The 117,963-nt window shown below is 45.7% G+C and overlaps 1 protein-coding gene across 2 annotated transcripts; it reads left to right on the forward strand.

The window, feature by feature from the left end:
* The first annotated feature begins 1,733 nt into the window (after positions 1 to 1,733).
* On the forward strand, positions 1,734 to 109,891 carry LOC115099386 (fetuin-B-like). 2 transcript variants are annotated; one of them, XM_029616995.1, is made up of 7 exons: positions 1,734 to 2,032; positions 6,280 to 6,390; positions 45,260 to 45,347; positions 101,619 to 101,785; positions 102,641 to 102,754; positions 103,941 to 104,024; positions 108,706 to 109,891. In XM_029616995.1, exons 1-7 carry the CDS (start codon positions 1,820 to 1,822, stop codon positions 109,216 to 109,218), a joined length of 1,290 nt encoding a protein of 429 aa, XP_029472855.1. In that variant the 5' UTR covers positions 1,734 to 1,819; the 3' UTR covers positions 109,219 to 109,891. The 2 variants fall into 2 exon arrangements, with proteins under 2 accessions (XP_029472855.1, XP_029472857.1); XM_029616997.1 differs by having other exon boundaries at positions 108,709 to 109,891.
* Positions 109,892 to 117,963: the final 8,072 nt, after the last annotated feature.

A 117,963-nucleotide genomic window follows, 5' to 3' on the forward strand; every position in this document is an offset into this window, starting at 1 on the left:
ACTTCTTGGCCAGAGCCTGATCCCATACTATCCCAGCATTTGCCTTGTGCTTCCAGTGATTCCTGTGGTAGCCTTTTTTCTCTCTAGTTCTAGACTCTTTCTTGAACCCTCTTTGTCCCAGGCTCCAGCGGTAGTTGTGGCCCAGCCTTCCTTTCAAAGCGATCTTCCCTGAAGTGTGTTCTTCTTTTGGCTATGTTCGGCTGTCATGGGTAATTCAGACTCTGGCACTGGCCTTGTGCAGCCAAAGTCCTAGTGGCCATCAGTACCTGAGGGCTCAATCTGAGGGAAAGGTGGCTGCTGTATACAGGAGACCATGCCTTCTATATTCCAGTACCTGAGGTGCTTGGTTATGTAGCTCCTCTTGCTCCTTTCAGGGGCTTTGGCCATCTCGGGTCCTCCTCAAATAAGAATCATCATAAGGATTATCCTGAAAATGATGTGCATGAGCTTCTGACATCAAGTAGTCCTCTTCTTCAGAGGCTAGCTCTTTTGCTGTAATAAAATGCTTTGCAACAACCTGAAAAAAAATCCAGGTTTCTTCAGGAAAGATGCACTTGCTGACACAGGACATAAAAGTCATTCCAGGATATTAAACATAGCAGGCCTGAGATATTGCAAGCGTTGTTGAAATCTCAAACCCATTCATGATTCCAGGGGGAACATGTTTTGTGTTGGAGACTTATGTGATGATGCTGATTGCCTATAAATCAGCCAAGATCTAACTGGTGAAAATCTTTACCACATCACATATTCTCCCCTGAAATATAACAGTATTCTCATAATCCAGCAGATTTTTTTTAATTCCCCAGAAATATAGGTGAAAATAATAAGCAATTTTTTTTTAAAATTGTGGTTGGAAATAAAATATCACAAACACAGATGACAGGATGTGGTTTCAGAAAATTTCTCTCCTGCTATACCAGTGATCCTCATTGTAAGGTATGCAAGCCAGTGACAGCTAATACAAACCCAGAGCATGGGTCCCACTCATAGTTTTTTGTTTTTTTTTTTTTTTACCAAAGGCAACATCATTGGCCTATGCTGGCAGAATTGAAGTCTCTTACCAGCTTGTAGAGCCGAAAGAAAGAGGAGATAATGGTGTAGCTAGCTGGCATTGTGAAAAAAGGGAGCTTCAGGAGCCATGTGGAAAGAAGCAAACTATGCACTCACTGCCAGCACCTGCTTATCTTTTGGCAGCCTGCTCAGAACCTCAGTTGGTAGCATGGTTGAGAAATGGATCTAACTGAAGCCAAACAAGTCAGGATGTCTGTGGTCTGCAGAAATAAGCAACAGGGGTTTCATAACCCCAGAGATCATAAGTGGGTCTCTGGGGACAAGCTGGGGAAGAGGAGGAGAGAGAGCCTGCTGGGACAGGGTGAGGGGTTGAGAGTGAGATGGTTGGAGATTGAGAGGGACAGACTGGTAGGACAGTGTGGGGAGAATTTGAGAAAGAAATCGGTGGGGACAGGGTATCATTGGTCTGTACTGGTTGGGTGTATCATTGACCCCCTGCCCCTGCGTGGGAAGATTTTCTGGGTCCATCTCCAGCCTCATTGGATCCATAATGGCCCCCTCTTGAAAAATAGTGAAGACCATTGCAGCATGAACATGGCATTGTCTCTTAATGATTTACTTTGTATTTGCTGATTTGTTTAAAGATCGAAAGGTGATGGGCAATGTGCAAATGTAAAGTGAAATTTCAGAAGTTCAATACCATATATACAGAGGCAGAAGTCAAAATTTTTGCAGATTGGGCTAAGCTCACTAGTGTATCGCAGCCCAAGTCCATTCGACTTTGTCTTCCTTCCTTCCTTCAAGGATGAAGCTCCTTCTTCTACTTCTAGCATGCCTGCGGCTATGCTGCTCATTGCATCTTCCCAACGAACCCAAACCTGTCCAGCTATCTGCCTCTTGCAACGACTCCTTGGTGAAGGAGGCTGCAGTTCTTGCTCTCAATGAGATAAATTCCATCCGAACGGAGGGTTACGTGTCCAGCCTGACCCGTATCACCGATGCGCATGAACAACACGTGGTAAATGTCACTGTTAGCAGCTTTCACAAGTATGGTTTGAAGTTTTGTTACGGGATATGCTAAAGTGAAAAAGTACCCAATTTCAAAAGCTGCTGGCGCAGGCTTCCGGACACAGGGAACACACACTGAATGCTTCCATTCTCAGCCATAGCTGGTTCATCATTAAAGCGCATGCTTGATATTTGACACAGTGTGCATTTAGCAGAGATGCGCATTGATTCCTTTCTGATAAACTTGTCATGAGAATCCTAAAAATATACATTTCTGGCTCTCTTCTATATGAAGTATTAATAACATACTTGCATCTCTGAATCTAGCTTTCTATCTATAATACTATGCTTCCAAGGTTGCATAATGGCAAAACCCCTTTTGTAATAGAAGCCACACTATTACATGCTAGCCAGTCATTATTCTCATGGTGCTCTTTCAATTTTCCTGCTGTTTCAAACTGAATATTAATTGATGCAGCATGAAATCTATTTCTGATAATCCTTCTGGCAGTTAATGCACACAAGATCACTAAGATTGCTTGCTTTTCTTTCTTATGGGTATTTCATTCCAATAGAGGATATCCACAATGAATATGCATGAGATAGATAGGTAATGATGCAAATCTATCTCATGCATATTCATTGTGGCGATCCTGTAAACCCGATAGACTGAGTGTGTCCCAAGGACTGGATTGAGAACCGCTGCTGTTGTTGCTACGCACTTAAAAGATTCAGGGCTTGGGTTTATGATCTTAGTTTTAAAGTTTCTGCAAGCTGTGCCTACATAGCTGTGCATCCATATGAATCTAAGAGAATTGGGGCAGTGCTATGCTGATCGTTACCAGGCTACAGATAAAGTAAAAATACAGCATGGACAGCCGCCAGATGGATCTTCACCCATGCAGTAGTATGTAATGTGACATTGATCCTTGCAAAGCATGAACACAGTACAAACTGAAGCTGCAGACTGGACCCAGGGAAGACAATTTTTAAAAATAGGGGGTTTATCCATAAAAAAAGTGCATACCTCTTATTCTTCAGAGAAACTTGCAAAAAAGAAAATAAAGAGGGAAAATATGAGAGGAAAAAAGGAAGGTAATTTGGTAGTATGACCAGAGAAGGAAGCTAAAAAACAAGCGAGTTACCATTTTACCTAACCTAAGAAGTACTGATGCTGTTGTAGGTTATCTTGAGACGCACTTCTCAGTGCTTAAGAGTGCAAGATTAAGACCCCAATGAACTAAGCCAAGAGGGAATGCGCAGAAATGAGCTGGCACCATTTTTCTCACTGTGCTGGCTCATTTAAATAATGCACATCTGTGGCAATTATTCTTGCAAAAACCTCAGCACAAAATCTCAGCCTTTTTCATTAAAAAAAAAAAAAATAAGAGAGAACTACATCTCTCCAAGGTGCAATTAAATTTTACACAAACTTCTGCTGTTCTGAAATTTTGTGGACAACATTTTGCAATTGCAGAATTGCCAGTGAGCTCATTTACATGATTGCCATGCCCATTAGCAAATTTGGCATAGTTTTTTTTCCTTCCGTGTATTTGTTTATTGAGTTTCCAATAATTATACATCACCATCCCTCAGAACATTGGGGCGTATAAATTAGAAATTTGGCATAGTTTGTAAAAACTTTGCAAACACATAGGTTTGCACATTAACATCAGCAAATAGTGAATGCAAAATTTAGCAGACATGATTACACATGTTATTTGCCTTTTTAAAGCACAAAATTGCATTTGTTCGTGGCTTTCTACATCAGCATCTAAGTTTAGGAAAGAAGTCCAGGGAACCAGAAGAACATTGCAGCCAGCAGCTCCTAGTTCACCAGGGCCACTGCGTTCAGCTCATGCCTTTTCCTTGGTAGCTCAAAGTGAGTTACATTCAGGTACAGTATTTTTCTCTGTCCCCAGAGGGATCACAATCATTTACTAAGCTTTTTCCCCAAAGAAACCGAATGGGAGAAAAAGCCTTAGTAAACCTGACCTTAAGTTTGTCCTTGAGGCAATGGAGGTAGACATGACTTGCCCAAGGTCACCAGGAGTATCAGTGAGATTTGAACCCTGGCTTCCCTATTTCTCAGCCCATTGCTCTAAGCACTATGCTACTCCTCGTAGTTTGTATCTATTCCCTTGTGAGAATGTTGTACAAAGTTCCCAGGGCAGCTCTGTTATAATCCCTTGAATGCTGGCCATGTCACAAAGCTAAGATGGAGGCTGCAGTATTAGCAATGGTGGAAGCTGGGGAAGAAGGAATCTGAGATGTAAAATAAACAACAGGGAACATGAACGAAATACAGCAAGATCCCAGAAGACTTAATCCATCTGCTTTAATTTCATTTTCTTTAATTTTTGAACCCTAAATGGTATATGTTTTACCCTTCACTCACAATTCTTCTTCACTCATGTTTGTGCATGTCAGCAAACATTTATTTAAATGAAGTTCAGAGCAGAGCTCTTACACTGATATAAGCCAGGAAACTGGCTTATATCAGAAGACTTTTGTGCACCTATAGTCCACCCAGTCTGACACTCCTCATGGTTAAATAATGCTTTATTCTTATATAAGATATGTTTCATATATGTGATGCTGCAAGTGATGTCTCTCACAATACAAAGCTGTCATATCAGCGCTGGCAGCGACAGGTCAAAAGTAGATGGTGTGAAAAGCACGCTTCCCTCCCTTTCCCCATCACCTGGTACCCCTCTCTATCCTCCCTCCTCCATTGCCCCCTCCTCCATCATTCTCAGCAGCCAGCATCCTTCTCCATTACCTTTTTTGTGTGTCTTTTGGTCTCTTATTTTTGATGGTGCAGTTGTGCCGCTGCACCTACACGCCCAGTGCTGGTTGGGTGAGAGGCCTACAAACCCACAGCAGGAAAGCCTCACTTGCAGTACCTGTTAACTTTTTATATAACACCTATGCAATGTATTCAATGGGATGTACTGCATGTGTCTGAGCAGACAGAGGAAAGCAGAATTAGTTTCAGAACCACTCACACGGCGGTTCTAGTTAGTGCAGTACCAGAGCTTGCGTGATTTAGAGCCGTCCCTCTGAAATGAGACAAGAAAGCTTGTTTGTTGTAAATAAACTTGAACTGGGAGAAAATTATTTGCCTGTGAAATTATTCCTATTCAAGTAATTAACCAAGCCAATCCTCCCTCAATATCTTGCCAACACCAATAGTTTTGGAAGTAGCACCTCTTAATTTCTCACCTAACTGGCAATGATGGAAATTTTCCACTGAGATAAAATGTTGCACTGAGGACTAATCCATGCCAAGTTGCATCAGGATAGGCTCTGGGCTGGCACACATTGATACCAGCAGATTTATTCATCAGTTTCAAGGTCAGAGAGACCTTTTTTTTCCCTAAGGACACAGGAGTTTTATAACATTTACATTTCATTTTTTTAAATCAGGCTTGGTACATTTTTTTTAGAGATATTGGTCAATAAATTAACCTAGTTGAGGCCATCTTATCACATCTAGCAGTGAAAAATGGCCCTAAAGTTTACAGATAAAATGTAACCATTCTGTATTTTAAATATTTGTTGGTTGATGTCATAGAACATCATTACTGATATAATGACGGTGCGGAAAGGTGCCAAGCTGTGATTGCTGGGATGTTCTAACTATGAATTTCAAGAGTTTTCTGAATTTATATTACAACCATAACATTCCTGTAACAAAGTTTTTTCAACTGAATTTTCGATAAATTTTCTTGAGTAGATTTTGGGTTCATATTCATCTCGGTAGTAATAGTTCAGTGCTGTGAATGCTTGCATAATCTCCATGAGCATCCACAATGATATTCATAGCAATACTATAGCACTAAAACACTAAGAATTAGTGATACTACATTGTTACAAACACTCAAACTGGTGTTATCTATCTCTGTTAGGTTAATAAAAAGTTACAGCTTGCAATGAATCTAATATTGACCTGACATTGCATCTAGGGAAGGAATTTGGTTTCATATGGCTAGGTTTGCATCTATCAGAACCCCCATGGTCTGCTCAAGATCTTGGACACACACATTTTGTGGTCAGTGAGACCTTTCTGATCTTGGACGCACACCCTGTGTTGTCTGAAAGACTTTGTACTTCAGCATGCGATATCAGTATAGCAGGGTCTATCAGGACAGAAACCAGGTGGCCCTGGAAGGGTTCCTGTATAATACTCTATGATTATCATTCTGTTTTGTGCTCTGTGAATCTGTCACCTGATTCTCTACATCTGGTGTTTAGGGGACCAACGGCACAGTCTTTTACCTACAGCTGAAAGTCCAAGAAACCTCATGCCATGTGATAAGCAGGCGACCTTATAAGGACTGTAGCAGCAGAAGTTTTCATGAAACTGTAAGTATGAAACAGCTGCTGTCAACAACAGTTAATGTTCACTTTTTGTGGGAAATTGCACCTAACCTTTAGGAGTTCACCTCCTCCTTATCATCATCATCAACTTTATTTGACATTTTCCCAAATTAACACCAAGGTGACCTACAGTATCATATCAAACAAGATATATATTATCAACCAATAAAATGTCTTCTTGAGGCAGGATTTACAGTCAATGCTGGAGCGCAGGACTGATGCCTGGGTGTTGCTTTCTGGTGATATTAGTTGGCCAATCTCCTGAAGCTTGAGCTCAAAGCTCCTCCAGGGGCCTAGTAGATTCACTGCCAAAGGTACACTTGGGCTTAAGGGCCTTTAAAAGGTCCACAACCTCAGAACCAGAGTGATCAGGGGCTGAAAGCAGAGGAGAAAAGTCCCAGGTGATATGCAGGAGGGATCCCTAGTGCCCTTCTTCTAAAAATCCCTCTCCTCATTCCCCCTCCTGCCCTTCTCATTGTAAGACAAGCTTGCAGCCTTGGCTTGGAATCCAATTCATTCAAATTACATGGGCCTGGAGGGGAAAAATCTGAAAAAATTACAAATAGCATATTTTAACATTTAGAATAGTTTTCTCTTATAACTGACATACTTTTAAGAGTCTTGACGTAAAGTGCAGCTTGCCTACATAGAGGTTTACAGGCTGGCAGTTTTATTACAGCATCATCATCATCATTATCGTCATTTATTTAGATCACGCTTTTTCAATAGAAAAGTTCAAAATGTGTTACAACACAATTTGAGTTTTACAATAAGTAGTTGAGTTGATTGGAAACAGAAATGTGGCGGATATAGAATTACATTAGCAGGTTATATATAGATGTAGATATGAAACCCCACCCCAGTGTGCCTATCCTGCACGGGTGGGGACATATGAGAATTTGTTTCTCTTTGGGACTGGAACTTCTCACCGGCTAGCTCTCTCACATTCCCTCTTACTCCTGGATCCTTTGTAGGTGGGGGGAAGATTTACTTCCAGGGCCCAATGTGACAGGGTGACCTTTTTACACATTCTTGATTGTCATCTCTGTTCCCTTGGGGAAGGATACTCTTTTCTCAACACTGTAAATGCCATGAGCACCAGAAATTAGAGACAGGAGACTCGGGTTGAGTGTCCAAACTCAGTATCTTGACTGATGGGTAACAGATGGCAAAATTCAAAGTAATTCCTTAGTGTCCACAGGTGACTGTTACAGTTCTTTATTGCTCTATCTGTGTAAGGATCTCTTTACTTGAGTCGCAGGGCAAAGGAACACTCACCATCCAGGGCTTGAATTAATGAGGTTCCCCAGGTGATCAGGGATCTCCTTGTTGGGATGGAGAAACCCCCTTCCAAACTGGCCAAAAATATATTACCCAGTCTCTGTACAGGATTCTCAATTATCTCTCTTCCCTGGGCGAATACTCCAAAGAGGTTTCCTCAGATATAATTCAGATTTAGTATTACTCACAGTTTTCCTCAGTCCTTCTTGATCTCAGTCACTTTCACAGAACATGCAGCTTCCAATGTGCCTTACCAGGTTAGGAAGAAGGGGCAGCAAAACTCTTCCTTCCAGGTCTTTTAGCAAAATGTCTCGTTATCCCAAAAACTGATAGTAACACCGGAGTTGTTCCTTGCAGTGGATCACCACCACTTCAGGGCCGGGCCTTCCCTATGCCTGGGCATCTCAGACACAGGGTTCCCCATTCCCTGAGTCCAAGAAGGCCCAGATATCTCACACAGCTCCAAGCATAAAAATTGCAAAAGCCCAAAAAACAACCCAGAAAGAGAATCCCAACCAGCCAGTGAGTGGACTGGAAGAGGAAATCCCTCCCGACACTGGTCAGGACCACCAAGCAGGGCTTGCCTGGCTCCTCTGACTGGGCCTGCAAAAATAACTCAAGCAAAGACTCCTCACTTCCTCCTAACTTCAACTTAACTGTGCACTGCCCCCAAAGCTCAAGCTTACAAGCTGCTTTTGTTAATTCCCAGGAGGCAGACCATCCCGGCACCCTCAGTGGAAGGGGCTGCATTTGAATGGAGCCTCCCCTGTTTCTCACATATACTAGATGGCTTCTAAATGAATATAGGGATACCCAAGTCAATAGTGATGCAACCGAGGGGCTCCATCACAGATATTATAGGTAAATATAGGATATAAGTATTACAGATTGTACATGTATAACAGCGAAGCACAAGCTGTACAAAAAATATAGGCTACATCAGTGATTGAAAATTATACAAGAAAACGTTACACACTGACATGCTATATTTATTATAAAACAAATGTTGAGTGCATTTGAGGGAATGCTGTGGTTGGTAGCTGGGTGGGGATGAACAACCCTAACCTCTTTAGCCTTTTCTCATAGGGGAGCCATTCCATCCCCTTTCTCATTTTGGTCGCCCTTCTCTATATCTTCTCCAGTACAACTATATCTTTTTTGAGATGTGGCAACAAGAATTGAACACAATACTCAAGATGCGATCTCACCATGGAGCGATACAGTGGCATTATGACATTTTCCATTTTATTCACATTCTGTTTGCTTTTTTGACTGCCGCAGCACACTGAGCTGATGATTTCAATGTACTATTCACTATGACGCCTAGATGGTAGCTCCTAATATGGAACCTAACATCATGTAACTACAGCATTGGTTATTTTTTTCCTATATGCATCACCTTGCACTTGTCCACATTACATTTTATCTGCCATTTGGATGCCCAATCTTCTAGTCTCACAAGGTTCACCTGCAATTTATCACAATCTGCTCGTGATTTAACTACTCTGAATAATTTGATTACCTCACTCATTGTATTCCTTTCCAGATCATTTATAAATATTTTGAAAAGCACTGATCTAAATACAGATCTCTGAGGCACTGCACTATTTACCCTTATCCACTGAGAAAATTAACCATTTAAACCTACTCTCTGTTTTCATTCTTTAAACCAGTTTGTAATTGTTGCGGGAGCGCTCCCTCGCGCTCCCGATTCTGGGGAGAAGTGTGTCCATAGACCATGATGCGACTGCGGCGAGGAGCTCCATGGAAGCGCCACGGCAGGCAAGGAGTGTCCAAGCTTGGGAGAAACTGGCTGACTACCGAACCCTAACCTCTGCCGAACCTACATGCACCGGGAGAGACCCAGCAACGCTATGCTGGTCTTTAGGATAGCCCTCCGTCCACTCGATAGCCCTTTCGAACCTGCCACTGGGTAGCGGCAGATGCAGCAGGACAGAGGTCGAGGACAGGAGATGGTATTGGAACGAGGAAGGATCCAGATGAGGGCTTGGAACGAGGAAGGATCCAGACAAGGGCTTGGAACTTGGAACTCAGACTCGCCAAACACATGAGGAGACTTGGAACTCCGAAGTAAGATGCTCAGACATAGAACAGAGGTGGATTCTAGAGAGTCAGGAGAGGATCCGGATTATCCGATGAGGACTTGGAACTTGGGAAGACTCACACAAAAACTTGGAACTCGGATGGGACGAAACTTGGAACTTGGAAGGAACAAGGACCAGGACTGAGGAAACTCAGAGTCTTCGACTGGAACTTCCCCTCAGGGCGCCATACGCAGCCGGCATGGACTGGTCATGGACCACCCTGTCCCATGGCACGCCCTACACTACCTGAAGAGGCTGGTCACGGACCATGTGGAGAGCAGAGTGAGCACAGGACTGAGGCTCAGGGTAAGGAAGGAATCCGAGCAGTGCTCGAAGACAGGTCCTGCTGGAAGAGGCCTCCAGCCACCAAGGAAACGGACACCGGATAGGACGGATTTACTTCCAGGAAATGGTCTGGGGCGAGCGGGCTGAACTCGGAGTTGAGGACTAAGGAGCTTCAGGCTTAGGACTCGGAACATCAGGGCTGGAACATAGGACATTGGATACAAATGGATCACCAGTACCTCGGGACATCAGGACATCTGGATATCTATGGTATCTGGAGACGGAGGGATGTCAGGACATCAGAGGATGGAGGGACATCAGGACATCAGAAGATGGAGGGAAGTCAGGACATCAGAAGACAGAGGGACCTCAGAGGGCTTCAGCCACCAAGGAAACGGGCATCGGATAGGATGGATTACTCCCAGGAAATGGTCAGCTGGAGACATGGATATCCAGAAACGTGGACATCAGGACAACTTGGAGACGTGGACATCAGGACAACTCAGAGATGAGAGGACAGGATCCATTGAGAGACCAGGACAAGGAACAAAGATGACAATGAAGGTTCAGGAACCATAGACAGACAACGAGGAACAGAGTGCCTTGAAGAAGGACATCACTGGAGACTTCTGGACCAAAGAGCTGGAACAGAGGATCCAGGAGCAGTCCAACACAGAACTAACTCCTTGCTAAGGCAACACTGGAATGAAGGAAGGCCCTCTTTATAGGGCTGAAGAGGAAACACCTTGAAACATCAATAGGAGGAGCCCAGAAGGACTGCCCACCGCTGGCCCTTTAAGAGGAGAGAGGAGGAGCGGCCTCACATCTAAGGAAGAAGCAGGACCTTGGAGAGCGGCCATGTGCAGTGAAGGAGAAGTAAGGCCCAATGACGGAGGCTCCCTGCTGCGAAGAAAGCAGATTGATGGCGGCTTCCTGCTGCGTGAAGAGGAGCTAGGGAGCAGCCTCCTGGCCACCGAAGAGGATGGCATTGACTATGGCATCCAGGTCGCGAGAAGAAGGACGACAAAGGCGGCCCCAGAACGCAAAGAACTGGCGGGATTGGCGGCAGTCTCCAGGCCGCAAGAGAAGTGTCTTTGGTGGTGGCCTCCAGGCTGCGAAGAGGTGAAGGGGGAGGGCTTCTCAGAGCAGTGGGGTTGGTGGTGGCTCCCAAGCCGCATGCATGCCTGAATTGCGGCAGCTCCGGGCCACGAGGAGTGGCGAAACTGACAGCGGCCTCCAGGCCGCAAGAAAGTAGGCATCGGCGGCGGCCTCCAGGGCCACATGGAGACACGGCAGCAAGGCCTGCAATGCAGGAGCGGAACATGGGTAGTCTCAGTACCTTGGGAAGCACTGGCAGTGGCCTCCTGGCCGCAAAGGCTGAAGACAGCGGCATCAGGGAACTGGCTGGCAGTAAAAAGAAAGGCGAGAGGCTGCTTGTGGGCTAGGTCTCACAAACAGAGTCGTAACAGTACCCCCTCCCTCAAAAGATCCCCTCCCCAGGTCTGTTTCCATAACAGAGAGGGGTCGATGAACTGAAACTTGAACTGAGACGACAAGAAATTCAAGGCTGAAAACATGGAACGGAGGTGGTCAAAAATTCAGACAGGATGTATACTGAAGGCGCAGGTGGACTTGTACAAGTTGCAGGACAGCGAGACTGCGTGTCAGGTACTTTATGAAGAAAGATGGTATAAGCATGAGATTTCCATAGAATCTTGAAGTGCTGAGCGAAACAAGTGGAACTGCCTTGTTGGTTCAACTCGAGGAGTAAGGAAGAAGTAACTCAGACCCCAGTCAACGATGGTAAATAATTGGGGTGCAGGCGCCTCCTGAAGGTCGTCCGGAAAAGGAAACCTGAACAGGCTGTGGCGCTGGGAACCCAGTAGGGCAATTACTCCTCATCAAGTGATGACACTAATTAATTGCCGGCACATAGTTTCCGTTATGAGATGGTAGCTCATAGGTGCAGATCATCGGAAGCAAGGCACCAAAGGCTGACGACCTGGAAGCCGTGAAAAGCTGATACTTAAAGAAGACAGCAAAGCTGATGGAAAACCACAAGATTTCGAGGTAAACAATCACTCCTGGGTGCAGGCGCCTCCTGCCGGTCGTGAAAAATGTATCCAGGGAAAATACAAATCTTGATGAGATGGACCCAAAAGAAAAACCAGGAACTTGGCAGCTTAGAAGAGGCTAGTGAGCCCGGGTGCAGGCGCCCCCTGCAGGTCGTCAGAAAAAATATACCTAGGGGAAAAAAAAGTACCTTTTGACAAAGTGGAAGCAGAAAAAAAGGAACCGGAAGCTTTAGCAGACCTTGGAAGCCAGTGGTCCTGGGTGCAGGCGCCTCCTGCCGGTTGTAAAAATATGCCCAGGCTATAAGGAAGCTTCCCAGGGAAAGTTCTTAGTAATGAGCAGATGCAGATGCCTCCTGCAGGTAGTAACAAAAACATTTTTTCAGCAAAGCTGGTACCACCAGCAGGTCGAGGGGTACTCGGAAGGTTCAGGATACAAAAATTCAAAAAATTACTTGGAACCTGGAACAAGGCATGGGCCCAACACTAGAACACGCTCACCGGACGCATTGCCTTCGCAATGTGTTGCGGAAGCGCTAAGGAGTGCTCCCGATTCCGGGTAGAAGTGTGTCCATAGACCATGGCGCAACTGTGGAGAGGAGCTCCGTGGAAGTGCCGCAGCAGGCAAGGAGTGTCCAAGCTTGGGAGGAACTAGCTGACCACCCAGCCCCACCCACCACTCTGCCGAACCTGCACGCACCGGGAGAGACCCAGCAATGCTATGCTGGTCTCTGGGGTAGCCCTGCGATAGCCCTTTCAGACCTGCCACTGGATAGCCCTTTCGGACCTGCCACTGGATAGCGGCAGATGCGGCAGGACGGACAGAGGTTGAGGACAGGCGATGGTACTGGAACGAGGAAGTGTTACGAGCGCGCGCGGGCGCGGTCGTCGTAAGCGGGTGGTGGTGAGCCCTTGGGCCACGGCAGGACTCAAGGAGGAGCCCCAAGCCACACCGTGGGAGGTGAGCTGAGCAGGCATGGTGAGCCAGGCAGGCAGGAACAGAAGCAGGGAGTCCAACCCTCAGCCGGACCTGCATGCCCATGGTAGCCAACACGGGGAAGTTGACTAATGAACGGTCCTCCGACTGTTCCCGGCCCTTTCGGACCTGCCGCAGGGAACGGCAATGGGCAGCAGGCCGGACAGAGGCGAGGGCAGACAGAGTCCTTAAACAGAAGACATCAGACGGGGCAGAAGCAGGCTGAAGCAAGACGGAGACATCAGGACAAGGGCTGAAACGAGACACAGGAAGGATCCAGGCGAGCAGGAACTCCGATGCTGGGATACTCACATTCGAAGCCCCCTCGGCTGGCAGAAGCTCAAGAGCCCGTGGGACGAATCCCTCCTGTTGGCCACTCCAGGGCCCAACAGGACAGAAGGCTCAGGAACCAGACGAGGACGTAGGTCAAGGCAGAGACAGGAAGACATCCGGGCAAGGGCTGAAGCAGACACTGTAGACAAGGCTGGACGGAAACATGGCACTGTCCATCAGGGCGCCCTACTCAGCCAGCACAGCTAGACTGGTCACGGACCACCCCGTCCCAGACGCGCCCTACACAGCCCAGGAAGGCTGGTCACGGACCACGCTGAAGAAAGGAGGGTGCAGGGAAACTCCAGGCGAACAGGAACTCCGATGCTGGGATACTCACATCCGAAGTCCTTACGGCTGGTAGGCACAGGAACAAACATCAGGCAGAGACACTGGACAGGGATCCATCAAAGCATAAGTGATCACGGAAGACCTGGATCAGCAAGGATACAGACGACTGTAGGTCCTGATCCGAAAGCCGAGACACGAAGACATCAGGAACATCAGGCAGACAGGACAAGGCGCCATCAAGACATGGAGGACCTGGATCAGCTAGGTTACAGGCGACTGTAATGCTCAGATCCAAGGCCCTTTGCAAGTGAACAGAAAGTCCTTAAGTACTGGAGGTAGAAGGCAACTCCCTGGGAGGAGCTTGCCAGGACCGCCCACCGCTGGTCCTATAAGTCAGGTGGAGAGCTGCGGGCCAGCCCCTAGGAAAGGGCGTCGCCAAACAGGAAGTCCAAACGCTGGCATGCAAGCCACAGGCACAGCTAGGCCTCTCAGGTCCTGGAGCAAGTCCCGGATGGAACACAGGCGAGGCCCAGGCTTCAGAGCGGCCTCCAGAGGAAGGTAAGAGACCTCCTGTAGCACAGCAACAGGGGGGATCGCAACAGGAAGGATCCAGACGAGGGATTGGAATGAGTAAGGATCCAGACGAGGGCTTGGAACTTGGAAACTGAGATGAAGAACAGAGGTGGATCCTAGAGAGTCAGGTGAGGATCCGGATTATCCGATGAGGACTTGGAACTTGGGAAGACTCACACAAAGACTTGGAACTTGGATGGGACAAGACTTGGAACTTGGAAGGAACAAGGACCAGGACTGAGGAAACTCAGAGACTTAGACCTGTCCCATGGCGCGCCCCACACAACCTGAAGAGGCTGGTCACAGTCCACGCGGAGAGCAGAGCGAGCACAGGACTGAGGCTCAGGGTAAAGAAGGAATCAGGGCAGTGCTCGAAGACAGGTCCTGCCAAAAGAGGGCTCTAGCCACCAAGGAAATGGACATCGGATAGGACAGATTTACTCCCAGGAAATGGTCAGCTGGAGACGAGGTCTGGGGCGAGTGGGCTGAACTCGGAGTTTGAGGACTGAAGGTACTCCAGGCTTAGGACTCGGAACATCAGGGCTGGAACGTAGGACATTGGATACAAATGGAACACCGGTACCTCGGGACATCAGGACATCTGGACATCTATGGCATCTGGAGACAGAGGGATGTCAGGACATCAGAGGATGGAGGGATGTCAGAACATAAGAAGATGGAGGGACCTCAGAGGGCTCCAACCACCAAGGAAACAGACACCGGATAGGACAGATTTACTCCCAGGAAATGGCCAGCTGGAGACGTGGACAGAGACATGGACATCAGGACAACTCGGAGACATGCACATCAGGATAACTCAGAGTCGTGGACATCAGGACAACTCATAGATGTGGACATCAGGACAACTCAGAGACGAGAGGACAGGATCCGTCGACAGACCAGGACAAGGAACAAAGATGACAATGAAGGTTCAGGAACCATAGACAAAGACAACAAGGAACAGAGTGCCTTGAAGAAGGACATCATCGGAAACTCCTGGACCAAAGAGCTGGAATGAAGGATCCAGGAGATGTCCAACACAGAATTAACTCCTTGTGAAGGCAACGCTGGAATGAAGGAAGGCCCTCTTTATAGGGCTGAAGAGGAAACACCTTGAAACATCAGCAGGAGGAGCCCAGGAGGACTACCCACTGCTGGCCCTTGTTATGGTTAATGGTGTTTGGGTGGATCATTGGACACTGTGGTAGCTGACCACGCCCATGGGGGGGGGGGGGGGGGAGTCCCGTGAGGGACCACAGTGTCAGGCTAAACTCCGGACAGACAAACACTGATTTGAATCTTTTATTAAACATTATATGGAACCACCAGAGGTGGCAGTAGTGAGTAGTGGGTGTAGATCCTGGCTGGGCAAGCCTCTCACAGAGTGCTGGAACAGCAGATCCTCTGTAGGCAGTGCTGTAGTGGAAAGAGACTGAGAGATATGAGCACACAATAAGATTAGCATTCAGAGTCCCAAGTAGAAATAGGAGAGCTCCGAGACAGGGAGAGCAGACCCTCAAGGAGCGAGTACCTGATCCCTTAGAGCAGAGAGACTCAGTAGCGTTGTACTCACTAGCAGTAGCAAAGATTCCATTAGATGAGAAGTCTGGTACCAGAGCAGAGAGCAGGCCCTCGAGGAGCGAGTATCTGATTCAAGTGAAGCAGTACTGTGGAGAGAGATGGTTTCTGTACTCACTGATGGAAACTGTAAGTTAGTTCTTCCAAGTAGAAGGGTAGAGGTTGCAGGCAGTGACACAGGGAACATGAGCCCTCGAGGAGCGAGTACCGGTTTCCTGATAGCATCTGAAAGAAGCAGAGAGACCCCCGAGGAGCGGGTACCCTGTTAGAAACCTCGAAGGGTAGTAAGAGTTCCAGATAGAGCTGGAGTGGCAGAGTAGCTTAGGAACGGAGAGCAAATCCCATCCGTACGAATCCTGATCGTAAGAATCCTGATCGTAAGAGTCCTGTTGCTAACTTAACGAGCTAGCAAATACTGTAGGCAGATATACCCTGGAGTCATGACGTCAGAACAGGGGGATGCCCCTGAGGTTCGCGCCAATGTAGAGTTAAAGATGAGGGCGGCATGCACGCGTGCCCTAGAGGTACATAAGAACATAAGAACATAAGAAATTGCCATGCTGGGACAGACCGAGGGTCCATCAAGCCCAGCATCCTGTTTCCAACAGAGGCCAAAAACCAGGCCACAAGAACCTGGCAATTACCCAAACACTAAGAAGAACCCATGCTACTGATGCAATTAATAGCAGTGACTATTCCCTAAGTATAATTGATTAATAGCCATTAATGGACTTCTCCTCCAAGAACTTATCCAAACCTTTTTTGAACCCAGCTACACTAACTGTACTAACTACCTTCTCTGGCAACAAATTCCAGAGCTTTATTGTGCGTTGAGTGAAAAAGAATTTTCTCTGATTAGTCTTAAATGTGTTACTTGCTAACTTCATGGAATGCCCCCTAGTCCTTCTAGAATGGCAGGAGGCAGCACCAAAGCCGGTCCGGGGATGCCGGAGAGGACGGCAAGCAGATGCTATGGCGGCCATCAGTCCAAGGTGAGTGGGAGGAGCCGCAAGTAGAGAGAGGTAGGTGGGGCGAAACTGTCGAAGACCGACAGACACAACACCCTTTAAGAGGAGAGAGGAGGCGCAGCCTCGCGCCTAAGGAAGAAGCAGGACCTTGGAGAGCGGCCATGCTGCAGTGAAGGAGAAGCAAGGCCTTAACGACAGCTGCTCCCTGCCACGAAAAAAGCAGATTTATGGTGGCTTCCTGCCGCGTGAAGAGGAGTTGCGGAGCAGCCTCCTGGCTGCCAAAGAGGATGGCATTGACTATGGCCTCCAGGCCGCGAGAAGAAGGACATCAAGGGCGGCCCCAGTCCGCGAAGAACCGGCAGGGTTGGTAGCGATCTCCAGGCTGCAAGAGAAGTGTCTCCAGTAGTGGCGAAGAGGTATAGGGGGTGGCACTCAGGCTGCAGGAGAGCAGCAGGGTCGGGCTCCCAAGTCGCATGAAAGGTCTGAAAGGTGGCGGCTCCGGGCCACCTGGAGTGGCGAACCTGACATGGCCTCCAGGCCGCAAGAAGGCAGGCGTCAGCGGCCTTCAGGGCCACATGGAGGCATGGCGGCAAGGCCCGCCATGCAGAAGCAGAACGTGGGTAGTGTCCGGACCGTTGGGAAGCACTGGCAGCAGCCTCCTGGCCGCAAAGGCTGAAGACAGCAGCATCGGGGAACTGGCTGGCAGCAAAAAGAAAGGTGAGAGGCTGCTTGTGGGCTAGGTCTCACAAGCAGAGTCGAAACAGTAATCCACAAAAGGACATTGTCTCCTATCCCATGACTTTTTAGTTTACTTAGAAGCCTCTCATGAGGGACTTTGTCAAATGCCTTCTGAAAATCCAAGTACACTACACCTTTATCCAATTATTTATTAACCCCTTCAAAAAAATGAAGCAGATTTGTAGGGCAAGACTTCCCTTGGGTAAATCTATGCTGCCTGTGTCCCATTAAACATGTCTTTCTATATGCTCTGTGATTTTGATCTTTAGTATAGTTTCTACTATTTTTCCCAGCATTGAAGTCAGGCTCACTGGTCTATAGTTTTCCAGATCACCCCTGGAGCCCTTTTCAAATATTGAGCTTACATTGACCACCCTCCATTCTTCAGGTACAATGGATGATTTTAATGATAGGTGGAAGGAAGGCAAAATTATTACCGGCATAGGGGAGGTGAAAGAGGCTATTTTAGCCAAAAGATCTTCATTCAAAAATTGGAAAAAGGATCCAACAGAAGAAAATAGGATAAAGCATAAGCGTTGATAAGTTTAATGTAAGACATTGATAAGACAGGCTAAGAGAGAATTTGAAAAGAAGTTGGCCTTAGAGGCAAAAACTCACAGTAAAAACCTTTTAAAATACATCCAAAGCAGAAAACCTGTGAGGGAGTCAGTTAGACCATTAGATGACCGAGGGGTTAAATGGGCACTTACAGAAGAAAAGGCCATCACGGAAAGATTAAATGATTTCTTTGCTTTGGTGTTTACTGAAGAGGATTTTGGGGAGATACCTGTTCCGGAGAAGGTTTTCATGAGTAATAATTCAGATGGACTCAACCAAATCACGGTAAACCTAGAAGATATGGTAAACCTGACTGACAGACTGAAGAGTAGTAAATCACCTGGACTGGATGGTATATACCCCAGGGTTCTGAAGGAACTAAAAAATGAAATTTCAGATCTATTAGTAAAAATTTGTAACCTATCAGTAAAATCATCCATTGTACCTGAAGACTGGAGGGTGGCTAATGTAACCTCAATATTTAGAAAAGGCTCCATGGGAGATCACGTGATGCACTGAGGGAGGAGGATGTGATTCCTTCACTCTCAGCGTCCGGTCTCCAGCATCACACCACATTGCATCACAATACTCAGATAAGTGGAATTAATTTATTCGGGGCAATAGCTTTTCTTATTGTCATTGTTTTTTGCCTGGCATGCAAGCTCGCCCTGCGAAACTGGCCAAGGAAAAGGAGAAAGAAGTTATACCTCCCTCTCCAGACCCTGTCATGGCTGCTGCCGGGCCTGGCGAACCAATTGCCGTACTGGCGCTCGCCGAGATCAAAGCCGCGGTCTTAGAGGCGCAGGGACCCGATTTAAAAACAATCTCTACTGCAGTCATCGAAATTTCAGCAAACTTAAATAAAATTGAGAGCCATTTCGCAGACCTCTAGGACTGCGTGTCAGAGGCACAAGATGGCCTCCAGACAGCGCAGCTCGATATTGCTGCACTGAGGCAGAGATGGAGAAAAACTCAGCTAAACTCGAGGACCTGGAGAACAGATCCAGGAGATCTAACTTACGTTTCGTGGGTCTGCCTGAATCGCTTGATGATCACACCCTCCCTGCCCTGCTTGAATCATGGCTGACTAAAGAGCTCTCTCTCTCCCCAGCACATGGTCGCCTGCACATTGAACGTGCGCACCGGCTGGGCGTCCGGAAATCTGATGCCCCTAGGCCGCGAGTAGTGGTGGCAAAAATCTTTAACTTCGCACACAAGCAGGAAATCATGATAGCCATGCGGAAGGGCTGAGCATTGCATTATGAGAATCACAGGGTGCTTATTTTCCAGGATTTCTCTGCCGCGGTTGTGGCTCAGAGAAGGGCCATGGCTCCGATTTGCTCCCAACTGCTAGCGCAGGGTTTTCGCGCCTCTCTGCTATACCCGGCTTGTTTACGGGTGGCGACTGATGCTGGGGTGTCGTGGTACACTTCGCCCCAGGAAGCCAAATCTCTATTGAAGGAGACGGGGTCTGCCACTACCGGATCTAAACCTGTTTAGTTTTTCAGACAGGTCATTTGTCTCAGCAGTGTGTGTTCCTGGGCTCACATGGATTCAAGGTCTGGCTGTCTCTTATTCTCTTCAAGAGCCTTTTTCTTCACAGCCTAGGCAGCCTGTAGCTTTTTTCCTTGTTTCTGTTTTGTGCTCTCTGGATTGGAGACTGCATAATTTTTTGTTTTCCTTGATTTTTGCTAGCAGTGGCTTAGTAGTGCCAAGTTTTTTCTCCTAATACATGGGCCTGCTCTAGTCTAAGCAATAACATTGCCCTTTTTTGGGGATACTTTTTTGTTTTTTCTTTGATCCAGTGTGTGGTCTCTGAAGGGGCTGGTTATCAGCTTGCCAAAGGACTATATGAACTGTTATCTTTTTTTGTTCCCTTATATTTCTTTCCTGCCCTTTTCTTTATTACTGTTCTCTTATATGCTGTGGTGGCCACTTCTAGGCCTAATGCACCTCCCTTATTTTGTTTACATTTAGCTCTGTTCCGCTAAAGCCTGTCAAATGTTTTTTCAGCCTCTTTGATGAGTTTGTCCTATGTGCACCATGTAGGAGGTTATGTGGGTTTATAATTGTTTATATCCCTCATAGTTCATGGGATTATGATTATTGATATTCCTCCAGTGGGCAATGTTTTTTCTCTTGTCTTCTCATGGCTGCTCATGTGTCATTCTGGGTAACCTTGCTGATATGATGTTTATTTTTTGACATGTTTTCTATAACCATTTTATCGTTGTTAATTATTTAACTCAGATGCAGATGGGGTTGGGGTGGGGGGTGGGATGTGCCAGCATGGCAGTGTTCTCAAGGTTATATCAGGGGTATGCTATCGCAAAAGGGATTGCGAAGCTATGGGGGGGGTGTTTTTGGGAAGGTTGGGGTTTTGGGGTGTAAGTTTCTGGTCCACTCTGTGATTTCTCATCAGGTATGTCCTCTCATTACTTGTACATCACTCAGTCATCTAGTGCTGTGTGGCTGGAGCTCCTGGCTGGGAGGGCCTCCGCTGCCGAAGAATTTGCTTGGTTCTTTTTTGAGAAGCTTACACTTGATATCTCTCTAGTAATGTCACTGGTTTAATTACTTGGAATGTATGTGGGATAAACTAACCTAGTAAAAGGTCTACGATACACTCTCTTCTTAAACACAAGCGAGCGAATATCGCATTTTTACAAGAAACTCATCTTACTGATGTTGAGCATGATGAGTTAAGTAGATGCTGGGGTGGGGAGGTCTATTATGCTTCTGGTACCTCTAAATCTGCGGGAGTAGTCATTTGGATCAATAAACATGTTCCTCTCCGGGTTCATTCTATAATTAAGGACCCCCTAGGGCGCTATATTATCTTGCTGGCTGAAGTACAACAAACTAGGGTGATTCTGTGTAATATATATGTCCCCAATAATTACAGCCCTAAATTCTACCGGGAGATATACAAATTGCTTTTAGGAGGGGACTTTAATACAATACGGGATGATCAACTTGACAGAGCTTCCCCCTCGGGATCAAGGACTGGCTTTGGGAAGGGCCCCTCCTTTTTGGAGCGGTCCCTGCACTTGGTGGATGTTTGGCGTGTCCTGCATCCGGGTGAGAAAGATTTTACTCATATCTCGTGCCCATGGTACTCTATCTCGCCTTGATTACTTTCTCATCAGTGCGCGTAGCCTGTCTCAGGTGGGGGCAGTGACTGAGGAAATTATAATTTCTGTCATGCTCCGCTATGTTTGGATTTGCTAATTGGGAATCATCACCCTGCCACCTTTCGTTGGCGCTTTCCTTTTTATTTAGCTAATGATGTTAAATTCCAAGAGTACTTATGGGCCCGCTGGTTGGATTATACCACTTTAAATGCCCAACATGTGGAGACACCGGCTTTGCTTTGGTATACTGTCAAGACTATTTTAAGGGGTGATATTATCTCCTGTATGGCTCACCGAAAAAGGCTATTGATCATAGAATTCTGACATTAACTGCTAAATTGAATAGGGCCAAGGACTTGTTGAATAGTATCAATTCTCATGGTGCCAGGGTACAGTACTTAACAATTCAGGGGGAGCTTAATACTCTGCTACATCAGTGAGCCAGGAAGAGTTTTTTGTACTACCAGTACAAGCTTTACCAGCATAGCAATAAAGCGGGTAGGATGCTTGCTAACTTGGTTCACACGGCCCGTGGATCTCGATATGTCCCCACTATACACTCCTTGACAGGTCAGATACCTCCTTGTCCCCACTATACCTCCTTGACAGGTCAGATCCTTTGCGCCGCTTTCGAGATTTTTACAGTACTCTTTATACCTCCGAGGGCTGGGATTCTGCAGCATGTACCCATTTCTGTGAACAACTGCATCTCCCCCGCCTGACCCAGGATCAGCAAACCTTCCTAAATGTGCCATTTATGTTAAACGAAGTGACTTTGGTTATTAGGAGGGCTAAAGCCCTTAAGGTGCCTGGGCCGGACAGGTGTGGTGCAGAATTTTATAAGTGTATCTCGGACCTGGTGGGGCCCCCCTTGGTCAAGGTCATTACTGCTCTATCAACAACTGAAGCCTTTGCAGACCACATGAACACAGCTAATATTACTCTTATCCATAAGCAGGGGAAGGATCCATTAGCACCTGAATCCTACCGACCTAGTTCCTTGCTAAATTTTGATCAAAAGATATTGGCCAAAATCATGGCAGATCGTTTGTCTGCTATACTCCCATCCCTTGTTGGCACGGACCAGGTGGGTTTTGTCCGGAAGAGATATGCCTTGACTAACATTTGCAAGGTGCTGGCAGCTATGACAATGTGTCAGCAGATGGATGCCCCCTTCCTCGCTGTCAGTTTTGATGCTGAAAAAGCGTTGATAGGGTGGAATGGGACTATCTCTTTTGGGTCTTGCAGCAGATGGGATTTGAAGGCCTGTTCCTAAATGTGGTCTGCCTTCTCTACCAGGCTCCTGAAGCTACTGTCATAGCGAATGGTTCAAACTCTGAGGCCTTCTCAATCACTAGGGGTACTAGGCAGGGATGCCCTCTCTCTCCTCTTATGTTTGTCTTTCAGCTCGAGCCTTTGTTGCAAAAAATACAAATGGCAAAAACAGTTAAGGGTATGCACTTCCAATCGTCCACTTTTAAGTACGCCGCATTTGCGGATGATATTTTAGTATTCCTCACGGACCCCCGGAAGTCTCTTCAACCCTTCTCCAGATTTTTTGGGCCTTCAGGACTTTTTCAGGCCTTCGATTAAATCTGAATAAATCTGTGGCCTTAGCATTCCCAGATTCTTTGGAAAACACCTGGGGAGATGAGTTCCCCCTCAAATGGGCAGGGCCCTCGTTTACATACCTTGGAATCATTATACCCCGTGTGCTTTTGCACTTATACAAACTCAATGTGCTTCCCCTGATGCAGCACACTCAGGATAAATTGCTCACTTGGGCTTGTCTACCTTTATCCCTGGGAGGCAGAGTTCATCTTTTCAAAATAACCATTCTGCCGAAATGGTTATACCTTTTTCAGAATTTGCCTTTGCAGTTGTGCACTGTAGAATTAAGACAGCTGGATAAAGCTTAGCGTCGCTTCTACTGGCAGGGGGGGGGGGGGGGGGGGGGGAGAATCTCGCGTTCCTCTGGTGTGGATGTGAGAACGCTGGGGTAGGGGGGGATTGGGAGTCCCTGATTTAGTTCTTTATAACTTGGCTAGTAACCTTCGTGTGATGAGAGATTGGCTGTTGAATAGGTCCACTGTTATCAATCTCTCTGTGGATGGGGAGCTGACCACCTCTTTTTCTCTCAAATTTGTATTGCAGGCCCCAGCCACCGCTCTGCCCACGTTCTTAGTGCAAAATGCTCTCACCAGACCCATTCGGACCTCTTGGCTTAGGCTCATGCGACTGTTGCAGATCCCACGTATTTGCGCCTATTTTCTCCCCATCCAGGGGAACTCTGATTTTACCCCTGGCTCCCAAACAGCGGTATATCAGCGATGGTGGGCTAAGGAAATTCACCTGTTAGGACATGTCCTGACTCCTGGAGGTACAATCTTGCCATTCACTGAACTTCGGGAGCATTATGCCCTTCCTTCTGCAAAGGTCTTCCCTTATTTATAGCTGCAACATTATGTGGGCTCTCTCCCCCCCCCCCCCCCCCTCCATTAGACAGGCCTCTCATTTTCAGTCTCTTGATGCCATTTTCTCCTTTGAAAAGGAGCAAGTGCCTTCGCTATCACAGTATTATAAGCTTCTTAAACAGTTGACAGTCGTGGACACGTGTTCCATTCTGGTTGATAGATGGAATGGAGATGGGGTCTTCACGGTCACCGCGTATATAATTAAAGCTTGTTTTAAATGAGTTTCCCAAATCTCAGTGAATTCTTATTTTAGAGAAATGCAATACAAATTCTTGCGCCGGAGTTATATTTCGGCAAAAGGGGCCTTTCATCTTAAAATTTCACTGTCCCCTGCGTGTGTGCATTGTGGGAACACCCTTGGCACATTATCCCATGCCTTTTGGGAATGCCCTACTATCCATAATCTCTGGGCTAAGATGGTTCGATATCTTGAGACCTTACTAGGGGTCCATATTCCTGTTTCACCCCTGTGGTTACTTTTTGGTTGCATTTCTCCCCTACGAATTCGTGGTTTGGGATCTCAATTACTTATTTGCAAAGCTTGTTTAGTCGGGAAGAAGGTTATTTTGATGCACTGGCGGGACCCATCATCTCCATCCTATTGGGCCTGGCGTAACTGCATTCATCGTATGATGCTCCTGGATGCGGCAGCAATGCGGCTCTCTCCACGCCACAAGAAGCATTTCCTGGATGTATGGGACGTCTACTTACAATCTCTTCCACAGCGTGCCCGCAGTTCTATTCTAAATTAGTGATTTTGTGTGGACTTCTCCTGACTGGGGTTATTTATCCGCTTTGGCTGATGGATGACTATGCTCTCATAAGTGGACACTGGACCTTGCAAGTTGGTTGGGAGAATATGGGGGGGGGGGGGGGTTAGAGGGGGGATAGAGTCTTTTGTATTAATTGCAATTTCTCTTGTTGGGGAATGGCTCAGAACCACACCACTCTCCTTCCGTTATGTTATTACTATAAAATAATAAAAACCGTTTTAAATTTAAAAAAGGGCTCCAGGGGCAATCGAGGAAACTACAGACCAGTTAGCCTGACTTCAGTGCCAAGAAAAATACAGTAGTGGAAAGTGTTCTAAAGATCAAAATCACAGAACATATAGAAAGACATGGTTTAATGGAAGAAAGTTACCATGGCTTTACCCAAGGCAAGTCTTGCCTCACAAATCTGCTTCACTTTTTTGAAGGGGGTTAAAAAAACATGTAGATAAAGGTGAACCGATAAATGTAGTGTATTTGGATTTTCAAAAGGCATTTGACAAAGTAAAGGAAAAGTAAAAAGTATTGGGATAGATGGCTATGTCCTTTCGTGGATTACAAACTGGTTAAAAGACAGGAAATAGAAGGATTAAATGGACAATTTTCTCAGTGGAGGAGGGTGGGCAGTGGAGTGCCTCAGGGATCTGTACTGGGACCTGTGCTTTTCAATATATAAGTGATTTGGAAAGGAATATGATGAGTGAAGAAATCAAATTTGCAAATGATACAAAATTATTCAGAGTAGTTAAATCACAAGCGGATTGTGATAAATTGCAGGAGGACCTTGTGAGACTGGAAAATTGGGCATCCAAATGGCAGATGAAATTTAATGTGGATAAGTGCAAGGTGATGCATATAGGGAAAAATAACCCATGCTATAATTACACGATATTAGGTTCCATATTAGGAGCTACCACCCAGGAAAGAGATCTAGGAGTCATAGTGGATAATACATTGAAATTGACGGCACAGTGTGCTGCGTCAGTCAAAAAATTAAACAGAATGTTAGGAATTATTAGGAAGGGAATGGTGAATAAAATGGAAAATGTCATAATGCCTCTGTATCACACCATGGTGAGATCGCACCTTGAAAACTGTGTACAATTCTAGTCGCCGCATCTCAAAAAAGATATAGTTGTGATGGAGAAGGTTCAGAGAAGGCGACTAAAATAATAAAGGGGATGGAACAGCTCCCCTATGAGGAAATACTAAAGAGGTTAGGACTTTTCAGCTTGGAGAAGATACGGCTGAGGGGGGATATGATAGTGGTATTTAAAATCATGAGAGGTCTAGAACAGGTAAATGTGAATCAGTTGTTTACTCTTTCAGATAATAGGACTAGTGGGCACTCCATGAAGTTAGCATGCAGCACATTTAAAATTAATCGGAGAAAGTTCTTTTTCACTCAACACAATTAAACTCTGGAATTTGTTGCCAGGGGATGTGGTTACAGCAGTTAGTGTAGCTGGGTTTAAAAAAGGTTTGGATAAATTCTTGGAGGAGAAGTCCATTAACTGTTATTAATCAAGATGACTTGGAAAATAGCCACTGCTATCACTAGCATCAGTAGCATGGGATAGTTTTTGGGTACTTGCCAGGTACTTATTGTTGTGTTCCGCACCCGCGGCCATCTGCGGGCGTGCTCCCCTACCTGACTGCGACGGCAACCTGCCGCAGCAAACATCGGGTGAGGAGCCCTGGTCCGGTGCCGCTGGTTCCCGCGCATCGGCGCGGGACCCCGGGGAGTCCACACGGCTGGGAGCCGTTCCTGCTCCCCCTGTGCGGCAGCTACAGCTTCTCCCCCGCGGCCGGAATCCAAGATGGCCACCGCCATCTTAGGTGCGAGGCTGCGCCTCCTCACTAGAATTAAAGGGACCTAAGCCCTTTAATTACCATCAGCTGCTTCCAATGATCCAGAGCAGAGGAAGTATAAAAGGAGGCTTCCTCTGCTCATTCCTTGACTTGGCAACTTCCATGGTTAGTCAGGTCTGCTTGCTTCGGTGTGTTCTTGTGCTTTGGATCCTTGTTCCTGTTTCGTCTTGGTGTTCCTGGTTCCTGACTTCGGATTGGCAAGCAGTGATTCTCTGGTGTGTGACTTCGGACTGGCAAGTGGTGATCCCTCGGTGTGTGACCTCGGACTGGTAAGCGACGATCCTCTGGCACTTGACTTTGGACTCCTTCTTGACCATCGTCTCCAAGGGCCCGCCTAAGTCCCAGCGGCCTGGGTCCCTAAGGGCTCCTCCCAGGGGGACCACGGACTTCCAGTGGTGAAGACACACTTCCTTCCTCAACATCACGGCTCTCCGTCTGTCTCCACAGTCGTCTCAGACTCCAGTACCGAGGGTCAGCTGGTCACCTTAGGAGGAAGAACCTATGATCTTCCTCCTAAGGTATTCCACCCTCCCGTCAGCCCAAGGGTTCACAAGCCTGAGCATAACACTTATAGCCTGGATTGGCCACTGTTGGAAACAGGATGCTGGGCTTGATGGACCCTTGGTCTGACCCAGTATGGCATGTTCTTAAATTTCATTTTTTGGTTCCTTCAGAACCCTGGGGTGAATATCATCTGGTCCAGGTGATGATTTGGTTCAGTTCATCTGGCTCATCACCCTTGAAAACCATCTCTTGAACCGATTTCTCCCTAACATCCTCATTAGTAAACACAAAAACAAAGAATTAATTTAGTCTTTCTGCAATGGCCTTATCTTCCCTAAGAGCCTCTAAATACAAACATGTAAAAGAAAATTCTTTTTCATTCAATGCACAATTAAACTCTGGAATTTTTTGCCAGAGGATGTGGTTAGTGCAGTTAGTGTAGCTGGGTTTAAAAAAGGTTTGGATAAGTTCTTGGAGGAGAAGTCCATTAACTGCTATTAATCAAGTTGACTTAGGGAATGGCCTCTGCTATTACTGGCATCAGTAGCATGGGATCTTCTTAATGTTTAGGTACTTGCCAGGTATTTGTAACCTGGATTGGCCACTATTGGAAACTTTAAAATCGTCAGCTCAGTGTGCTGCAGCAGTCAAAAAAGCAAATAGAATGTTAGGAATTATTAGGAAGGGAATGGTTAATAGAATGGAAAATGTCATAATGCCTCTATATCGCTCCATGGTGAGACCACACCTTGAATACTGTGTACAATTCTGGTCACCGCATCTCAAAAAAGATATAGTTGCGATGGAGAAGGTACAGAGAAGGGCAACCAAAATGATAAAGGGGATGGAACAGCTTCCCTATGAGGATAGGCTGAAGAGATTAGGGCTGTTCAGCTTGGAGAAGAGACGGCTGAGGGGGGATATGCTAGAGGTCTTTAAGATCATGAGAGGTCTTGAACGAGTAGATGTGACTCGGTTATTTTCACTTTCGAATAATAGAAGGACTAGGGGGCATTCCATGAAGTTAGCAAGTAGCACATTTAAGACTAATCGGAGAAAATTCTTTTTCACTCAACGCACAATAAAGCTCTGGAATTTGTTGCCAGAGGATGTGGTTAGTGCAGTTAGTGTAGCTGGGTTCAAAAAAGGTTTGGATAAGTTCTTGGAGGAGAAGTCCATTAATGGCTATTAATCAATTTTACTTAGGGAATAGCCACTGCTATAAATTGCATCAGTAGCATGGGATCTTCTTAGTGTTTGGGTAATTGCCAGGTTCTTATGGCCTGGTTTTGGCCTCTGTTGGAAACAGGATGCTGGGCTTGATGGACCCTTGGTCTGTCCCAGCATGGCAATTTCTTATGTTCTTATGTTCTTAGGATATTGGGTTGATGGACCCGTGGTCTGACCCAGCATGGCAATTTCTTATGTTCTTACTTTGAATGTCCTTTTTCATCTAGATTCTATTATTATAAATACATAATTTTTAATTGTGTGTTGGAAGAGGGTGAAAAGCTGTAAATTTTCTTAGGGTATCTAATATCCCTGCACTGGCCCTGAAGGGGACTGATTCAGCAAAGGTTCTCTTCTTTGTGTTTGTGAATTGCACTTCCTTGGGGGCTAGAATGACAGGGCAAGCTTGGGGTAGCAAGCACAATGGTCAGGAGGGTGTGTAAAGTGTGAGTTGTTTGTTGTTGTAGGAGGTAGGATGACTCCTTGCTCTTGAGGGCCTTGAAATTTAGACAGTTGCGATCCTTAACTAAGAATCTTCTAGATGTGCCCACAGTCAAATTAGCAAGGCTAGAATTAACCTGCAAGAGAGCTTTCTCCGTGGCAGGACCCTCCTTGTGGAATTCCATACCGGACTCCCTCCGACTCATACTATCTATTCACCGATTTAAGAAATCCCTAAAAGCTTACTTGTTTCAAAAAGCTTTTATCATTTCATCTCCAGATTAAACAATAATTTTTCGCTGTTTCCCTCACAGTTACCACCCGTACCATTATATTTTTTATTGCATCCCCCCCCTTATTCCCTTCCTTCCCTTATTCCTAATACCTCTGAATACAATTTTATGTGTTAAGACACCAGTGCGTTGAGAGAAGCTCATTGTTTGTTTACCGAGTTTGTATTTTAGAAATTTCTGTTCATGGTATTGATGTGTTTTTATTATGTATGTTTTAAATTTGTAAACAGTTTTGACTAAATTTGTATTTGTAAAGGCGGTATACAAACATTTTAAAATAAAAAAAAAAAAATACAGCCAAGACCAGAATTTTGAAACTGGTGTGGTAGTATATTGGCAGCCAGTGCAGGTAGTATATTGGCAGCGATCCAGGTAACTATAGACCAGTGAGCCTGACTTCAGTGCCGGGAAAAATAGTGGAAACTATTCTCAAGAACAAAATTGTAAAGCATATAGAAAGACATGATTTAATGGAACATAGTCAACATGGATTTACCCAAGGGAAGTCTTGCCTAACAAATCTGCTTCATTTTTTTGAAGGGGTTAATAAACATGTGGATAAAGGGGAACCGGTATATATAGTGTATTTGGATTTTCAGAAGGCTTTTGACAAAGTCCCTCATGAGAGGCTTCTACGAAAACTAAAAAGTCATGGGATAGGAGGCGATGTCCTTTCGTAGATTACAAATTGGTTAAAAGACAGGAAACAGAGAGTAGGATTAAATGGTCAATATTCTCAGTGGAAAAGGGTAAACAGTGGAGTGCCTCAGGGATCTGTACTTGGACCGGTGCTTTTCAATATATATATAAATGATCTGGAAAGGAATACAATGAGTGAGGTTATCAAATTTGCAGATGATACAAAATTATTCAGAGTAGTTAAATCACAAGCAGACTGTGATACATTGCAGGAGGACCTTGCAAGACTTGAAGATTGGGCATCCAAATGGCAGATGAAATTTAATGTGGACAAGTGCAAGGTGTTGCATATAGGGAAAAATAACCGTTGCTGTAGTTACACGATGTTAGGTTCCATATTAGGAGCTACCACCCAGGAAAAAGATCTAGGCATCATAGTGGATAATACTTTAAAATCGTCAGCTCAGTGTGCTACAGCAGTCAAAAAAGCAAATAGAATGTTAGGAATTATTAGGAAGGGAATGGTTAATAGAACGGAAAATGTCATAATGCCTCTATATCGCTCCATGGTGAGACCACACCTTGAATACTGTGTACAATTCTGGTTGCCGCATCTCAAAAAATATATAGTTGTGATGGAGAAGGTACAGAGAAGGGCAACCAAAATGATAAAGGGGATGGAACAGCTTCCCTATGAGGAAAGGCTGAAGAGATTAGGGCTATTCAGCTTGGAGAAGAGACGGCTGAGGGGGGATATGATAGAGGTCTTTAAGATCATGAGAGGTCTTGAACAAGTAGATGTGACCCGGTTATTTTCACTTTCGAATAATAGAAGGACTAGGGGGCATTCCATGAAGTTAGCAAGTAGCACATTTAAGACTAATCGGAGAAAATTCTTTTTCACTCAACGCACAATATGTTATGATCCACCCTGTTGCTGCGCTACAGGAGGTATCTCACCTTCCCTCTGGAGGCTGCTCCGAAGCCAGGGCCTCGCCTGTGCACCATCCAGGACTTGCTCCAGGGCCTGGGAGGCCTAGCTGTTCCTGAGGCCTGCCTATGGCTTGCTTGTGCTTGCTTGGACTTCCTGATTCGGCCACGCCCTTCTCCCTAGGGGCCGGCCCGCAGCTCTCCACCTCAGTTATAGGGCCAGCGAGGGGCGGTCCAGGCAAACTCCTCCCAGGGAGTTGCCTACATCCTGCAGTATAAAAGGACTCTCATTTCACTTCTTACTTGCCTTCGGATTGGCGTTACACATCGCTGTGTTCTGTCTGCTGATCCAGGTCCTCCGTGGTCGTCCGTGCTTTGATGGCTTCCTGTCCTGACCTGTCTCTGAAGTTTCCTTGATGTCTATTCCTGATGTTGCCTTGATGTTTGTACCTGTTCCAGTTCCTGATCCAGTTCCGGATGTTCTGCCCTATGTCTTCGTCTGGCTCCTGAACCTTCTGTCCTGTTGGGCCCAGGAGTGGCCAACAGGAGGGATTCGTCCCTGTGCTCTGGAGCTTCCCTTCCTGCCAGCCAATAGGGCTTCCGATGTCATTGATCACGGCATCGGCGTTCCTTCTTGCCTGGATCTTCCCTGCGCTCTCCTGTTCTCAGCGTGGTCCGCGACCAGCCTTCCTGGGCTGTGTAGGGCACGTATGGGACGGGGTGGTCCGCGACTCAGTCCCGCGGGTGGGCTGAGTAGGGCGCCCTGAGGGACAGTGCCCATGTCTTCCTTCCAGCCTTCATCTCTGATGTCTCTGCACCAGCCTTGTCTCCAATGTCTCTGCACCAGCCTTGTCTCTGATGTCTCTGCACCAGCCCTTGTCTATGATGTCTCTGCACCAGCCCTTGTCTATGATGTCTGCACCTGCCCTCCTCTAAGATGTCTTCCATGTACTAAGGACTCTGTCTGCCCTCGTTCTCTGTCCGGCCTGCCGCCCTTTGCCGTTACCCAGCGGCAGGTCCGAAAGGGCTTGGAACAGTCGGAGGACCGTTCATCAACCAACATTGCGTTGCTGGTTGCCATGGGCGTGTAGGTCCGGCTGAGGGTCAGACTCCGCTCCTTAACCTCTGCTTCAGTACCTGCCTGGCTCTCCATGCCTGCACCGGCTCACTTCCCACGGTGTGGCTTGGGGCTCCTCCCTAGGTCTCGCCGTGGCCCAAGGGCTCACACCACCTGCTCTAGAGACGGCCGCGCTCCTCGCGCCTACGATAGTACCCGAGGGCCTCCAAACCCTCGGCCCGTCAGTGGCGTGGTGGACGCGCCCGTAACACAATAAAGCTCTGGAATTTGTTGCCAGGGAGGATGTGGTTAGTGCAGTTAGTGTAGCTGGGTTCAAAAAAGGTTTGGATAAGTTCTTGGAGGAGAAGTCCATTAATGGCTATTAATCAAGTTTACTTAGGGAATTGCCACTGCTATTAATTGCATCAGTAGCATGGGATCTTCTTAGATTTTGGGTAATTGCCAGGTTCTTGTGGCCTGGTTTTGGCCTCTGTTGGAAACAGGATGCTGGGCTTGATGTACCCTTGGTCTGACCCAGCATGGCAATTTCTTATGTTCTTATGTAATTTTCAGGAATGGGGTGATGCAGTCAAATGTGAGTTTAGCATAGTCCGTGTTGCCACATTTTGGATAAATTGGAGCCAATGGATTAGCCTTTTAGGTAGCCTGATGTAGAGGGTTGCAATAGTCTAGATGGGAGATTATACAGGCCTCAATCACAGTTGCAAAGGCCGGTCCATCAAAGAAGGGGCAGGCAGACTGGATGGGCCATTTGGTCTTCTTCTGCCGTCATTTCTCTGTTTCTATGAGTTGGAGGAGTTGACACAACTGGAAGAAGGCTGGTTTAGTTACTGATGATATTTGGGCTTCTGTGGTAAGCTGGGAATCTAGGATGAAGGAAAGGCTACAGCCCTGATGACTAAAGGGAAGAGTTGCATTTCCAGTACCACAGGTTAGGTTCTTGGCTCCTATTTACTCTGTGCAGGATGTCATAGCAAGCAGAGTACAGAGAACTCAAAGCACAAAGATTAAACTTTTGCAGATTTAATGTCTTTAAAAATGAGTTACTGCATAGTTTAAAAAATATACATTAACCCCCCCCCCCCCCCCCAGGTGGCGGTGAATCTGAAAACAGCCCCTTATCATATCTTTAAGGTGGCAATTTAAGGGTGGGAACTTGGTATTCTTTTTGGTTTCAGTTTTTTCACTTTGAAAGTTTCCTTCTGCTCCTTTGGGATTTCAGCTCTATTGGAACTGACTTTAACTGGGATTATTGCACTGTGAGCCTCTATTTGCAACAACCCAGGGATTTCTCCATTTTTAAATCTCTTCGCCCTCCCCCTTCCCATCTAGTTCAGCTATCGTAGTGACCAGTTTGCAGTCAGAAGTCACAAATTGCAACTCCACCTGGAACCCAGTATGCGTGCAATCTGCATCTGATCACTAGGAGCTGCCGATGTGCAATGGCCACAGCCACCTCCCTTAACACCTTCTTTACTCCCTCGCACCCTGCAACAGCTTCAGCCCTGGCCGGCCAAAGGAGCAGGAGCAGGAGCAGGTGCAGAAGCACTGCAACACTTGCCACAACATCATCGGGCTAGCCTGGGAACCCGACCTGCCATGAAATTTCTCCTGTGACCTCACTACAGCTCCATCTTGCAATGAGATCAGCGGCCCATTTCCCACTGATGCAGCTTTGCTAAATCAAAGTTACAAACACCTTGTTAAAGCATTACAAAAAAAGAACAAATACTGTTTCTAAAATCCCCCACCTCTCATAGTAAGGGGCGGATTTTAAGAGCCCTGCTCGCGTAAATCCGCCCGGATTTACGCGAGCAGGGCCCTGCACGCCGGTGCGCCTATGTTCAATAGGCCTACCGGCGCGCGCAGAGCCCCGGGACTTGCGTAAGTCCCGGGGTTTTCCGAGGGGGGCATGTCGGGGGCGGGGCCGAGTGGTGCGCCGTTTTCGGGGCGGGACGTGGTGTTTCGGGGGCGGGTCCGGGGGCGAGGTTTCGGCCCGGGGCGGTCCGGGGGTGTGGCCGCGCCCTCCGGAACCGCCCCCGGGTTGCATCTAGGCGTGCCAGCGGCCTGCTGGCGCGCGGGGATTTACTTCTCCTTCTGGGAGGCGTAAATCCCCCAACAAAGGTAGGGGGATTTACGCCTCCCAGAAGGAGAAGTAAATCCCCGCTGGCGCGCAGGGATTTACTTCTCCTTCTGGGAGGCGTAAATTCCCCAACAAAGGTAAGGGGGGGGTTTAGACAGGGCCGGGGGGGTGGGTTAGGTAGAGGAAGGGAGGGGATGGTGAGGGGAGGGCGTTAGCGAATTCCTTCCGAGGCCGCTCCGATTTCGGAGCGGCCTTGGAGGGAACGGTGGCAGGCTGTGCGGCTCGGCGCGCGCCGGCTACACGGAATAGGCAGCCTTGCGCGCGCCGATCCAGGATTTTAACGGCTACGCGCGTAACTACTAAAATCCCGCGTACTTTTGTTTGTGGCTGATGCGCCTACAAAAGTACGCGAGGGCGCTCTTTTTGTAAATCTACCCCTAAGTGAATAGAGAATTTATTTACAGTAATACTATATTTATTTTATTTACCCAGCAGTTTTCCTCCTGCTGCTTTGGATTTCCAGCTCACTCAGAACCAGACCCATGATCTGACACCAGGAGCCTCAATTAGCAGCCACCCAGAGATTCTTCCCTTATTTTTGTAGCAACAGTCTGGCTAGGCTAGGGGCTATGTCCACAATATAAGTAATGGTCTACTGGTCATATATTTCAAGCCAGCATTGATAATCCCTTTTTGTGAATTTTACTCTTTTTTTGTATTTATTTTGTAGGACCAACCCACAATAGGCTTGCAACAATGTGAAAGCCCCTGTGACTGGAAAGTCCACTTTAATTTATTGTTATTCAAAACTTTTAAAACCTTTTTGTTACATACCTATATATTTTACTCCTTCAAAAACACCAATGCACAAAATGTCCCAATGGCTCAATAAATCTTGTCTTCCAAGGAGCAGTACAAAACAACAATACTTATCTTGTCGTCAAATATCGATCCAACCCCGACATGATATCATGTTTCGATAGCTCCATCTACTTCAGGGGGTACTTTCTCGTATTTGCTCACAATTCCTTCAGTTTCGAAATGGGACAAATTCGGTTTCCATATCTTGACCGTCGGTCTTCATCACTATTCACAATGCATCCATTTATATGTTTCTTCAAAACATGGCGGGGGGGGGGGGGGGGGGGACTATTACAAACAGTCCAAGCGGAAATGACGTCTGAACAAATTAGTAGTTCTCAATCTGGTATGCATTCCAATGGTAGTCATACGACCCACACGGCTGAACAGTTCTCAGCTCAATATCAATTCTTTTCCAAATCAAGACACATACTCAATATGAAACACCCCACCAGCTCCTCAATAGTTTCCAGTCAGATTCTCAATTTATGACTTTATTTAAAACATAAGGGTGAATCGAGTTCAGAACAAAAATCCAAAATTGTTCACGTTTATTCAACCGACCCTGAATTTATGTATTTATTTAAAGGTTTTTATATACCGATAACCGTTTGCACATCATATCAGTTTACATTGAACATATAATAATGAGAGAGAGATTACACGGAACAATTAGATTGTATAGCATGGTAAGAGAAAGTACATAATATTAAGAAGAGAGTACATAGCTGTTGAAATAAATATATATATTAGTAACTATATGTTGGAGGTGTTGAAGTGGATTGAGTCATTTAGCCAGGTGATGTTCTGGTTGTGTAAAGTCTTGTGTATAAGGGAAAGGGTTTTGTAGAGAATTCTAGAGGAGATCGGGAGCCAGTAGAGGTCTCTAAGGATGGGCATGATGTGATCTTTTTTACGGGTGTTGGTTAGTATTCTGGCAGTGGCATTCTGTAATAACTGGAGGAGCTTGATAGTAGAAGAGGGGAGGCCTAGGAAGAGGGAATTACAGTAGTCGATCTTGGCGAAAATTATGGTTTGTTGGACAGTGCGGAAGTCGTGGGAGTGTAAGAGGGGTCTAATTTTTTTTAGCACATGAAGTTTAAAGTAGCATTCCTTCAAGGTAGATTTTATGAAGGCTTTTAGGTTCAGTTGGTTGTCAATGTTGACACCCAAGTTGCATACATGTTGTGAGAAGGGGGCGGGGCGGGGAACAGTGTCACCTCTACCCAATTCTCAGACCTGTTCCAACATGCTCCATTTAAGATCACAAAATGTGTGGGCATATTGTAAACAATGTGTAACCAATGGAGCTGTCATTTTTTCAGTCTTAATGTAGCTTCTATGTTCTCTCAATCGTGTCCGAATTTTTCTTTTCGTCCTGCCCAGATATATTAAATTACAGGGGCATTGAACCACATAAATAACCTTTTCTGAATCTCAAGATGTAGCCGTTCTCAAATCAATGACCCAATTTGAACCCGGATGGTGCCCTGTCAATGCTTGAGGACACAAATTACATGTGCCACAAACAGAATGTCCCTTCACTGATTGTCCATTATTGTTTGTAGACCTAAAACTGGATTATCAATGCTGGCTTGAATTATATGACCAATAGACCATTACTTATATTGTGGACATTACACTGTGTGGATGTCTGGATTAAAGTTTTTGTTTGGGCACATTAGCATGTGATTAGCCTATGGGCTACACATCGGAATGCCTCCTGCAGCCCTAAAATTAAGGGCTAAAAATTCAGCCACTAGGTATTGCTGTTGTGCGATGATTGAGGCTCCTTTCACCCCAGATCCGGCCCAGACAGGAAGTGGGGGACTCAAACCTAGATCCTTCTGTATGGTAGTGCATAGCGCTGCCTCCAAGTGATTGGGTCAGTCCCCAGCAATGCTTTTAAGAAGAAAATGCACAATAATCACTCATTTAAGCAGCATCTCAAACTAGGAAAAAATGCTTAGTCCAACCCTTAGTGTATGTTAACATATAGATTTGTTACAAAGGCAACAAATCTATATATGAGAAAAGTAAACAAAAATAAGAGGAAAAGGAAACCAATCTGGATCACAAAGGAGGTGGCTGAAAAAATACACACAAAAAGAACAGCGTTCAAGAAGAATAAAGGATCCCAAAGAGAGGAATACAGAGAAGAATACCTGGTGAAACTGAAGGATATGAAGAAAAAAAATCAGGGAAACAGTGGAAGAAAGAATTGCCAAAGAGGTAAAGCGAGGTGACCAAACATTTTTCTGATGTATCTGAGAAAGAAGGGAGGGCCAAAGTGGTATAGTGAAATTGAAAGGTTATGAGGAGCAATGTGTGGAAAGAGATGAAGAAATGACAGAAATATTAAACAAATATTTCAGTCTGATGTTCCCTAAAGAAGACTCTGGAGAAGGACCACTGCAGGTTGACAAAACTGTAGATCGGGTTGGGGTAGACGAATCCATTTACAGAACAGAATGTATGGGAAGAGCTAGGAAACCTGAAAGTGGACAAAACTATGGAGCCAGATGAGGTACATCCCAGGATACTGAGGGAGCTCAGAGATGTGCTGGCAGGTCCACTGCCTGTCCTGTTCAATAGATTCCTGGAAATGGGAGTGGTGCCATGGGATTGGAGAAGAGCGGTGGTGGTACCGCTTCACAAGAGTGGAAGCAGAGAGGAGGCTGGAAACTACAGGCCAGTTACCCTCATCTGGGTGGCGGGAAAATTAATGGAAAATTTGCTGAAGGAAAGGATATCTACAATGGGGTGGGTTGCTGGATACGAGGCTCCATGGCAGGGGAATGTCCTGTTAGATAAATCTAATTGATTTTTTTGATTGGGTAGCTAGAGAATTGAACAGAGGAAAAGCGCTAGATGTGATCTACTTGGATTTCAGCAAAGCTTTTGATACAGTGCTGCATAGGAGGCTTGTGAATAAAATGAGAAGCTTGGGAGTGAGTGCCAAGATGGTGACGTGGATTGAAAACTGGTTGACTGATAGGAGACACTGTGTAATGGTAAATGGAACCTACCCTGAAAAGAGAGCAGTATTAAGCAGAGTGACACAGGGATTGGTGTTGGGACCGATTCTGTTCAATATCTTTGTGAGCACATTACGGAAGGGATAGAAGGTAAAGTTTGCCTATTTGGAAATGATACTAAGATTTGCAACAGAGTGGACATGCCTGAAGAAGTAGAGAGAATGAAAAGTGATTTAAGAAAGCTTGAAGAGTAGTCGAATATTTGGTAGCTGGGATTCAGTGCCAAGAAGTGCAGGGTCATGCATCTGGGGTGTGGTAATCCAAAAGAGCTCTATGTGATTTGGGGGTGGGGGGGGGGGGGAAGGGTGGTGAAAGACTTATGTGCACAGACCAAGAAATGAATATTGGGGTGATGGTGTCTGGCGATCTGAAGGCAGTAAAGCAATGTGACAAGGCAAATGCTAAGCCATAAGAATGCTGAGCTGCTTAGCGAGAGGAATAACCAGTAAGAAAAAGGAGATGATAATCCCCTTGTACAGGTCCTTGGTGAGACCTCACCTTTAGTATTGTGTTTAATTCTGGAGATCATATCTCAAAAAGGATAGAGACAGGATGGAGGCAGTTCAGGGAAGGGTGACCCAAATGGTGTGGGGTCAACATTAGAAGACTTATTAGGAGAGGCTGAAGGATCTGAATATTAGGGATGTGCAGCAGTGACTGATTCGTCCCATTCGGTATTCGGATTCGTCAGGACCCAAATCCATTGCATCCGTTCTCGGGGGACCCCAATCCGTTCATTAGTTACATATGTATTTGTTTCCCAAAAAAGAACCCCATCCCAACCCTTTAAATTTAATTTACTATAACCCCCCATCCTCCAGGACCCCTGCTGGACCACCAGGGACTTTTGGAAAGTCTTGGGTAGGTCAGGAGTCCCCCCATAGTAGGTCACAAAATAAAACTCCAGAGGGGACAACTCAGAATCAACATCTGGAAATATTTCTTCACGGAGAGGGTGGTGGATGCCTGGAATGCCCTTCTGGAGGAGGTGGTAAAGATGAAAATAGTCAAAGTATTCAAAGGGAGTGGAGGAGTAGTCCACTAGTTAGAGCAGTGGGATATGAGCCAGAGAAACCAGGGTTCAAGCCCCACTGTTGCTCCTTGTTACCTTACCCTCCATTCCCATAGCTACAAGCTTAGATGTAAGCCCTCTGGGGATAGGGAAGTACCTGAATGTAATCTGCTTTAAAGTGTGAAAAGCAGAATATAAATAAAAGAGGCATGGGATAAACACTGTGGATCCCTAAAGGTAGAGGATGGAAATGAAGAAAAGCATACATGGGGGTAACTTTCTGGTGTGGCAGTTACTACCAATAAGCCTTGATGCTTTTGATGTAACTGCAAGATTGCTTTCCACTTCAACAGCAGGGGGAAAAGGGGAATTGGATTTAGACAACAATCAATGAGGGCCCAACTTTCTGGTCTGGAGAACTGAACTCTTTGCTTTAATGGCGATGGGGGGAGGAAGAGGAATTGGATTTAGATGACAACCAACACAGGTCCTGACTTTTACAGTCTGGATTACAGATACACAGGCATAAGGGAAAAAGGACAGAACTACTTCTACGGCCTAGTCCCTAAGCAAAGCATGTCAGAATTTTCTAGAAGGCTCATTACCCAGTAAAAATATTGCTAGCAGTAATTTTTACATGGGTTATAAGGATAACTTAATGGAATGGCAACTGCTACCCTTAAGAGAACCATGGGGGTCACCTGCATGGCACGTTAGATACTGCCATAAGAAGCTTGCTGGGCAGACTGGATGGATCATTTTGTCCTTTTCTGTCGCCATTACTATGTTACTATGTCCTTAACCTCAGTTTCAGAGGCACAATGTCTCTGATACCTGCTGTAAGATGGCATTTGTTTCCTATGCCTGATTATCCTGGTGTCTCAAGTATATTTATGTGTTTGTTTATGTATTTATTTGATTTATATTCTGCCTTTCAGACATTTCAAAACAGATTACATTCAGATACTAAAGGTATTTCACTGGTATTTATGGTTTAAGAACATAAGAACATGCCATACTGGGTCAGACCAAGGGTCCATCAAGCCCAGCATCCTGTTTCCAACAGTGGCCAATCCAGGCTATAAGTACCTGGCAAGTATCCGAAAACTAAGTCTATCCCATGCTACTGATGCTAAGTCAACTTAATTAATAGCAGGTAATGGACGTCTCCTCCAAGAACGTATCCAAACCTTTTTTAAACCCAGCTACACTAACCTCACTGGATTTCTCTACACAGTTGAAATGTTGGTTTCATTCCAGGTTGACAATTACTAAGGATGTTTCTTTATACAAAAGTCATCTGTGGTGGAGGTTAGAAATTGTGACCAAACCTTTGGGATTATCACAAAGCCTTCTGCTGCTTATTAAAGCAGGCTGCAGCATTACTGGGTGTGGCAATTTGGTTAAGAGTTAGAGAGAGAGAGCAGGAGTGTTTCCCTTGAGTTGTTCCACTGCTTGGGTACTGGGTTACACGGCCTGGGCTAGCACCTTAATGGGAAGGGGATCAGTGCCTGTGGGTGCTGGTTCTGTTTTTGATTGAGATTTTTGGATGATAAGGAACATAAGATATGCCACGCTGAGTCAGACCAAGGGTCCATCAAGCCCAGTATCCTGTTTCTAACAGTGGCCAATCCAAGTCACAAGTACCTGGCAAGTACCCAAACATTAGATAATTAGATGTTTTTGCTTTTTTGGGTTTTCTCCTGTGAGAGCCCTGGTAACCTGGCTGGAGGAATTCGGGGTTTCTGCCAGCTAGATTAGATCAGGAGGTAGGAAGATTCCTAAGGGTGACTCGCTGCAGGAGGATTCCAGAATTTTGTTACTTTTGTGAAGATTTTTTCTGAGTTTCCCAGGAAGAAGTTTTTAGCCACCTTTCGTGCCTGAAGAGGGGACATCCAGGAATACAGTGAGCTCTGGTAGAATTAGACCTGTGATGAGGAGACACACAATGTACCAAATGCAAAAAGAACAACAAGCCTTCTCTATATTAAAAACCGAAGAAGTTCTTGAGAAAAACATTGCAGTATTACCAGAAAAGAGAGAAAAAACACAATGCATGCAGTATTTCAAGATCCATAACCAAAAGAAAAATCTAATTGAGATGGATAACGCCGTCAACAGTGGCACAACTACAAAAAGAAATAATGAAGTGAATAACAAATCTCAACTAATATCTCATAAGGAGTCCAGGAAAAGCAATAACATTAAAGAGAGTACCTGGAAGGCTATGACCACAAATGCTCATAGTTTGGGAAATAAAATCCCAGATCTGCAGGCCCTAATGGCTGAGGCAGAATTGGACATTGTTGCTATCACAGAAACATGGTTCACAGAATCCCATGAATGGGATACAACAATACCAGGCTACAACTTGTTAAGGAAGGACAGAGAGGATAGAAAAGGGGGAGGTGTGGCTCTTTATGTCAGAAACAACATCCAAGCATCTGAGCTGCAAGGAAGTTGGGGTAAGGAAGAAGCTCTATGGGTCGACCTAAAAAAAGATGACGGAGCGTCCATTTATATTGGAGTGGTTTACAGGCCTCCAAACCAAAAGGAAGAGCTGGACAGAGATCTGGTTGAAGACATCCATAAGATAGGTAAGAAGGGAGAAGTGGTGATCGTGGGTGACTTCAATATGCCAGATGTAGACTGGAAAATCCCATCTGCAGAAACTAAAAATAGTAGAGCGATAGTGGATGCCATGCAAGTATCTTTGTTCAAACAAATGGTGTTGGAACCCACGAGAGAAGGAGCTATACTCGACTTAGTGCTCACTAATGCAGATAATGTCTCAGATGTCCAGGTGGGCGCCCACCTCAGCAGCAGTGATCATCAAACGGTATGGTTTAATATCACTAAAAGAATAGGGAAAAGAACCACAAAGACCCGAGTTTTACAGTTCAAAAACACAGACTTTGAGGAAATGGGGAAGTACCTGGAGGAAGAACTTAAAGGATGGGAGAACGAGAGAGATGTGGATCAGCAGTGGACCAATCTAAAAGGAGCAATCACCAAGGCAACTGCTCTATATGTTAGAAATGTAAAGAAAAGCAAAAGAAAATTGAAACCTATCTGGTTCTCAAAGGAGGTGGCTGACAAAATTAAAGCTAAAAGAACAGCATTCAAGAAATATAAAGGATCCCAAAGGGAGGAGCACAAAGAAGAATATTTGTATCAACTGAGGGAGACAAAGAAATTAATCAAGTTGGCAAAAAGTCAAGCAGAAGAGAGGATTGCCAAGGAGATAAAAAATGGTGACAAAACATTTTTCAGATACATCAGCGAAAAGAGAAAGGTCCAAAGTGGTATAGTGAAATTGAAAGGTGGTAATGATCAATGTGTGGAGAGAGACGAAGAAATGGCAGAAATATTAAACAAATACTTCAGCTCTGTGTTCACTAAAGAAGACCCTGGAGAAGGACCATCTCTACACAACAAGAAACTGGGAGGGAAGTGGAATAGATGAAAATCCTTTTACAGTAGAAAATGTGTGGGAAGAGCTAAAGTACCTGAAAGTGGACAAAGCCATGGGGCCTGATGGGATTCATCCAAGGATATTGAGGGAGCTCAGAGATGTTCTGGCGGGTCCGCTGTGTGACCTGTTCAATAGATCCCTAGAAATAGGAGTGGTGCCGAGTGATTGGAGAAGAGCAGTGGTGGTCCCGCTTCACAAGAGTGGGAACAGGGAGGAGGCTGGCAACTACAGACCAGTCAGCCTCACTTCGGTGGTGGGAAAAGTAATGGAGTCACTGCTGAAAGAGAGAATAGTGAACTATCTACAGTCTGGAGAATTGATGGACCAGAGGCAACATGGATTCACCAGGGGAAGATCCTGTCAGACAAATCTGATTGACTTTTTTGACTGGGTAACCAAGGAATTGGATCAAGGGAGAGCGCTCGATATCATATACTTGGATTTCAGCAAAGCTTTTGATACGGTTCCGCACAGGAGACTGGTGAATAAAACGAGAAGCTTAGGAGTGAGTGCCGAGGTGGTGACCTGGATTGCAAATTGGTTGATGGACAGAAGACAATGTGTGATGGTAAATGGAACCTTCTCTGAAGAGAGAGCGGTTTTAAGTGGTGTACCGCAAGGATCGGTGTTGGGACCGGTCCTGTTCAATATCTTTGTGAGCGACATTGCGGACAGGATAGAAGGTAAGGTTTGTCTTTTTGCGGATGACACTAAGATCTGCAACAGAGTGGACATGCCGGAAGGAGTGGAGAGAATGAGACGGGATCTAAGGAAACTGGAAGAGTGGTCGAAGATATTGCAACTGAGATTCAATGCCAAGAAGTGCAAAGTCATGCATATGGGGAGTGGAAATCCGAATGAACTGTATTCAATGGGGGGGGGGGGGGGGGGGGGGGGGGAAGGCTGATGTGCACGGAGCAGGAGAGGGACCTTGGGGTGATAGTGTCTAATGATATGAAGTCTGCGAAACAATGCGACAAGGCGATAGCAAAAGCCAGAAGAATGCTGGGCTGCATAGAGAGAGGAATATCGAGTAAGAAAAGGGAAGTGATTATTCCCTTGTACAGGTCCTTGGTGAGGCCTCACCTGGAGTACTGTGTTCAGTTCTGGAGACCGTATCTACAAAAAGACAAAGACGAGATGGAAGCGGTACAGAGAAGGGCGACCTGGAAGGTGGAGGATCTTCATCGGTTGACGTACGAGGAGAGATTGAAGAATCTAAATATGTACACCCTGGAGGAAAGGAGGAACAGGGGTGATATGATACAGACTTTCAGATACATGAAAGGTTTTAATGATCCAAAGACAACAACAAACCTTTTCCGTAGGAAAAAAATCAGCAGAACCAGGGGTCACGATTTGAGGCTCCAGGGAGGAAGATTCAGAACCAATGTCAGGAAGTATTTCTTCACAGAGAGGGTGGTGGATGCCTGGAATGCCCTTCCGGAGGAAGTGGTGAAGACCAGAACTGTGAAGGACTTCAAAGGGGCGTGGGATAAACACTGTGGATCCATAAAGTCAAGAGGCCGCCAATGAAGAGTGGGTGACTCGCCAGAATGATGGCTACTGCCTGGACACAATACCCTTATTCAATAAACATACACATGCTTACTGTGACTCCAACATCGCTCTAAGCTTCAACAGCAAGAGGAAATGTGGAAAAAAGGATTTGCACTCACAAAGAGGGGAGTAGCTGGCTTGTTACGGCGGTTACTACCCCAAACCAAATAAGCCTGATACTTCACTTTCAATGCATATACAGCATAGCTCTCTGCTTCAACGGCAGGGGAGAAGAATAACTGATACTTCACACATCCAGCAGAGCTCTCTGCTTCAATGGCAGGGGAGAAGAAAAAACTGATGCTTCACGCATTTCCAGCATAGCTTCAACGGCAGCGGAGAAGAAAAAAGGATTCGCAATCACAAAGTGGGGAGTAGCTGGCTTGTTAAGGCGGTTACTACCCCAAACCAAATGTGCCTGATACTTCACTTTCAATGCATATCCAGTATGGCTCTCTGCTTCAACGGCATGGGAGAAAGACTGATACTTCACGCATATCCAGCATAACTCTCTGCTTCAACGGCAGGAGAGAAGAAAAACTGATACTTCACGCATATCCAGCATAGCTCTCTGCTTCTACGGCAGGGGAGAAAAAAACAAAACAAAAAAACAAACAAACTGATACTTCACGCATATCCAGCATAGCTCTCTGCTTCAACGGCAGGGGAGAAGAAAAAACAACCAATAAGGGCTGTATAACATAGTCTGGGTAAAACAAATAAGCATGGGTGTAGCTTGCTTATTGCAGCGGTTACTACCCCTACTGCCCCTAACTAATCAAGCTAGATATTTCACTTGGATGCAGCTCCATCACTGCTCTCTACATTAATGGTGGGGGTGGAAGGGAAATAGAACCAAGAGCTAAGAGAAACAGATAAGTATGAGAGAAAAAATGTGTGAAGCTTGCTGGGCAGACTGGATGGGCCGTTTGGTCTTCTTCTGCTGTCATTTCTATGTTTCTATCTATATAGAGATGCTATGATCCCTGCTACTAGTTTTTCCTAATTAAAAATCCTATGGAGACAACTGAAGTAGAAAACTGTGAGCAAGACCTAAATTTCTATTCTGAGGTCACCCAACAGAGTCTACAGCCTGGGAGAGAGACTCGTAGGGGAGACTGTGTATAATTTGTTTTGCCAAGCAGAATTGTTGGAAGGGGTTTCCCATCCCATCTAAGGATGCCCTGCCCACCTGGGAACCTTGCTCATTCAAACCATAGAGGGTGAGAGTTTCCCGGCCTAATACTGAGAGTCACTTGCACAGATTAATTGGAGAACTATACATTTCATCTTATCAAGACAAGAACTGTTGTGGAAGTGCCAATTTGCTATTTAAGAAATCCTACAGTAAAAATTGAATTTTGTACCACTCAATCTGAGCCTCCAGAGTCTTTTGTGGCACTCACATCCCTTGAAGTGAATATAGGCATGTAAACCCCCCCTCCCCCTCCCAGGGCAACAAACTGAGAGTCACCCAGACATCTTGGGTCTTGAAGGATTATTCCTCCCCCCGGTTGGAAAAAGAATCCTGCCCCGGGGCCCTTGGATTGTGTTAGCTAGAGCAGAAAAAAGGTAAAAGGATTAGCCACAGGAACCTTGTGTGCCCCTGCCCTATTGGCTCATAAACTGGAGAGGGAGTTACAAAAACAAAGTGTGCAAATGATTTAGATATGTCTAGGTGATGGTTGTATTTACCTTGTTACAGGTTTTTGGGCAATGCAATGCAACTTATTATATCAGCAAACCTGAAAGAATTCATCGTCTGTACAACTATGTGTGCATTTTCCAACCAGGTAGAGCATCTTTTAAACTAAGGATCAGTCCAATGGTCTAAATCATTTTGCACAAATGTGACCTTTCTCTTCCAATCTAGAATTGCTATCATATCTATTTAATTTATTAGTTAAAATCCATTCATTGCATGGGAAAATTAGAATAAAAAGCTGATGACGGTGATGGTGTATTCTCTTTCTAACCAATGTCATTTGATAACTCATTAACATCATTAGACAGTGCCTATCCAAGCATTTCATGAGATTGCTGATGGAAAGAACGCATCCTCAACATCAGATGGCATTTGCTCTGTGCAGTAGCAGAATATTTAATCAATGAACTTTCTGACTAGTAAAGGTGTGCAGGCATAAGCTTGACTTCAGAAGGTGGCTGGGCAAGGACAACCTGAAGGTTACGTTTTTCAACAGTGACTTTTAATAAAGGTGCAAATTTCAAAGCAATTCTCCGTGGGTAAACAGGTGTTTATCCAGGCTGAAACCCTTTTGAAAATGTTGCCCCTCCTCCGAGTATGGGAAAAGGAATAATGCCAAGAGCAGGGCCAGAGCAGTCCTAGAGCCATCCTAGCAAAATATATGCAGGAAGTTCATTTTAAACTCCCTGTGTGTACTTCCCTGTTGAGATTTTACAACTAGAAGCTCTGTGGGTATAAAATACCAGTGGTCCTGTAAGCTATAATGGGAGTCTGGGAGCTGGCCTATCTCTAGGGGGGTGGGGGGATTATCACATTTCAGACAAAAATATTTTGATGGTCAAGCATTAAATCAAAAGCTTTAGATAATGCACAGCACTAGTTTGTTGGGAAAAGTGGTGTTCGTGTTTATCTAGGAACACTGATTCCTTAAGAAAGCTTAATCTCACATCACATCTAACCAGGCACAAAGCTTTTTATGGTGTTGGTGATTTTCTCTAGGTGAAGGGAAAGGAGTGGGGAAGAGTATGGGTTGAAATGGCACAGATGGGGGCAATTTTCAAAAGGGTAAAAGGGCTGTCTGAAAATCGTACACCTTGACCTTCCTACAAGTGTCCATGGTGATTCCACAGTGCATGTATTGTAACATCACTTTGAAAACTGGTGTAAAAGTCTATGGATAACAGACTTTACCCACTTATGCAAGCAGCTACAATTCACATATCAAATAGTAATTTTATATCTTCAGTGGCTGTGCATATAAATAGCTATTTCAGGTACAGTATGTAGAAACATGATGGCAGAGAGTCCATACAGCCTACGTTGTCTGCACATCCACACAAATTGCTCATCTCTTCAATCCCTACCATTCCCTCAGAGAACCCCTGTGCTTGTCCCATACTTTCTTAAACCCAGATACTGTCCTGGTCTTCACCATCTCCACTGGAAGGCTGTTCCATGCATCCACCATCCTCTTTCTAAATAAATATTTCCTTAGATTACTCCTGAGTCTACCTCCTTTCACCCTCATCCCATGATTCCTCATTCCAGAGCCTCCCTTCTATTGAAAGAAGCCTGCTTCCTACACATTGATACCTTAGAGCAGTGGTTCTCAACCTTTTTCTGTCGGGACACACCTGATAGATGGTTCTCACATGCGTGACACACTGACCCATGATCATCACGGGGATAGATGTAAAAGTACAGTTTGCATCCACGGGAACCCCCCTGACCCACATAATGGATGTAAAGCAGGATTACAACATTCCCCATACAACTCACCCAACAAAAAAGATATTCTGGTTCTGGTGTCATGTCAGTAACATCAGCTCAGGCTACTGCTACTGCCTGGAGACAATACCCTTAGTCAATAAACATACACATGGTTACTGTGACTCCAACATCACTCTAAGATTCAACAGCAAGAGGAAATGTGGAAAAAAGGATTTGCACTCACAATGACGGGAGTAGCTGGCTTGTTACGGCGGTTACTACCCCAAACCAAATATCCAAATTACTACCTCCACCTTCCTCTATTCCTGATGCCTTTCAACTAGCTTGATCACTCCATTCTTATACTTCACTTTCAATGCATATCCAGCATAGTTCTCTGCTTCAACAGCAGGGGAAAAGAAAAACTGTTACTTCACACATCCAGCAGAGCTCTCTGCTTAAACGGCAGGGAAGAAGAAAAAAGGGTTCGCACTCACAAAGCGGGGAGTAGCTGGCTTGTTACGGCGCCGGTTACTACCCCAAACCAAATGTACCTGATACTTCACTCTCGACGCATATCCAGCATGGCTCTCTACTTCAACGGCATCGGAGAAAGACTGATACATCACGAATTTCCAGCATAGCTCTCTGCTTCAACGGCAGGGGAAAAGAAAAACTGATACTTCACGCATATCCAGCATAACTTCAACGGCAGGGGAGAAGAAAAAAGGATTCACACTCACAAAGCGGGGAGTAGCTGGCTTGTCACGGCGGTTACTACCCCAAACCAAATGTGCCTGATACTTCACTTTCGATGCATATCCAGCATAGCTCTCTGCTTCAACGGTAGGGGAGAAGAAAAAAACTGATACCTCACGCATATCCAGCATAGCTCCCTGCTTCAACGGCAGGGGAGAAGATAAACAACCAATAAGGGCTGTATAACATAATCTGGGTAAAAACAAATAAGCATGGGTGTAGCTTGCTTATTTCGGCGGTTACTACTCCTACTACCTCTAACTAATCAAGCTAGATATTTCACTTGGATGCAGCTCCTCCACCGCTTTCTACATTAATGGCGGGGGTGGAAGGGAATTAGAACCAAGAGCTAAGAGAAACAGATAAGTATGGGAGAAGAAATGAGGGAAGCTTGCTGGGCAGACTGGATGGGCCATTTGGTCTTCTTCTGCCGTCATTTCTATGTTTCTATGTTTCTATGTTTCTATGTTTCTTTCTACTACCATGCTCAATAGCTCTACTTATGAAAAGACAGCAGCTTACCACCAATGCATGTCCTCTTGAGAAAACACAACAAATAAGACTGATGCAAACACTTACATGCTAGTAAAATATCTCACCTCAGTAACACACACAGAACCGACCTAACATACTCCCAGAATCTGCAGTTATGTACATAAACTAATCCGCCCACAGTTACACCTGTATTATGGAAGGCACTCAACCAGTAACAACCCTATCTATGAAAAGGCAACACTACAAATATTAAATCAGGCCCTAAACACCAATACACCTCCTATTAGGAAAACAGAACTAGCAAGCAGCTATAGATCCCCACACAGAAATAATTGTAAAACTATACTAATAAGCATAATAAATGTTTCAAAACAGCTATGAACAGAATAACATCCAACAATTAAAAACTCATAAAAACTATTAAAAATTCTCCAAACTCCAATAAAATATTTAAAAAAAGCAGACACATCACATAATATTAAATAATTAAAATGGCAGTTAATCAAGAAAGATAAACTTAAAAGGCACCTTTACTTACCCCCTCCAGCAGCTCTCCTACTCCTGTCCTCTTCCGTGCAGGCCGTAGCACACACCAGAAGCAGCAGTAGTGGCTAAGCTCTATACTCATGGTCTTCTTCCTTAGGGCCCATGACCAATCTCTCTGTCTCTCACACACACTCACCATACCAGTCACACCCCCATGACCACTTTCTGTCTCTCACACACCAATCATCTCCCAACCAGTCTTTGACACACACACACAAGTCACCTTCCTGAACAGTTTCTCTCATGCCATACACACATACAGGCTTCCCACTCCCAAGTTCTATCTTACATATAAGGGCTTCTCACTCCCATACTGTGTTTCACACCCACCCACACACCCAGGTTTCTCACTCCCATGCTCACTCTCTCCACATGCACAGGCTTCTCATTCCCATAATCACTTTCTCTTTTTTTTTTTTAATTTATAATTTATTAAGATTTTTAAACATTTACAATGCCAAAAAATCAAAGAATAAATTTTGCATTCCTAGAAATCATACAATCATACTTTTAAGAAATGAAACTAAATGCCAAAAATTTTCAAGTCCACATTATGGGAGGTTATCTATATGCAATCATTAAGGAAAATGTAATACTAAATTACAACATTCTGGATACTATATATTTTTTTTGCAGCTTTTATCTTAACCCTTTTCTTTTTCCATCAAAAAAGATTCAAGGTGGGAAGGGTCCTGGAAAATAAATCTTTTTTTTTTTTTTAATTTATCAAACATTTACATGGGAATTTAAGGAAATAAGTAGCGCCAAGTGACAAGACTCTTGGCTTTAATTGCAAGAATTGCTTTCTCCTAAGCTGTGTAACACGAGATACATCCGGAAATATTTGTATTTGTTGACGACAAAATAAAAACTCCTTATTTCTGAAATACTTCTGTAGTATTAAGCTCTTATCTCTTTCTTTACAGAAAGTTACCATCAAAGTAGCCCTTTGTGGTATAACATCTACAGAAGATTCCAGAAAGGAGGTTAAATTTGGAGACTCCTGTTGCACAGTTTCCATTCCCTCCTCCCCCTCCTGTTTCTTTAATCTAGCATTAGGCACATAAAATATTTTGGAAACAGATTTATCATCTATGGTTGTAATCGATAAATTTTCTAACAAATATTTTTTCAATAACTCACTAGCTGATAATAGTCTGGTGAATGGAAAATTTAAAAATCTTAAGTTTCGAGCTCTATTTTCATTCTCCAGGCTTTCCAATTGCCTATGAGTGACCAAACTATCTTTAATATGTGAATTATTTACTGATTGTAATGTTGCAATTTGTATAGTAGTAGTCCTACCTATTTCCTCTAGCTGTTTCAATCGGTTATCATGCAATTCTAAAGAATTCTTTGTTTCAATAATTGATCGGTTACTTTGAACCATAAAAGCAGACATAGTTTTTTGCAGCTCATTGATTGCCTTCCAAACATCGAGCAAGGTAATACTATGATGATCTATGGGATCCGAAAATACCTGCGGTAATTCGGATCCTCCCATAGCCCCCACTTCTTCTATATCCCCACTTATGGGGGGGATATAGCATTATTATCATTTTTAAGGACATCTCCAATTAAACTTGATTGATTGATGGCAGTCATTTCCGCCTGAGGTTGAGTTTGAGGCTGCTGGCTGAGACTTTCCGATGCTCCCGAAGAAAAAGTAATATCTGGAATCGAATTACGGGCAGCCTGGCTTACCCGTCTTGTGATAGTCCATTGGACCTCTAGTCTGTTGAACTGCAGGCGACGAAGTCCAAATTTTTGGTTTTCTTTCTCTTCCCATGTATTTAGGAAAAATTTAGAAAAATGAAAACCTTACCCAGGAGCGCGCCTCTTTGGCGGGCGGCTTCGGCAGTGCATCGGTGGCTGCGCGCCGCACCTGTCCCGAATTTATCCCGAGGTTCCGGCCCCTTTCAATGATGTCACTTAGGGGGCGTGGCCTCGGGTCGGTCATGATGTTGCAGCTCTATGGATGGAAATTTGGAGCTAAGACCAGTCCGTTTTGCCTTCCTTCTACTAGAGAGGTCCTCCAGCCAAGATTCCTCCAGTTTCAGGGCCGCCCCTGTCCCGAATTTATCCCGGGTTTCTGGCCCCTTTTGATGATGTCACTTAGGGGCGTGGCCTCGGGTCAGTCACAATGTTGCAGCTCTATGGATGGAAATTTGGAGCTAAGACCAGTCCGTTTTGATTTCCTCTACTAGAGAGGTCCTCCAGCCACGATTCCTCTGGTTTCAGGGCCGTACCTGTCCCGAATTTATCCCAGGGTTCCGGCCCCTTTCGATGATGTCACTTAGGGGGTGTGGCCTTGGGTCGGTCATGATGTTGCAGCTCTATGGATGGAAATTTGGAGCTAAGACCAGTCCATTTTGCCTTCCCTCTACTAGAGATGTCCTCCAGCTGAGATTCCTCCGGTTTCAGGGCCACACCTGTCCAGAATTTATCCCAGGGTTCCCGCCCCTTTCGATGACATCACTTAGGGGGCATGGCCTCAGGTCGGTCATGATGTTGCAGCTCTATGGATGGAAATTTGGAGCTAAGACCAGTCCGTTTTGCCTTCCCTCTACTAGAGTGGTCCTCAGCTGAGATTCCTCCCCACTTTCTCTCTCTTACAACACACGCACCAGTCTCTCTCTCATTCCCTTGCTCGCTCTCTCCACATGCACAGGCTTCTCATTCCCTTAATCACTTTCTTTCTCTCACATACACACACACCCCAGTCTCTCTCTCTCACACACCGTCACCTTACCAACCAGTCTCTCTCTCATGCATGCACACACATACAGGCTTCCCACTCCCATGCTCTCTCTCACATATACAGGCTTCTCACTCCCATGCTCTCTCTCACATATACAGGCTTCTCAGTCCCATGCTTTCTTTCACTCACCCCCCAACTCCAGGCTTCTTACTCCCATACCCAGATTTCTCACTTCCATGCTTTCTCTCTCTCTCACACACATACACACACACACATCAGTCACCTCCCTGACCAATCTCTCACACACACTCCAGTCATCTCCCTGACCAGTCACTTTTATTGTCTCTCACATATACACACATCACCTTTCTGACCAGTTTCTCTCAATCACACACATGCTGTCTCTCACACACTTACACACATGCTCTCAATCACACACACATTCTCTCACTTACACACAGGCTGGCCGACTTCTCTCTCTCTCTCACCCACTTCCTCCCCGCCCCCGGAGCACAAATGGTAGCTGCAGCAGCCTCCTTCAGCCCCTGCAGGCCAAGAAAGAAGAATCCCATCGGCCGCGAGAAGCTTATACTGCTGACTCCTTTGCCGATTGCCGGCTGCTTCGATTGCTCCGGGCCACGCTACTGCATGAGGGCTGATACTGCCGCCGCCGCTACTTTTCTATGCTGCACGGTTATTTCTCCTTCCCGTGCACTGCACTGCGTAAAGAAGAAGAAAAGTCCAGCCGCGGGTGCCAAAGCTTCTTCTAACACCGCTGCCATTCCCATTGGGCTTGAACGTGCTGTTAGCCCAGCAGCAACGGCAGCAGGGAGGGAAGAAAAGCAGGAGAGACTGGGAACACGCAACACACCCTGCCAGTGCTTGGCGACACACTGGTTGAGAAGCGCTGCCTTAGAGGTATTTCAATGTCTCTGTCTTATCTTGCCTACCCCATCTTTCCTCTACAATATACATGTTTAAATCTTTAAGTTTGTCCCATATCCTTTAGAACAAAGACCATTACCATTGAAGCAGCTCACTGCTTCAACGGCAGGGGGAATGAAGAAAAGAGGATTTATATTCAGGCAACAACAAACAAGGACTGAATTGCACAGTCTGGGTAAACAAATAAGCATGGGAGTAGCTTGCTTATTGCGGCGGTTACTACCCCTAACAAATTAAGCCTGATACTTCACTTTGAATGCATATCCAGTGCAGCTCACTGCTTCAACAGCACGGGGAAATGAAGAAATAGGATTTACAACTAACAAGGCATTGATCTGAGCAGTATAAGAATACAAACATCGGGGTAACTTGCTTGATACGACAGTTGCTACCCTCAAACATTAAGCCTTATACTTCACTTTTGATGCAGCTCCAACACTGCATCAATGGCGGGGGTGGAAGGAAACTACAATCAAAAAGCTACCAATAAGGGCCCTGAACTCAGCAGTCAGAGTAACAGATAAGTATAAGATAATAAGTATGAAAGCTTGCTGGGCAGACTGGATGGGCCTATTGGTCTTCTTCCATCATTTCTATGTTTCTATGATCATTTTGGTATCCCCTCTCCGGGCCAACCCCATCCGGTTTATATCCTTTTGTAGTTGCGGTTTCCAGAAATATACACAGTATTCCAAATGAAGTGTCATTAGTAACATACAGGGGCAATATCACTTCCTTTTATCCTGCTGACCATTCCTCTCCCTATACACCCAAGCATCTTTCTGGCTTTTGCCATCACCTTAAACACCTTTGTGAACACCTTAGTGTAAACTTCCACCACCTATGAAACATAGAAACATAGAAATGACGGCAGAAAAAGACCAACTGATGCACCCAGTCTGCCCAGCAAGCTTATGCCAGTATCTGCTGCATTGTGCAGGTTACCCTTGTGCTTATCAGTTTTCCAGACCATAAAAGTCAGGGCCCTTGGATACTGTTTTAATTAAATTCCCCTTTTCCCATTGTCTTTGAAGCAGAGAGCAATGATGGAGCTGCATTAGGCCTTGATACTGTTATTTGTTAAGGGTAGCAACTGCCACACCAGCAAGTTACCCCAAGTTACCCCCATGCACTCTTCTTTATTTCCATCCTCTAGCCTTTAGGGATCTACAGTGTTTATCCCATGCCCCTTTGAATTCCTTCACTGTTTTCATCTTCACCACTGCCTCTGGAAGGGTATTCCAGGCATTTACCACCCTCTCCATGAAGAAATATTTCCTGACATTGGTTCTGATTTGTTCTCTCTGGAGGAGGGGCCACATAAATAACTCCACCTCTCAGCTGTGTGATTTAGAATAGGCATATGTAACACACCCACACAACTAAAGGATCTGTCATGGATGGGAAGAGAGGCTGGAGCAGAAAATAAAAATAACATACATAAAATAAAATATACACACAAGGTATTACTTTTGCAAATAATGCAAACAAAAGCAGTGCATGCACATCTACATAACACATTTGAATTCTTATACTTGATAGGAAATAGAAGCACATGTCATTATAGTAAAAGAAATATGTATTAGCACTGGAAAATTAAGAAAATCAGTTGTTTGTAAGTTAAAATGGAAAATTACTACCCTGCCCAATGTCTCAGTTCAGTTTTATATAAAAAAAATTCAAAATTATTATTTATTAAATTTAGTATACTGCTTATCATAAATTTATCTAAGTGGTTTACAAAATAGAACATGCATAAAATCAATTCAAAACAGACAAGATACATAATAATGTAGAAGAAGCCCAATAAAACTAACAGATCATCATCAATAGTCTGAAGCCTGGCTAAAAAGCCATATTTTAACAAGTTTCCAGAACTTAATATAATTTAGCTCTGATCTGATGTCAAAGGGAAGAGTGTTCCAATAGGCAGGTGGTTTGGCAACGGAAAGATGATTCTCTTGTACCCTCCAACCTGATTACTGAAAGAAGAGGAAGCTACAGAAGACCTTTCTGTGAGGAGTGGAGGGTGAAGAACAGAGCATAAGCAATCAAAAACTTAGAAAGTGGGAAACCAGAATGTAGAGCCAGGTTCTTGTGGCCAGGTTCTTGTGGCTTAGTTTGGCCTCTGTTGGAAACAGGATGCTGGGCTTGATGGATCCTTGGTCTGACCCAGCATGGCAATTTCTTATGTTCTTTTGTAAACAAGAGAGTATTTGGAATCTAATGCGGCAGACAGCAGGCAACCAATGAAGTGACTGCAGAATCTGAGTAACGATCAAATTTTCCAACGCCAAAAATTACCTTTCCAGTAGCATTTTTTTTTTATTTATAAGCATTTATATTAAGCAAAGCATGTAACCATTTCCTTGCATGGCAATATAAATAGAAAACAAGGAAAAAATACAAGGAAATTCAGAAAAAAATCATCCAAATTAATGTATAACCATTTCTTTAACAAGAGAAAAAGAGGGTATAAGCTTCTCGCAGCCGATGGGATTCTTCTTTCTTGGCCTGCAGGGGTTGAAGGAGGCTGCTGCAGCTACCATTTGTGCTCCGGGGGCGGGGAGGAAGTGGGTGAGAGAGAGAGAGAAGACGGCCAGCCTGTGTGTAAGTGAGAGAATGTGTGTGTGATTGAGAACATGTGTGTGTGTGAGAGACAGCACATGTGTGATTGAGAGAAACTGGTCAGAGAGGTGATGTGTGTATATGTGAGAGACAATAAAAGTGACTGGTCAGGGAGATGACTGGAGTGTGTGTGAGAGAGCGAAAAAAGAGGTAAGACAGAGAAGGCACAGCCGTCTGCGACCAACAGGCACAACAAATTGTGGTTAAGTAACTGTTTTTGGTTTTATTTATATATTTGGTATTATTTTAACTTATGAATATGAACTTTGTGATCTGCCATGATTGTCTGTCAGAATGACAGTATAGAAATAAAGAAAGGAAAAAAAATAGAAAGAAAGAAGTAAAACATTTCCGAGCCCGAAGTAGAGTGGAAATTACAGCAGGCAAATAACCTCATTTCAACAACCAAACCCTTTCAATGGCCAAACCGAAAGAATGAATCAACCCAGATCCTCGTGTAGAATGGGCTCCTGATGTAACAGATCCAAGACGGTAATCTGAGGGGACTATCCACCAGAAGTCTCTGCAGATCGGCATACCACGGCCTTCGAGCCCAATCCAGAGCCAATGGTGTTGGTTTGATTTGTAATCTTCTGGACCAGCCTGCCTATTAAAGGCCAGGGGGAAACGCATACACCAGGGAACCACATAGCCACTTCTGAACGAAAACATCTATGCTCTTCACTTTTGAGTGCATGTTTCTTCAGCCTGCAACTGAAGAAGAGAGGAACTTTTGCATTGTTGAAGATCACTAATAGGTCCACTAGGAGCTGAAAGGCCTTGCCTGCTAGCTCCCATTCTCCTGGCTCCAAGTTTCTCCTGCTGAAGAAATCAGCTCTGATATTGCCCTTTCCGGCAATGTGAGAGGCGGATATGCTTAGGAGATGCTGCTCTGCCCCCTCCATGAAGACATCTATCTCCTCCAACACATGTTGACTCTTGGTGCCACCCTGATGATTGACATAATCCACCATTGCCGCACTTTCGGATATTATCCAGACCGCCCAAGCCTCTAGCTGTTTGTGAAATGCAGGCACGCTAACTGAACTGAGCATACCTCCAGTCTGTTGATGTTTCACTGCCGCTCTGCTGCATTCCAGCGCCCTTGTACCATCAATTTTTAACGGAGAGTCCCCTAGCCCCGGAGGCTTGCATCTGTCATGAGTACCAACCAATCTGGTGTCTTCAGGGAAATCCCCTTCCTGAGATGATCTGCTTGTAACCACCAGTCCAATTGGAACCTTACCTCTAATGGGAGAAGACACCTCACGGCATAGTTCTGCGACTGAGAACTCCATTGGGAAAGCAATGCGAGCTGAAGAAGGCGCTTATGTGCCCTCACCCAGGGAACAATTTCTAATGCAGCACTCATCAACCCCAGGACCTGCAGATAAGATCATACGGTCAGACGAAAAGAGTTCAGCAGGGATTGAACTCGCACCATCAATGTATGGATCCGAGACTCTGGAAGAAATACTCTGCCCTGTCTTCTCTAGAATCAAACACCGAGATACTCCAGGGTCTGAGATGACTGCAAATTGCTCTTTGCCAGATTCACCATCCAGCCTAGCTCCTGTAGCAATGAAACCATGCTGCACGAAGCACAAAGTCTCTCTTCCACGTTTTAGGCCCAAATCAACCAGTCATCCAGATAGGGGTGAATTAGAATGCCCTTCTTGCAGAGGGCCACTGCTACCACCACCATAACCTTGGAAAAGGTCTTGGGCTCCATGGCTAGCCTGAAAAGCAAGACCTGAAACTGGTAATGACAATCCAGGATAGTGAACCGGAGGAACCGCTGATGTTCCCAACAGATAGGAATATGCAGATATGCCTCCATCAGATCCAGAGATGTGAAGTACTCTGGATCTGCCATTATGACAGAGCTCACTGTTTCCATCCTGAAATGCGTGACTCATAAATGTTGGTTGATGCCCTTGAGATCAAGATTGGGCCGAAACAAACCCTTCCTTCTTGGGTACGACAAAATTAATGGATTCACTGCGATTTGTGAATGAGAATCACCGCTTTCAAGTGCAATAGCCTCTGTAATATTTATTTATTTATGTATTTTTTTATATACCGACATTCGATCTGAGATATCACATCGGTTTACATACAGGTACTGTACTTCTACCCTCTTCTCAGGGAAATTGTACTGAGAGACCATAAAGGCATCCAGAGGAAAGCGAAGAAATTCTAAAACATACCTGAACCACTTTGAGAACCCATTGATCCAAAGTAATCTGGACCCACCTGTGATAGGCGGCCACCTATCTCCTGCACCATTAAGCCCACAAACCTTTATTGGGAAGACCAAGGGACTCCACTTTCAGAGCCCGCATCCTTTTGAAGCCTTTGGGGGTGAAAGAACTGAGACCAGTGGAAGGGACGGGATCTTTGGGAAGAACCTCCCCTATAAGGCCGAAAATGCTGGTAGTCTCGAGGGTGGCCACTCGGCCGAAAATATCGGGCAATAGGTTTCTTGACCTCTGGCAATTGAAGGACCTGTGTTTCTCTTCATTTACTTGCCATTTTTCCAACTAACTGCCAAACAAAAGTGATCCCTTGAAGGACAACTTTGTAAGATTGGATTTTGAAATAGTATCCGCCGACTAGTGGGACAGCCACAGCTGCCAACCTGGATGAAATAACCGAAGCAACTCCTCTGGCAGCTGTGCAAACCAAGTTACAGCCCACATCAGCTAAGAAGGCAGCCCCCAGTTCTACCATAAGTCCAAGATCGGACAATGTGCTACTAGATTCTTGACAAAGATACAAGGTAGCCCGAGCTACCAAGGCACAACAAGAAGCAATTTGTAAGTTCATTGTCACCGTCTCAAAGGCTTGATTTAGGATAAACTCAATCTTATCCTGAGCATCCTTCAATGCTGCACCTTCCTCTACTGGGTAATACGTTTCGTGAAAGAACATACTTAGGTATCCACCTTAGGGAAACACAACTGCTTCCTGGCCTGCAGATCCAAGGGGTATAAACCTGCCAAAATGCATCCACCTTTAAAGAATGCCTCTGGTGCACTCCATTCCAGATCAATCAACTCCTGGATAGCATATAGGAGGGGAAAGAAATGAAGACTTGCGGAGGGTGACCAAAATGGATTCTTCTTCTGCATCCCCAAGGAGTAAGTCCCAGCCACTCTGAGAGCATTCAGGGTCTGAGAGATCAAGCTCAGCAACTCATCTCTATTTAAGAAAAGGAGAACAGAGATCACGTGATGTGGTGGGGAAGGAGGATGTGACTCTCCTTTCTCGGTGCTGTGCCTACTCCATCGGACCCCATCTACACCGCTAATGCTAGCTAAGTCTGTTTAATTTTTCATCCTGCATTAGCCCTGTCCATCGCACTTCTGCTGAACCCAGTATGCCCTCTCGAGCTGTCAAGAAAGACAGGGACAAAGGGAAAGACTGTGCACCACTCGCTCCTACTTTAGACATGGCTGCCAATTCTCCGATTGAAACAGCTCCTGTGGCGGCACTGGCGGATATAAAAGCCGCTGTGCTTGAAGCCCTGGGCTCAGATATAAAAGCTATTGCCTCTAATGTGGCCGACATATCTGTCAATTTAAACAAGATTGAGGCTCATTTTACCGAACTTGATGCCCGCGTGTTGGAGAACCAGGATGGTCTCCAGAAGGCCTCGCTGGCGAAACACGAGGCAAAACTTGAAGATTTAGAAAACTGGTCTCGCCGGTCAAATCTTCGCTTGGTTCATCCAGGCCTTATGTCCCTACAAGGGTTTGACCTCTGTCCTCAATTGCTGTGCCTGTCCATCCAGGTCTTATGTCCCTAGGTGGGATTGACCTCTGTCCACGACTGCTGTGCCTGTCTGTCCAGGCCTTATGTCCCTACAAGGGTTTACTTCGATTGCTGGGCCTGTCCATCCAGGCCTTATGTCCTAGGTGGGATTGACCTCTGTCCTCAACTGCTGTGCCTGTTCATCCAGGCAATCCCCTTTGACCTGGGTCCTATTCAGTGGATTTATGGACCCACTCACGATACAGGACACACTCTACATCTCATAGTTTCTTCAATGTCTGATCTATTAATTGCCAATTCTATCATTTTTTTCTACTTTTCTTTGGACCAACCATTCCTTGATATCATTCCCTGTAAATCAAGACTTTTCTCACCTTGTGCACTCAGAGAAAATAGCTACTACTAGGAATTTAAAAAAGTTGATTTTGATTTGTTTTATTCTGAACTTAACTCCTTCCCCCATGATTTTTATATGCTCCCTCCTGAGCATCAATACTATCCTCAATATTGCTATTGACAACCAACATTTCTTTCATCAACAATATGTTCATCCCTGGTATCATCCTGGCCATAAATTGTTGAAATATCAGGTTCACCATTTTAAATGTCTGTGGCACAAACACAAACAACTGAGATAAAAAATAAATGGATAGCAGCTGACAGGTACTATTAATCGATGATACTTTTTTCAAAGGAAAAATGTATCTCAGATAAGATAAATTCACCAGATAATCACCCATGGCAACTTTGCAAGACTATTGCCAATCTTTCTAATCAACCCACTTCTTTGCTTCCAGCCAACCCTATCTGCTCGGCAGATGGCTTTGCCTCTTACTTTTTTTTAATAAACTCAACATTATTCACAAGGACTTTACTTTAAAGGCTATGTTTAGAATATTTTACTCTTTGCATCCTCTTATCTGAATAGTAACTTCTTCATCTTCAACTTATCCTCAGATGCTGGAATTAATTTATTACTCAAATAGCTCCATCTCTCCTCTTCTCAACTAGATCCCATGCCCTTGAAAAATCCATCCCTAGCCTTAGCTTACCCAGTTTCCACTATTGTAAATGCTTCTCTTTCTTCTGGTCATCTCCTACATCAACTCAAAGTAGCTAGAGTTTGGCCAGTAAAGAAACCTTCCCTGGATCCTTCCTTATTAGCTGATTACTGTCCCTTCTCTAAACTTCTGATGCTCTCCAAAATCATTGAAAAGGTTGTGTTCGAACAACTTTGCAACTGTTCATAAAACTTACATTTTACATCCATCACAATCAGGCTTTCAGAAAGGCCATCAGTACTCTGTACTGATGGCCTTTCAGAAAGGGCCTTTCAGAAAGGGCCTTTTTGTTAGCCCAAATAAGAAAGGCCTTTCTTATTTGGGCTAACAATATTTGAGTGCAGGCTGATGATGGCAGGGATGCCCTCATCCTCTTACTAGACATGAATTCAGTCTTTCATATAGTCAACCATGATCTCCTTCATCTACACCATGAGGAATTGAACCTTTGTGATACAGTCCTATCCTGGTTCCTATCTCATCTTCATGAGTGATCATTCCATGTCAAATGGAATCAGCAGCTTTCCAATCATATAGCTCCATTTTTTTAGGTCCCTCAAGGTTCTATCCTGGCCCCATTACTTTTTTTTTTTTTTTAAATATGTTTATTGCAGTTTTCCATATGAAATTAATGTACATATACAAGAGCACATAATAAACCAGGCTGAACAAAACCAAAAGATTGTACATCATATCACTATCCACCTACCATCTCCTCCCCTCTTCCGAACCCGTACCCTCCCTTTTCCCCCCCTTTCCCTCCTACCCCCCCCCCCCCGCCCCTCCTTTAAAATGTTCAGGATCCTCTAGGTTAAAGTGAGTTTATGAAAGGCTCAATTCACTTATCAGAAGCAAAATTTTCTGTAACACATTTCTGCATAGTAGGGGAAAGAGTGTTCCAGTATCTGCTCCAAATCGCTTGACATTTAACCAAGGTGCCATGTGATTTTTGTTGCGCCGTCAAGTGATCAAATCTTAGGACTTTGAAAAGTCTATTCTTCCAAATATCCAATTTCGGAGAATCTTTCGAGATCCATTCCGTAAGTATCGGTTGTAATGCCACCAGCAGAGCTTTTTTCAGGAATAGCTGATCATGTTCCTGTAGTCGCTTTAATTAAAGATTTAATTTAAATTTAATTTAATTTAATTTAAAGATTTAATCACACCTTCCCAGTATTGTGCGATTTTAATACATCCCCACAATGAGTGAAACAGCGTTCCTTGTTCCAGGTTGCATTTTTGACAGACATCATTGTCACAGAGCTTAACACGAAACACCCTAACCCTAGACATGTACATGCAACGTAGTACTTTGTAACCTATTTCCCTCAATATAATGTTATCGGTTACCCCTACAACATCCTGCAGTATCTGGCCTATGTGTTTCATAATCAAGCTTATCCCTGCATGAGAAGACCATTTATCTTGTATCTCAGTCAGAACGGTCTCTGAGGGAATGTCCCGGAGAGCCCGAGAAAAAAGCGAGCAGGAGTTCTGCTTTTTCCCTACCGGTGTAAAGAACTTTCTCAGTTTAAGGAGTTGAGGTCCTCTAGGTGGACCATCATTTTTGATCAGGGTATCAAGGTAATGTCTGGCCTGCAGATATGCATAGAAATCTTTAGAATCCAGGGCATACTGTTCTTGCAGTTCTTTAAAGCTCCTCACATGAGCATATGTGGCATCCCACAGCTGGTTTACTCTAGTGAGTCCCACTGATTCCCATTATAAAAGGTTGCACTAGTCCTCCCCACCCCAAATTGTGGATTGCCTCACAGGGTAACATACAGAGAGAATGTTCCCTCTATTTGTAGTTTGGTTCGACATAGATAGACCCATGCTCTCCTACACGATTGAATTAACATACTTTTTCTAAAATGGGTCGGAACCTCACCAGCTCTTATATGCAAAAGATTTTCTGGGTAGTAGGGCTCTAACCATTCCTTGAAATAATCGTGCGGGGAATATAGGTTTGTGCCCTTAAACCAATCTTGTATATGGCGTAATAAGCATACCAGGTTATAGTCCCTCCAATTTGGACATGCCAGCCCTCCCTGTATAAATGGATACATCAACAATCTCAGTGACACTCTTGCCCTCCTGCCCCCCCATATATACCTATTCAAAATCTTATGGATATGTTGAAACTCCTTTTTTGTCAGCCAGATAGGGATGTTTTGTAAAACATATAACCAGCGTGGTAATTCCATCATCCTTAATAAGTTGATTTTTCCCATCAAGGACAGTGGCAATTTGGACCAGACTCCCAATCGGTACTCCATGTGTTTAATGAGTAAGCCTATGTTCGCTCCTTTGAGTTGGTCCACCTTTCTTGTCAGCTGGAGTCCCAAGTATCTCATGGTCTTTCCCACCCACTGTAAGGGAAACTCCCCCTCCCACTGAGCTTTAACCTCTGGTCCTATGTCCATGGCCTCTGATTTGTCCACATTTATCTTAAGGCCTGCAAACATCCCAAATGATTCCTGGTGGGCCAACACCTTTAGCAGCGACTGCTGTGGGGAAGTCAAGAACACCAACAACCCCATTACTTTTTAATATTTTCCTTGTCCCATTGGCCATGTTAATCCAGGATTGTGGGTTCAGGTCATCTATTTATACGAATGATATTCAGATCACTTTTACGCACACAAAGTTCTTTTTCTCTGAATAATTTCAATAATTCTTTAGATCAGAGCTTTCCAAATCTTTCATGTTGGTGACACATTTTTTAGACAAACATAATTTCGTGACACAGTAATTCAGTCTACTAGCAAACCAGAGGTTAAAGGTTAAACAAACGAAATGTATTTTGACAATTTATGTATGTTTCCTTAAATATATACATAAATAAAATGTTTCATGACACAACCTATCTTGTGAAAACCTTTCATTTTTTATTATAAATATATAATATTCCAAGATTAAAGTTATTGCTATAATTTATGAGTAACAATAATAAAACAAAGTTATTGTGTTATTCAATTTACCTCTTTAATGAGATGTATGAGCTTGATGGGATGAACACAGCTTTTGAATATTTGGTGTTAATAAAAAAGTCCAAAGGGTCTTCTGCATAATTTTAAAAAGCTAGCCAGTTTCACACTATAAAATTATTTGATAGCCTCATTCAACTAATTCTACATGGCTATGAGAGTGAAGTCTGGAATATATAGGAAGGGAGAGAATGTCAATATAAATCCTGCACCTCCAGTTCTGTAACTCAGTGCATCCACTGAAATTCCCCCAAACAATGGAGCTTGGATGTTTCCCTTACAGCTCATCATACTAAAATATATTTTCAAATTCTGGTGTCACCTCACAGTAACAGCAGCACAAATACCTTCCACTGCCAGGCACATTGTGAACTAACACAAAACCCCACAAAAAAGACACTCAAAATCTATACTGCAATCCCATCGTAACATAACAGTAATAACACCAAGGACTCAAATAACAATAACCCTATCTGTGAAAAAGCAAGGGTAAATATTACACTGGGTCCTAGAATACCAATACACCACCTACTGAGGAAACAAAACAAACCCGATTGCTATAGATCCCTATACAGACACTATATGCTAGCAGAATCTCTCATGGTCACACACACAAAGCAGAGACAGACCCTCACCAAATACAGAATACAAAATAAAGGAGCACAAATTAGACAAAAAGTGAAATAGAAACCCCAAGAAGCCAGACTCTGTGTATTAACAATGGAAAAACAGAACCACCATTCCTCATAAAACAAAATCAAGAAAAATAAAGCATCAGTTATAATAGTAAAACCATACTAATAAAAGAATATTTTAAAACTACTGATAAATAGAATTTCTATTAATTAAAATCATATACATTTTTTACAATTTACCAAACACCAAATACATATTTCAAAACAGCACATATATCAAATAACACCAAATAATTAAAACTAATAAGGATTTTAAAAAGCCCCTGCTGTCCATACGTGGGAGCTCTTGATTTCCAGTCACCCTGATATTGTCGAGGATTAGGAGGTTATCCTCCCTCTCTCACACATACCCACATGTCCATTCTCTCTCACACATATACTGTCACAACGATACACATTCATGCTCTTATACCCACCATAACCTCTTGCTCTCACAGACACAGACACACTCTCAGGCTCTAGGAGAAAGTGTCTTAGAGCCTGAGAGTGTGTCAGTGTCTGTGAGACACACACAAACTCTTACTCCCCTGGATTTTCTCATACACACTCATGCTCTCACTTTCACTGGCTCCCTCAAATACACACAAACACACACACCCAGGCAAGCTCCCAATCATTCTCACACACACACACACACACACACACACACACACACACACACACACACACACTGATCTCCAGGCAGGCTCCCATTCATTTTCACACCACTCCCTCACCATCCCCCAGGCTTGCACACATTCATTCTCACACACACAGACCCCCAGGCAGGCACCAATTCATTTTGACACACACATACACCACACACAAGCAGGCACCTATTCTCACACATACAAACCCCAGAAAGACACCCATTCATTCTCATACACAGACACACCCTCAAGCAGGCACCCATTCATTCACACTCATACACCCCCAGGCAGACTCCCATTCATACACATGCACACACTAAAGGCAGAACCCCTCTCTTTCTTTTGCCAGCAACCTCGGAGCCTCTCTCATTCCTCTGCTGCCACTGTCACTGCTGTCGCATGGCTATTGGGGAGGCGCTAATTGCTGCTACTGGCATTGAAGCCCATTCTGCTGCCTCCTCTGTGCAGGCCCCATGGGTTTCCACTTCCTGTATGCTGATCTCGTACATTGTGAGATCCGCATAGAGAAAGTGCTACAAGATTACATGTGCCAATCATTAAAAAGTATTTATTTATTTATTTATTTAGTGTTTTTATTATACCGGCATTCATGACAGGCATCACATCATGCTGGTTTACATTTAACAAGGGGTGATAAAACAAAGAGAAAATACAATAAACTTTAACGGGTGCATGGTAAGAAATAAGCAGTTACAATAAAACAGGGAAAAGCACAACTGGGAGCAACAAGAAAGAGGCAGGAGGAGTTTAACCGAGAGAGCAATTATTTACAATGTTGTAGAGTTAATGTGGTGATGGAAATTGATAACAGTGTTATGGAGAGGACTGATAGTAGGTAGCATGAGAGGAAAGTATCAGTTGGGGTCTGGAAAGGCTTTCTTGAAAAGCTTTCTTGAAAAGCCATGTAAAAAAATAAAAGTATTTTATTTTTTTACCTTTGCTGTCTGATCTTAGTTTTCTAATCGGTTGGTCACAAGCTTTTTGTTCCACCTTCTGTTTCTTATTTTTTTGCAAATTCCTTTTATATTGTCTTTTTTTCTATTTCTTTTCTCTCCATCTATCTTCTTCCCTCAAACACACAGTCAGGTTCTCATTCTCACATGTTTTCTCTCTCTCACACACACAAACAGGCTCTCACTCTCACATGTTCTCTCTCATACAACCATTCATACACACAGTCTCTCTCTTGCACATGCTGTCTCACACACCCAGGCTCTCTCTCACTCCCACATGATGTCTTGCTCAAGCACAGGCTCTCACTGTCATATGCTCTCTCTCATACAATCATGTTACGGTTCTGGCTGCGAGCGCCGCAACCAGACCCTTACCTCCGAGCTCCTGGATCTGTTCCTGCTTCTGGAGGCCTGGTTTGCGGCCTGGTTGGTGGCGTCCCCGCGGGGGCTGCGCCGCCGGGAAGCCTCCCACGGACGTCTTGCTTCTAGGCGCGCGCCACTTGGACGCTTTTCTAGGCCGTTTCCTGCCAGAGGTGACTCCACCCAGTTCCTGACGTCAGACGCTGCGGCCTTGATAAGCCGGCCGCGGACATTCCATCTTTGCCTTGCAACGGGTTTACCTCCCGGTTCCATGTTGCGTTGTTCCCCGGAGTGACCTGCCTTGCTATTCGCTCCATTCCCGCTTGCCTGCTACAGTACCTGCTCGGTTCCTGCTTGCCTGCTACGGTACCTGCTTGCCTGCTACGGTACCTGCTGGTTCCTGCTTGCCTGCTAAAGTTCCTGCCTGGTTCCAGTATCCGAGTCTTGCTACAGTTCCTGCCTGGTTCCAGTACCCGAGCCCTGCTACAGTTTCTGCCTGGTTCCAATACCTGAGTCCTATTACAGTTCCTGCCTGGTTCTAGTACCTGAGCCCAGCTACACTTCCTGTCTGGTTCCAGAACCTGTGTCCCGTTACAGTACTGACCTACTGTTCTAGTCTGGTTCCAGTTCCCGCTCTTGATCAACAACTCACCTAAGTCCCAGTGGCCGGGCCCCTACGGGCTCCTCCCGGGGGGGCTTCGGCTTCCAAGGGTGAAGCCACCTAAGTCCCAGCGGTTGAGCTCCTACGGGCTCCTCCCAGCTTCCAGGGTGAAGAGCACCTCTACGTCCTGCCTGAACATCTGCCTCCTGGCCTGCCACATTCTAGAGACACTGACCACCTTTCCCAGTCTCCTGCAGGTCGGCCCAAGGGTTCACTAAACTGAGATTCCATAACAAATCATTCATACAAACAGTCTCGCATTGGCACATGCTGTCTGACTCTCACACACAGGCTCTGTCTCACTCCGACATGCTGTCTTGCTCAAGCACAGGCTCTCACTGTCATATGCTGTCTCTGCAAACATTCAGGTCCTCACTCCCACACACAGTCTCTCAACTCACTCACACACAGACACACAATCTCTCAACTCATCTCATACACACACAATCTCTCAATTCATCTCATACACACACACAATTTCTCAATTCATCTCATACACACACACACACACACACACACACTAAGAACATAAGAACATGCCATACTGGGTCAGACCAAGGGTCCATCAAGCCCAGCATCCTGTTTCCAACAGTGGTCAATTCAGGCCATAAGAACCTGGCAAGTAGCCAAAAACTAAGTCTATTCCATGTTACCTTGCTAGTAATAGCAGTGGCTATTTTCTAAGTCAACTTAATTAATAGCAGGTAATGGACTTCTCCTCCAAGAACTTATCCAATCCTTTTTTAAACACAGCTATACTAACTGCACTAAACACATCCTCTGGCAACAAATTCCAGAGTTTAATTGTGAGTTGAGTAAAAAAGAACTTTCTCCGATTAGTTTTAAATGGGACACATGCTAACTTCATGGAGTGCCCCCTAGTCTTTCTAATATCTGAAAGAGTAAATCGATTCACATCTACCCGTTCTAGACCGCTCATGATTTTAAACACCTCTATCATATACCCCCTCAGCTGTCTCTTCTCCAAGCTGAAAAGTCCTAACCTCTTTAGTCTTTCCTCATAGGGGAGCTGTTCCATTCCCCTTATCATTTTGGTAGCCCTTCTCTGTACCTTCTCCATCGCAATTATATCTTTTTTGAGATGCGGCGACCAGAATTATACACAGTTTTCAAGGTGCGGTCTCACCTTGGAGCGATACAGAGGCCCTCAGCCTCTCTCTTGCCTCTCTTGCCTATGGGCCTCCTCTTCATGGGTCGCTGCAGGATGGGCTCTGCAGCAGCCCTGATCTTCTCGGGCCACCCGCAATGTGGGATCTGCGGCGGCGACCCTGCTACCCGGGCCTCCTCCTCTTCTCAGCCCGCTGCGACAACGCTGCTCCTCTTCTGCACATGGCTGATGCTCCTCCTCCTTCCTGCCTTCATGGCTCCGGCAACGTTTCCTTCCAGGACCGCACAGACAGGAAGGAGGAGGAGCACATGCAGGTTTGGACGCGACCTTTTTCTTCAGCCCGTGGTGACATGAGCTCCACCATGGCCCTACCGATCTTCCTGCTGTGTGTGTTAGGCACACAGCACAGCACAGCACAGCGGTAATTCACTGCTCAGCCGCCAGTGGGATGAGGTCCACTGATGGCTGCATTTGGCTCCCCCTGAACTCCCCTCAATATACCGCTTGCTCCACCCCCTTGCGTGCTCCGAGTTTGAGCGACACACCGGCACACTGCAGGCAACACTCTAAAGTGTCGCGACACACACTTTGGAAACTCTGCTTTAGATCAATTTTCAAATTGGCTCTCTGACCATGGGTTGAAGGTTACTTTTTCAAGCTCCAAAGTTCTCTGGCTCTGTTATAGGTCCATTGATTTGTGTGTTGCTCCAATAATGCATGATACTTCTCTCCCTCTTAAAATATTGACACTGTACTTAGGGCCTGATTTTAAAAAGCATTTACTCAAGCAAAACTGGGTTTTACTTAACAAAATGCACTTTATTTGAGTAAGTGGGCTTTTGAAAATTGCTACAGTATATGCCATTGAATTGTCCATAGGATTTACTCTTGTAAGTGCACTTTACTCAAACAAATGGCGTTTGAAAATTGCTATGACAGTGACAACTCCTTTGAAAGTTACTCCCTTTAAGGTGAATTTTAAAAGCCTGGCACGCACCAAAACTGGGAGATACACACACAAGTAGGGCTTGTGTGCATGGAGTGCATTTTAAAAGTCACTAGATACATGCATATCTCCTGCAGCACGCACATCTCAAAGGTTTTCAAAAAGGGGTGGGGCATGGCATGGTCTGGGTGGGACATGGGCATTTTGGGGTGTGAACCAGTGATGTGGGCATAAATACATATGAGCCTGGGTGCGCACCCAGATCCCCCACCATATAACTTTGCTTCTGCTATGGAGAAAGTGTAACTTATAAAATAAAGAAAACTGGACATATCTTCAGGGTTTTAAGGGTTGGGGCTAAATAGGGGGAGTGAAGGCTATTAAATTAGGGGGCTTTGGAGGACCTCTCTCTTAACTGGGCAATCTGGGGATGAACTGGTTTAACTGGCAATAGTGACAGTGTGCACCACTTTTAAAATCCACCCACTTATGCAGTAGAAGTGGGATTTGTAAAATAAAAAAAAAGAAGTGGGATTTGTGTGCACCCACTTAATATTAGGCGCACATGGGCATGTGAACAGGCTATTTTATAACATGCACACATATGAGCACGTATGTTGTAAAATAGCCATGTTCCTGGGAGTGGGCCAACGCACCTACACCAATGTGCACCAGTGTGCCGGTTTCAAAGTTACTGTCCCTTTGTTCAGCTCGATTCTAAATTTTCAGTGGTTCCGTACCTTTCCAATACAGTTAAGAAATACTTCTTTCCTCAGTATTCAGGCAGATCAGTCCCAACAAGTGGGTTATGCACCTCTGCCAGCAGATGGAGACAGAGCAAATGTTGACGTCACGGCCATATAGTCCCGCCCTGACATCAGCTCGCCAGAATTCTCTGTCTCCAGCAGATGGTGGAGAAGCATTTCCCTCTGTGGGATTGCCTGTGAGTTAAAAAAAAAAAAAAAGAAAGAAAGAAATTGGAATGGAGAAATTGGAAAGATGAGACGTCTATAATAGCACTGCTTGCCTCCTAAGATGATACTGTATAGTCCCTCCCTCAGTAGAGTGCCTCAGTCCAGTAGCCTTGACCTGCGTGGACCTAAATTCTAATTAGTGGTTGCAGGCTGACAGAGGCTCGGTGATGAAAGCTTTAGCCCCCTGTAGCCAAAACCCATTCCTGCTCTCAGCCAGGGAAGGTTGAGCTCAGTGAAAGTTTTTTATATTAAAAAAAAAGCAGCAAAACGAAGAAAAAAAACAGGAGAAAGGGTCCATTTCCTCGATGTTTGACTGTCCTGCTCACATCTCTGGGAAGTTCTGTGAAGTGAGGAGGTAGTGCAGGCACGGAGGGGTTGAGCAGCCAGGCTTTATGTCCATACAAGGGTTTGACCTTGATTGCTTTGCCTGTCCGTCCAGGCCTTATGTCCCTAGGTGGGATTCACCTCTGTCCTCTAATGCTGTGCCTGTCCGTCCAGCCCTTATGTCCCTACAAGGGTTTGACCTCTGTCCTCAATTGCTGTACCTGTCCGTCCAGGCCTTATGTCCCTAGGTGGGCTTGACCTCTGTCCTCGACTGCTTTGCTTATCCATCCAGGAATTATGTTCCTAGGTGGATTTGACCTCTGTCCTGTATTGCTGTGCCTGTTCGTCCAGGCCTTATGTCCCTAGAAGGGTTTGACCTCTGTCCTTGATTGCTGTGCCTGTCCATCCAGGCCTTATGTCCCTAGGTGGGATTGACCTCTGTCCTCGACTGCTGTGCCTGTCCGTCCAGGCCTTATGTCCCCAGGTGGGCTTGACCTCTGTCCTGTATTGATGTGCCTGTTCATCCAGGCCTTATGCCCCTAGAAGGGTTTCACCTCTGACCTCGATTGCTGTGCCTGTCCATGCAGGCCTTATGTCCCTAGTTGGGCTTGACCTCTGTCCTTGACTGCTTTGCCTGTCCATCAAGGCCTTATGTCCCTAGGTTGGCTTGACCTCTGTCCTGTATTGCTGTGCCTGTTCGCCCAGGCCTTATGTCCCTAGAAGGGTTTGACCTCTGTCCTTGATTGCTGTGCCTGTCCCTCTAGGCCTTATGTCCCTAGGTGGGATTGACCTCTTTCCTCGACTGCTGTGCCTGTCCGTCCAGGCCTTATGACCCTAGATGGGCTTGACCTCTTCCTGTATTGCTGTGCCTGTTCATCCAGGCCTTATGTCCCTAGAATGGTTTGACCTCTGACCTCGATTGCTGTGCCTGTCCATCCAGGCCTTATGTCCCTAGGTGGGCTTGACCTCTGTCCTCGACTGCTTTGCCTGTCCGTCCAGGCCTTATGTCCCCAGGTTGGCTTGACCTCTGTCCTGTATTGCTGTGCCTGTTCATCCAGACCTTATGTCCCTAAAAGGGTTTGACTTCTGTCCTTGATTGCTGTGCCTGTCCGTCCAGGCATTATGTCCCTAGGTGGGATTGACCTCTGTCCTCGACTGCTGTGCCTGTCCGTCCAGGCCTTATGTCCCTAGGTGGGCTTGACTTCTGTCCTGTATTGCTGTGCCTGTTCATCCAGGCCTTATGTCCCTACAAGGGTTTGACCTCTGTCCTCAATTGCTTTGCCTGTCCATCCAGGCTTTATGTCCCTAGGTGGGATTGACCTCTGTCCTCGACTGCTGTGCCTGTCCGTCCAGGCCTTATGCCCCTAGGTGGGCTTGACCTCTGTCCTCGATTGCTGTGCCTGTCCATCCAGGCCTTATGTCCCTACAAGGGTTTGACCTCGATTGCTTTGCCTGTCCGTCCAGGCCTTATGTCCCTAGATGGGCTTGTCCTCTGTCCTATATTGCTGTGCCTGTTCATCCAGCCCTTATGTCCCTACAAGGGTTTGACCTCTGTCCTTGATTGCTGTGCCTGTCCATCAAGGCCTTATGTCCCTAGGTGGGATTGACCTCTGTCTTCGACTGCTGTGCCTGTCCTTCCAGGCCATATGTCCCTACAAGGGTTTGACATCAATTGCTTTGCCTGACCATCCAGGCCTTATGTCCCTAGGTGGGCTTGACCTCTGTCCTAGATTGCTGTGCCTGTCCGTCCAGGCCTTATGTCCCTACTAGTGTTTGACCTCTGTCCTCAATTGCTGTGCCTGTTTGTGCAGGCCTTATGTCCAGTCTTAAAGGCTGAACCCTCGTTGCAAAGGGAAACCTCAGTCACTGGCAATTCAAACTAGTAATCCTTCACAGCATGGATCCTTAAAACAGTTTTCTTTAGTTTCCGGGCAGAGAAGAGGATTTCCTCCGTCTTGCTTATGAAGTCATGATCTGTTTGCAAATGCTTAAATCCTAACAATATGTACTATTACACACTCTAGAGGCCAGTCCATTCCAGGGAGCCCTTTCCTGCTCAAAGAAAGGGAACTCTCCCCGGTGTTGCAGCCTATCTCTTAGCACTGGTTGACCCATGTTGAACCGCTGTTCACAGTGAGACCTCCTCCATGTTGCCTTGCTTTGAAGGCTCGTGCTCCACTCTAGGGGCCAACCCATTCTATTGAGCCCTTTCCTGTAGAAAGGAAAGGGAAATCTCCCCGGGTGTAGCCAGCCTGTATCTACCCTTTGACTCTGTGCCTTGCTGCCATACACCAGATAACTCACTCAACTCCTTGTGGTGTTCTGGCCACTATCATAGTTGCTCAATGTGTTGGTGCTAGTCTTTCTGCTTGCTATGTTCCTCCTTCATTGTGCTGTAGGATGTTGATGCCACTTTGCCTGTCATGCTGCCTTCAAGGATTCATGCATCTGTTATTGGTGCTCTCTTTTGAAGCTGTGGTGTGTTTTTTACACTCTTGTTGCTGCTTTGCACGTCTATTAAAGCACTCTTCTTGCCACTCCTGGTACCCTTTTGCCCCTTTAAAGCACCTTAAGCTATTCATGCCACTTTGGTACCACTTTACCACAGTCTAAGTACCTTGGAGCTGTTTTGTTGTTCTGATGATTGCTCCCCAGAAGTTTCATCAGAATTGATAAGAAAACCCCAATTCTGCAGCTAAAAATAGGCTGCAAATACTTCCCGCATTGACTTTAATGGGAACCGAAAAACATAAGAACATAAGAACATGCCATACTGGGTCAGACCAAGGGACCATCAAGCCCAGCATCCTGTTTCCAACAGTGGCCAATCCAGGCCATAAGAACCTGGAAAGTACCCAAAAACTAAGTCTATTCCATGTTACCGTTGCTAGTAATAACAGTGGCTATTTTCTAAGTCAACTTAATTAATAGCAGGTAATGGACTTCTCCTCCAAGAAATTATCCAAACCTTTTTTAAACACAGCTATATTAACTGCACTAACCACATCCTCTGGCAACAAATTCCAGAGTTTAATTGTGTGTTGAGTAAAAAAGAACTTTCTCCGATTAGTTTTAAATGGGACACATGCTAACTTCATGGAGTGCCCCCTAGTCTTTCTAATATCTGAAAGAGTAAATCGATTCACATCTACCCATTCTAGACCGCTCATGATTTTAAACACCTCTATCATATACCCCCTCAGCCGTCTCTTCTCCAAGCTGAAAAGTCCTAACCTCTTTAGTCTTTCCTCATAGGGGAGCTGTTCCATTCCCCTTATCAGTTTGGTAGCCCTTCTCTGTACCTTTTCCATGCAATTATATCTTTTTTGAGATGCGGCGACCAGAATTGTACACAGTATTCAAGGTGCGGTCTCACCATGGAGCGATACAAAGGCATTATGACATTTTCTATTTTATTCACCATTCCCTTTCTAATAATTTCCAACATTCTGTTTGCTTTTTTGACTGCCGCAGCACACTGAACCGTCGATTTCAATGTGTTATCCACTATGACGCCTAGATCTCTTTCTTGGGTTGTAGCACCTAATATGGAACCTAACATTGTGAAACTATAGCATGGGTTATTTTTCCCTATATGAATCACCTTGCCTTTGTCCACATTAAATGTCATCTGCCATTTTGATGCCCAATTTTCCAGTCTCACAAGGTCTTCCTGCAATTTATCACAATCTGCTTGTGATTTAACTACTCTGAACAATTTTGTATCATCTGCAAATTTGATAATCTCACTCGTCGTATTTCTTGCTAGATGATTTATAAATATATTGAAAAGTAAGGGTCCCAATACAGATCCCCGAGGCGCTCCACTGCCCACTCCCTTCCACTGAGAAAATTGTCCATTTATTCCGACTCTCTGTTTCCTGTCTTTTAGCCAGTTTGTAATCCACGAAAGGACATCGCCACCTATCCCATGACTTTTTACTTTTCCTAGAAGCTTCTCATGTGGAACTTTGTCAAATGCCTTCTGAAAATCCAAGTATATTACATCTACCGGTTCACCTTTATCCACATGTTTATTAACTCCTTCAAAAAAGTGAAGCAGATTTGTGAGGCAAGACTTGCCTTGGGTAAAGCCATGCTGACTTTGTTCCATTAAACCATGCCTTTCTATATGTTCTATGATTTTGATGTTTAGAACACTTTCCACTATTTTTCCTGGCACTGAAGTCAGCTAACCGGTCTGTAGTTTCCCGGATCGCCCCTGGAGCCCTTTTTAAATATTGGGGTTACATTTGCTATCCTCCAGTCTTCAGGTTCAATGGATGATTTTAATGATAGGTTACAAATTTTTACTAATAGGTCTGAAATTTCATTTTTTTAGTTCCTTCAGAACTCTGGGGTGTATATCATTCGGTCCAGGTGATTTACTACTCTTCAGTTTGACAATCAGGTCTACCACATCTTCTAGGTTCACCATGATTTGATTCAGTCCATCTGAATCATTACCCATGAAAACCTTCTCCAGTACGCTACCTCCCCAACATCCTCTTCAGTAAACACCAAAGCAAAGAAATCATTTAATCTTTCCGCAATGGCCTTATCTGTTGCGGTCCCGACCGCCCCTCTCATGTTCGGGCTCAGGCCCGCTTACCGTCGCTTCAGCTCCTTCAGGAATCCGCTTGAATCCAAGCTCGACAGGGCCGCCGCCCGAGGAGTTCCCACGAGGAAGACGCCATTACAGGCCTACCCTTGCTTGGCCTCGCGTGCGCACGAGGAGGGTTTTCTTAAGCGCACAGCCCGACTCCGCCTCGCCTGCTGACGTCACGCCCTGCTCCAGATTTAACTGGCGTCCAGTCCCCCACTAGACACCTTGCAACGAGGTTTCCTGCTGACTAGTTGCTTCCTGTTCCTATTCTTACTTGCTACTCTCGTTGTCTCCTGGTTCCTGATCCGTTTGCCTCACGGACTTCTCGCTAGCCTGCTGCCTGCCTTGATCCCGGTTTGCCTCACGGACTTCTCGCTAGCCTGCTGCCTGCCTTGATCCCGGTTTGCCTCACGGACTTCTCGCTAGCCTGCTGCCTGCCTTGATCCTGGTTTGCCTCACGGACTTCTCGCTAGCCTGCTGACTGCCTTGATCCTGGTTTGCCTCACGGACTTCTCGCTAGCCCCCTGCCTGCCTTGATTCTGGTTTGCCTTACGGACTTCTCTGCCAGCCAGTCGCCTGCCTTGGTCCCGGCCTGCCACGGACTCCTGCGCCGGCCAGCCGTCACTCCTGCTCCCGGGTAGTCTCGCGGCCAGCTCTACTACCCGCCGCCTGCTGTGGCTCCGGCCTGCTTTGCGGCCTAGCCTCCTACCCGCGGCCGGTTCAGACCCCGCCTTCTTCAGTGACCTGCCTGCTAGCCAGCCCTCTGCCTCTCTACCGGCAGCCATCCCTGAACTTTCTGACCTCTCTGGACTATCTTGAACTGTGCTAGTCCCCAGGACCTGGGTCCCTACAGGCCCCTCCCGGGGGGATTCCAGGCTCCGGGTGTTCCTGCCAAGCTCTGAGTCCGCCTCCCGGCCTGCTCTGTGTAGTACCTTCAGGTCGGCCCAAGGGTCCACCTCTTGCTTGCCCACTGCCCAGTCATAACAGTTTGCAAGGCCATGGCCCCGGCGGAGGCCCCCACTCTACAGGCCATTCCAGGAATGGCGCAGCGCCTCCAACAGCAGCAGCATTGTATTGACGCCCTTGCAGCCACTGTGGAACAGCTCGTCTCCCGCCTGGAGACACCACTGCCAGATCCACATCCAGCTCCGCCTCCCGCTCCGGTCTCCAACCCCACACCAGTGACCCAGTTGCCTGCCCCGACTCGCTATGCTGGGGACACCAAAGCATGCCGAGGCTTCCTGAACCAGTGCTACGTCTGGTTCACCCTGCTGCCGGCACAGTTCCCCTCGGACTCCGTCAAGATGGCTTACATCTTTTCCTTACTGGATGGTAGGGCATTGGACTGGGCCTCTCCCATGTGGGAGCGGCAGGATCCTCTTCTGCATAACCTCCAGGAATTTGTGCTTAACTTTCGCCAAGCTTTCGATGACCCTGCTCGTCAAACCACAGCCGCTTCTGAACTTTTGCATCTCAGGCAAGGGGTGCGTTCAGTGGCGGACTATACCATAGACTTCCGCACCCTTGCCATGGAGGTCGGTTGGTGGGATGACTGTCTTCGGGGGATATTTCTTGAAGGCCTGGCTAGCCGCATCAAGGATAAGCTGGCTGGTCGGGATCTCCCGGATGATCTCAATGATTTAATCGACATCGCTGGAAGGGTAGACCGCCGGCTCCAGCAACGAGACAAGGAGTCGCGCTCTTCCTGAAGGTCTCCCCCAGTTCCCCAAGGACACGCCCGGCCCATGGCTCCCAGGGCACCACCCGCTTCCGTCACACCCGGTGAGCCAATGCAACTGGGCAGGTCTCCGTTGTCTGCAGAGGAGAAGCAGAGACGCTGGACCCAGGGCCTTTGTCTCTACTGCGGAGGAAAGGGCCACTTCCTTGCCAGATGCCCGGAGCGTCCGGGAAACGACCGTGCCTAGGTCATCCTGAGGAGCTACTCCTAGGCTATACGGGCTCAGCTCCTCAATGCACCATACTGGTGAGACTCAAATACCCCGGAGGGGAACTTCAGACTCGCGCCTTCATCAATTCAGGGGCTGAGGGTAACTTTATTGTAGCGGACTTAGTAAACCAACTATCGTTACCCACACGGCTCCAGGACCCCCCGCTGCGCATCTTGTCTATCCGAGGCACCTTGCTTCCTGGGACCATCTCCTGCTGTACGGATCCGCTGACCCTCCAGACCGGCCTGCTTCATTCAGAAGAAATCTCGCTGCTGGTTTTGGAACGGGCTGTACACCCCTGATCCTGGGACTACTGTGGCTGCGCCGCCACTCTCCGGTGATTCAATGGGACACACTCCAGTTGACCCAGTGGAGCCCCTTTTGCTTCACACATTGTCTGCAGATACCACGTCCCCCGTCACCGATCCAGCTCTGCTCGTCCCTTCTGCTTCCAGAGCCGTATCAAGCCTTCGCGGATGTGTTTTCCAAGGAGATGGCTGAGATCCTACCGCAACACCGACCGTTTGACTGTCCTATTGACCTGCTCCCCGGTACCACACCTCCTCGAGGCCAGGTATACCCGTTGTCCTTGCCAGAGACAACCGCCATGTCCCAGTACATTGCTGAGAACCTCACTAAAGGCTTCATTCGCCCCTCTCGCTCCCCCCTGGGGCCGGCTTCTTTTTTGTAGGAAAGAAGGACGGTTCGCTGCGCCCTTGCATCGACTATCGAGGCCTAAATGCCATTACCAAGAGAGACCGCTACCCACTTCCGCTGATCCCCGAGCTCTTGGATAGGCTCCTAGGGGCCAAACTCTTCACTAAGCTAGATCTCCGAGGGGCCTACAACCTTGTTCGCATATGTCCCGGAGATGAATGGAAGACTGCCTTCAACACCAGGGATGGGCACTACGAGTATCTGGTGATGCCCTTCGGACTTTGCAACGCCCCGGCAGTCTTCCAGAACCTCATGAACGAGGTCCTGCGTGAGATGCTACACTCACACGTCATCGTATACTTGGATGACGTCTTGATCTTCTCCAAGGATCTGGAATCCCATCGTCAACACGTCAGGCAAGTGTTACAAGCCCTCAGGGACAACCACCTTGACGCCAAGCTCGAGAAGTGCGTCTTCGAGGCAGAATCCTTACCCTTCCTGGGGTACATCATCTCATCCACGGGCTTCCGGATGGACCCTGAGAAGTAGGGATGTGAATCGTTTTTTGACGATTTAAAATATCGTCCGATATATTTTAAATCGTCAAAAATCGTTAGAGCCGCGATACAATAACAATTCCCCTGATTTATCGTCAAAAAATCGTAAATCGGGGGAAGGGGGAGGGGAAGGGGGAGGGCGGGAAAACCGGCACACTAAAACAACCCTAAAACCCACCCCGACCCTTTAAAATAAATCCCCCACCCTCCCGAACCCCCCCAAAATGCCTTAAATTACCTGGGGTCCAGAGGAAGGGTCCCGGTGTGATCTTTCCTTCTCGGACCTCCTTGCATTATAGAAATGGCGCCGGCGCTACCTTTGACCTGTCATATGACAAGTCAAAGGTAGCGCCGGCGCCATTTTGTTTTTTGTCCCCCGACATCAGGAGATTAGGAGATCGCTCCCGGACCCCCAGGGACTTTTGGCCAGCTTGGGGGGCCTCCTGACCCCCACAAGACTTGCCAAAAGTCCAGCGGGGGCCCGGAACGATCTCCTACCGCGAATCGTTTTTCCGTACGGAAAAACGGTTCGACTGCAGGAGGTCGTTCCGGACCCCCGCTGGACCCCCAGGGACTTTTGGCCAGCTTGGGGGGGCCTCCTGACCCCCACAAGACTTGCCAAAAGTCCAGCGGGGGTCCAGAACGATCTCCTACCACGAATCGTTTTTCCGTACGGAAAAACGATTCGACTGAAGGAGGTCGTTCCGGACCCCCGCTGGACCCCAAGGGACTTTTGGCCAGCTTGGGGGGGCCTCCTGGCCCCCACAAGACTTGACAAAAGTCCAGTGGGAGTCCGGAACGACCTCCTGCAGTCGAATCGTGTTGCCGTATGGCCGGCGCCATTTTGCGCAAAATGGCGCCGGCCGTATGGCAACACGATTCGACTGCAGGAGGTCGTTCCGGACCCCCGCTGGACTTTTGGCAAGTCTTGTGGGGGTCAGGAGGCCCCCCAAGCTGGCCAAAAGTCCCTGGGGGTCCGGGAGCGATCTCCTAATCTCCTGACGTCGGGGGACAAAAAAACAAAATGGCGCCGGTGCTACCTTTGACCTGTCATATGACAGGTCAAAGGTAGCGCCGGCGCCATTTCTACAATGCAAGGAGATCCGAGATGGAAAGATCACACCGGGACCCTTCCTCTGGACCCCAGGTAATTTAAGGCATTTTGGGGGGGTTCGGGAGGGTGGGGGATTTATTTTAAAGGGTCGGGGTGGGTTTTAGGGATGTTTTAGTGTGCCGGTTTTCGATTTACACGATTTACACGATATTTTAAAAACCCAAACTGCGACGAACCGATTCCCTCCCCCTCCCAGCCGAAATTGATCGTTAAGACGATCGATCACACGATTCACATCTCTACTGAGAAGGTCTCTGCCATCACGAACTGGCCCCGCCCGGGTGGCCTCAAGGCGCTGCAAAGGTTCTTGGGATTTGCTAACTTTTACAGACATTTCATCCCTCGCTACTCCCACCGAGTCGCTCCCCTTACTGCTCTGACCCGTAAGGGAGCCAATGTCAAGTCTTGGCCCGACACTGCCATCGAAGCATTCGCCGATTTGAAGGAGGCATTCTTGACCGACACCTGTCTCCGCCATCCGGACCCGGCACGCCCTTTCATAGTGGAGGTCGATGCCTCCAGCGTTGCTGTCGGGGCCGTCCTCAGCCAGCATACCTCATCGGGCCAACTCTTGCCCTGCTCCTACTACTCCAAGAAGTTTTCGCCAGCTGAAGCCAACTACTCAATCTCCAACCTCCCTTTCATTGCCAAGGTCATGGAAAAACTAGTTAACACTAGATTATCAGACTACCTTGAGGATCACAAAATTCTCTTCCCCTCTCAATATGGCTTTAGGAAATCATTAAGCACAGAATCACTTCTTATTTCCTTGACAGATTACCTCATCATGGGCCTTGACAAAGGCCAGGCCTATTTATTGATTCTCTTGGACCTCTCAGCCGCCTTTGACACGGTCAACCATGCAATACTCCTTAACCAACTATCAAACATCGGCATAGCTGGCACAGCATTGGCCTGGTTTAATACATTCTTGAAAAACAGAGGCTACAAGGTCAAAATACACAACAAAGGATCCAAGAGCCACCCTTCACCACTAGGAGTCCCGCAAGGATCATCCCTCTCACCTACTCTCTTTAACATCTACCTTCTCCCTCTCTGCCAATTACTAACCAACCTGAACCTAAAATACTATCTTTACGCTGACGATGTCCAGATTGTGATCCCCATCAAAGAATCCATCAAAAAAACCCTAGATCTATGGGAAACTTGCCCTAGAGAAATTAACTCCCTCCTCTCCAGCCTGAATTTAATCCTAAATTCCTCAAAAACGGAACTCCTTCTCATATCCACGGAGAACAGTAACATCCACACAAACCTTTCAGCAAACCTACAAACAGCCCAAGTGAGAGATGTGGGAGCGATCGGCTAAACCTAAAAGCGTTTATAAACCAAACCACCAAGGACTGCTTTTATAAACTGCACGTCCTAAAAAGAATAAAACCACTGTTCCACAGCCATGACTACAGGACAATCTTACAAGCAATAATCTTCTCCAAGTTAGACTATTGCAACGCTTTATTATTAGGTCTCCCATCATTGCATACCAAACCTCTTCAGATGGTGCAAAACACAGCAGCCAGAATACTTACAAATATAAGGAGAAGAGATCACATCTCCCCGATCCTCAAAGACCTTCACTGGCTGCCGATTCATTAAAGAATATTATACAAGTCCATCACCACAATATACAAAGCTATACAACAAATCTCTCCGCTCAACCTTCAAATCCCTTTCAAAAAACACACATCCTCCAGACCTATAAGAGAGTACTATAAGGAATCTCTTCAGGTACCTCATTCCAAAACCTCCCTTCATATAACCTTCAGAGACAGGGCTTTCTCCACAGCAGGACCTCCGCTCTGGAACTCCATCCCACCGGAGCTAAGGCAGGAACCTTGCCTCCCAACTTTCAGGAAAAGACTCAAAACGTGGCTATTCAAAAAAGCTTTCCCAGACTCGGATTAAACCTTAACTCTCCTCCAACCATCTTCCAATAACTACCCATATGCAGAAAACCAACACTTCCTATCTCTACCCTCACATAATAAATCCTACTATTAGTTCAAATGGACAATTCCTAGCAATTACCACAATCTCCTGTTAATGTACCTCATCAAATCTTTGTAAATGTACCTTGTCAAAGTTAGATTAATATATTATGTTAATTTTTTCATATCACTTCTCTGCTCCAAGTTGTACTTATCCCTGTTTTATTGTAACTGTAATTGTTTTTTGGTTCAACACAAGTTATTTACTTTGTTCTCTATACCTTTCATCACTCCTCTGTTTATTGTAAACCGGCATGATGTGACACTCTCACGAATGCCGGTATAGAAAAAACTAAAATAAATAAATAAATAAATAAATACTCCATTGGGGATAAAGAACTGCTGGCCATCAAGCTCACCTTCGAGGAATGGAGACAATGGCTCGAGGAGGCTAACCACCCGGTCACAGTGTATACCGACCATAAAAACTTGGAGTTCTTGTCCCAAGCCCAACGCTTGAACCCCCGTCAGGCTCGGTGGTCCCTGTTTTTTAGCCACTTCGACTTCACTCTCACTACCGCCCCGCGGCCAAGAACGTCCGGGCTGACGCCCTGTCCCAGTCCTCCCTGTCCGAGGAGGATCCAGAGCCTCCACAGTTCATCCTGGACCCCGACAAGGTCCGACTCTCTGCCATGTCCGTCCTCACGCAAGACAGAACCGTGGTTCCCCGACGCCAACGACTAAAGGTTTTGCGTTGGGCCCACGACTCTTTTACCGGGGGCCATGCCGGTCGAGAACGAACTTTGGAACTCCTTAACTGGTACTACTGGTGGCCCAACGTGCGGCAGGACGTCCGCACCTATGTGAGTTCTTGCCCTACTTGCGCCCAACAGAAGCCCAGTCCAGGTCTTCCGTGCAGCCTCCTGCAACCCCTTCCGATTCCCACGGAGCCATGGACCCATCTCGCTACAGACTTCATGGTGGATCTGCCACCATCACACGGGAAGACCGTAATCTGGGTCACTGTGGATCGCTTCTCCAAGATGGCCCACTTTGTGCCCTTGCCCAAGTTGCCATCTGCACCCGAACTGGCCCTTCTCTTTGCACAACACATCTTCCGAATCCATGGGCTCCCCCTGGACATTGTCTCTGACCGGGGCCCCCAATTCACCGCTCGCTATTGGAGGGCTCTCTGAAAATGCTTTAAAGTCAAACTCAGCTTCTCTACCGCCTTTCATCCGCAGAGCAATGGACAATCCGAAAGGATGAACCGCACCCTAAAGACCTTTCTGCGCGCGTTCATTAACGAAAGGCAGGACAACTGGACTGAGCTCTTACCCTGGGCCAAGTTCGCATACAATAACCAGTGCCATGCCGCTACCGGAGTCTCGCCCTTCCAGGTGGTGTATGGGAAACAACTCAAACCTCCACTAACCATCACCACACCTAGTGCTTCTCCAGCCGTGCAACTCACCGCTCAGCAACTACAGTCCCTTTGGCAAACCACCCAGACCAAGCTGGGCGCTTCTGCCGCCTCGGCCAGGCAGGCGGCCAACCGCCATCGACGAACCGCCCCGGTGTACCAGCCCGGGGACCGGGTCTGGCTCAGTACAAGAAACATCCACCTGAGGCTGCCCTCAAAGAGATTCGCGCCCAAGTTCTGTGGACCCTTCCGGGTAGCCAAGAGGGTGAGTCTCGATTCCTACCGAATACGGTTACCGTCCTCCCTGCGGATCCACAATGTCTTCCACCTCTCTCTGCTAAAGCCTTTGGTCCTCTCGCGCTTCCACCGATGACTCCCGGACACTCCTGCTACGCCCATAGCAGAAGATCCCACGTTCCAGGTACGCGACGTGATTGATGTGTGTTTTTGCAATCGGAGATGGGAGTATCTTCTGGCCTGGGAGGGTTGCGGCGACGAGGATAATACCTGGGAACCTGCTTGCAACATCCTGGACAAATCTCTTCTTCGACAGTTTCACCTTGACCATCCGGACAAGCCTGGTCCTTTGAAGAGGGGCCGTAAAGGGGGGGGTACTGTTGCGGTCCCGACCACCCCTCTCATGTTCGGGCTCAGGCCCGCTTACCGTCGCTTCAGCTCCTTCAGGAATCCGCTTGAATCCAGGCTCGACAGGGCCGCCGCCCGAGGAGTTCCCACGAGGAAGATGCCATTACAGGCCTACCCTTGCTTGGCCTCGCGCGCGCGCATGAGGAGGGTTTCCTTAAGCACACAGCACCCGGAAGCCCGGCTCCGCCTCGCCTGCTGACGTCAAGCCCTGCTCCAGATTTAACCGGCGTCCAGTCCCCCACTAGACGCCTTGCAACGAGGTTTCCTGCTGACTAGTTGCTTCCTGTTCCTGTTCTTACTTGCTACTCTCGTTGTCTCCTGGTTCCTGATCCCGGTTTGCCTCACGGACTTCTCGCTAGCCTGCTGCCTGCCTTGATCCCGGTTTGCCTCACGGACTTCTCGCTAGCCTGCTGCTTGCCTAGATCCCGGTTTGCCTCACGGACTTCTCGCTAGCCCCCTGCCTGCCTTGATTCCGGTTTGCCTTACGGACTTCTCTGCCAGCCAGTCGCCTGCCTTGCTCCCGGCCTGCCACGGACTCCTGCGCCGGCCAGCCGTCACTCCTGCTCCCGGGTAGTCTCACGGCCAGCTCTACTACCCGCTGCCTGCTGTGGCTCCGGCCTGCTTCGCGGCCTAGCCTCCTACCCGCGGCTGTTTCAGACCCCGCCTTCTTCAGTGACCTGCCTGCTAGCCAGCCCTCTGCCTCTCCACCGGCAGCCATCCCTGAACTTTCTGACCTCTCTGGACTATCTTGAACTGTGCTAGTCCCCAGGGCCTGGGTCCCTACGGGCCCCTCCCGGGGGGGATTCCAGGCTCCGGGTGTTCCTGCCAAGCTCTGACTCTACCTCCCGGCCTGCTCTGTGTAGTACCTGCAGGTCGGCCCAAGGGTCCACCTCTTGCTTGCCCACTGCCCAGTCATAACATTATCTTCTCTAAGTACCCCTTTAACCCCTCGATCATAAGAACATAAGAACATAAGAACATAAGAAATTGCCATGCTGGGTCAGACCAAGGGTCCATCAAGCCCAGCATCCTGTTTCCAACAGAGGCCAAACCAGGCCACAAGAACCTGGCAATTACCCAAACACCTAGAAGATCCCATGCTACTGATGCAATTAATAGCAGTGACTATTCCCTAAGTAAACTTGATTAGTAGCAGTTAATGGACTTCTCTTCCAAGAACTTATCCAAACCTTTTTTGAACCCAGCTACACTAACTGCACTAACCACATCCTCTGGCAACAAATTCCAGAGATTTATTGTGCGTTGAGTGAAAAAGAATTTTCTCCGATTAGTCTTAAATGTGCTACTTGCTAACTTCATGGAATGCCCCCTATTCCTTCTATTATTCGAAAGTGTAAATAACCGAGTCACATCTACTCGTTCAAGACCTCTCATGATCTTAAAGACCTCTATGATATCCCCCCTCAGCCGTCTCTTCTCCAAGCTGAACAGCCCTAACCTCTTCAGCCTTTCCTCATAGGGGAGCTGTTCCATCCCCTTTATCATTTTGGTTGCCCTTCTCTGTACCTTCTCCATTGCAACTATATCTTTTTTGAGATACGGCGACCAGAATTGTACACAGTATTCAAGGTGTGGTCTCACCATGGAGCGATATAGAGGCATTATGACATTTTCCGTTTTATTAACCATTCCCTTCCTAATAATTCCTAACATTTTATTTGCTTTTTTGACTGCTGCAGCACACTGAACTGACAATTTCAATGTATTATCTACTATGACGCCTAGATCTCTTTCTTGGGTGGTAGCTCCTAATATGGAACCTAACATCGTGTAACTACAGCTAGGGTTATTTTTCCCTATATGCAACACCTTGCACTTGTCCACATTAAATTTCATCTGCCATTTGGATGCCCAATCTTCCAGTCTTGCAAGGTCCTCCTGTAATGTATCACAGTCTGCTTGTGATTTAACTACTCTGAATAATTTTGTATCATCTGCAAATTTGATAACGTCACTCATCGTATTCCTTTCCAGATCATTGATATATATATTGAAAAGCACCGGTCCAAGTACAGATCCCTGAGGCACTCCACTGTTTACCCTTTTCCACTGAGAAAATTGACCATTTAGTCCTACTCTCTGTTTCCTGTCTTTTAACCAGTTTGTAATCCACGAAAGGACATCGCCTCCTATCCCATGACTTTTTAGTTTTCGTAGAAGCCTCTCATGAGGGACTTTGTCAAACGCCTTCTGAAAATCCAAATACACTACATCTACCGGTTCACCTTTATCCACATGTTTATTAACCCCTTCAAAAAAATGAAGCAGGTTTGTTAGGCAAGACTTCCCTTGGGTAAATCCATGTTGACTGTGTCCCATTAAATCATGTCTTTCTATATGCTCTACAATTTTGATCTTGAGGATAGTTTCCACTATTTTTCCCGGCACTGAAGTTAGGCTCACTGGTCTATAGTTACCCGGATCACCCCTGGAGCCTTTTTTAAATATTGGGGTTACATTGGCCACCCTCCAGTCTTCAGGTACAATGGATGATTTTAATGATAGGTTACAAATTTTAACTAATAGGTCAGAAATTTCATTTTTGAGTTCCTTTAGTACCCTGGGATGCATACCATCCGGTCCAGGTGACTTGCTACTCTTTAGTTTGTCAATCTGGCCTACTACATCTTCCAGGTTGACAGTGATTTCGTTCAGTTCATCTGACTCATCACCCCTGAAAACCAACTCCGGAACTGGTATCTCCCCAACATCCTCACTAGTAAACACGGAAGCAAAGAATTCATTTAGTCTTTCTGCAATGGCCTTATCTTCCCTAAGAGCCCCTTTAACCCCTCGGTCATCTAATGGTCCAACCGACTCCTTCACAGGTTTCTTGCTTTGGATATATTTTAAAAAGTTTTTATTATGAGTTTTTGCCTCTATGGCCAACTTCATTTCAAATTCTCTCTTCGCTTGTTTCATCAATGTTTTACACTTAACTTGACAATGCTTATGTTTTATCCTATTTTCTTCAGATGGATCTTTCTTCCAATTTTTGAAGGATGATTTTTTGGCTAAAATAGCCTCTTTCACCTCACCTTTTAACCATGACGGTAATCGTTTTGCCTTCCTTCCACCTTTCTTAATGCATGGAATACATATGGACTGCGCCTCTAGGATTGTATTTTTAAACAATGTCCAAGCCTGTTGAACACTTTTAACCTTTGCAGCTGCACCTTTCAGTTTTTTTCTGACTATTTTCCTCATTTTATCAAAGTTTCCCTTTTGAAAGTTTAGTGTTAGAGCTGCAGATTTACTTATTGACCCCCGGTCCAACTGACTCCCTCACAGGCTTTCTGCTTCGGATATATTTTAAAAAGTTTTTACTGTGAGTTTTTGCCTGTACGGCCAACTTCTTTTCAAATTCTCTCTTAGCCTGTCTTATCAATGTCTTATATTTAACTTGCCAACATTTATGCATTATCCTATTTTCTTCTGTTGGATCCTTCTTCCAATTTTTGAATGAAGATCTTTTGGCTAAAATAGCTTCTTTCATCTCCCCTTTTAACCATGCTGGTAGTCGTTTTGCCTTCTTTCCACCTTTCTTAATGTGTGGAATATATCTGGACTGTGCTTCTAAAATGGTATTTTTTTAACAATGACCACGCCTCTTGCACATTTTTTACTTTTGTAGCTGCTCCTTTCAGTTTTTTTCTGACAATTTTTCTCATATTATTAAAGTTTCCCTTTTGGCAGTTTAGCACAAGAGCCATGGATTTGCATACTGTTCCTCTTCCAGTCATTAATTCAAATTTGATCATATTATGATCACTATTGCCAAGCGGCCCCACCACCGTTACCTCTCTCACCAAGTCATGTGCTCCACTGAGAATTAGATCTAAAATTGCTCCCTCTCTTGTTGGTTCCTGAATCAATTGCTCCATAAAGCTATCATTTATTCCATCCAGGAATGTTATCTCTCTAGCGTGTCCCGATGATACATTTACCCAGTCAATATTGGGGTAATTGACGTCTCCCATTATTACTGCACTACCAATTTGGTTAGCTTCCCTAATTTCTCTTAGCATTTCACTGTCCGTCTCACCATCTTGACCAGGTCGATGGTAGTATACTCCTATCACTATAGTCTTCCCCAACACACAAGGGATTTCTACCCATAAATATTCAATTTTGTGTTTAGTCTCATGCAGGATGTCTATCCTGTTGGACTCTATGCCATCCTGGACATAAAGAGCCACACCACCTCCCGGGTGCTCCTCTCTGTCATTGCGATATTATTTGTACCCCGGTATAGCACTGTCCCATTGGTTATCCTCCTTCCAACATGTCTCTGAGATGCCAATTAAGTCTATGTCATCATTCATGGCTATACATTCTAATTCTCCCATCTTACTTCTTAGACCTCTGGCATTAGCAATACAAACATTTCAGTTTGTTTTTGTTTGTATTTTCATTCTGCTTTTTAATTAATAGGGATGTTAGAATTTTTTAGCTCAGGTGAGTTTTTAAGTACAGGCACTTGGACTACTTTTCTTATTATTGGAACCTCACTGTCGGGATGCCCTAATTCTAATGCATCATTAGTATCCTTTGAAGATACCTTTCTCCGAACCATGCACTGCTGAGCGACTGTCGGCTTTACCCTTTGTTCTAGTTTAAAAGCTGCTCTATCTCCTTTTTAAAGGTTAGGGCCAGCAATCTGGTACCACCCTGGTTAAGGTGGAGCCCATCCCTTCGGAAGAGACTCCTCCTTCCCCAAAAGGTTCCCCAGTTCCTAACAAAACTGAATCCCTCTTCCTTGCACCATCGTCTCATCCACGCATTGAGACTCCGGAGCTCTGCCTGCCTCTGGTGACCTGCGCATGCAACAGGGAGCATTTCAGAGAATGCTACCCTGGAAGTTCTGGATTTAAGCTTTCTACCTAAGAACCTAAATTTGGCTTCCAGAACCTCCCTCCCACATTTTCCTATGTCGTTGGTGCCCACATGTACCACGACAGCCGGCTCCTCCCCAGCACTGTCTAAAATCCTATCTAGTTGACGCGTGAGGTCCGCCACCTTCGCCCCAGGTAGACATGTTACCAGGTGATCCTCACGCCCACCAGCCACCCAGCTATCTACATTCCTAATAATCGAATCACCAACTATGACGGCCGACCTAACCCTTCCCTCCTGGGCAGTAGGTCTTGGGGAAATATCCTCAGTGCGAAAGGACAATGCATCACCTGGAGAGCAGGTCCTTGCTACAGGATCCTTTCCTGCTGCGGATCCTGTAGCACCCGGTTAATGCTCTCCAATCATGAGATCTTCTTTCTCCAAGGCAGCACCAGGGCTGCCAGTCTGAAGTTGGGACTTGGCTACTATGTCCCTGGTCTCATCTATATACCTCTCTGTCTGCCTCAGCAACTCCAGGTCTGCCACTGTAGCCTCCAGAGATCGGACTCATTCTCTGAGAGCCAGGAGTTCTTTGCATCACATGCACATGTACAACTTCTCACCGGTGAGTATTATTTGAAAGTGTGCACGTATCAACGTATCGGGGGTGCCATTGGACGAATGCAATGAATTTGCCCGCCGACGAATACGAATACTGAATCGGTCGAATCCGTACCCTCTGCACAGCCCTACTACTCAAACTGCTTTTCTTTGTTAGGAACAGTCAGCTGTTCCCCTCTATCTCTTCTCTTTCTCTAAACAAAGGACAGCCATCCTTTATACCTAATTAAGAAGGCTCATTAGTAATCAATCCCTTGCCCCTCATTGGCTCCAGGCAAATATTGCCCACCCAAACTCTAATGCAAGGATATCTTATTTGTTAGTTCAAATATAATTTAGCACATCATGGAAAGTTAATTATAATAAATTCTAATATCCTGCATTTCCAGTAATGTCCATTGGATGTCTCTGTAGCTTAGCAAACAATACATTTGCAAAACAGCTCCCCTGCTATTGAAATCACAAGCGGATTGTGATAGATTACAGGAGGACCTTGCAAGACTGGAAGATTGGGCATATAGGGTGTTACATATAGGGCATATAAGGTGTTACATATAGGGAAAAATAACCCTTGCTTGTAGTTACACAATGTTAGGTTCCATATAAGGAACTACCACCCAGGAAAAAGATCTAGGCATCACAGTGGATAATAGGGATGTGAATCGTTTTTTGACTATTTAAAATATCGTCCGATGTATTTTAAATCGTCAAAAATCATTAGAGCCGCGATACAATAACAATTCCCCGATTTATCGTCAAAAAATCGTAAATCGGGGGAAGGGGTCCCGGAGCGGAGGCGCGGAGAAACACGTGACGTCCGCGTCACTCCGACGTGACGCCGACGTCACGTGCTCCTCGCAAAGGAAAACAGCGATGGCTTCCTGACTCCCCGCTGGACCACCAGGGAGTTTTGGTAAGTCTTGGGGGGGTCAGGAGGGTGGGGGTTTAAGTGTTTATTTAGGTTCAACGTATTCAACGTAGCTATGTTGAATAAGTTGAAAATGCGATGCGTTGCGCATCATCACTTTTTTTAAGTTAAAAAAAAAATAAGTTGCGTTTTACATATGCGTTCAAAATGAATGCACACCCCTAATAAAAACCTGTGATCCTTGCCTTTAAGGGAGCTTTGCCCTTAAGAGAAGTTCCCTCCCCCCTTACTTTCTCTCATTTGGGAAGAGCTTGATTGCCCCTCAATCTAACATGAGTCCTCCTAGGTACCTCATAGGCTCAAGGGACTGTCCCTCATGTTTCCCCTATGTCGCTACCATTGGACCTTGCCCCCCTTTTGCCCCCCAGCTTGTGGAGGCATTCCCTTTCAGCAGCTGTTGAGGAGAGTTTTCAGTTCTGGCCACGTTGGCCTCTCAGCCAGAAACACTCTGCAAAATCCTGTGAAATTAGTGAGTTTTTACCTTTTCTCTTACTACAAATCAGCCTTACATCTCCTATGCTTCCTACCTCCATCATAAACTAACTCCTGCAACCCAAGAAACCTCCCTCTCCTTCCTGCCACCCTGTCTCCAGCAACCAAAAATCTCTGCCTTTGGGCAAATGTATGGAATGCAACAATTATAAGTAATGAAAAATTACCTGTGCAATAAATAATTTCAAACTTAAAGAATCTTTGTCGTGAGGACTGATTGGAGAAAAAGTTTAGCTGTCTGGATAGAAAAAGCATGGATGTTTTCTTGATCCAGAATAGTAAAAACTCATTATAACTTGTTTGAAAAGGAAGTAAAAACTCAGATCATACAGGAAATAGCAAGTGAAAAGCCAGCCATTGAACTGAAAGCATTTTGAAAAGAACTGTATCTCCTAGCACAGCTTGTAACAGGGAGGTCTGCATTGAATAGAAATCGTTAAAGGTAAATGACTGCCTTGCATTTCAATAAGCCTTTCATGCCCTCAGCTGTGGGGAGAAACCAGGGAATCAAATATAAAAACTCTAAGATTGTGAAGATTTATACTTACGGAACTGGCCGTAAAAGTCAGCCTATACTATAAGCAAAGATAAAAAAGAGCTGTAAAGAAAGTATTTTAGCTTCATGTAACCTGAGCTACTGGCGGCAAGTCCAGGACCCAGACAAAAGATTTAACGATGGTACTTAAGCCCATTCAAGCTTCCCTCTGCCGAGCAACTCACCCCTCCCCTCTGCTACTGCTAGAAGCAGAGAGCAATTAGTTACCATAGATACCAGCTCTGCTGACTCTACAGATGGGGCAGGGAGTAGGCTGGGAGAACAGTGATTACGAAGGTGAGCTCCTCCCTTCCCCCACTCCTCTGTTGCAATTCTGCTGCTGAAGGTTGTCATAGATACCAGATCTGCTGACTCCAAGGGCAGGAAGCTGAGAGCAATCAGTTGCTATAGATACCAAGATACCAGATCTCTACTGACTCCAGGGACGAGAAACAAAAAGCCTGAGGTGTTAGCTAGCCTTGTGCCCCTGCATCCAAAGCATTCAAAAGTTCCTCCCTTTTAACTCCAGACTTGGTGACTGCCAGAAGTTTAGCCTGAGCAGATCTAATCACTGGGAAAGAGGCATGGCTGAAGCAGTGGCCCAGCATGACACTTCAAAGCAGCTAGCTGAAACCACTGAATTGAGAGATGGCACAGAACAAAAAATGGAAAATGCTAAAGGGAGAGATGAAAGCAGTAAATCAAAAAGACTATGTGTACTAACAGACAGCTCGATCCAGTATCGTCCGCTCGAGGATTGCCCGTCTGTAACGTGCTCGTAGCGCACAATTCGGGCGCGCAAGGCAGTTCGGCGATACAGTGTCCAGTTTCACGCGTCCGTATCGCTTCTGAAAACAGACGCATAACCCTTTCCGCACCCGGCATGTAAATGAACGAAAAAGCTGTATAATGAAGGAATTAGCTATTCCCCTGCGATACTGTAACGGGCGCTGATATTATCTCCTCCGTAACCCGCTGTTCTGCCGCGGCCTTAACCTGCTAGTTTACCGCCTCCCCCTAGTAGGAGTTAGTGTAGTGTAGTGTAGGGTAAAAACATTGCTTACCCGCCCTGGTCCCGTCCGGTCTCCTGCAGCCCCGTCCGGACCGGACGGGGCTGCAGGAGACCGGACGGGACCAGGGCAAAAAAAAAACAAACGAAAAAGTAGCAAGGCTCGGGCCTGCTATGGTAAGTGTAAAAAGTGTAAAAAACAAAAAACCTGTGTGTTATATAAAAAAATAAAACAATTTTAAATACCTGTCGGAGGGCCGTGGGTCCAGGCGGCCGGTGGGCGGCGGGCAGCCATCAGCGGCATCCGGTAGTCCCTTCTCCCTTCCTCCCTCCCTCCCCTGCCTGGATGAGCGCCAAAATCGCACGGGCGGGTCGGCAGCGGGGGGGGGGGGGGCGGCAGCAGGATCCGGGAGCGGCGGGTAGGCAGCAGCGGGGTCCGGGGGGGCAGGGGCAGCGGCAGCGGGGGGGCGGCAGCAGGATCCGGGAGCGGCGGGTAGGCAGCAGCGGGGTCCGGGGGTGGCAGCGAGATCCGGGGAGCCAGCAGCGGCAGCATGTTCGATCGCGCAGGCAGGTAGGTGGCAAAGTAAAGATGGCCGCCTGCACGGGAAAATCGTGCAATTGGCCGCTGAAGACGTGACGTCACGACGTTTGGCGTCACGGGGTGTGACGTCACGTCTTCAGCGGCCAATTGCACGATTTTCCCGTGCTGGCGGCCATCTTTACTTTGCCACCTACCTGCCTGCGCGATCGAACATGCTGCCGCTGCTGGCTCCCCGGATCTCGCTGCCACCCCCGGACCCCGCTGCTGCCTACCCGCCGCTCCCGGATCCTGCTGCCGCCCCCCGCTGCCGCCCCCCCCCCCCCCCCGCTGCCGCTGCCCCGGACCCCCCGGACCCCGCTGCCGCCTACCCGCCGCTCCCGGATCCTGCTGCCGCCCCCCCCCCCCCGCTGCCGACCCGCCCGTGCGATTTTGGCGCTCATCCAGGCAGGGGAGGGAGGGAGGAAGGGAGAAGGGACTACCGGATGCCGCTGATGACTGCCCGCCGCCCACCGGCCGCCTGGACCCACGGCCCTCCGACAGGTATTTAAAATTGTTTTATTTTTTTATATAACACACAGGTTTTTGTTTTTTACACTTTTTAAACTTTTTTACACTTCCTGGTGCCTGTCATTTCAAATGTCATTTGAAATGACAGGTACCAGCGCACCCAGGTTACTGTATAGGCGCTGTTACAGCGCCTATACAGTAAAATGGGTTGCGCGGGCATAACCCTTCCCTAACGCTTCACAGCCGCGGCATGCATTTGCATGCGATTAGAGGAGAGTATCGGGGAGTTAGTGAAGAGAACTGTGCGTGCGGGGAGGAAGGGTGCGCCTGACACTACCTCACTGTTTTTACCGCGGCCTTACTGGATCGAGCCGTTAATTAGCACATAGAGCAGCTGAGGGCTCATTTCCAAACCTATCAGCTCATCACAGAAGAGTATGTCAAGTTCTTAGCATGAACTAACACAGCAGAAAGCCTTGAAGAAAAAGGCCGCCAACAGAATTTATACCAAACACTCCAGAAAATGGTAATGAATACCATTAACAGTGCAAAGGAAAGTGATTCAATAAGCTAGATCAGCTCTCAGCACTCTTACACCTCTAGGTATATAACAAGGTCCGTAAGGTCACATGGGTCAAGAGGCTCAAACCATTCGCAGCTAAGCAGAGTCTCAAGCAGCCATAGCACGCATACAGTATGCTGAACAAGCAGCAGCTCTTAAAAGAGAAGAGCTCAGAATAGAAGAAGAACAACAGAAAGTCGCTGTTTCTGCTGCTGCTGCTCAGGTACTCAGAAAGGCCGACCTAGATATCACCCTGGACTTGTTGCGGCAGAAAGGAGAAGCAGCGGCCCTTGAAGCTGAAGCTAAGGTATTCGTTGCAGCCCTAGGCCAGGATGGCAGAGAGGACCTACTCGGCTCCATGGTCCAACAGGACCTGGCCCAGTGGACGCTGGAGTATGTCACAGCTCACCCTCTAACTCATGCCAACGCCAAAACGCCACCTCCCCCAGAACAACCCTCGCATCATGAGAGAACACACTCCCCCTCACAAACAGCTGTCTTGAATGAAGGAATCGGACCTGAAACGCAAAATGCCATGAATACCAAACCCCATGGCAGCGATCCACTGGCCCTAAATCACACGGATGCACGGCAGCTAACTCATGTGCCAAGCACACGCTCCAAGGATAATACTTCCATACAATCATGGATCCCAGCATCCCATTGGGATAGGGAATGAGAAAGAGTTAGGCAACCACATCTAAGAAGGGCCCCAATTGAGTACCCTGAGCCTAAACAGGAGACAAATAAATAAATAAATAAAATTGTCCAACCACAGCCCGAGCCAATGAACAACAAGGGTGACATGCATGGTAAACCACAAGACACCCACCCATCAAGACCTACTGCCTTTCAGAATGAGTCTTCAGAAAGAGAAGACTTAGCATGGTACATGACCCGCCGAGAATTCATAACCGCAGGGCTCTACAAGTTCAATGACCACCCTGAAAGTTACAGGGCATGGAAATCTGACTTCCAAGATGCCATGAAGGATATGAGACTAACTCCGAAGGAAGAGATGAACTTGATGGTAAAATGGTTGGGACATGAATCGGTCAAACATGTGAAGGGATTAAAAAATGTCTACCCATATGATTCCCCTAAAGCTCTAAAAGAGGTATGGGAGAGACTTGATCAACATTATGGGGACCCAGTCACCATAGAGAATGCGTTGTTCGAGAAAATGGAAAACTTTCCGGAAATATCCAGTAGAGATAACCAAAAGTTGCAAGAATTGGGAGATCTCCTACAAGAGATAGGGGCGATCAAGGCCGAACTCATTTATCCAGTCTCAACCTTCTGGACACACTATGAGGCACGAACACCATCATAAACAAACTGCCATGCGAGATACAAGATAAATGGGCATCGCATGGTGCACAGTACAAAGAAGACCACAAAGAGTTCCCACCTTTCCATGTCTTCACAAAGTTCGTACGGGACTTAGCAAGGCATAAGAATGACCCTAGATTCTCATTCGGGACACATGAAACACACAGATTTGGCCACCGAGTGGGCGAGAGGCCAACCAATAAGCACAGCAGCAGCAGGAAGCCCATTTCTGTGCACAAAATGGAAGTGTCACCCTCAGCATCTTCATCAGATCCAATATAGATAGGGCAGAGAATCCAGACCAGCAGTGCCCAATACACAAAAAACCTCACCCCTTCAGAAAGTGTCAAGGATTCAAAGGGAAACCTTTAAAAGAACGCAAAGAACTGTTGAAAAAGTACAGAATTTGCTACCGGTATTGTTCTTCATTTAACCATATGACTAAAGACTGCAAAATAGCTATTAAGTGTTCATAGTGACCAACACGATAGCACCCTTCACCCTGATGGGGCAAGATTCCATCCTTTGGGAACCTCACACCCTAGTCCAAATCACGGCGGGGAGGGGAAGGCAGAACAAATGCCAGAACCTAAAGTGATCCCCAAATGCACACAAGTGTGAGGGAGAAATAACAACGTGAAATCCTGCACAAAAATATGCCTGGCTAGAGTGTATCCTGAAGAGCTAAGAAGAACATAAGAACATAAGAAGACAGTCAAGATGTATGTCATTATAGATGAGCAGAGGAACAGATCCCTGGCAAGGCCAGAATTCTTTGACTTGTTTGATATCCATCACCACTACTCTCCGTACAAACTCAAAACCTGCTCAGGGGTCACCCAAGTGACAGGGAGGAGAGCAAGTGGATATGTAATAGAGGCGATAGACGGCAGCAACAAGTCAAACTTGCCCATGCTCATTGAGTGCAACCAGATGCCTGACAACAGAGATGAGATTCCTACACCAGAATCCGCTCAGCACCATTCTCATCTGAAGTCTATAATGCATCAGCTCCCACCACTAGATCCAGAAGCAGAAATCCTGCTGCTATTGGACAGAGATGCACCAGCATTGACCAAGGTCCTGGAGATGCGTGATGGCCCACCAGCCACTCCCTATGCTTACCGACTCGCACTGGGATGGGTGGTAGTCAGCGATGTCTGCTTGAATCAAACAAGGAGACCAAGCGTTCAGGCATACGCTATGAGTGTCTTAGAGAATGGACATCCTACCCTATTTGAACCATGTCCTAACCACCTAAGCACCAAGGAGATCCTAAGCTGCGAAGAACTGAATCTCAATTCAGCTACCAGTCGGATCACCCCTCCCATAAGATGTAGAAGAACACGTAGGGGACTCAGTGTCTCAAGTCACCAAGGATGACTTGAGACACTGAGTCCCCTCTCGGTAGATAGTAATAGTCCATCACCTGCAGTGGCCACATATGGGCTCAGAAGGACAGCCCAAGAAGGAGGAAAAGAATATGGCGCAGATGCCAGACGCCTTGTGGAAAAGGACTTCTATATAGATGACGAGCTAAAGTCCTTACCTACTGCAGAGGAAGCCATGCTGGCAAGCACAAATCTAAGGCTCCACAAAATAGTCTACAGTAGTCCTGAAGTAATGAAAGCTTTTTCTTCAGATAATCATGCTAAAGACTTAAAGAACTTGGACCTGAGAGCGGACACACCTCCTCTCCAATGAAGCCTTGGGATAAATTGGGATACAAAGAGAGACGTCTTCACATTCCAAGTCTCAACCCAAGGTAAACCGTACACTCACCGAGGTGTCCTGTCCACAGTCAACAGCCAGTACGATCCACTGGGGCTTGTGGCTCCAGTCACGATACAAGGAAGAGCCTTGTTAAGAGAGCTTTCATCAAGTGCTACTGAGTGGGACACCCCACTACCTCAAGCAATGAAGCCAGAATGGGCAAAGTGGAAGAGCTCCCTAAAAGTGCTTGAATAGTTCCACATACCACGCACCCATGTTCCAGTACCACTCAATACAGCCAGCCGCAAAGAGATCTGCATCTTCTCAGATGCATCTGTGAAGGCCATAGCTGTGGTAGCTTTTTAAAAGCAACAGACACAGAAGGAACAGTTTGTGGGGGCTTCGTCTTCGGCAAAACCAAGCTAGCACCACTGCCTAACCACACCATACTGCGTCTGGAATTATGTGGAGCGGTGCTAGCAGTGGAAACAATGGAGTTAACGACAGCTGAAATGGAATTTGAATTGATGCTGTCCATCTTCACATGGACAGCAAAGTAGTACTGAGCTACATCTACAACCAGACAAGAAGGTTCCATGTATACGCTCAACTCTGGGGTTCAGCCACTCAGACCCGCTCCGACTGTGGAACCAACTTCGTAGCAACCTGTAATGAGTAGAACATTGCATCTTTCATGCTTTTAATGCAAAAGACTATCGACATTCCCGTGCCGCATTGAGACCTTGATGGCGGGGAGCTTTACAGGCGTAGATGGAAGCAAGTCCAGAAGTTTGCCAACTCCCTTTGGAGTCATTGGAAGAAAGAGTACTTGCCAACTCTCCAGTATCGAAGCAAGTGGCAATCCAACAAACCCAACATTAGAGAAGGTTACCTCGTACTTCTCAAAAACTGCCAAACCCAACGCAACAGCTGGCCCCTGGGACTCGTCATCAAGACTTATCCTGGAAACAACGGACGTTTTCCCAAGATTGAAGTAAAGACTGTGAACCAAGGGACAGCCAAGATCTTCTACAGGCCCATCAATGAGGTGGTGCTCCTCATGCCGCATGAAGAGACTTGAACTTCATGGACCGTTGTCCACTCCAGAGACTCTTTCTTTCTTTGTGTTGTCTGTCTCTCATTTCAGCTTGGTGAAACCCCTTGAAGAAGATATCGCCTATCGCCTAGATGACTGGATGACCGAGATGACCGCGAACTTCCCTGAACTTTGAAAGATCCAGTTACAATGGACTTCACACTGTTGCATAATGATATAAGAACTGATATAGTGGTATCTTGTGATACTAGATGGAGAGTGTTCTGTCCCCAGCAGTGGGTACATGTTTGTATCTGTATATACTGTAGCTTAACTGTGTTTACTGCAGCCCCTCCCTTCTGAGAATTCTTGATACTGAAACACATTTTGTAACCCATGATAAAAATCTGTGAGCCTTGCCTTTAAGGGAGCTTTGCCCTTAAGAGAAGTTCCCTCCCCCCTTTCTTTCTCTCATTTGGGAAGAGCTTGATTGCCCCTCAATCTAACATGAGTCATCCTAGATACCTCATAGGCTCAAGGGACTGTCCCTCATGTTCCCCCTATGTCACATAGGTTTTAGGTGTTGCGGTCCCAGTCACGGCAGTCGCGACTAGGCCCTTACCTCCTTGGTCCTGGCCCATCACCGAGGGTCTTCGGCCTGTTTTGCGGCATCTGCGCGGGGGGGGGGGGTACGCCGCCAAGAAGCCCTGCCTAGACGCCTTCTCCCTAAGCGCACGCGTGCACAAGCCGCGCTTATGAAGGCCGTTTCCCGCCACTGAAGGCTCCGCCCTATCCGTGACGTCAGACGCCATGGCCTATGTAAGGCCGCCATGGAGCCCAGGACTTTGCCTTGCAACGGGGTTCCTTGCGGTTCTCTGTTGCGCCGTGCCCCAGAGTATGCTATTGCGTTAGCAACTCCGTTCCTGCCTGAGACTTGTTTCACTCCGTGCCCAAGTCTTGCTTCTGTCTGGCTTGCTTGCAGTAACCTGTTCTGCTTCAGTTCCAGCTTGGTTCCAGTAGCCAGTCCTGCTTCAGCTCCTGTCTGGTTCCAGTAACCAGTCCTGCTTCAGCTCCTGTCTGGTTCCAGTAGCCAGTCCTGCTTCAGCTCCTGTCTGGTTCCAGTAGCCAGTCCTGCTTCTGCTTCTGTCTTGTTCCAGTAGCCAGTCCTGCTTCAGTTCCTGCTTGCTTCAATGCCAGCCTGCTTCAGTTCCTGCCGGACTCCTGATCCCTGCCTGCCCACTCCAGCTCCAGCTTCCATGATCTCCTAAGTACCAGCGGCCGGGCTCCTACGGGCTCCCCCCGGGGGAGTACCGGCTTCCAGGGTGAATCACCTAAGTCCCAGCGGCTGGGCTCCTATGGGCTCCTCCCGGGGGAGTACCAGCTTCCAGGGTGAAGCTCACGTCCAGCTCCTGCCTGGTATCAGCCTCCCGACCTGTCACTCACTAGAGACTATAGTACACCTCTCCCCAGTCTCTCACAGGTCGGTCCAAGGGTCCACTAAACAGCTCATTCACAACATTAGGCTCGCTACCATTGGACCTTGCCCCCCCTTTTGCCCCAGCTTGTGGAGGCGTTCTCTTTCAGCAGCTCTCAAGGAGAATGTTCAGTTCTGGCCACTCTGGCCCATCAGCTAGAAGCAGTCTGCGTAACCCTGTGAAACTAGCGAGTTTTTACCTTTTCTCTTACTACAAATCAGCCTTATATCTCCTATGCTTCCTACCTCCATCATAAACTAACTCCTGCAACCCAAGAAACCTCCCTCTCCTTCCTGCCACCCTGTCTCCAGCAACCAAAGATCTCTGCCTTGGGGCAAATTTTTGGAATGCAACAATTGTAAGTAGTGAAAAATTACCTGTGCAATAAATAATTTCAAACTTAAAGAAACTTTATCATGAGGACTGATTGGAGAAAAAGTTTAGCTGTCTGGATAGAAAAAGCACGGATGTTTTCTGATCCAGAATACTTTCTAATAATCAACCAAGACAAAATAATGAATTGTGGCAAATACCTTCTATAGATTCCTGTGATTTGGATGAAAACATCTGCTGAAACTTTAGAACAGCACAATTAATAGAGTTTTAAGAGGGAGTATGTGATAAAACCATTACAAGCAATATACGGTAAGTGTAAAATCTATCACAAGGTTTCTTTCCAAGTGGAACTGAAAGGACACCAATAGACTGAGCAGAATATTATTTAAAGAATGGTTAACGTGGTACAAATGATCAGGGCTGACTCTAGGAAAAATGATGCGTTGGGTGAAAATTGTCAGTCATTCATCTCCCCAGACATTCTTTCCTCCTTCCCTCATTGTATTCCTTCTCCTCTTCCCACTCTCCCTCCAAGCATTAACCCCCTTCTCCCTCTTTCCCTTCCCTCTCTCTTCTTCATTCTTCTTCCCCCTTCCCATCCTGGGTCTTTCCCCTCTATCCCTGACCCTTCTTTCTCACACTTCATGCCCCCATCCCAAGTCCACTCTCTTTCTGCCTACCCCCAACTCAATACTTCCCCTATCCTTCCCTCACCACCTCTATGTAGGTCTCCTTCTTCCTGTTTCCCTCATACCAACACCACCGCTTCATGTAGGTCTCTCTGTACCCCCCATTCCTCATAGGTCTACCTATCTCTGTCTCCTCCATAACTCCATGTACACTCTCCCTCACCTGCCACCCACTACACCATTTCAGGTAAGTCTCCATGCCTTCCCACCACTACTCCAAGTAGGTGTCCCTTTCTCTCCCACCACCCCATATACAGTCTACCTATCCCTACCCCACCAACCCTAAATGTCAAACATAAAAAAGAGTAAAATAAAATAAAATGTAGATCTCCCTCCCTCTTCCCAGTTCTGGTATTTTCAGTCTTTTCTTCCCCTCTTGATAGTTGTATCCCAGGTTCTTCTTTGGGCCCAACATCAGCCAGCAGAAATCCTCTAATGTGCAGGGCCAGTCTTGTCATATGAGCCATGAAATTATGTGACCTCGCAGATCATACCATGAGACTGTCCTGGCATAGCAGAGGAAGCTGGCACACTATTGCCATTCCATTTTTCTATTTTTAAACTGACTCCTAGCTAAACTTTGCTTAACCTCCCAATCTGGCTGCAACATTTTTCTTGTTTTTTGCCAGCTATTTAAATGTGAGGGAAGAGCCTCAGGACTTGTGTTAGGGTCTCAGGCTTCCCGCCACACATTTGCCACTTTTCAAAAAGGTGAAGGCATTTTATCGTGGCCGACCACCTTCTCGGTCAGCCACAATAAAATATTTGCATAGGATTGCCTAGTAATGATCTTCTTTGCATGAATTTGCATTATTCACGCATGCAAATTGCATGCAAGGAAGATCATTCTAATAGGGGAGGGAACCTGGGTAGGAGATGCAAAATATTGCATATATTGATTGATATTGCCGCGATACTACTCTTTCATGCGATATACACTGTCTATTGTGCGGTAGTGCACTAACGTGGCTTAATGCAACTCCCAGTTAGATGGCTGAATGGCCAGACGAAAGAGCTGTTCCTATAGTTAGCCGGATAAAGTTAGCTGGCTAACTTTAAGATAGCTAGCTAAATTCAGTAGTGTAGTTGCACTACTGAATATACCTCCAAATTTTATCTGGCTATTCGGACAATGATTGAATATGGACCTCCTAGGCATTTGTAGCAGGCAGTCAAAGGTCCAGTTCAAAGCACTATACAGCTCCTTCCCAGCAGCTGGGTGCCACTCCCTTCAAACAAAGATTCTTTTCCACCCTCAGAACTCCACAGCCTAGCTCCCGTGTCATTTCCCATCCGTCTCTCTTGTCTTCAGAAGCCAAAGCTTTCACTAAGTCACAGCAGGCTGTATCTGTGTGATTTAGCACTTTTTTCTGCTCTTTCCAGACTTGCCTGATTTTAGGGCCGATGCAAAAAAAAAACCAAAAACGCTAAAGCGGTCTCAGGCACCTCTCCTGGGGACGCCATGCAGTATATAAATTAGGGGTCGGGCACGCAATCGATCCTAGCACCAGGAGGTGCTAGGATTGATTGCGTGCCCCTAGCGTCTCCTTGGCAGCAGGTGCCAGGGAGAGGTCGGCTGTCCGCGGCCGTCCGCCGGTTAAGAAAACGGACGCTGAATTTATTGGCGTCCATTTTCCTAATTGACGCACAGCCATGGGTTCGGGAAACGAGCATCTGTTTCCCGAACCTGACCGCTGGCACTTAAAAAAAATGTTTTTTTTAAATCTTTTGTTTTAAAAATCTTTTGTTCCTCTGACTTAATATCGTCTGCTCTGGGCAGGTGTTAATTTCTGAGAGCAAAAATGTACACATTGGAAGCACTTTTTTTTTTAAATTTGTGGTGACTAATAGCCTCATCAACATGCATTTGCATGTGATGAGCGCTATTAGTTTGCTGGTGCATTGGATGCGCGTTGTGGAGGCGCTAATCTCCTTATAGCTTAAGGGGCTGTGGATGCACCTACACAACCTGCGTCGAACTGCGGGTTAAACAGTGCGCTTGGCTGAGCGCACAGTATTGCATCGACCCTTTTATGTTTCAAGCAGGCTAGTGTTGCCTGAGTTACATGGAGGAACACTACTAAGGAAGTTATGTTTGGCACAAGGCAAGTGCTAAGAAGAGAATTAGTCGACAGTTTGAGAGACTGAGATCATGCCCAGCTTGTCCCCTGGTTTACAAGTGACATTTATTCCTGTTATGGAATGTGCAAAACTAACCCATTTAGAAACACTATCATCAAGGGAGCAAAAGAAGTACTCAGTGATAGCTGTGCACTTTTAGGCATTTGCACATACACATAGTTTTTGCTGAGTACATAATTTATTAATATATCTGAATGTTGAAAGTGTGCACAAACTGGCTGTGTGCACAAATTAGTTAATTGGTTGAGTATTTCTTCTGCTCATTTTGGCAGCAATACACAAACCATATTCTATAAAATGAAGTACCATAACAGTAATTTATGCTAGCCCAAGTATTGAAAAATTTTAACAGATTTTTGTGTATTTTGTTTGCTAACCAGTTGCAACAGAGAATATTATCAGGATGTGCCCCAATTGTCCAGTCCAGGATTCCCCAGACAAGCCAGTGTATTGGGAGACTGCTGTGCGGAGTTTGCAACAATTTAACTATGAAAGCAATCAGACACGCTATTTTGCTGTCTTAAATGTCACAAAAGCTTCAATGCAGGTAAGGTGGAAAATAAAACAGGGAGCAACAAGTGGGAAAAAGATATTCAAGAAGTAAGAAAACAGTGGGTGTGATAATCTCCAACAAATTGGGATGATAGGTCCCAGGCAGTGAACCTTTGCTCTACACTATCAGCCATTTCATAACAGGAAGGATACTTGGTGCTGGGGTGCAGCAGATTAAAAATCATGCCCTCGTTTTCCCGCACACGCACATTCCACACACACTTTCCTTGTTGCACACTTTGCTCAATTTGCACAAATCCTCCATCATTCAGATGACAAGCTATACCCAGTAAGCAGTGCCTTTATCACAGTGTTTCCTAGCCTTCTCCTGGAATCACACCCAGCCAGTATATACAAATCTATCTCATGCATGTTCATTATAGATGTCCTGAAAACCAGACCGGTTAGGTGTGTGTCCAGGAGAGGGCTGGGAAATATTTCTTTATCAGGCTTTTCTAGACAAGGTGCTTGGGAATATTCGCTAGATTCTACCCCAAGCCTGACAGATTATGTGTAAAGCAGCAGGATTATATTGTTAATCCATTTGAACGCATGAAAATAAATATGAACAAAAGATTAAGGTGCTATCTTTTTACTGGACTAATTTAAAACTGAGTTATAATAAATTTGATGCTGTTGTGTGTTATTCGTGTCATAAATCTCACATGGAGCAATTAGATGATTATGAGAGTTATAAATGGAAATAAATAAAATGTAATTACAATAAATAAACATTTCTTGACTAGCTTTGGGGCACCATGACTCTCTTCTTCAGGTCAGAATTTTCCATGAGATTTAAAATTACCAGCTAACACGCCTTCTCTTTGTTCTCTGAATGAAACTTTGACAGTGGGTTGTTGGCCCTACACACATAGTGGAATATACAATTCAGGAAACTACATGTTCCAAGGACAAACCAATTGAAAATGCGTCTCAATGTGAATTTATGAGCTGTGAATTTGCAGTAAGTACATTTTTAAAATTACAAGACTTTGTTTAAACATACATGCAAAACATACATTCCATGCCTATGGCAAAAGGGAACCAGTGTGCCCTCTAATTTTTTGTGCACTATGTGCACTAAAAAGTTCTTGTGTGCAACTCTTTATAGCCAGAGTACAAATCTGCATGCAGTATTCTTTGAAACACCATTCTATGTTCCTTTTGCTGCGTATGTGCTGCGTTTCCCTGTGTTTGCTTGTTTGCCGAGCTGGGTGCACCTGCGCATGGCTCAAAGGGAACATTGAGGGCAATGTGTGATGGGCTTTCATTATAAGGTCCTCAGAAGATCTTCCCAACAATATGATACATTAATAAAGTTGGCAGTTGTGAAGAAAATAAGAGTCAAGTGAACACAATTCTGAATTCATGAAATAAACTGCACAACAAAGTGGAAAAGCTATAGGTCATCCATATGATTACAAAAACTGGGCAGTACATTTCTTACTACCCACATACAATATATTGTAAAAATAACTAAATGAAGATACTGAAAACAGATATTTTCTGGTTATGGACCAGATTCATTAAAGCTTTTTGCCCATTTTGTGTCTATGGGAAAAACCCTTAGTGAATTAGGTACTATATTAGTAATTATGCCATATATATATATATACTAGAACTAGGATATTCCATAAAGATAAAATAGTGTGTAGTGAAACAGCTATAATCACTCATAAAGAAAGAATTGTATCTGGTTAATCTCAGCTAATTTAAGATGGAAGTCTAAGATTCTCAGAGCTTTTTAGAATCTGGTCACCTCATTAACTGGAATCTGGAAGGGAAGAAAGTGAACCTTTAATGCTAATTGTGACCAAGCTGTACCGCATTATCGTCCTGAAGCCTCTGTGATGTGCTCTGAATCTCACCAGTTTAGATGCCCCAAAGACTCCCAACCTGGATTTTCCTAGTGGAAGCAGTACTGCTACCACCAAGCCCTAGGGCTGGCCAGCCCAAAAATCTTTTAGATAAAATGTTTCCTAACCATGCTGCTATGCAAAAGATTTTAGTGGAGATAGAAGGGGCTGCGGCTTTTCAAAGCATTGCATCTAGATACCTGGCTACACAGCTCCGATCCTTCCAAAGAATCTAGAAAAGTGAGCATGACTCCATGCACAGGTTTGCAAATGGGGGTTTTCTTTATCTTGCAGCATTTTGGTTTGTGCAGAGGCTCTGTAATGCAGGCACCTGAAAAAGACTACATCTCTGCATCCTGTGAAATCTATGAGCCAAAGGTATCAAATTATTTTCATTCATTTGCAACTAGACATGAAGCAAATTTATAAAGAGACCATCCCAGGCAGAAGGTGATTTTCAAACAGCTCACACAGGGCTAACAACCATAGTGTACTTTTCCCCCTGCAGACTTTTAAATGGAATGGGATTTAAATAAGGTACGAGAGGGAGCATGACATACGAACTCAGAAACTCTATACCAAGTTAGGGATGTGTGTTGATTTAAAACAAATTAGACAATGCCAACGACATTCAGGCCGATGCAACATAGTGCGCCCAGCTGAGTACACAGCTTTACATGTGCTTGGACGCGCATCCAAAACCCCTTATGCAATAAGGGGATAAAGGGATTAGCACTCAATCATGAGTGCTCATTTTACGCACACCGATATTGCATTGGCCTGTCTATTTTGTTTCATTTTGTTGGAACCATAAAACGAAAGAAAAAAATGCTGAAATTTTGGGGTTTTTTGAGTTGCTTGTTAATGCACATTAAGTTCCATTACTGCGCACTAACTAGACTTAGTGCACCTTAAATTGGATTTAGTGTACACTAACTCCAGTTATGTGCGCTAACAGAAATTAGTGCGCACTAACTGCAAAATTAGTGAAAAAAGAAAAAAAAACCCAAATCATTTAAAAAATGAAATCAAGCAAAAAAAAAAAAAAAAGAAATGAAATGAAATGAAAACGATACAGAAAAAAACCCCCCACTGCAAGCATATGGCGCAGCCAGGTGGAAAGTATGGAGTCGGGTATTGATAGTAGAGGAGAAGTGCATAGACAGGAGTGCCTTGCCTGATGAGCAGAGTATACGAGATGGGGTGTAAAGAGAAAAGAGAGGAGAAATAGTGAGGAGCTGCAGAATGAAGGATCTTGTAGGTGAGTAAGAGGTGCTTGAACAGTATGCAGGAATAGATAGAGAGCCAATGTAGTGACCTGAAGGGTGTGGGACCGAGTGGTGAGCCCTCAGGCCTGGAGGCACAAATTTAGTCTGACTCCAGCCTGTTAAAAGCACTTCTATCTTTATTTTACAACTTCAATCAAACAAAACTACAGTAGACTGTTAAACTTCAGAACAGTGCACTCTCAATACTCACAGCTTCTTGCACCTCATATCATACTCACAACTTCATTACAGCTCAGTATTTGGATAGAAATATTCTACAGGAGCTGCCTTCCTCCTGAAGACCTAGGCCTGATCTGACTATTCCCACCTGGATCCCAGCTCTTATTTCTCCCTGCTGGGCCCCAGACACAGAGCTCTCTCCCACAAGGGGAATTAAAGTGGACCAGGCACCTAGCCTGTTCCTGCACCGGTTTAAGAGGGAACATAGGGTCACTATGTCACAAGGGTGTTATAGGGTGTAATGACTTTGGCGAATGATGAATCGCACAGTTGAATTTTGGATGGACTGAAGTGGAGAGAGATGGTTCACTGGGAGACCTGTGAGAAGCAGGTTGCAGTAGTCTAAGCGGAAGGTGATGAGAAAGTGGATAAGAGTTCTGGTAGTATGTTCAGTAAGGAAGGAAAGGATATTACAGAGGAAGGATATTACAGTAAGGAAGGAAAGGATATTACAGTAAGGAGGAAGGAAGGAAAGGATATTACAGTAAGGAGGAAGGATATTACAGTAAGGAAGGAAAGGATATTACAGAGGAAAAAACAGCACATTTTAGCAGTGTTTTCGATATGTTTAGAGAAGGAGTGAGAGGATGAAGATGATTCCAAGGTTACGGGCTGAGGGGACTGGGAGGTTTACAGAAATAGAGAAAGGAAGAAGAGTGGAAATGGGCTTGGGGGGGAAGAAAAGGAGCTCTGCCTTGGCCATGTTGGGTTTAGGGTGGTGGTGGGACATTCAGGCAGCAATGTCAGGCAAGCCAGATGAGATCTGAGACCAGATTCCTGATGAAATTTCTAGTATAAAGAGGCAAATCTGGGAATCTTCAGCATAAAGATGGCATTGAGCGCCAGGGAAATTAGTATACAGAGAGAAGAGTGTAAAGCCCAGGATAGAGCCTTAAGACACATCAATTAATAGTGGGATGGCAGTAGAGGAGGATCTATCAGAGAAAACACTGAAAGTGCAATGAGAACCAAGACAGGATAGAGTCCTGAAATCCAAGTGAGGACAGGGTATCAGGGAGTAGGTGGTGATCCACAGTGCCCAAAGCAGCTGATAGGTCAAGGAGAAAAAGGACTGTGTAAAGGATTTTGGTTTCAGCCATAAACAGGTCATTGGAGACTTTGGCAAGGCTGTTTCTATGGAATATACAGGGCAAAAACCAGACTGGAGTGGATCAAGAATGGCTTTAGTTGAAACAAAGTCAAGACAGTGGCAGCGAACAGCACAATTAAGAAGACTGGAAGCAAAAGGGAGGAGGGAGATGGGGGTGACACTTGGCAGGGTAGGTAGGGTTCAATGAGGGTATTTTGAGGAGAGGTGCGATCACAGCATGTTTGAGGTCAGCAGGAACAGTAGCAGTGGAAAGTGATAGATTGAGGATATGACAGATGAAAGATAAGATTGCAGTGGAGATAGAGATGAGGAAATGGGTGGAAAGGGGCTCCGTGGAACAAGTAGCGAGTTTGGAGGAGGAAAAAAGAAGGGCAGTTTCCTTCACTGTAATTTCAGAGGAGGAGAGAGTGGCGGAGGCCAAGGAAAGTATAATGGAAAAAAGTTGGGGAGAGGAAGATACAGGTGACCAGGTTAAGAACTCAAGACTAATTTTGTGAATCTTGCCAAGGAAGTAGCCAGCCATAGTCTGGGCAGAGAATGAAACAGGGCAGAGAAGCTAAGGGATGTTGAAGAGGAAACTGAGTGTGACAAAGAGATGGCAAGAGTTGGATGCAAGAGAGTTTGTTAGATGAATGCAGTAGTCTTGCTTGGCAAATGCAAGCGCAGACTAGAAAGAGACCAGCAGAATATGAAATGTAGGAAGTCTGCACTAGCATGGGATTTTAGCCAGAGACATTGTGCAGAACAGGTACTGAAACATGGGAAGCAAATTCTAATGGTGAGCAGAGGCTTGGGTTTGGTGCATCTCACAGAACAGGAAAGAGGAGTGGCAAGATTATCTAAAGCAGAGGAGAATATAGTGTTGTAAGAAGAAACTGCTTTGTCAACTGATTCAGACAATGTAGTAGAGGAAAGGAGAGGTGAAACAGTAGTGGAGAGGATACAAGGGTCAACAGCTTGGAGATTCCTGAAAGTATTAGTTGTGATTGGACGAGGCTATGGGTGAGGGTGGTTTAGTGTAAAGGTTATCAGATGATGGTCTGGAATAGGAAGATCTGAGATGGAGAAGTCAGAGAGTCAGCAGTGGGAAATTAAGGTAGTGGCCAAGCTTATGAGAAGGGGTCGTAGAACAGAGGTTGAGATCAAATGAAGTGGTTAAGGAAAGGTGTTTTGAGGCATAAGAGTCAAAAAGGTCATCAATCTGGAGGTTAGGTTAAAGTCACCAATAATAAGGGAAGGGGAATGAAAGTCAATAAGAAAGGAGGAGGGAGGATTTATCAGGGGATTGATAAACAACAGCTACCAGAGAGGTAGGGGGTGAAGAGGCAGATGGATTGAGCCTCAAAGAAAATAAAAGAGTAGGATTGAGGTGTAAGAAAAGGTTGAAACTGACAGGAGGGGGAGAGTAGTAGTACATCACCAACACCGTGGCCTACTGTGCAAGGTATGTGGGAGAAAAGACATGACAGAGAGCAGCAACTGAAGCAGAGTCCTCAGGGAAAAGCCTAAATCAAGGCAAGGAAGTGAAGCTTATGAGAACTAAAGAAGTCTTGTACATAGGCAAGCTTCTTGGAAATAGAATGGGCATTCCACAGGGAGCATAAGAAAAGAAGAGAAGAGGGAAGGGGGATAGTGATGATTGGAGGGGGTAATGGTTTGATATGCACTGATAAGGTGAAGGTTGCCTTGAAGGGCTAGGATTGGGATTGATATTCCCAGCTGAGAGTAGGAGGAGGAGCAGGAGAATCTGTAGAAGAGAGATAGAGGTGTGACAACAGCGACAAGGATGAGATGCTGTCAGGGAGAATGGAGATGAATAGAGAAGAGGAAGAAAACTTTGATGTTCAAAAGCAGTGCACTGTGCAGATGACAGAATGGCAGGTGAAATAAAGAATATAGGGAAGGTGGACTTGGTATTACTAGTGGTTTCAGTAGTAAATGGGAATAAGATTGGGGAAGATTAACATCAGGAAGAGAAAATGTTGCAGAGCCATAGAAAATATAGGCCTGAAATCTTCCACTACTTGGCCAGGAGGTAGGATGACTTCCAGCATCAGCCACCAAAATAGCTGGGAAAAGCATTCAAATGATCTACAACCTCCCTAGAACTTGGCCTGCTGCTTGGGGGCCATGAGGTGTGAGCAGCTAAGTCTCAAGGTGAGTTGTGGTGACTTCCGGAGTCGACCACCGAGGCAGCTGTTTTACAGATTGGCGGTAAATTAAATAAATAAATAAATAAATATGCAGATGGGCTGTAACCTCCTTAGTACCAGTAGTAGTAGTAGTAGTAGTAGTAGTAGTAGTAGTAGTAGTAGTAAAAGACAGCTGTCCAATACATTAGTTTTCATGGTCTGTATTATCGGGTAATGACTGGAAGAGAATGTAGACTGGAGGATAAAGTATTTCTCATCTTGCTTGTTTTCTATGTGAAATGGAACAGCAGAAGCATCAAGAGCATAAAGATGATCACAAGCATAAAGATGATCACAAGCATAAAGACGATCAAGAGCATAAAGATGATCACGAGCATAAAGACAAACAAGAGCATAAAGACAAACAAGAGCATAAAGATGATCATGAGCATAAAGACAAGCACAAGCATAAAGACGAGCATGAGCACAAAGACAATCACAAGCGTCTTCATGGAAAAAATGGACATAAAGAAGATCATCATGAACATGGTCAGGAACACCCTCAATCACCTCCAGCCCATGAAATAGATACAACCAGGAAATGTACACTACAGAGCACTGAGAAAACCCAAAATGCATCCACCGACCCAGTTAAATGTATTGGGACAGCCACTTCCGTACCTTGTCCCCCAGTTAAACATGTTGGGCCACCCGTTATAAACATACTATCCTTCCATGAGGACCCACCAATTCTCCCTTTCCCAGCAACACATTCTGAATCTGACCAGTGCCCGGGAGAAAACATGCAAGATCTGCATTAATTCAACAGAGTAAGCCTTTGCAGCTCGGTTCATAATTATGTGAGAAGATCTGTAAAAGAAAATGCAATAAAATAATTTAAAATAATTATTTGGTAAAATGATATATGATTTGTAAGATTAAAATTGACTTGTAGACTAATGATATTATACTTTAAAAATGTAAACACGTTGTTTCATGGCAGTAAGGTTCGCATGTTTCCTGTTATTTCGAAGATAACCCAGGAAAGACGGAAAGGTTTTTTTAAGTATGAGGCAGAATGTGATATCTTTGGGTGCTACCTTCATGCTTAGATATCCTTGTAAGTGTATCATAAAAAAAGAAGCGGATACTTTTTTTTTTTTCCCCAGAGCAATTAAAGCTTTATATAGATTCCCAAAGCCCTCCAGGGAATACCGTAATTTCAGGGGAATAAAGCAGATTATCTGCTCTCCTTATTTCAGGTTAATGCCTTATTATTAATTAATAATGTTTCCTATACTCTCCTCGAAAGTTGTCTCCTAACTTCATACTAATTGAGAATTGGGTTACTACATTAGGAATATTAACTGATACCTATTTGGTTAAAATGTATGACATTTTGTTCCTTACTAATGTATTGTAACAAGTTTCCTGTATACTTTATGATACAAATTGTATTAGAAAAGTGATAAATAAAGAATTTAAAAAACAAAATTGACATAATGGGACCTGTTTGGTAGAAACTTGGGCCTGGCTTCAAATCCATGGGGATACAACAGACTCTTTGGCAGGGGAGGATGTCCCAGCCATCATTCAACAGTGACCCCTCCTGGCTGGCTATGCCTGCATTGTGCCAACTTCCAGAAGGGAACTGCAGTCAGTGTTTCTCAGCCAGAGGCCTGTTGTTTAGGTGGTTAGACTAGATAGGAGAGGCATGAAAATGGGTGGGAGGTGGTGAAGAAGCAGGGTAAAAATGGCCAATAACTGTGCATGAAGGTTCATGGTGCCAGCCCCAGAAAAGGCCAATTCCAAATGGGCCAAAATCAAAAGGAGCATAATAAAGATGCTGAGCCAAAACAATCCACAAACAAGTGAGCAGAAATGATAAAGAACTGGACTGCATTATGAAACAACTGTGTTGTATTATATTTTTTCGCATAGCAAGCTGCAGTATATTCTACAAAAGCTTCAGGGTACTGCTGAGATAGGATTCTTGCTAGGGTGGCCAACAATCCCTTTCTGCAAGCAACATCTTGCATTTTGAGTTTCAAAAACCTGTAAATCCATTTGCAGTTAGCATGGAAAATCTGTCTTATTTTTCAGTCATAATATTAGCAAAATCTGGTTCCTGCTAGAAGAGAAAAAAATTGAGGGACTTGGAGTCCCTAACATTGAGTGGTATTATGCTGCTGCCCTGCTTCGTCAAGCAATTGATTGGCATAAAACCAGCTCACCAAAACTATGGGTTATGCTTGAGCAAACATGAGCAGCACCTATGCCTCTGGATGCCTATCTATGGCAGCCCACTAAATCATGGCGCATGAGCTTAAAACTAATCCCCACAACATGTTTGACTTTAAATGTGTGGAAGCGATGGAGCTCTAAATTGGATGGGTCCCGAGATTATTTTCCATCATCACACCTATTCCACAATACATTTTTTATACCATGCATACCGCTTTCAGCTTTCAAAATTTGGAAGGTGAAGGGTATACACAGAATGGGACAGATCTGGGGGGAAGACAGTGGGCTTTCATTTGAGCAGATATGTTCAAGATATGAGATTCCCTCTACTGGGTTTCTTGCATTCCAACAATTATCATCCTTCCTCTTTTATGTAAAAGCCCACTCCCAATTAAAGCTGGGAAAGTCCCTATTAAGCATATACTATCATGGGAGCCTGATCTGGAGATAAACTACTCTGTAGAGGAATGGGATGAAATTATATTGCATGCTCGTAAGGTATCCATCTCAACCTTATTAATAGAAAATTATTATAAGATGATATTCCGCTGGTATTACATGCCTGACCAGCTTCACAAAATGTACCCCAATACAAGTGACCTTTGCTGGAGGGGGTGTGGTACCATTGGGACATTTATGCATATTTGGTGGGAGTGTGACACAATCCAAGAGACATGGAAATGAATTGAGACTTTCATTGCTGCTTTATTGCACACCCATTTTGTATTACAAGCAAGTACAGCCTTGTTACACACATACCTGTTCCAGCACAGTCTCTAGAGCAGAACATTTTGACCCAGCAAATTTGTGTTGTTGCTAGACTCGCGATTGCTACCTGTTGGAGACGTCAATCAGCACCGATAGCCAGTAAAATTCTCACCTGACTGGACAGAGTTTGCACACTGAATAAACTTTCAGCAGTTAAATGGAACAAGCTGCAGAAGAATCATTCCATCTGGACTCCCTACCTTCTTGGGAAACCCAATGTCTCCCTATAACTATTTCTAGTTTGATACCGTCTAAATTGTTATGATAAGAAACACTGACTCTCGGCTTTAGCTGTCTTCCCAAGCTTCTTGCTGTAGCTTTCCCGGTAGTGTTGGCGAATATGTGAGAATCTATCTGGCTATATCTGGGGTGGAAGGGGGGAACCTTAATGTACATGTTAAAATGGCCTGGTTTCGTAATGCTGGATTGTTTTTGTGATTTACTGTATTGATATTTTGAAACCAATAAAGAGATAATACAAAAAAAACAAAAGAAGAGAAAAAATTGTGCTCCTTCTAAAAGGAATGCACTTTAGTATTATTTCCTTTCTCCAGCAGCTGGAATTGTGTGCTGCTGACTGTGGAAGATCAGAGATTAAGTTCTGGGCTCTGCCGAATGTAGGGTTGCCAACTTTTCCATAGACCAGGACTGGACACTTGAGGACCGGGGGGGGGGAGTCAGATGGGGGAATGGTACCCCCTCATTTGCATAAATTTTAGATCCTGCCAATGAACTGCCTAAACAGTGTATCTATGTATCTGCAGAACCACTGAGAGCGAAGGGCTATGCTGTCCAATCACAGATTGGGGGAAAGGAGGCAGGGATACAGCACAACTCTCTTACGATAGGCTCCGACCTGCCTTTCTCTTCCTCTAAGTGGCTATGGGAAAATGGAGGATCCACCTGCAAAACCAGACATTTAGCGTCCGGTCGGTACTTCTGACTGGACACTGTACAGGATGCCTGAAAAGCTGGCTGTCCGATCCAAAACTGTACAGTTGGCAACTCTAGGTGCATGGCCAGAGCTATGCAGCCGAGATGGCACTCAGAGCTGCAGCACAGCTAGCAGGGCAGTATGCATTGTGCTCAATCAAAAGGTAGCAAGATGGCTGGAGCTTCCTGGTATTAGGAATTTCCACAGGACTTGCCTATAGACACAAGAGGGAAACTTGTTAGCCAATCAGCAAGGGGGTTTTTTTTGTATTTTAATTTCATTTTTAGTTTCTGATTGGTAGCTGTTCTACTTTAGTTCAAGTTTTACTGTACTAGCTTTTCTAATTGGCTAAGGTAAAATCTGCATTGGTTTTTTTTATACAAGTGAGCTGCTGTGTGTTTGGCTGAGTTTTTGGGTTTATAACTAAATAAGGGTCAGCAGCCAAGAGACTCGATTGAATGACATCTGATTAATCGGTCAGGGATGCTGAGCTGCAGTCCTTGGGTGCCTCAGGCTCATGACAAACAGGCAAATCATCCTTATTCTTAGATCATACATATGCAAATTTAGAGGCATGAATATTTATAGTGGACATTCTGAAAATCTTACTGGCTTGTGGCACTCAAAGACCAGAGTTTGCTGTCCTGGTTTTTGTTTACACCACATTGATGTACTGAATATATAACAAACTTCAATAGAAATGCTACATATACGTGAATTAGCAGCAACAGTTTTACAAAGGAAAGATTTAAAAAGAGAAACCTCTGCTTGAATTGAACAGATTTAAGCATACAGACCTTTGGAACAAGTATCAGTTCAGTGTGTGTTTGCAAAAGAGCTTTGCATATAAATGTGCTCTACTGCTCACCAGGTGTAGCTGCTTCCTGCCCAGCTAGAGCCTCCAGAGGGGGAATGGGCAGGCACAAACAAATAGCACAGTAATGTTAAAACAGACAGAAACTGAACTGGAAACTCCAATAAGCTATACTCTGTATATTATAAATGGAAAACAGAAACATCACCGATCCTCATAAATCAAACAATAAAATCAAGAAATATAAATCAATCATAATAAGCCATGCTAATAAAAAGAATATTGCCAAAAAGATGACAAATAGAATAGCATCAAATAATTAAGAACCCATACAAAAAGTTTTAAAATTTTCCAAATGGCAATAAAATATTTCAAAATAGCAGACACATCAAACACCTAATTAAAACAAGATGGGAAAAATACCTCACTTCCCATACCTGAAAACTTTTGATTTCCAGTCACCTTGAGCTTATCATGGAATGGATTAGTGGGGATGGCAAACATTTTTCAGCTCCTCCCTCCCCCTCCAGGCAGACTCCCATTTTCATCCACCCATCCCAGACAGACTCCCATTCACACCCAACTACAGCAGCACCTCAGGCAAGCTCCCATTCACAACCAATCACCTACCCACCCACCCATCCATCCCAGGCAGGCTATCATTTACACCCAGCCTCCCCTCCCCCATTCCAGGCAGGCTCCATTCACAAGCACTCATTCCAGGCAAGCTTTCATTCATATCCACACACATCTCCCCATCCCCCCAGGCAGGTTCCTATTCACACACACACACACACACACACACACACACACCCATGCCCCCCAAGCAGGTTCCCATTCATAGACACAGTCACCCAATACCGCAACCCCCCCCCCCCCCTGCAGGTTCCCATTTACGTACAAACACACCCAACTCCCCCCCCCCCCCAGCAGATTCCCATTCACACACAAACACACCCAAACCCCCCCCCCCCCAGGCAGGTTCCCATTTACGTACAAACACACCCAACTCCCCCCCCCCCCCAGCAGATTCCCATTCACACCCAAACACACCCAAACCCCCCCCCCCCAGGCAGGTTCCCATTCACACACAAACACATTCTGCCCCCTCCCTCGGCAGGTTCCCATTCCCATTCTCATACAATTACACACCCATCTCCCTACCAGGCAGGCTTCATTCATACACAGCCTCTGTGCAGGCAGGGTCCACAGGTCTCTCTTGCCGCTGCTGCCACCTGATGCCTCGTTCCTTTGGAGAGAGCAGGATTCGTCGCTTCGCAGAGCTGTAGGCATCCTTCCCGTGGCTCCTCCACATGTACAGGCTGACCTGCAGTACTTGTGCTAACACTTCCTGTATGCTCATCTCGTGCATCACAAGATGACGATACAGGAAGTAGTAGCACCGTGAGTATTGAGTACCATGGGGCCAGCCAGCACAAGAGGAGGAATCGCAGAATGAGCTCCCCGTTTTCTTCTGCTGCTGCCGACAGTGACCGCACAGGCCTCTGTATTCTTTCGTTGCCAGTGGGATGGGATCCACTGGCCGTTACATAGGCCTTTCGCTGATCCCTCTCCTGAGCCCCCTTCCATTGCAGCCGCCGCCCTACCGAGTGTGCTGCCCCATGCACTTGCATGGTTTGCACACCCGGTCACGCCGGGCCTGCTTCCACACCCTGGGTTGGCCGGGGCTGGGGATGCTGAAAAATTAGCAGTGTTTGCAGCCCCTGTTGGGGAGAGGAGAGAGTTGGGGTCATCAATAAGGGAGACACCCGGTGGTTGGATTTAGACCTCATGATGCAGGGTGTCGGAAGGAGCCCTGATGCTCAGGTCCTGGACTTGGGACCATTGCTTCAGTGACCAGACTAGGAACAGTACAAGGCTGGGTCTATTAACATAATGGAAATCCCCCAGGGTCATTGAGAATGAAGGCTCATGAGAGCAGAATCCTAGCTCTGAGAAAGGAGAAATGACCAGGCAAAAGCAAAAGAAAAAGCTGCACATCAGCAAGTTTGAAGTATTTTACATTACAATTCACTTCAATAACTTTTGCAAAGGCATTACCCTTATACTGACTCAATTAATTTTACACTTTACATTCACAATTGATTGTATAAATAATACTTGACAATATTATCAAAGAAAAATGGTATAAACGTTTAAAAAAGTAATAGTATTAACAAGTCAACACAGATTTACCCAAGGGAAGTCTTGCCTAACAAATCTGCTTCATTTTTTTTGAAGGGGTTAATAAACATGTGGATAAAGGTGAACCGGTAGATATAGTGTACTTGGATTTTCAGAAGGCGTTTGACAAAGTCCCTCATGAGAGGCTTCTAAGAAAAGTAAAAAGTCATGGAATAGGAGGCAATGTCCTTTAGTGGATTACAAACTGGTTAAAAGACAGGAAACAGAGAGTAGGACTAAATGGTCAATTTTCTCAGTGGAAAAGGGTAAGCAGTGGAGCGCAACAATTGTCTTATCAATGTCTTACATTTGTCTTGTCAATGTCTTACATTTAACTTGCCAATGCTTATGCTTTATCCTATTTTCTTCTGTTGGATCCTTCTTCCTATGAAGATCTTTTGGCTAGAATAGCCTCTTTCACCTCACCTTTTAACCAGAACTTTTGGCCAGCTTGGGGGGCCTCCTGACCCCCACAAGACTTGCCAAAAGTCCACCTTTTAACCATGCCGGTAATTGTTATGCCTTCTTTCCACCTGTTTTAATGTGTGGAATACATCTAGATTGTGCTTCTAGGATAGTATTTTTTTAACAATGTCCACTAGAGATGTGAATCGTGTGCCAGATCGTCTTAACGATCAGATTCGGCTGGGGGGGTGGGGGAATTTGATCGTTAAGATATGTAAATTGGAATCGTGTTGTGATCGTGTTGTGCCCTATCCTGGTTACCGGGGGTGTTGTGATCTTCCTGCACAACACCCCCAGTATCAGGGATAGGGCACTGAGTGCAGGAAGATCACAACACCCCCGGTATCAGGGATAGGGCACTGCATGCAGGTAGATCACAACACTCCCGGTATCAGGGTTAGGGCACCGTGTGCAGGAAGATCACAACACTCCCAGTATCAGGGATATGGCACTGAGTGCAGGAAGATCACAACACCCCCCCCCCCCCGTATCAGGGATAGGGCACTGCGTGCAGGAAGATCACAACATTCCCGGTATCAGGGATAGGGCACAATTTCTAGTCACATTGACTGATCACATTACTTTTTTTGTCAAGCTACTAACCGTTTCCATTTCCCATCCCCCATATATTGTCAGTGGGAACCTTGGTAACATGAATAAATAAGAGGGCAGCCAATAGGAATACAAATTCATTCCTAAACTGACCTTAACTGACCTGAAATGTGTCAAATTGTATCATTTCCTGTTAGCGCGCACTAACTCCCGTTAGTGCACACTAATCAGAAAAAACGATTTTTTTACTAAAAAATAGTGCCAAACACAATTTTCTTCTGCCAGATGATTTTGATTGTTAAGACGATCGGGCACACGATTCACATCCCTACTGGACATCCTAGTCAATGCAGAACACTGGCTAAGCTGCAGAAGTATTATTGGTGGCCCACCATGAAGGAAGACTCCATTGCATACGTAGCTTCCTGCCCAAACTGTGCCAGACAGAAACCTATGCCCGGACGTCCTTGGAGTTTGCTGCAACCCTTGCAGTACCAGACGAGCCTTTGGACCCATGTTGCTATAGATTTTGTGGTAGACCTTCTACTTTCTGGAGGTAACAATACCATCTGGGTTACAGTGGATCGATTCTCGAAGATGGCTCACTTCGTGGCTCTCCCTGGCTTGCCTTCAGCCATGGAACTCACTAAACTATTCATCAGTTACATCTTTCGCCTACACAGCATGCCTAAACACATTGTTTCTGACAGAGGAGCTCAATTTACAGCCAAGTTCTGGAAAGCTTTGTGTAAGAAGTTTGACATCACACTTGACTTCACCTCTGCATACCGTCCTCAGTCAAATGGCCATACTGAGAGAATGAATAGAACTCTCAAGCAGTTCCTTCACGCCTATGTGTTGCGTTTGTGCCTGTTCTCGCCACCCTCTCTACCTTTGTGGCAACTCCGTTCAGTCTGACGGACAGATGCTGCCGCAGCTTTTCTTCGCTGCTTCTTCCCGGAATCCCCGGGCTGGCTTGACGCTGCAGATCTGCCATGTTCCTGATGATGTAAGGGTGCGTGCGCGCTCCAGAGTTTGTACCGGCAAGGGCGCGAACCTCGGGGGCGTCCCCCCCATAGTGATGTCATCCGTTTCCAGCTTAAAAGGTCTTTACTTGCAACTACGAATCGAGTTAGCAAGGGTCGGGAAACCTTTCTGCTGCTCTGTCTCCACAAACTTACCTAGGAGCTCCTCGGGGGCCCCACTCTCTCTTCTTGATTTCAGATTGCCAAGACGGGATCTGGTACTCGCTCCTCGAGGGCCTACGTCCCAGAATGCTCAGAAGACTCCTTACTGCCTGAAAGCGATCACAGACGTGAACACTGTGAGTTCTATTACAGATAAGAACCGGTACTCGCTCCACGAGGGCCTATGTTCCTAATCACTGAAGACTCTCTTCTGTCTAAGACGTTATCGCAGGTACGGAGATCGTGAGTTATTATTGCAGATTGCAGATAGGAACCGGTACTCGCTCCACGAGAGCCCATGTTCCTAAAACCCTTCTCGGACTCTCTTCTATCTCAGAAACTATTGCATACCTATACCTGGTGCATTACTATTTCATATTGCAGATAGGAACCGGTACTCACTCCACGAGGGCCCATG

Source organism: Rhinatrema bivittatum, chromosome 9 (assembly GCF_901001135.1).
Source record: "Rhinatrema bivittatum chromosome 9, aRhiBiv1.1, whole genome shotgun sequence".
Lineage (NCBI taxonomy): Eukaryota > Metazoa > Chordata > Amphibia > Gymnophiona > Rhinatrematidae > Rhinatrema > Rhinatrema bivittatum.

Bases quoted from the DNA above. Each gene is read 5' to 3' on its own strand.
- LOC115099386 (XM_029616995.1), top strand. From the start codon at position 1,820: ATGAAGCTCCTTCTTCTACTTCTAGCATGCCTGCGGCTATGCTGCTCA. The intron at 2,033-6,279 runs GTAAATGTCACT...TCTGGTGTTTAG, and splicing joins ATGCGCATGAACAACACGTG to GGGACCAACGGCACAGTCTT. The intron at 6,391-45,259 runs GTAAGTATGAAA...ACCTTGTTACAG, and splicing joins GCAGAAGTTTTCATGAAACT to GTTTTTGGGCAATGCAATGC.